The sequence below is a fragment of the Ictidomys tridecemlineatus genome, chromosome 4 (assembly GCF_052094955.1).
Source record: "Ictidomys tridecemlineatus isolate mIctTri1 chromosome 4, mIctTri1.hap1, whole genome shotgun sequence".
NCBI classification, from domain to species: Eukaryota; Metazoa; Chordata; class Mammalia; order Rodentia; family Sciuridae; genus Ictidomys; species Ictidomys tridecemlineatus.
Window position 1 is genome coordinate 188,879,590 of NC_135480.1, and position 144,179 is coordinate 189,023,768.

General features: G+C 35.2%; 3 protein-coding genes and 2 long non-coding RNA genes across 6 annotated transcripts; 4 read left to right on the forward strand and 1 right to left on the reverse strand.

The window, feature by feature from the left end:
- The first annotated feature begins 1,899 nt into the window (after positions 1 to 1,899).
- On the forward strand, positions 1,900 to 20,639 carry Dnajc25 (DnaJ heat shock protein family (Hsp40) member C25). The gene is made up of 4 exons (XM_005329711.5): positions 1,900 to 2,329; positions 15,499 to 15,651; positions 17,246 to 17,716; positions 19,714 to 20,639. Exons 1-4 carry the CDS (start codon positions 2,003 to 2,005, stop codon positions 19,834 to 19,836), a joined length of 1,074 nt encoding a protein of 357 aa, XP_005329768.1. The 5' UTR covers positions 1,900 to 2,002; the 3' UTR covers positions 19,837 to 20,639.
- Positions 2,336 to 11,673, forward strand: LOC144377329 (uncharacterized). The gene is made up of 2 exons (XR_013438224.1): positions 2,336 to 6,218; positions 11,603 to 11,673. It is a non-coding gene; the product is annotated as an uncharacterized LOC144377329 (long non-coding RNA).
- Positions 20,640 to 26,036: 5,397 nt separating the features above from the next.
- Gng10 (G protein subunit gamma 10) lies at positions 26,037 to 31,003 on the forward strand. Of its 2 annotated transcripts, XR_013438223.1 has the most exons (4): positions 26,037 to 26,197; positions 28,632 to 28,763; positions 29,427 to 29,583; positions 30,063 to 31,003. XR_013438223.1 is itself a non-coding variant. In XM_078047953.1 (3 exons), exons 1-2 carry the CDS (start codon positions 26,117 to 26,119, stop codon positions 28,755 to 28,757), a joined length of 207 nt encoding a protein of 68 aa, XP_077904079.1. In that variant the 5' UTR covers positions 26,041 to 26,116; the 3' UTR covers positions 28,758 to 28,763; positions 30,063 to 31,003. The 2 variants fall into 2 exon arrangements, 1 of the variants encoding a protein (XP_077904079.1); XM_078047953.1 differs by lacking the exon at positions 29,427 to 29,583 and having other exon boundaries at positions 26,041 to 26,197.
- Positions 31,004 to 35,619: 4,616 nt separating this feature from the next.
- Positions 35,620 to 90,038, reverse strand: Shoc1 (shortage in chiasmata 1). The gene is made up of 25 exons (XM_040286160.2): positions 89,951 to 90,038; positions 87,183 to 87,367; positions 79,137 to 79,302; positions 78,687 to 78,783; positions 76,781 to 76,934; positions 72,784 to 72,885; positions 71,624 to 71,732; positions 67,857 to 67,951; positions 66,347 to 66,589; positions 63,938 to 64,354; positions 61,417 to 61,536; positions 60,308 to 60,481; positions 55,555 to 55,659; positions 52,904 to 53,079; positions 51,339 to 51,411; positions 48,271 to 48,340; positions 46,295 to 46,473; positions 45,472 to 45,589; positions 44,315 to 44,426; positions 42,735 to 42,856; positions 40,050 to 40,143; positions 38,842 to 38,973; positions 38,491 to 38,640; positions 36,881 to 37,844; positions 35,620 to 35,769 (listed from the first exon to the last, which is right to left on the reverse strand). Exons 1-25 carry the CDS (start codon positions 90,013 to 90,015, stop codon positions 35,669 to 35,671), a joined length of 4,323 nt encoding a protein of 1,440 aa, XP_040142094.2. The 5' UTR covers positions 90,016 to 90,038; the 3' UTR covers positions 35,620 to 35,668.
- Positions 90,039 to 98,959: 8,921 nt separating this feature from the next.
- On the forward strand, positions 98,960 to 102,806 carry LOC120890060 (uncharacterized). Its single transcript, XR_005734323.2, has 3 exons — positions 98,960 to 99,950; positions 101,766 to 101,828; positions 102,655 to 102,806. It is a non-coding gene; the product is annotated as an uncharacterized LOC120890060 (long non-coding RNA).
- Positions 102,807 to 144,179: the final 41,373 nt, after the last annotated feature.

The window sequence follows — 144,179 nt, forward strand, 5'->3', positions numbered from 1 at the left end:
TCTGCTTGCCCCAAATTTGAATGCTGGAAGAGTGTGAGAATTGAAAAATGAGTTTCTTTACAGAAGTGACTGAAAGAACTGAATAGTGAAGGGCAGCAGATACGAGAAAAACTGGAGCTAGTACAGGCAAAATCCCCCCCCCCATTTTTAAAGTGAATTGATTTCAGGAGAGATAAGAGGTAATAATTATTTGTGAACAGTAGACATATATTGAGAAGGCAAAAGAGAAGTTATATTCATACAAGCTTGACCAAGAAATTGGTGAAGTTGGCCATAAAATTGGTGAAGTTCGGGCTGGGGATGTGGCTCAAGTGGTAGTGTGCTCGCCTGGCATGCGTGTGGCCCGGGTTCGATCTCAGCACCACATACCAACAAAGATGTTGTGTCCGCCGAGAACTAAAAAATAAATATTAAAAAAATTCTCTCTCTCTCCTCTCTCACTCTCTTTTTAAAAAAAAAAAAAAATTGGTGAAGTTCCAGCACCATCACCACCTACCTCACTCACACTAGCAGACTTGTGGACTGGCAGTCTACTTGCACTAAGATGAACAAATTTGTATATGGGACCAAAGGGAAGTTTAAGTGCAAAGCTGATTTTGAGATAGCTTTTAAAAAATATATGTTTTTAAATATATGTACATTGAAACACTTCTCCACTTTGAAGGGAAAGTTTTTAATTGTAAAACTTCTTCCAATTTATGTGAATTAATTGTGCCTGTACTTGCAAATTTGCAAATGTGACTATTAATAGAATTCTATTTTGGAATAAGTATTTGTGCTTGACCCATCTCAAATTAACATCAAATGAAATAATTAAGGTTAAGTTTATGTTTATGGAAATCTTGAGTCCACGTTGATACTAGAAAGTTTTATGTATTCCATATGAGTTTCTAACACGGTTTATCACAATTTACTAATGCCTGCACTGACCAATCCCAATTACTAGAATCCTAATATAGCTGTGATCAAGTTGCTAATCACAAGTTATTATTGCTATATAGTCCCATGCAATATTTGGGACATGTTTATACTAAATTAATTGCTGTTAATCTGAAATTAAAATTTAATGGTGCATTCTGTGTTTTTTCTTGTAACCCTTCCCCCAGGATACGTTTGGCAAGATCTAGAGACATTTTGATTGTCTTAACTGGGGTGGTGGTACTACTTACTGACATCTAGTGTCGAGAGACCAGGGATGATGCTGAACATCTTATACTAACTAGGACAGCCCTCCCAAGGCGAAGAATTATTTGATCCAAATATCAATAATGGGAAGAGAACTAGAAGGTAATGGGGTTCCTGGTAGGCAGCGCCCAGGATTTTCTAAGTTCATCTTTTATTTTGGAAAGGGGTTAGAGAAAAAAGGTGCCCGGAACTGGAGACCTGGCTTTAAAAGCAATGCACATTTCTTCTTCCTCCTCGTTCTCTTCCTCCTTCTCTTTCCTCCATGTACATTTCTTCTTCTCTCTTCTTCTTTTTTTTAAAAATTTTTTCCAATTTTTAAAAATTGGTGCACTATTTGGGGATTTGTTGTACATACTCGTACATGCACACATTATAATAATATAAGTTGGCTAGTATCACTCACGTATCTTCTTGACGCTAAGGCGATGCAAAGAACCCTAGCACCTACTGCAGCTTATGAATCACGACGTGGAAAAGGTTGCACGCGAGGGCTGCTGAGCATCGTGGACTGCAGAGCGCTCTGCACCCACTAGCTAAGTGCGCCTGGGACACAGAGACCTCATCCAGGTTCGGCCGAGATCAGGCCCTCAGCCCGCAAAGGCTAGGAAGGGCGTTGGGTAACAGGCCGGAAGCGGCCTGGCGGCAGAGGCGTCCTCTCCCCTAGCAACCGGTCGTGAAGGAAGTGGAGGCAGCAGTCGCAGCGTGTGCGCCTGCGCGGAGGCACCGCCTGCAGACACGTCAGGGCCGGGGCGTCGGAGCCGGGCGCGTCGCGGAGTACGGGAGCAGCTGGCGTGGCGGAGCCGCGAGCGAGGCCGGGATGGCAGCGCCGCAAGCTCGGCGCTGGGGAGCCGCGGCTGCCGGCCGGCGCCGGTTGGTGCTGCTGTCGCCCCTGCTGCTGGTGCCGCTTCTGGCGCGGCCCGCGGAGGCCCTGGTGGAGGGGCTCTACTGCGGCACGCGGGACTGCTACGCCGTGCTGGGCGTGAGCCGCTCGGCCAGCAAGGCGGAGATCGCGCGGGCCTACCGCCAGCTGGCCCGGCGCTATCACCCGGACCGCTACCGTCCAGAGCCCGGCGACGAGGGCCAGAGCCCGCGGAGCGCCGAGGAGGCTTTCCTGCTGGTGGCGACCGCCTACGAGACTCTCAAGGTGAGGCCTGTGAGGACCGGCCGCGGGGAGCCGGTGGTCTGGCCCTTCCGCCCTCGTGGCGGGGTCCTATGTGACCCCGGCATCGGGAGCGGCCGCCACCTCGACCTTTAGGAGGCTCACATTTGCCACGTGGCCCTGTGAAAGTCAGCTTGGCCCACTGACCAGGGTGGGAAATGGGAAACTCCTCCGGCCCTGGGGAGGATAACCGACCCCCTCCTCTTTATAAACAGTCCTTGTTATGGACAGCACTGCTGGGCATTTTATCATTTCATGAAAACATGCTGATAATATGCTGCTCAGAAACCATATTGACACCGATCATGCCAACTTGATATGACAAAGCGACACTGCTCATGCCAATTTGATATGACAGAAGGTTGGTTTCTAGGGATGGTATTAATCATGACACTTAGTTTAGGTTTAAGGAACTAAAAGAAAGACAATGAACAATTTGTCAGAGGCCAGATATTTGACTCTTGGCTCTGATACCCCTTCGTGACCTTGGATAGCTATTTCTTCATACCACAATAAAGGCCAGGCATAACTTCTCACAGAGTTATTTCGGGGATTTATTGACAAGCGCGAGAAATCCCCCAGGTAGGACCCCTAAATAGATGCTTAATGACTTGGGCTACAAGACTGAGAATTTCTAGCAAGAAATATTTTTCGTATGTGTTTTTATTTGACAAAGGTTTTCTTGTGTACTATGGGAATGAGGATGGGGGAGATTTACCCTGACACCATTTTTTTTTTCCTGTTACTGCAAAGATCAGACCATATGAGAAATCACCAAGAATAAATCACATTTGATGGAGCTATTACTGCATCAAGGGCCCATCATGCTAATTCAACAGCAATTATAGTTGTTTGGTATTATTTTAAGACTGTCTTCAGTGTCCCTCCTTTAGTCTGCTTTTTTTGGTGAGTGAGTACTGGGGATTGAACAAAGTCTCTCCTGTGCTAGCCAAACACTATGTCAATGAGCTACATCTTCACCCCTTTTTAAAAAATTTTATTTTGAGGCAGGGTCTGGCTCAATTGCCTAGTCTGTCCTCAAACTTGCTATCCTCCTTCCTTAGCCTCTCATGTAGCTGGTATTACTGGTGTGCTCAGCCATGCCTAGCTTACAGTCTGCTTTTAATGACTATTTTGACTGGATATACTATAATGTAACCATGGATCATTTCTCCAAATTAGGTTTATGGAGTTGAAAATACTGAGAGTTAGAAACTCTGTACAGTACAGTTTGGGTAATTAGGAATTAAAAAAAAAAAAGGGTGCTTGGTTGACTAAATTCTCGATGGCCTTGGTTTGTAACTTTTATTGGCAATTAACAGGAGTAGGTGAAGAGTTAGGAAAGTGCTTAGGTCAGAGGGCATAGGTGCCCATTATTTAGGGTAAAAAGTGATTGATGACAGACTTCAGAAAAGAAAGGAAGTCTTTCCACTGGGGTAACCCAACATGTTGAAGCGTCATCCTGTTTTTATAGAGGAAAGATGTTAGTGCAGACATACAGCCGCTGTTGAAGCTCCAAAACTCTGGTAGTGCATGGGGAGCTCTGGACAGATGGAGAATTTCCAAGAGAGGGCAACTGTTGTCTTCTGTGTTTTGAGGGGTTGGAGATGGGTAAGTTTGGCTTGAGAATGGTGAGCATCTTGGTAAGAACATTGAAAACAAGTGCCATGGTTAGGGAGGAGAAATTTGTACCAGGAGGTCCCCCAGGACTCTTAATATTCTTGCCATTTTCTTAAAAAGCCAGTTTCAGAGGACTGATCTGGTGAATCTATGTGGTTGCTTTTATAGGGGAAGAAACCTCTAAAGTGTTAACTAATAAAAATCTAGATAAAATAATTTGTCCACTCAATAACAAGAAATGTTTAGGCAGTTAAAACTAGTATTTCTGGAGGAAAACACTTCTGGACTCTGACAGGATGTTTGTAGTAGTTATAAACCCTTCCAACAAAAATGAAGTTGTACTGCTGGAGGAGAGAAGCCTGGAGATGTTTTGTAGCTCCCCAACTGTGGCACCACCCCCTCCACACACACACTTTCTTATTGCAAGAAGATAGAAATTAATTGTTGAAGAAAGGGAGTGTCTTGAGTAGTTTGGACCTTTGAAAGTCAGACCCAGCATAACTGTTAAAACTCCTGTTTAGAATTTGTAAAGATGAACATAGATTCAGCTTCCAAGTGGAGTCCCTCCCAAGATCTGTTTTCCTCATTGCAGATGAGGAGATAAGGAAAAGGACTTTGCTGTGTATGGGAGAAGCTATTGAAAACAAACAGGGTGGCCTGATTTAATTTCTGTCATAATGGAGAATTGTGAAAAAGTTGCCAGAGAATATCATTTCTGGGTCATGCAAAGATTTAATAAATTCGGGTCATCCAATTTGGAGGACCTCAGGTTTTAAGTTATCCCATTGATGCTCGGGTGATGCAATCACTATTTTGCTTGAAATGGTCTCCTCAAGCTGGCAAAAGGGTTTGTGAGGGATAGGAGTTCCTGATGACTTTTGCTAGGAGCAGGTTAGGGAGAATAGTGGGAGAAATTGAGCTCTACTGGCTCCAGAATAAAAATGGCATTTATAAGCCTGTCTCTGTTGATAATAAATGCTATCACTAAAATGGCAACTGTTTATATAAGGCGTTGGTGGATTTATGACTCTGAACTTGTTTTGGTCAAATAAAAGCTCTTTTGAGAAAGAGACTTTTTCTCCCAGTACTAGAGATTGAACCCAGGGATGTTGTACCACTGAGACATACCCCCCCCTTTTTTTTGAGACTGAGTCTTCTTAAATTGCTGGGGCTGGTTCAAAATTGAGGTCCTCCTGCTTCAGTACCTGAGTTGCTGGCATTATAGGCATGCACCACTGTGCCTGGCTCTAGAGATTTTTTTAGATGGTGGTTATTGAATAATAAATATACTAACATGATTTAAGAGTAGTTGCTAAGACAAGAAAATATGACACTCAAGTTATTACTATATCAGCAATCAAAGATTGGGCTCATGCAGGGAGAGGTTGGGGAAAATCTGAAAAAGAAAAATAAGTAATAATGGAAAGATGCTTTCGCCCAGTCATGCTTCATTCCCATTCCAAATAATTTACAATTCCAGATCTCAGCAAGATTTCAGACCATAATGATTTCATACACTGTTGTGTAAGTTAAGACAGTGCAATAGTACTTAGCATATTTGACTATCATGGTTCAGGGAATTCATGGACTTTGGAAGTTAAGTAAACTCTCACAATGTCAACATTGAATCTTACCAGGTGGAACACTCTAGTCCTGCTTACTGCTTTCTTATTCTTTTGCCACTATAGCACTTATCACACTGCACCATGAATATTGAGTAGCCCTTCTCCTCTCCGCTAAACCTGGCCTCCTTGTTTTCTATGTGTATATCCATAGAGTCTAGCACAGTGTCTGGCACATCAGATAATGAATATTATTCATTTAAACACATCTGGAAGCAGATTCAAATAGAATGGAAATTGAAACTGAATTTTGGGCATTTGATATTGTTATGTGCAATCTATTTTGCAGTTCCACCCACATTAATTGTAATGTTAAAGAGCGGCATAGATGTTATGAATGAAAAATTTCTTGTATGAGAGAAAAATTGCATTTCTTCTTTTAATGCTCTGGGTGGTTTTTCAGTGAGAAGTATAATCATTTTATAAAAAATCTTTTTTCCTTTTTTTTTTTTTTGGAGCGGGATTACTGGGGATTGAATTTAGGGGCACTTGACCACTAAGCCATATTCCTAGCCCTATTTTATGTTTTATTTAGAGACAGGGTTGCTTAGCACCTCACTAAATTGCTGTGGCTGACTTTGAACTAGTTATCCTCCTGCCTCAGCCTCCCCAGCCGCTGGGATTACAGACAGGTGAGTGCCCCCACTCCCGGCCTTAAAAATCATTTTTGAATGTAGTTAAAAATTGGATGAGGGGCTGGGGATGTGGCTCAAGCGGTAGCGCGCTCGCCTGACATGCGTGCGGCCCGGGTTCGATCCTCAGCACCACATACCAACAAAGATGTTGTGTCCGCCGAGAACTAAACAATAAAAACATTAAAAATTCTCTCTCTCTCTCTCTCTCTCTCTCTCCTCTCTCACTCTCTTAAAAAAAAAAAAAAAAAAAAAAATTGGATGAAATGGATGAAACATGAAAAATTGCATAAAAATTAGCAGATGCAGGAATAGTTAGAAAGGATACCTAGAAAAAACTGATAGGAAATGGGAAAGTAGTAGAATTAGATAGTAGTTTGCAAGATCACAAGAGGAGAACACAGAATAATTCTTGGGAGTATTGCTGGCATGAAGGTTATCTGTAAGTTGAAAGAATATGCAGAGGACCTTCTACTCCAGCCTTGAATTTGAAAGGAGGGAGATTTCACAAGGGCACTTCAGTTTCTTTTTATCAATCTAATGTGGCAGTGCTTTAACCCCTAAGAAGAATTTGGCAAAAAGGGGATTCTGAACTCCCTCCCCTGCTGTGTTATTGTTATACCTTAGTACATTCTTTTACTCAAACCTTTTCTCTAACCAGCACTGACATGGGTGCTGAGGAGGAGACCATAACAATGGAGAGAAAAAGTGCAGTTCCTGACTTTAAGCTTTTAACCCACTTTGTCCCATTGCTCCATATGTGAAATACCTAAAAAGACCTATATTGAGCAATAAATATACCACTTATGGTAACTTTGAAAACTATTAAAGTATTTGTTATGTTTGCAGAATTGAAAACTTGGGACTTAATGGGTTAACCCCCTTAATAGAGGCAGATATACTTATTGTTTGGTTATTATTTATTTAAATTATATAATAAAAGTATGTGCAGATTATATTGTGCCATGGAGAGGAAGCAATTATTTATTCTTAGGGGATTAGAGAAGAATGTACTCTTAGAGCTGGATGGATCTAGAAAAAAGTTACCAAGATTGAAGGTTACCAAGATTTAAGGGACTTGAGCATGTGAGAATTTTGGTATCCGTGGTGGTCTTAGGACCAGTCCCCCGCAAATAACAAGAATGGCTATATTCATGAAAATATTATAATATGTAAATTCTAGTATAGTTTTGACGCTGGCAAACAACTAGATTGAGAAAGTTTACAGATTATAGACTGCAGATAGTTTTTATTTTACATGTTTACTCTGATTGGGCATGACTATCTGGAACACTTGAGACCTTTCTGGGTTTAGCAGGAAGGAGTAATACATTTGATAGTGATTTCTCCCATGGCCCAGAATGCTGTGGTAGCATGTGTAACATTTACATTCAGCTGTGAAACCATAAGTGTTGTTTATTTTTTTAATGATTCCTTAATTTCAGCTGTTATGTCCTACTTATGGCTGAGGTTGATTATGTATCAGATGTGTTGAATTCTGGTGTTGACTACCTGATATCTGATGTCATCTGCAACTAATCAACCAATCAGATCAACTTGAAAACTACTGAGTTAATATGATTCTAGCCAGGAACTGAGTAGTTGGCATTTTAATTTAGCTTATAGATTTACCATGGATAAATGGAACATTTTGAGATATACACAAGTGCATAACTTTATAGACTTCTTTTCATGCTTCTGCTGTTTCTAGGTTGGAAGCCTGTGAACTGCGTGGGAGACAGTTTTAGGAGATTGGAGCGTAGTTTGAGATCAGATATGATTGACCCATAATTTCTTTTCAGGAATTTGAATTTTACATTTTGAGTAGTTACCAGAGGTTTTAAAGTGATGAAATGACACAATCTTAAGTTTGTTACAGAAAGAAAACTCAGAGCAATGTAGAGAATGGGCTGGGGAGAGCAAGAAGGTATTCTTAACTGAAATAAAATATTTCTGTATTCTTCCTTTGGAATCTCATCTTTCCTCTTTTATAACTTGAGAATCTCTTAGTTGATTAATTTCTTACTCCATTCACTTAATTTTGTTTCTTGTAAAGCTACACGTGCATTTTTTTCTTTCTTTACTATTCATTGTGTTTACTTCATCTCTCTTTTATTTAAGCTATCAGACTAACATGTGTACCAGCACACATACTGGAACTTTTCTTTTAACAAGTGGAAAATGGCACTCTGATTATCAGATCTGATGGCTGCTCTTCATTTCTTCTTCTTGCTGGAACTCTTTGTGGCATTAGTGTTGTTTACAATTAAGTTCAAGGTGTCCTGTCTTGACTTTCTTGATGTAATTTACTATTATTTTTATTTTGTGATGCTGCAGATTGAATCCAGGGCTTTGCCCATGCTAGGCAAACACTCTACCTGAGAATTACATTCTCAGCTCTCTTTTCAGTCTTTAAAGTCTTTTTTCTGCCTGATCCATAAACATTGCTTTTCCTTGGAGTTCTGTCCTCTGTGTATTTTCTATTTTCTAAGCTTTTCCTGACAAAACTCTACATCTTTGACTTCAGTCACTGCTCTTAAGCTGACCACTTTAAAACCTGCATGCTCTCCAGACTCATGTTTCCAGCTGCCTCTTATCTGTAGCACAGTTATCATATGTCTGAAATCAATCAATCATCAATCAATAAATGTAAACTTTTAAATTTATTTTTAGTTGTAGATGTGCACAATATCTTTGCTTTATTTTTATTTATTTTTATGTGGTGCTGACGATCGAACCCAGTGCCTTACACATGCCAGGCAGGCACTTTAGCATTGAGCTACAATGCCAGCCCCATGTTAAATGTAAACTTTAAAAGAGGTTATAATCATGACTCTCATACAAAAACAAAATGAATAAATAGCAGAGATTTTTTAACTCATTAATTAATGAGGAAACCAGTAAGGTATTAAAACTAGTTCAAAAGAAAAAGTGGCTGGGGATGTGGCTCAAGCCGTAGCGCGCTTGCCTGGCATGCGTGCGGCCTGGGTTCGATCCTCAGCACCACATACCAACAAAGGTGTTGTGTCCGCCGAGAACAAAAAATAAATATTAAAAAAAAAAAGTGTTCCACATTTGTAGTCATAGGGAATTTTGGAATACCTGTAAAACTGACTAATAACTACAAGGCAGTAATCAGCTGCATTCTACTGGACAGAGTTTGCCTTCCTGAGAACAGGAGTTATTTGCATTATTTCCAGTTTTCTATAAGTTACTTCCTAACAGAATTAAAGTAGGTTAATCATAGGCAGACAAAGATAATCTTTGGAGGCTCCAGAGATTGAAAGGGTATCTAGTCAGTTTTCACTCCCCCAATTCAAAATTTCCCCTCACATCTTCTCTACACTTGCTGTCCTCTTCCTCCATTGTTTATCTTAGCCAGTAACATGATCCATATGTTAATTGTAATTGGAAATTTCAGTATCATGCTCAACATCTCCTTTGAGTCTTTTGTGTGCCCCTTTAATCATCAAGTCTTATTTATTCTACTTTTTAACTATTAAAAACCATTTCTCCAACCAGAGATATGAAAAATTATGCTCTATATGTGTAATATGAATTGTAATACATTCTGTTGTCATATATAACAAATTAAAATTTAAAAATTTCTCTCTTATTCCACTTATTTTTAGAAAAAGAATTTTTTTTGAGGATTTGTGAAATATTTTTATTAAGTTTGACCTATTTTTACTTCTTTTTTTAAAATTTTTTTATTAGTTGCTCAAAACATTACAGTGATCTTTTACAATGATTCAATTGGGGTACGTAATCTTATTTTTCCACGTGTACAGATTGCAGGATCACATTGGTTACACATTGGTTACACATTGGTTACAGAGTTTATACATAGGCCCATACTAGTGTCTATTGTATTCTACTCCCCTCCCCTTCCCTCCCCTCTTTCTACCCAATATACTGTGACACATTTCTTTTAATTTTTTTTAATATTTATTTTTTAGTTTTCGGTGGATACAACATCTCTATTTTTATTTTTATATGGTGCTGAGGATCGAACTCAGTGCCCTGTGCATGCCAGGTGAGTGCGCTACCACTTGAGCCACATCCCCGGCCCTCCGTTATTCCACTTTTTTTTTTTTAACATTTAAAAAAATTTTTTTTTGTTTATTGTTGGTTGTTCAAAACATTACATAGTTCTTGATATATCAAATTTCACACTTTGATTCAAGTCACTTTTAATAATGATACTGGAATTGTCTTTCAAGAGTACATCCTTCTAGTCAATCCATTTGTTCTCATACTTTCAAACATTTCATTTTTGAATATCACAAATGACAACACCCTAACTCTGGCATACATATAAAATCCTCTATGGTAAGAACCATACTTACCTTTCTAGATAAGTGTACTAGTCTTTTCTGGATTTCCTTAGTGCTCAAGCTTCACTGAATACTTATGTTCCTTGATGCTCCAACACTTGCTGTTCCCTTTGCTTGTAACAAGTTTCATATCTTACTTGATTTAGGATCCAGCTCTCCTCTCATCTCTTCTGTCAGTCCCATTGCCTGTGGTCCCAGGCAGTTGGTTGGTCCTTTATTCCATAGCAAATCAAATTATTGCTTGCTAGATTCTTCTTCTAGATGGGTAGGTTCTTAAGGCCAAGACCTTGTCTTTGTGTTTTTGTTTTTGTTTGTTTTTAACACAAGGCTGATAACTTGTGTGATTATTTGCTGAATTGAAGTGACAAAGGTTTTCGAAAGTTCAGGTGACCAAGTAGATGGTAATATTATGGGAAACAGGGAAACAAATTTGATTTTTGAGCATGTTAAATTGTAGGTATTTATATTATGTTTAGAAAATATTCAGGACATAGTTGAAAGGAGGCAGGAAAATCAGATGCTCACTAGAATATTGGTAATGATCCAAATCATGGAAGTCATTGAGAATGAGAAGATAGTTGCGCTAGTGACTGTTGGCTAGGGAACAAGAAAGTAAATGAAACTGATAGTTAATTATCTTCCTCTTCAGTAGGATGTAATGGCTTAAAAAAAAATTCAACATAGATTATATTTCCTAAATATCGTGTGTGTGTTTGTGAAAGAGAGAGTGAGATTCTTTTAAAATTAATATATATTTTTAAGAGCTCGTAAAATGATTGTTTTTATATATATATATATTATTGATTCCTAGCATTTACCATCCCCACATGATTTCAACCCTCTGTATAATAGAAAATTTTGATGTAAAACTGGCTGCAATAATTATATTATTGCAACTTGTATTTATTGAGATCAAGCTACTCATTTCTTGGAAGGGCAGGAATATCTTGTTTTGCCTCTGGGGAAGGGATGATTGTTTTCATAAGAAAAGGAAGGATTCAGTGCTTTCTTTGCTTGTGGGTTTCCTCTTGTTCACTTTTGATCTAGATATTGGTGGTTATGTTCCAGTCCTCCTGCATATGCCCAAGAGGATTGGGAGTGGATGGACACCAGCAGAAGCACCATTTATTCCTGTAGAGATTAGAAACAAGGAGTTTATTACCCTGCTTATCAAGGCTCAGGACAGAGAGGAGGAAGATACAAGTATAAAGTTTTTGGTTTTGGAAAGAAGTTGGAATCTCCTGACTCTGGGACCTTAAGATCCACAAAATTGCTGAAAGAAAAAGTACTACCTTATTGAAAGGTAAGATATTAAACTATTTTAAGGTTTAAGCTATTTTAGGCACATTAGCAAATTTTTGTAATCAGTGAATCAAGCAGTCATTTCTGCCAAGCAAAAGTTTTTGTGACATAATTACCCATCCAGCCTTGCTGGTGAGATGGAGAGAGACCTGTGTGGCTGGAGAGATGTATATAGTGAAGGGGAACCTTTATAACATTTTACTCATTTTTGAAATGACAGTTACTGAATGCCAGGCACTGTGGTAGGTCTTAGATATACAGAGATTAATGAGTTACCCTATCTACTTCCTAGAAATTTTTATTCAAAGAACAGAAAAAACTGATGCTTACAATGTGATAAGTGCTATGATAAATAGATACTAAGTATAATGAGAGTGGTCCATGGGCTAGGGGGTAGCTTAGTGGTAGAGTGCTTGCCTAGCATGTGTAAGGCCCTGGGTTTGACTTCCAGCACTGCAAAAAGGAAAAAAAAAGAGGGGATGTGTGGAAGGGGGAGGCTCTACTCTGTCTGAGGCATGTCCTAAATTTTTGATTAACAGGAATCATGAAGTTGAAAGAAAGGATGGGCTTCAAGTTAGATTTATATGTTCCAAGACATAGGTCTGAGAAAGGAAGCTGTACTGGAAGAACATGCAAAATGCCAGAAATTGCTATCTGAATGTTTGCTGTGGGTAGAAGAAGGGGAGAATGATAAGAGATGTTTGCTAGGAGGTAAATTGGGGCCAATTGTGGAGGACTTCTTACATACAAAGGAAGTTTTAAACTATAACTGGTGGGAAGCATTGGAGATAAATAACAAAAAATGTGAGACTACCTTAGCTCTAAGATGGGTTGGAGAAAAAACTGTGGTGTTATAGTAAGACTGTACCTTAGCTCTCTAATTGGGTCCCCAAAAGAAAGATGTTCTTATTGTCTTTTTTTTTCTTTTCTTTCTTCTATTCCTGGTATTCTTGTGTTTTAAATTTTGTAGGTTACTAAAGAATAGAATTTTGACTTAGGCTATTGAGATCTACTAACTTTTACCAATTTGTGTCAACTTGGAATACCTTCTAAATTGAATGCATACCTCAGATTAAAGATCGTTTTCTTCATTTTGGAGAGAAAACTTTAAGTGAAAACTAAATAAGTTTGAATAAATGCTATGACAAAGAGGTGGCCAACTTTCTAGTTTCTTAATCATGACCAAAACAGGCTCATAAATTTATTTTCTTCCTACCTGAAGTAAAAAACTATTCTAAGAGAAGTCAGATTTGATCATGAAAACCTTTATAGCAGTTAGGTAGCTTGAGAACTGTGGGGCCCTGAATAGACCCCACAGACTCTGCTTGCAGTAGAAAGCTAGTCACAAGGTATAGATTTTGGAGTTGCTGGTCTGGAGCATTAGTTAACCTTCCTGTAGGAGGAGCTTGGGGCTTGGTAAAGTCACAAATCTGAAAACAGTGAGAAGACTGTGACCATGGGGGACAATCTGGGTGAAATGCTTGAAGAGGGATGGCATCTGCATACTATGGAATGTGACCTTCATGAAGAGAACAAAGAAGGGAGGACAGCCACAGGACACATGCCTTCCACTACTGGGTTTCAGTGACACTTGAAGTCCTTGCTGTGTGTATAATGGAGTAAGCCACCCAAGCTGGGCAAATGGCTTTGTGTAGACAGGGCTGCTGGAAACTCAGGAATTCTATCTCAAGTCTGGTGTTAAGTTTCAAAGTACATGTGATCTAGTTGAAGCAAGAAGAATCATGCTTGAAGTAAAACATTTCAAAAGGCATCTGCTGGAATTGAAAGGCTGAATTGAAAATCAAGAATTTCAAGCAGGGCATTTCTATAAAGTTAGTCTAAAAAAGCAAAAACTGAAGGGAGAATGGAAAAATTCTGAAAGGACACTTTAAAGTACTCAAAAATGAGACACAACAAGACGTGGGCTTTAGCTTTTAGGACTGTGTGACCTCTATGGATTGGCTCTTTGAATTTGGTGGCACACGCCTGTAATCCCAGGTATTCAGGAGGCTGAGGCAGGAGGATTGCAAGTTCAAAGCCAGTCTCAATAACTTAGTGAGACCTTAAGCAACTCAGCAAGACCCTGTCTCAAATAAAAAATACAAAGGGCCGGGAATGTGGCTCAGTGGTAAAGTGCCCCTGGGTTCCATCCCTTTTACTCAAACAAATTATTTTTTTCATAGCTGGTTGATACAAATTCAAATCTCAAGTGTAAAATGAAATTTAAAAATTTTAACTAGCATTCCTTTTTGTCTGGGTAGTATTTTAGGTGTATTTTAAAGTTGTCAACAGGAATTTACCTCCAGAGAATCTGTCTGCAGTGACAAGGCACTAGATTAATTGTTGAAATGCCTTCAGCTCAGAACATGCAGCTTTATTAATGATGAATAGTTTAATTAACAAGAAAATCTTCTAACTAAAAAAAGATTTTTGCTTTTGTAATGGTTTCTATTCTACTCATGTATAGAGCTTAAAGAACTCATTTTGGTCTTAATCCTTTGGCATTTTTCTTTTAAATGGGACAAGTTGAAAAACAGGTTTCTTGTGGGATACAAAGCAAATTGTAACCTACTTTAGTAGCTCCTTAACTTGGGTAGCTCAGTAAACACTGGCATTTATCTCTGTTAGAAATAGGTTAGAATTAGATATTTTAGGAAATGTTTTATTTGTGAATATTCAAGACAGCTTTTCAGAATGCCATAGTTAGTTCAGTGAGTTTGTTTGTGAACTGGGCTGTGACAATGTATTATAATAGTAAAGCACTACATATTTGTAACATGTTTATGTACCATGTATGTCATTTGATATTTAAAACAATCATGTAAAAATATTAGGGCAGGCAGTATTATCTCCTTTTATAAATGAAGAATGAGGCTCACAGATGCTTAATATTTTACCCAGGTTCACAAAGCTAAACTTTGACCCTTATACTACATTGATGTCTCAATGTTTTTTGTTTTTTTTTTAAAGAGAATTTTTTTTAATATTTATATTTTAGTCTTTCGGCAGACACAGTATCCCTGTTTGTATGTGGTGCTAAGGATCAAACTCTGATCAAACCCGGGCCTGAGGATCGAACCCGGGCCGCACGCATGCCAGGCGAGCGTGCCACCACTTGAGCCACATCCCCAGCCCTCTCAATGTTTTTTGAGATAAGCATAGTTTTGTAGACCCAGAATGGCTTCATCCATTTTTTGATCTTAATCCTTGCTGTCAACATAAGACTTTGTATATAAGGCTGGAATGTGAATATGAATATATGTAAGAGATAAACATTTTTTCTATCAATGGTAGTTGAATAGGTGTCAATATTCTCTTATATTATAGGAACATGGTGCTTATTAGCACCACAGCATTAGCTAAAAAGTCGTGGTTAATTGTTGTTAAAGTGTGTGTATGTTTTCCAGGAAGACTAATAATAAAAATTTGGAATATTTTTATATTACATTTATTTTATAACTAATATTAAAGTTCTGGAAACAAATTTATTTATGCATTGGGAATTTTTTTTATTTTGACAATTTTAACTTTTGTTTGGAATAATCTTTCATAATTATAAACTTCTAGGTTTGACTTAAATTATAAACTTAGACCATTTAATGAAATGTCCTATGCAATTGGAAATCTTGTCATTTTTGCAGGATGAAGAAACACGAAAAGATTATGACTATATGCTGGATCATCCAGAAGAATACTACAGCCATTACTACCATTACTACAGCAGACGCTTAACCCCCAAAGTGGACGTTAGGATAGTGATTTTGGTCAGTGTGTGTGCTATTTCAGTGTTTCAGGTGTGTATCTGTGGATGTCTTTCAATGTGGGTGTACATTGCCTACTCTTTTAAAAAAAGCTCAAGTACCTTTTTGTAATATTTGACTTCTAGTTGAGATTAAAATTTTTGAGATTAAGTTTTGAGTCTAGAAAACTACCATCCATTTGTTCTAGCAACCAACAGTGTTAGAATCTTTGTCAGTGGGAAATCTAAGTAACTGATGATAAATGTAGTTATGTAACTATAAAACCCCCACAGAATACAAATCTTTTCTCATGTATTTGCCACATAACAGCTACATTATATCATTTGCCTCTCTAGAACTATTCAGTGATTTCCCGTGAATTTGGGAGAAATAAGAGCTTCTAATTATGGCATAGAAAGTCCTGGCTCCCATACACCAATGCCAGTAGAACTCACCATTGTAATAGTTAGAAATGTCCTGCATCGATCGTTCCACATGCCCCCCTACAGGTGCTTCTGCTCAGGTTAAAAACCACTGATAGATTAAAATAGGTATAGTAACTTTATATGTTGCTTTAAAATATCACAAAAATTTAACTGAGCCTATAGCAAGTTTTCCCTGTTGTTATTGTTACACTAACCACACCTGCCATGTGCTCCTTTAATGGAAAAGAACAGTGAGAGGACTAGAATAGAGCATTTTACTAGTTTGAAAATGACTTCTTCAGATTAATTCCCAGAAATGATTCTCAACTGCAATTCATGTAGTAAGAGAATTCCCTGTTACTCTTTGGTCAAGGGAAGAGGGGGCAGGAATATCCAGGAAAAGTGCTAATTTTATTAAAATTGTGAAAGAAAAAACCCAAACAAAAATTAGAATTCCCTGTTGAAGATATATCTTAAATATATCATCTTCCCCCCTTCCTTTCGAGGGGGAAAACAAGGATAATTTTACTTTTTTGTTTTAGACATTGTAATACCCTACTGATTTTTCTTTGCTATTTCTAATAGATTATTTGTATACTCTTTCAGAATATTAATAGTATCACTGATGTATGCATTTAATAAAATGGAAACTTTGAAATGTATAGAGGTACTGAGGAACAAGCCTTTTTCTGACAATAAAACCCTTTGTGGTAGAATTTATTCATGAAATTAAATGTTTTTCTCTCCAAATACATGGAGTTAATATGTATTTGACTCTTTCAGTTCAGAATTGAATAAGCATCACTCTGATATATGTAGATGGTATAGGAAAGGGATAAAAATGAACCTAGTTGCCTGTGTCTGCTACATTCCAGGAATTTTAGAAACTAATTTTTTACCATCTAGTTTTGGCCATTTAACTTTTCCTCTAGTAGGTGGTTGCAGTTAAAGAGAAAGAAGGGGCAGGGAATGTAATTGAGGGGTAGACAGCTTGCCTAGCATGCACAAGGCCCTAGGTTTAAACTTCAGTACTGCAAAAATACAAGAGAGAAAGCACATGCATGTCCACTTATGATGTAAGATCTTTGAGATCCCTGATTTTAATCAGAATGGAATTTTTGGAATCAATATTTATTTTTGGAATCAATCATCTCTACTATTGCTTTAGTATAGATGAATTTTATTAATAAAAGTGACTTATTTTTCTTTGTTAAATATCTTAGTTTTTCAGCTGGTGGAATAGCTACAATAAGGCAATTAGCTACCTCGCCACAGTGCCCAAGTACCGTATCCAAGCAACTGAGATTGCAAAGCAGCAGGGACTTCTCAAGAAAGCCAAAGAAAAAGGCAGAAATAAAAAGTCCAAAGAGGAAATTCGTGACGAGGAGGAGAACATCATAAAGAACATTATAAAAAGTAAAATAGATATAAAGGGAGGGTACCAGAAACCCCAAATACGTGATCTTCTCCTGTTTCAAATTATCTTAGCTCCTTTTCACCTGTGCTCATATATAGCCTGGTATTGCCGGTGGATTTATAATTTTAACATCAAAGGCAAAGAATATGGGGAGGAAGAGAGACTGTATATCATACGTAAATCTATGAAGATGTCAAAGTCTCAGTTTGATAGTCTAGAAGATCATCAGAAAGAAACCTTTCTTAAACGGGAGCTCTGGATAAAGGAGAACTATGAGGTGAGTAGTGACACTACTGTGGGTTTAGTGTCGCCCCCTCACTAAGTCTGGGTTATGGATACGGTGGGATACAGAAGTGTATGAAATCCAAGAGTTGAATAATGAAAAGGTTATTTTATTAGTAAAAGTGTGACTGTAATTGGGCAGTGGGTTTTTAGCCTGTAATTTGCCTTTTTATAAGGTAAATTTCAAATTCGGCTAACTCCGAGAAAAGGTCAGATTTGTTGTGTTAATCTGTAGAGTAATGATGTGTGTGTTCGCAGGGGTGTTAAGCAACTTTCTGTTAATTGCACTAAAATTTGGTCCTTCCCAAGTTTTCTTTGACAGAGATTTAAAAAAAAAGCAAAACAGAGAATAAGAGATGGAAATTTTGTTGAAATACTCTTTGAAAATTATTGACCCCAGAACCTTCTGCATAGTAACTAATCTATGTATGGAAAATTTTATTTTACTTTATTTTTGGTTCCAGGAATTGAGCCCAGGGGCCCTTAACCTCTGAGCCACATCCCCAGCCCTTTTTTATATCTTATTTAGAGACAGGGTCTCGCTGAGTTTTTTAGGGCCTTGCTGAGTTGCTGAGGCTGGCTCTGAACCCGAAATCCTCCTGCCTCAGCCTTCTGAGCCACTGGGATTACAGATGTGCTTGTCTTATTTCACTTTTAAGTTGACTTACTATAATGTCATTAAACTTCATTCATTTTATTAAATGTTTTTTATTCTGTACTTCTCAGTTACAAAAGTTACTTTGAAGTCATCACCTTCTTCCCCATAGTACAAAGGGACAAGCAGTTCTTGTTACTATAATTGTCCTCAAATTTTAAGTTCTGAATACAGTTAATTCATTAATATGTTAAATGTCAAATAGAACACACTGAAACTATCAAGAAATTTGAGAGATATTAGGTTTTTAGGTTTTTAGGTTTTTTTTTTTTTTTAAGTTTCAAAACTATGTGAGATCCTAAGTAAATTTTATTGAAAGTAAAGTTTTGGTCTAAATTATATGTGACCGTTAACTTACTGGAAGTTTCCAGATAGACATCTGGAAACAAGTAAATATATTCAGCCTGTTTACAAATAAATGGAAGGTTAAGATACTATTTAGGGGGCTGGGGTTGTGGCTCAGTGGTAGAGTGCTTGTCTAGCATGTGTGAGGTGCTGGGTTCAATTCTCAGCACTGCATATAAATAAGTAAATAAAATAAAGGTCCATGAATAACTAATAAAAATATTTTTTTAAAAAAGATACTATTTAGCTCTCAAACTATTTGAAAAGTTTTCTCTTTTAGACATAATACTGCTTTTCTTAGATTGCTGTACAGAGCTGAATTATCTTGTTATTATGTCAGGTTATTTTAGTCATTGCTTCCTAAAATATGGAAATAGTATTTATTTCTAAAATTTGATGTAGCTATGAAACTGGATATGGCAACTTGTCTATTTAGTTTCAATTAGCATCCATTTGTTCTTAACCTATATGGCTTATCTAGTTTTTGGAGACTTCAATAATTTTTTTTTAAACCAGTGATTGTCTTTGAAGATAAAAGTAGGTATAAGTTTAGTTTTGAGCAGATATATATTTAAAGTCAATTTGTTCCTTAGTTAAGGTCAACAAATTTGAAAGTCATCAGTTAAATTTACAACATACCATGTTAAAAAATATTGATGCTTTAATATTGGAACATTAGTTGTAGAGAGTAAATGTTAAGCCATTTAAACTCAGCTCATGTATGATTTCAATATGGAAAAGAAATGCATTTCTAAGTTGTAGAATTCAGTGACAAAAGAAGAAGTAGTTGTTCTTGTACAGTTTGTTCTTTTTTATTTAACACTGATTGTTGTAATACTTAATTGCTTAGCATTTGTAGATGAATGGTCTTCAGAAATCAAATCTGAATCGTTTACCTAAGTTATATTTGAAAAGTATAAAAATGCAATAAAGCTAATGGCAAATGTTTCTCTTTGCATTGTAAAGTCAGTTAGTGTTATTTATACTTATAGGTTTACAAACAAGAACAAGAAGAAGAATTGAAGAAAAAATTGGCAAATGACCCAAGATGGAAGAGATACAGGAGATGGATGAAGAATGAAGGGCCTGGGCGGTTAACTTTTGTAGATGACTGAAGATTGATGGAATGCTACTGTGCCAAACCTTAATTGTGATATTATTTTCGTAACTATTTCAGAAATGTATCAATTGCTCCTCAACAGTGACTCAAATTCCTTCAGCATTTGATTAAACAGAATAATGTAGAAATTTCAACTTTTCCGTAAAACTTTATACATAAGACATGATTGTTCAATTTTTATAATCTATTTGTGGATTTTGTTAAAAGATTTGACATGGAAATTTATTAGTTGCCATTTAAAATTTTTATATGTTTAGTTAAAAGATTTGACATGAAAATTTATTAGATACCTGTGAAATATTTTTGTGTTAAGTGTTTATTCTTTAAGAGTGCTTCCTTATTCTTTGTCATAGTGCCACATTTTTCTGCTTTCATGGCCTCTATATTTTCACTGAACATAAAAAAATTAATTATATTGTAATATAATTATATCATTTAATTATATTACTGTGTCTTTATGGACACAAATGTCTTCAGCAGAATGACTCAATGGTCATATTGTCTTCATTATAGTCGTTATAGGATTGAGATATGTTCAGAATAATCTCTCTAGGAGAGTCTTCCAGAATGTCTTTATGATCTCCACTCCACCCCAGTCGTAATAGTACTCTTAATAAGATCGGAAACTCTCCAGGAGAGTGGGTCTGCCTCATGTCCTTGTAGGATGATCTTTATTATAGTCTCATTGTAGGACTACAGTTACTCAAACATTTCTTCAGAAGAGGATCTTGTACGAAGATCTTTTGTACCACAGCATTGTTTGCTCGCTCACTTTCTTTCTTTTCAATTAAAACAAAATGGCTGGACAAATAGCGCTAAAAAATCGTTCATAGTTTATGAAGCCCTTGAGCAGTGAGAAATCCATTGTACATGAGTGTTTACATGCATTTAAACTAGAAAGAAGATAAGCATGGCTGTATACTGTTTTCTCAACTACTGAAATATAAATGTTTTTATAATGTGAAAGCTAAAGTAAATGACACATAATTTTACTGAATCAAGCATGATACTATACCAGAGTATCAATACATATTTACAATAGTGAACCAATATTCCTGTTGAAGGATTTATGCCATTGCTTCATATTAATAAAACGGTTGCAATATATCATGTTTGTTCATATGACATTTAAAAGATTTATTCACTGGTTTTGTATTATATAATTTTTAAAATATTAGTGTAGCATAGGAGACTTAAAATTCTATAATTAGAACCTGCCTAATTCACAAAGGACTAAAGTAGATAGATTATCTGTGATCAAGAAATGTTATGAGTATTTAAGTAAAAAAGGCTAATTAGTTGAAGATGTCTTAAATTTTTTTTAATATTTATTTTATAGTTGAACACAATACCTTTATTTTGTTTATTTATTTTTATGTGGTGTTGAGGATTGAACCCAGGGCCTCGCGCGTGCCAGGCGAGCGCTCTACCGCTGAGCCACAACCCAGCCCGAAGATGTCTTAATTTTTAAAGGATTTGGGATATCTTCAGAAATTGTGTATGAAATGGATCATATGGTCTCAGATCACTGTCATACGGATTTCTAATTAGAGGTTCCTCTTTTAATAAGAGCAAGGTAGAATAGAGCAACTCTGACTTTGTAATCAAATACAAAGGTTGTCTATGGGGCCATTTTTCTGACCTCTGAATCTCCTTTTCTTTAGTATGAGGATCCTAACTATTTCACACAATTCTTGTGAGAATACTCTGGCATATATTGAGTGCTCAGTAAATGTGTGTTCCCTTGCCTTCATAGTGAGCAGGAAAGAGGAAGTCTCATTTGTTAAAATTCACGGTAAGGAGAGTGTTCTAGTACAAACTTGTTTCTTTTTTCTTTTAATAAGTATTAGAATTTCTTACCTTGAGCAGATTACAGAGCTAGAGTGAAAAAGTGAAGTCCTTAGCGTGGGAATTGGCTATTTTAAAAGCAGCTGCCTGCCCTTGTTGATTCTGGGGTGCAACATGAAGCAGCTGACAACAGAGGAGAGGAAGGAGAACTTTCAGAGATGATGACAGTGAATCGCCCTGCCATAGTCTAAGTTCTGTATTTAGTGAAGGGACACTTGAGAAAATGAGCAGCAGAACAGTTGCTCAAGAAGATGTGGTAGCTGTAAGTTCCACCACCTCCCAAAGACCAAAATGCCTGTGGACATCTGTAGATTCTTTCAGCTCCTGATTCATTCATTCAATCTAAGGCTCTAAAAGTACAATAGGTAAAGGAAGTGAATTTTTTAATTGTTTTGTTTTGAGGGAACAGGGCCTCAGTATGCCACCCAGGCTGGCCCTGGACTTGTGGGATGAAGCGACCCTCTTGCCTCAGCCTCCTGAGTAGCTGGCACTACAGATGTGTGCCACTGCTCCCAGCTGAATATAGTCCACTATTATTACTTTAGGAAGCTACTGAAGGTATACATTATTGCAATTTTAGGATAACATTGGCAGAAGGAAGTACCTTCCCACTGTATCATTTTTATGGAGAAGAATGATTCATAAACCTTTTCTGGAAAAATAAGTCACTATGAAAAGTGGAGAACCGCAGATCAGAGCAGAAACAAATGAAGCACTTGTCTTTACAAGGGCATTGACATTTCTAAAAAATACTGACATTCTTGGAAACTGGGGATTTTAAAGTTTTTAGCTTAATCAAGGGGGAAAAAAAAGTAACATTTAAAAAAATACTGGGGATCTGTGCATTTTAACTGCAGAGAGAAGGAACGTCCCCATGTCTCACCTCTGTTCAGAGTTCTGGAAGTCATTGTACATGTGGGAAGGGCCCCTCATCCTCCAGGTGGGTGGTGACTTCTCTTGAAAGTTAAGATGGAAATTCTTGTCCCCACTCCCATTTTCTGTGATAATAGATCGGTGACTTCACGTTCCTTGGAGGGTGTTACTTTCTTCCTCTCTAAAGTCAGAGATGTGCTGCACTATCTGACTGTTCCTCTCAGCTCAGAAGTTCCATGATGGAAAAGTCATGGATGGGAAGCAATTTTGGTAAAGTAAAAAACATCACACAGATGGCCAGTCCTCCTCAAGTATGAGTGGCACTTGGCCTACTGGTCCATGGATCAGTCTAGGGGCTGTGTGCCAAAACCAGGCAATTTCACATCCAAGCATTCCTCTTGAAGAGTAGCACAAAGGAACACTGAGATGGGCAAGGGCAGTAGGTGTGTGTGGGTATGAAGCAGAGAGATGGGCCACACCCCCAGATTTTTTGCTACCTCACGGCTGACACAAGTATACTGTGTGTCCCTCTCGGCAGATCCAAAACCTTCATGTGTAATTATTTTAAAATAATCTTATAATTCAGCTGTCATTACAGTGCAGACATCTCTCATTAACATCTTGACTACTGAACATTTTTAACAGCCTAGAGGACATGTTTAACCAAAGGGGCTTAGTTTCTCCTAAACCAAACTGCACATTATTGGCATCAGTTCTGGCCTACTCCACTTCAGAACCCTTGTCCCCCTTTCCTTTGCATTTCATAACCACCTGGATGGAGTATTTTGATGTGTCTCTCCACCTTCCTACCCTCGCAGCCCTAGCCAGGGCTGTTCTTCCCACCGAAAAGACAAAACTTGTCTTTTTGATTGTTTTTAAGTTTCCCATGACTCTCATTCTTAGCAGCTTTGTGAGGAGCCTTTCATTCCTCCAGTCTATATCTTTGTGCTGAGTTCTTTGCCAATGCCATGTTTTTAAAAATACATTCTGTTCTGTCCCATTCATTAGTCTAGTAATGCTTCCATCTCTACTGGAATGTTTTTTTGAGGCAAAGAAACTTGCCAAGAGAGAAGGCTTTCAAATGTGCAAATATGCTCCTGTTACTAGGTAGTATCACTCCTAATTTTATCACTCCAAAGATCATGGATAAAATTGGAAAACAAAACAAGAGCAACAATAGACCATGAATACATAGCTCACAAAATGTATAAAAGAAGTGTTCAGTCTTAATAGTGAAGATATTTAAAAAGTTCTGATGTATTTTTTTCACCTATTAGATTGGTTAAGAATTACAGTGTGGATTTATTCAATACGATGACACAGAAATAGGCAGTCTCATCATCTTCTAGTGGGAAAATTAGTTGTTATCACCTTCAAGAAGATAAAGTAGCAAAGTTTTAAGTATTTTCTTTGACCCATTAGTTCTTCCAGGAGTGCATCCTAAGGAAATATCTGAACAGAGATATATGTTTACGGTGATGGTGTTAAATAATAGGGCAGTAATAAACTATTATCCAGTTGTACAATGGACTATCATGCAGTCATTAAAAGTAGCTGTAGTTTTTTTCTTCTCTCTATCCTTTCCCCTCTTCTGACATCAACAACCTGATTTTCCTTTGGGAAACCCCTCTTCCCCCATCTTGGTCCATGTGTTTGAGTTCCTAAGAGAAACACCCTGTGATGAAAATTTCCACATTGAAAGTTTATTGGAGAGTGCCTTAAAACCAACACTTGGCAGAGGGTTCAGAAAGTGAGGATTGGGCAGAAGGAGGAGTTGGCCTGTGCTTCATGAAGACTTGAGATGATCCCTTTAGGTGCTCCAGAGCTGGGATGATCTATCAGTGTAACTTGAGGCCAATGGTTGTGCTAGATATCCTATAGCAGATGGCAAATTATGAGATTCTTGCCTGAGCCCCTGTGCACACCTGCAAAGGCTTCCACAGGATTCTCACCTAGGAGTGGATCTTGGAGTTGCAGGGAAATCACATCTTCTACTCTGTAGTGCCCTGGTTGGTTTCAAAAGAGCTTACTGATGACATATATTTATACACATATATATGTATGCATTACACATAAGTATATGTGTATACATATATATTTATAGTTATGTTTTTCTTTCCTATATAAAAATGCATATATATATGTGTGTGTATGTATATATGTGTATGTATATATAGATATCTTCCTTCCATCAACCAATGGAAGAGGGTTAACACTGGAAGGGTTGTGACCTTGGCCTAGGTGTTCTCTAGCCTACATGTTTTCTGCAGTTCACAGATCAGAATCATCTACTGCCACCACTTCCAGCCTCTGGAGGAATGAGTGCCTCAGTCCTGAAACAGGAACTTGGCCCACTCACTACATGTAAGGCTAACTCAGATAATTCATCCTGCTCTTGGCCCAGGCAGCAAATCTGACCATTCCAACAAATCCCTCCCTTCAAGTAGTAACTGGTTCAGGGTTTGAGCCCATCACTCACTACCAGCCAGTGAGATCCACTGTGAGGACTTTTGCTGAAACCAGTAGGAAGAGGTATATTTGCTACTGCGCTCCTTAGGCTTGGCTAATAAAAGCATGAAGCTTGCCTTCACAGCACTGAGAGACTATCTACCACTGAAGAAACTAAAGCCAAAGCTCAGAGAAAGCAAAGCCAAGAGATGGAGAAGTGTCTGAAGCTATTGTTTAGGTAATTAAATCCACCAGTTTAAAGTCCATGGACTTTTCAATTATGGAAGCCAAAATATTACATTTTGCATTACTCAATTTGTGGGTTCTGATAAATGTAATTAATGGTATACAAGAATAATGATATTCATAATACATTAGGTGAAAAAAAAAACTCCAAATTTACATATAGTAATGATCCCAGAATTAGAACGTGCACATTAAAGAAAATGCAGGAAAACAGAAACTGGTCATAAGTAAATGGCGAGGGAAGCTAATCTAACTTTATTCAATATGTTTCACGAAGACAGCGGGGGCTGAGATAGTTTTACCCTACTTCCTTGACCCTTAGACCCACTGTTAGGTTTTCCATGAGGCAGGAACAGGTTTATAGGTTAGCCTGTTACTATTTCATGAAATCCTGCAAACTGTCGTCCACTTCCCTCGGGAGAGTCTTCTCATGGCCCCTTATTTCTCCAATTCATTTCACACCTTGGCTGCAGACACGGGGAATCAGCTCATCAGGAATATTTGCCCCTTGAGGAGTGCACACCCCACTCGACTCTCGCTCCCTCTAGGAGCCCTAGCTTCGCTGCGGAGATGGGCGCTGCTCTGCGCGCCCTGCCACGGGCCTTCAGTTCCTGCCCAGGTACCAGGCACAGACGAGACGCAGGTGCCACGTAGGTTTTCATTGCAGGAGGGGTTCAGAGCACCCCCAGCCAGCCGGCACCGCTAAATGCTCCTTGCCTGCAGCTGCGGGACCCCGAGCTGTCGAAGCCGGGCGGCGGGGCGGGCGCAGCTGCTTCCCCGCCCCGGGGCGGCGCCTGACTGGGGCGGGCGGCTCAGCCCTGCCTGGCTCAGCCGCCCTCGGAGCCAGCGCCGCCGCCGCCATGTCTTCCGGGGCCAGCGTGAGCGCCCTGCAGCGCCTGGTGGAGCAGCTCAAGCTGGAGGCCAGCGTGGAGAGGATCAAGGTGCGGCCCGCCCAGAGGCGCGCTCCTCTCGGCGCCGGGAGACCCGGGCTCCAGTCTCCACCCGAGAGGCGTGAGAGGGGGCGGCCTCAGGCCGCGGCGGAAATGGCTGCTGACCCGGGCCCAGGCGCGAGCAGGGCGGGCGCTGGGGGCGGCGGCGGGCTCGGGAGACGCGGGGCTGCGGGCCGGGAGTGCGCGCAGGGCCCTGCGGGACCCAGCGACCTGGGGAAGAGGCCGGGTCCGTGGCGGCCCCGCGACACGGGCTTGGCCCCGCGGGCGTGGCACGGCTCTGGGGTTCCCCGTGGGCGCTTCCAGTCTGGAAGGCTAGCCCTGGTTCGCGCAGCGTGGATAGCGACTTGGCGGGGACCCACGATGCCCGCGGGCGACACGTTGGCGGCCTGGACTCGGCTGGGGAAGGAAGATGGAGTCTGGCGATGGGGAGGCGCCGAATGGATAGGACCTAGTGATGCTTGGATAGGATGAGAGCGAGAGGGAGGAGAAAGGGTCTCAGGTTTCTGATGCGGTGACGGGATGGATGGATGGAGCTGCCGGAGCTGAGGTGGAGAGGAGGGGGAAGGAGTTTGGAAGAAACGAGTTCCGTTTTGGATAAGCGGACTTTGCGGGGATATCCAAGAGGTGTTCAGCTGTGGACTGAAGCTCAGAGCGCAAGGCTGAAAGAGGTCATTAAAATGTGTAGGAGTGAGAAGAGCACTTTGCCTGAAGAGCAGTGACCAAGGCGTGCGACCAAGGTCCAAACAGACAATTGAGGAAGAAGCAAGAGAAAGCAACAAAGGGATTTTCAAACATGTGGCACTAGTTACTTGTGCAATGTTTCATTGGCTAAGAAGCGTTGTGTGTTTGGCAACCTTCTTCGTTAGACCTATGGATGTGTTTGAACCAGCACTATTTTGATAGACTCAGTTCCCTGCACCTGGACATGGGCTATTCCAGGGAATAGAGTGATTGTAGTGGGGATGATAATAAACATTAGTATATAAAATGATTTCAGATAATAACTCTACTTGAAAATAAATCTGAGCTTGGTCCAACCATATGGTTCCACTTATCTTGGCTGGACTCTCTCATGTATCTGCAATCAGATGGAGATTTGGCCGCTGTCTGCATGAACTTGGGTGGCCTTATTCACTTGTCCTGAGGTGGGCCGGTGGGGCCACCTGGTGGTTCTCTTCCCCAAGACTTCTTACAGGGCTAGCTAGGTTGGGCCCTGATTCAGGATGATGGTGGTCTCAGGGGCTTCAACTGTGGCAAAAGTGGTAGCTGCAAATATTCTTAAGGAGTTGATTTGGAACTTGCCAATTATTTCTGTTACATGCTGTTGGTCAAAGCAAGTCATAAGCCCAGCCCAGATTTAAGGGTAAATAGATTCTTCCTGATTGTGGAAGGAGCTGTAAATTATTGTGAGCATGTTTGCTGTTTGCTACAAATGTATTACTAATTGTTTGCACTACTCTGAAGTGCTTTACTTAACCATCACATCAACCTAAGGGAAGTGGGTTACTCTTGCTAAATATATTTCACAAATGAGAAAATTGGTACTGAGAAATTAAGTAACTTTTACCCAAGATCACATGTGTAGTGATACAGCTGAATTTGAGCCCAGACATCTGGTTCTAGAGATTGAATTCTTAACCAATAACGTATATTTCCCCTAAAAGTCTGGTGGACAATTGAGGAGGAAGCAAGAGAAAGCAAGAAAGGGATTTCAAACATGTGGCATTAGTACTTGTGCAATGTTTTGTTGGTTAAGAACGTCTGTTGTGTGTTTGGCAACCTTCTTCATTAGACCTATGGATATGTTTGAACCAGCACTATTTTGATAGCCTCAGTAGAGACTCACTTTTCTGGAGTAGACTGGGTAAGAGTCCAGCTTTGCAAAGATTAAAATAATTTGCTCTCATAGCAAACTTGAATATATCATATATATGCTTTACATAATGAAAATTCATACAAGGAACACTAGAGAGCTATTTCTTTGCCAATTCAGTCTCTGTTAAGAATAGAATTAGGGGCTGGAGTTGTGGCTCAGTGGTAGAGTGCTCGCCTAGCATGCACGAGGCACTGGGTTCGATCCTCAGCACCACATAAATGTAAAATAAAGATATTGTGTCCACCTAAAACAAAAATAAATATTTTTTTAAAAAAGAATAGAATTAGATTTCTAAATGAACCTTCAGCTACAGCTTCTTCTTACCTTTGCTGGATAAGCAACTAAGTAAAAAATATCCTAAATTAAAGTTTATAGAAATTACGACCTTTCCTCTTTGGAATTGGGTTATTGGAATCAGCGAAAAAGACACTTGGAGATTGCAAAAAGCTTGACCTTTATCAGCTTTGGTGATCATATTCAGGATATCAGATGACATTGGACCGCATCTGGCTGTGAGCAGTGCATCATGTTGCTGTGCCTTGTTTTCAGGTCTCTCAGGCTGCGGCAGAGCTTCAGCAGTACTGCATGCAGAATGCCTGTAAGGATGCCCTGCTGGTTGGAGTTCCAGCTGGAAGCAACCCCTTCCGAGAGCCCAGATCCTGCATTTTACTCTGAAGACTTGTAAGTAATGATACACCATGCCATCTTGGGGCTACGACATCATCACAAGGCTTCCCAAAGGATTTGGGCAACTGGGGTTTGAATATCTACTATTCTTGGGGGAATTAACATAAAAGACCAGGAGAATGTTCAACTTTCCACGAAGAGTGACTCTGGTTTGTAGACTCTATCTAATTAAGACAAACTCAATTCTCTCTTTGGCACTAACTCATGAGATGCCAGTATCCTTATATAATTAAGTTCTTTAAATGAGTTGACTAGTAGTGATTTCTTGACCTTAATCCCCACCCTCTGTCCTTACATCATCCCCAGAGTTGTGATTGCTACTTTATAGACTTACAATTCTTGGAACTAAGGACTCCTCAGATGGAGAGACTTGTTCCTACCATGAGCTATGATCTCTTTCCTGAAAACTCTCATATCTTTGTGTTTTAATGGAAGGAAGAAATATAGTTACTGGGGTAAAGTGTGAATAGGGTTAAGAGAGCTTTAAAAATTGAGAGTGAAATGAAAACATCTCTCTGGTAGCATAATAGAAATTTCATGAGTTTGAATTCTTTGTATTGAGGTCTTATTCACATTTTCATTATTATTATTTTCTTTTAAATATGTTTTAGATGTTAATGGATTTTTTACTTTATTTATTTATATGTTGGTGCTAAGGATCGAACCCAGGGCCTCACACATGCCAGGCAAGCACTCTACCACTGAACCTCGACTCCAGCTCCTTCATTATTATTTTTTAAGAGGAAAAGGACCTAGATTTAGTCTTTTTGGGCTAACATATTTCAAATGATATGTTCTACATGATGTTTATACTGTAAGTAATGATCTTAAGTTCTTTTTTGTAAATTTGTAAAAGGAATTGTTCACATGTAAAAGAAGGAAGTAGGGGCTGGGGTGGTAGAGCACTTGCCTAGCATATGTGAGGCACTAGGTTTGATCCTCAGCAACACATATAAATAAAATAAATAAATAAAGTTATTGTGTCCATCTATAACTGAAAAAATATACATATATATAAAAGAAGGAAGTAATTCTATTATCAGGTATCCTTATACCTCTTAATGGAAAATATACATATTCAGGATATTAAAATAGTTGTCTTGTGTTAGCATAGTAGTTTTCTTTTGACAAAGTACTTGTATAGCTATTATTCATCCAGTGATGTGGTTAGGATGTTGATTGTGTTTACCTGTTACTTTCTACTTTGTGAATACTAAATTGCCCTATGAAGTGATGAATAGTTATAAATAAACCTTACTAAAGTGAAAACCAATCAAACTCTTTTTCTAATAGGGAAGAAGTTTGTTGAGAAATGCCTTCGAGCACAAAGTAATGAATGACTGACTCCAAGTCTCAAGAAAACACTTTTCTTTAGCCAAATGACTGAGACATTTCAGACCTTTCCAGTGTCCTGATCTTACAGCCAAAATTCTACAGAAATTAATGATTTTCTACTCAAATAAGGAAACTGAGTGAAGAAATAGAATTGTTTTAAGTAATAATGGCTTGGTTCTTCTGAAGAAGTGCTTTGTATTAAGATAAAAACCTTACCACCAAATATACCAAAATACACCTCTTTAATAAGTGAGTTACTGGTGTTGCTATACCTAGGATATCATGTATGTTTTATTAACTGGATGTTTACATTTTAGGAAGGAAAACACTTTTGTTTATTAAAAAAAAATGGATTATTTGTAATTTGTTGTTCCTAAGATTTTTATACTATAATAAAATTTGTTCTATCATAAATTTACAATTACTAAATGAAGACAAGAAAGTATAAAATTGTGGAGGAAGAATAGACTTTACTAATCGAATGATGCCTTGATTTTTTTCTAAATAAGATTGTTTTATTTAACACAAGAGGTGTTGTTTAGAAAGATTCATGTTATGATATATATTAGGTTGTCCCATTTTATGTATGAAGCAGATTTGATCTCTTTTTAAGTTCCTTTACTTTATAGTTGTGGTTGTACTTTTAAAAAGATACTACATTATTTCATGCCTTTTAAAAAATATTTAAAGTAGGACCTACATACAGAACATTGCAAATGATTGAAAACAAAGTTATGTGAAAATATTATGACCTAAAAGAATTCTTCATGTCACAAGGGTTTGATGATGTGCCTTTGATTTAATTTGGGATACTTTTAGAAGGATACTTAGTGTTTGTAATAATCTTTGAAGATCTTGGAAATAAATTCTGTTTAATTCATCATTTTCTATGACAGCAACTTTTGTGTCTGATATTTTTCTTTTATTCGTGGATTTCTATTTGCTTGTGAGAATAGTGCTTTAAGTGGGAGGTAAAAATTTTGTAAGTCCTTGTAGAATTTAATAAACATTCTAAAAAGTGTATATGTATATATAAAATTTTTTTTTTTTTACCAGCATTACTCTTTTTTAAAATTTCTTATTTGTTTTAATTAGTTATACATGACTATAGAATGCACTTATATACTTTGATATATCACACATAGATGGGGTATTCTTATTTTTCTGAGTATACATATTGTAGAATCATATTGGTCATACAGTCACATATATGCATAAAGTAATAATGTCTGCTTCATTCTACTATCATTCTTTTTTTTTTTTTTTTTAGAGAGAGTGTGAAAGAGAATTTTAATATTTATATTTTAGTTTTCTCTGCGGACACAACATCTTTGTTTTTGTATGAGGTGTTGAGGATCGAACCCGGGCAACACGCATGCCAGGCAGGCCCGCTACCGCTTGAGCCACATCCCCAGCCCTCATTCTACTATCATTCTTATCCCCACATCCCCTGCCTTCCCCTCCTTTCACTTCCCTCTACCTAATCTAAGGTAATGCTATTCTTTTTTTTTTTTTTGCAATACAATACTTAATATACATATATACCACAATTTTTATATCTCTGTATATAAAGTATGTTGACACCCAATTCGTGTCTTCATACATGTACTTTGGATAATGATGTCTATCATATTCCACCATCCTTGCTAATCCCCTGCCCCCTCCTTTTCCCTCCCACCCCTCTGCCTTATCTAGAATTCATCTATTCCTCTCATGCTCCCCCTCCCTACCCCACTATGAATCAGCCTCCTTAGAGAAAATATTAGGTATTTGTTTTTTTGGGGATTGGCTGACTTCATTTAGCATTATCTTCTCCAATGCCATCCATTTTCCTGCAAATGCCATGGTTTTGTTCTTTTCTAAATATATTCTATAATTACAGATTTTTAAAAATTTTTTTTTCATTTGTTCTAATTAGTTATACATGACAGAATGCAGTTTGACATCTCATATATAAAAGGAGTATAACTTCTCATTCTTCTGGTTGTACATGATATAGAGTTAGAAAAATAATTACTAACAACATTTGCTCTTTGAAATAGCTATGTATAAACCAATAATAAATAAGTGGAAATATCTTTGAGAATAGGTAGTGTTACAGTAGTGAAAGTAGAAGCCATTAGATGGGATCTCCCTTAACTTTTAGCCACTAAACTTTCAGATCTGAGTGACCTGAATCCCTTCCATTGCATCATAATTTAGATATCCCTTGGTTCTCTCTCCCCTAGTTTTTCTCTAGATCTTTAAAATTTAATACTATTAATTTCCCTTTCTCTCCTTCATCTTTAACTATTTCATCCTTCCTATCATCATTTAAACATGTTCTACTCTCTTTAGAGAATAGAATAATCTCCATCAAAATAAAATTCTCTCTTTGATTCTGCTTTCCCCTTCAGCAAAAACTTGATGCCATATACATCTCACTTATGGATATAGATGAAAATGTCCTAAATATAAATTAATCAAATTAGTAATTTATCAAAAAATATAGCACCTGACAAGGGTAGTTATATAGGGAAATCTATCAATGTAATTAATTTCATGAATAGTATAAAGAAGGGAATTCATGCTAGAAAGTTTTTTGATAAAATTCAGTATTTGTTCTGAGTAAAACTAAGTTGATTAGAGAAATAGGAGTAAAAAGAAATTACTTAAAGATGATAAAGATAGTTTATCAAAATCAACAACAAATATATTGCATATATTGCATGGGGAAATGTAGCATTCAGCCCAATAGCAACAAGACAAGAAGGTCTTTAATCACCACTATTTATTATCATTGCTTTGGAAATCTTACTATGGTAAGATGAAAACATGGAATGGTGTAAACATTTCAGGAAACTCAAGAAAATGAAAGAAATACTTAAATTTTTAATAGAATTTAGTACATTGGCTGAGTACAAAATACATACAAAAGTAAGTTTTTAACTGGCAATAGGTAGTTAAAAATGAAAATGGAAACTAAATCCCATTTTTACTTCACGATAAGACTATAAAAATACTTGTAATAAATGTAGCAACAGTACAAGAGTTGGGGGAAAAATAGTGTCCAGAATGGTATGTACCTATAGTCCTAGCTCCTGAGGAGTCTGGCAGGAGATTGCCTGAGCCCAGGAGTTCAAGGCCAGCCTGGGCAACTTAAAACAAAACAAAAAACCAAACCAAAAAATGTAATACAGAAAAAAGAAAAACTGATAGGAAAAAAAAATTAGAAGCAATCAGAAGAGAATGTCCATATTCCCTCACCACATCTGCCTGTTTCCCTCTCTCTCTCCTCCTCCATTAACTTCCAAATCCCACTGCTAGATTTTTTTCCATCAGCATACAAACATGGTGAGGTACCTGGATCTTAAGAATACACTCTTGACTTCTTTCTCTAACTAAATACCTAGGCAGCAAAAATTCCAGAAAGAGTTGTATAAACTCCTCACCTCTTTTTTCCTATCTTTATTTTCTTGAATCCCCTTTTCTTGAATTCTAATCAGGCTTTTGCTCCACCCTTCCTTCATACATTGCTTGCTCTTACTAAAATCATCAATGATCTTAATTAATCTTTGGTAAATCCAGTGGTTAATTCTCTTTCCTCCTCTCATTTGATCTGTCAGTAGCAATTGACACAATCCATGGTTCCATCTGGAAACATCTTCATTTGGCTTCCATGACATCACAATCTCCTGAATTTTCCTCCTCCTTCACTGGTTGCTCCTTCTCAATCTTCCTTCATTTTCCCTCCATTTTTCTCAAATATTATCACAGGTCTTTGTCCTTGAACTTTTTCTATTTTTAAAAATTTAAAAGTAGAATTTGCTGCCTTGGTAATGTGATTCAGTTTTGTAGTTTTCAATACTACCTATACCTGATATCTCTCAAATTTGTACTTCCCACATTTACATATCCTATTGAACTTGAGACTTTTATAATTCAAATGCCTTCCACTTGGAAGTCTAGTAAGTATTTCAAATTTAATTTGCCCCCAAATCAGCTCCTGATCTTCTCTCTAAATTATACTCTCATAGTGTCCCCAATATCTGTAAATGACAGTATCATTCTAGCTTCTCAGGCCAAAAACCTTGGTGTTATTCCTGAGTCCTCTCTCTTATGTCATATATCTAAACCAGCAGCTGTACCTGCAGAATATACCCACCTGTATACAGAATGACAGACTTTGTATTTATTCTCATCCTAACGCCCACTGTTAAAAGTTTGATGTATCTCTTCATATATTTTTTGGTGCCCAAACTGAAGTCAACATAAAAGGCCATTTGTGAAAGAATGCTTAAATATATTGTGGCATGATATATAAAGCAGTTGCTAAGAAGGATATACATATAGTCAGAGCTGCCTGAATATGAAATATACATTCCAAAAATTCAGCAAGTTATACGAAATCACAAAAACCACAGGGCTTATGGGAAAATGGAGCACTCACAAATTTCATCAGTGACAAAAAAGATAGGAATCCAGTCAAAATAATAGCTCAGTTTTATGTGTTAATGGTTAAGGAAAACATAATTGTAATAAATATGACTCTTTGTCTTGGGAAAAAACTGATGTTGGTTTGTGGACCTGTGGGCCCCACTCTCCTCCTGGCTAGCATGCCTAACTCCTATGCCTACAACCCTTTCTGCTCAAGGAAAAGAACGAAATGTGTGTGTGTGTGTGTGTGTGTGTGTGTGTGTGTGTGTGTGTGTGTGTGTGTAGAGAAACAGGAAGAGAAAAACAGTAAAGAACTGAGAGGAAAGGAGAGAGAGGTGAAGAAAGGGAGGGTTTGGGGCTGCCCAGCCAAGTTATAAATCTGTGTTATTGTGAGGTGGTAGAAAGAGGGTTATCTAGTCAAAGTTGAAGCACCAGATGTGGCACTGAACTACTTTTGGTGTGGCTCAATGACCTTATAGAGTGTGTGATGTGAGTATTTTTGTATTCCTACCTAGCTCAGCTGGGTACAATATTTGAGTTCCCTAGTGTTTTTTGGTGAACAAAATCATGCATCAGAAAATTTGATATTTGTGTATACTCAAATTGTTCCCTAATGTATCTATCATTTTGGAACAAATTTGAATTTCTAAAGGTATCTTTAAAAAAAATGGAGTTGTGCAACATTCTGCCTGATGATCTGCCCCACCTCCAGCCCTGAGGAATGCAGCTGGTTGTCTATGGACTAAGACCTCTGGGCCCCTAGATAAACTTTTCTTCCTCTAAAATTGTTCTTGTCAGGTGATTTAGTCACACCAGCAAAAAGCTTACTAAAACGGGAACTTCTCTTCTTGATCCAAAGGGTAAGACTGTGATAGGGACTTATTAAAAGGCTCATGATGGTTAAGTGAATCTGGAAGACATTTTGACTCTATGGTAATTGTTATGCTAATTGATACATCAGAATATTTTACTTACAAAGATGCAAACTATAAGAAAGAATATATGTTATGAAAATTTAATACACAAACACTGAGAACATCTAAAAATAAGTAAATTTTCTTTAATGTATAAGCAAATCTAACTAGTTTTGTTACAGAATTGTCTGAATTGTCACAGAATATGGGATATAACACTGTTCTTTCCCTCTTTCAAAAAAACTTCAGCCGGGTTTGCCCATCGATTCTTCCAGGGACTTTTTCATACATTAGACGTCGTTTTTTGAGTGGTGATGGTTGTGAGCACATTAAACCTGTTAAAAGAGGAAAATGAAAACCATTTTATTGCATGTAATAGTAAAGTGTAGCTATTTTTTTCCAGCAGCACAAGTGGATCCTGTCTGTCATCTATCTACACTGTTAACAATTTCCAAATGGGGATAAATAATAACAATTAAAAATTACATTTTAGGAGCTGGGGTTGTAGCTCAGTGGCAGAACACTTGGTCTATTTCATGTGAAGCACTAGGTTGGATCCTCAGCACCACATAAAAATAAATAAATAAAATAAAGGTATTATGTCCATCTATAAATTTTTTTAAATTACATTTTAATATACATACACCTACCTAATGGCCCAGTATCAAAAATTAGTATGCATATTCCTTGTGCAGATAGAACTCCCTGAATTTCAATGTCTTCTTCTCTGAAATTATACTATCTATGATCTCTAAGGTCTCTTGCTGGTTCCTAATTTATTTATTTATTTGTTTATTTGCAGTGCTGGGGATTGAACTCAGGGTCTTGTGCAATGCTAGGCAAGCACTCTACTATTAAGCCACATCCCCAGCCCTGGTTCTAATATTTTTAAGTAAAATCTAATCCAAAATGATTTTGGAAGGAGCTCAGGAAAGGTACTCTAATTCCTGAAGGTTTCCAGTATGTTCCCATGAATTAGAAAACTACTTATAAGTTTACCCTGATGGACTCTGAACCTTAAATAAAGATGCACCCTGGTCTCGGTGTACCTTGAGAGAATCTATCTGTATTATAATTAATGTGTAGTTCATTTAAAACAAGAATTTGACATACCTTCTTTGTATTTCTTTTCTTTTTTTTAAAAAAATGTATTTTTTAAGTTGTAGTTGGACACAATACCTTTATTTTATTTTTTAATTTTTTTATGTGGTGCCGAGGATTGAACCCAGGGTCTCAGACGCACATGCTAGGTGAGTGTTCTGCTGAGCCACAATCCCAGCTATGTATTTATTTTCTATGATCCAAAAGTTTTAATTTTTCTCTGACTCAAAAGTTACTAGAGAATTTCAATGTAGTAATTAAAATAAGAAAATTATTAAAATTTGGATATGGTTTTATTTTTTTAATTAAATAAGAGTGGTTTTATCAACTATTGGATAGTGTTACCTGCTAAAGTATCCTTGACTTCCACATAAGATGAAGATTCAAGTTGCCTTTTCTGTCCTAAAGATTTTCCAGCTCTTTGGTAGAAATAAAGGCTATTAAATTCTTTATTCACATTAGAATCAGAAGCACCGAGTAAATCAAAACTGGAAACAGGTGTCGATTCTCTCCATAAAGTCTTTTTAGTCACAACATTTGAACTTTCACATGTGAAGCCTTCTAATTCATCTGATAAACATTTTTGCTGATTAGTGAATAAATTATCTTTGTGAGTATACCATTTGTCATGGGTAGTCTGCTCTGCTCCATATTTTAAGTTGAATGAGTGATTCTGTTTTTCGTATACATTTCTCTGTAAGTTCCAACGAGGAGACAATTGAGAGCCCTCCAGTGAAAGGACTGGAGCACATACTTCTTTATATGTGGTTCCTTTGACTTCACGTGCTCTGTTTTTCTGATAATTTATAAAATTAGGGGCAACTCGTCTCTGAGTATCAATTGGTGATATTGTAGTTTCACAATTTATTTGTGTTAGGCCCAAAGAAAAGACATCTGACTTGGAATCTTTCTGGTTTGGAAAGGAGTAAAGAGCTGTTTTCTTTGATTTTATATTATCTGGACAAGGATTATTCTGCACTATGTTGGGGCTACAACTGGAGCCTTTCCAATAGTTAGTCTGATTGTAAGAAGTCACAGATGGCAAAGTATCTGGCATTTCTCTTAGTTCCATAAGAGAAGAGTTATAATTTGAGGTGGTATTTGTGTCTTCTTGCACTCTCTCTCTTAAGTCTGCGTATGGGTAATATTCATTATATTCTTGAATTACAGAGTCTAAAGAGACCAAAGATGAACTCTGAGGAATAAAGTTACTAGTCTGATTACTCTCTTCCAGAGGTGATGAAATTTGAGGTGATTTTGTTGTGGAGGAAGAACTAATCTTGAATAAGGAAGTAATGCTACAAAAATGCTAAAAAATTTTAAAAAATAATCAATACAACGTAATATAAACATCAGCCTAGTAAACATAAATAACAATTCTAATCTCTATGTAGAGAAGGAAAAATATAATTATTATATTCATAGATACTTCGTTGATCCTTGCTATCAGGAACATACATTAATTAGGCTTCATAAAAGAAAACAAAATTTGCATTCATTTTCTAATCATTTAAAATTTTTTAATAGACTATTTTCTAGAGAAGTTTTAGGTTCACAGCAACAATAGAATTTTTAGTTACACAAGTTATACATGAATACTATTTTCTTGGTAAGACTTTTAAAATATTACCAATAAGGCTCAAGTTCTGTTTACTGCTATAATGAAGGATGTCATGATTTTTGGAAGAGGTAATATAAATATATAACTAATTGAATATTTGTGGACCTAATGCTATTTCAAAATGAAATAATGTGATAAATTATTGAAGTATTATAAAAGTCTTATGATGTGATTGATAGCTAATGAAAATCTATATGAAAGTTAAATAAATTATTTCTTTACTATGTGAAGTTCAAAACAAAGTCAGATACCTTAATTTTAAAACTCCTGTGATTAGATACTTATGTGGAAAGGAAATAAACTCATATAAGAATATGCATCTCAAATAACTAACCTTTAACACTTTTTCTGGAACTTCGGGTAGGAGGTCCTGAAGTTGACATGCAGTTGCTAATAATAACCAATGCAGTGAAGGCCCTTTATTTAACATAAGCTGAGCCACCAATGGGTTAATACATGGAAAATCAAGTAAGTACATTTCTTCCTAAGAAAGAATTTAAGGCACGATTAGCCAGCAATCTTTTGAAAGTGACCCATTTTATTCTACTCATTTCAGCAGATTAAAATTTTGTCATTGAATGTACTACTGAATTTGAGACACCTGGGAAAAAAAGTATCAAGAAGGAAATTCAGGTAACATGTATTTATATTTTGCTTTGCAAATGTTTAAGCCATAAAAATAAACCTTAGATGGTGAAACTTCAAGCCAGGATTTATCCAACCATTCACAAGGATCTTTCTTTGAGGTCATCAAATTGTGATCAGCAATTTGTCGAATTGTTAATGCAGTCTCTTCTACTCCTGGGGCAATTATAAGCTAGAAATATATTTTTAATGTATTAGATTATAGGAAATACTAGGAATCAAAATGCACCATCCACAATAACTTGTAATTAAAAGAATTTTTCAAACAGTAGATTCTTAATTTTAATACCATTTTAGATATACTCTATTAATATATCTGTGCAGTCCAGGTCATTTAATTTGTGAGGGGGGCCAATTTTCTTTCCTTCCTTAAATATCATTTCCTGGTATTTTCTAATTTTTGGAATAAAATTGCTTTTCACTTCCATTTGGCATTTATTAATAAAGTCTTTAAAAACATGTTTAGTGTTATGTTTCATCTTTATTGCAAAAATAAATTTGAATATCACTAGAAATATTAAATATTTTGCTTTTTTTAAAGTAAACCTAATAATTCTCAACTAAAAACAAGAATTTTAAACATAAAGGAGGAGGAAAGGAAAAGGGAAAATACAAGGGAATGATATTGACCAAATTACATTGTTATTTCATGTGCATGTGCAAATTTGTAATAACAAATTCCACCATTATATATAATTATAATGCACCAATAAAATATGGAAAAAGAATATATATATATAAGAAAGAATTTTTAAAATATAGTGCTGTATTTGTTAAAAACCAAAGTTAAAAATAAAGATACTTATAAATGGGGGCTGGGGTTGTAGCTCAGTGATGGAGCGTTTGTCTTGCAATTGTGAGGCTCTGGGTTCCATCCTCAGCACCACATATAAATAAATAAAGGTATTGTGTCCATCAATGTATTCTCCTATTCATACGTTATAAAGATATCCATTACACAACATATGGACATTTTTGATCAAGCAATATTGTTCTTCATATCATGCCAAGTTTTAAGAGAAATTTAAATAGCAATTAAGAAATGAAATATGATTTGATTTTAAGTTCACTAAACTAACTGTTTTTAAAACAGAAGTTTAGGTGATAAACCTATTAATTGGAAGCTGTTTTTTTTTTTTTACTTTTAAGCAGCTTTTAATTTGCCTTTTTATAGTCACTTGAGTTCAAGTTGAGTTCAAGTTTTGTTTATGAAAAATTTTTATGAACAAAAATATAGGAATATAATACCTTTACATCCAGTTCTTCAGATTTAAGCCCAGAGGAAACCAAAGCTGCATAAATCAGTGCTAGGTGATGAAGTGTCTTTTCTGTAAGATGGTACCTAAAAATAATTATATTACTATACTTCTACTCATTTGACATCTGATTGTGTTTTTCAAATATTCTTTTCTTTCCACATTACATAGTTTTAATAGAATAACCTGGCTAGGCCATTACTACCAGACTTGTGGGGATGCTGAGGATGTGTGTTGGGAGGAGAAGTCTGGGGTGAAGGAAGAAATTTAACTCATCCATTTATTGGCTCAAGGATTTTAAAAATGGGCAAATGACTTGAATGGGCACTTCTCAAATGAAGAACTACAAATGGTCAACAAATATATGAAAAAATGCCCCAAAAGTTTAGCCCTTAGGGAAATGCAAGTCAAAACCACATTGAGATTCTATCTCCCCCCATACCCCCAATTAGAATGGCTATTATTAAAAAAATTTTTTTTAAATTTAAAAAATAATAACAAAGCAAGGATGTGAAAAAAAAAAGGATACACTGTAAATTAGTACAGTCACTATGGAGAACAATATGGAGTTCCTCAAAAAACTAAAAGTAGAACTACCATATGATCCAGCTATACCACTCTTGGGTATATTTCTGAAGGAAATGAAGTCCACATACAAAAGAGATACCTGCATCCTATGTTTATCATAATTTTATACACAGTAGCTAAGTTATGGAACCAGGAGCCTCTCAAGAGATGAATGAATAAAGAAAATATGATTCTATTCAGTCATAAAGAATTGAAATTCTCTCATCTGCAGGAAAATGGATGGAACTGGAGGACATCATGTTGAGCAAAAATAAGTCAGACATAGAAAGACAAGTATTGCATGTTTTTTTCTCTACTACAGAAACTAAAAAAAAAGAAAAAGAACAAAAACAAAGCAGAAGAGGAACTAGGGACTAAGAAGGGAGTTGGGGGAGGGGTCTATAAAAGAGGAAGACAAAAGGTAAAAGTGAGTGTGGCAGTGATCAATGCACAATATAAGCATGTCTGGAAACATCATAGAAAGACTGGCTCACTGTACCTAAACTTTGTACAAACAGTTTGGTTTCTCTTTCCTTTTTAGAATTTGGAACTTTGACATGTCAAAACCCTGGGCACTGTGTCTCTAATAAGCTTTCCTGCTAGACAAAAGGTTATGGTTGTCATAGTTTTTTATTGAGGAAATCAAGCACATATGAGCAAATTAGAAGATTTCTCTAGATTGTGCCCTCTGAACTTCTCTTGCTTATTTTGCATTATGAGGCTTTGTAAGCTTGTACTACAATAAATTATAACATCATATAATCATACTCATAGCAAACCAGCAAACCTTGGATGTTCTCAAGTATACCCCTGACTCTTCCTCAAACAGGAACTGATAGCATGAACTACTAAAATAATCCAAACCATTTCTACTGTATTTTTATTTTTCCTCATTTGGTCAATTGATTAAGACATTTCCTAAATGTTCCAATCATCTAAAAATATAGAACTGAGATATCTAGAAGCTTGAGAAATAATTACATTTTATAATAATACATCATTGTGAATAAATTATAACTCTTTATATTGTGAATATAAAGCTATCTCAGAAGATCACATAATTGCAGGATTTATTAGTGACATGTGGGAAGGAGAGGATAATTTATACAGTATATCTAGCATGTATCATCTCCAAAATTCAAATTTGTTTTCCTCTGATTCTCCATCTTGAGAATTCCTGACTTAAAGCAAACTAGATGTATTAGATATGGAAATGACAAATCCTAAAAGTAGTGAAACCTGGGAAAAGGTGAGTGAAAAGGAAAGCCATACACTGAGATCATTGATCCTTTCCCAATAGATTTTTTTCTAGTGATAAAACAAACCCTGGGAAGAGGTGTCCATCAAACCTGGAAAGGCAGTCTCTGGGAAGAGGCCAAAGCATTAATCCTTCTGTAAACAAATCCTTTCCAGATACCAACCACTAACCCCAGGTCTTCCATCAGATCCAGTAAGATAAATCCCGGAAACTGACCACTGACTCTAGAATCCCTCCCATTTCACACTAAAACTGATCCCTTCACTGATTGATAGAACAAACTCCAAATTTCTGGGTGCCCAAAGAAAATTGATATGCTCACTAGACCACCTCTCAGAATAACCTATGCAAGCCCAGGCCCTTTCTTTGTTAAGGGCCTCATTTTCCAACAGGAAAGTGGGTCCCACCACGGTGTCATTTCAGTTCCTGCATCCTATGCTGCTGTGTGAAACTTCGTTCCTGAATAAAGTGCTGAGCTGATTTGTTTAGTTTGTGTTCCTCCTGGTCTTTTTTTGCACTAACAAGGTGAGCAAGATTTGCATAGCTATCTCTATTAAAAGAAAATGACTGCCTGTAATCCCAATAGCTCAAGAGGCTAAGGCAGGAGGATTATGAGTTCAAAGCTAGCCTCAGCAATTCAGTGAGGGCCTAAAAAACTCTCTGAGACCCTGTCTCTAAATTAAATACAAAAAAGGGCTGGGTAAAAAAAGGCGGGGGTGTGTGGGGGTGGGGAGACCGCTGGGGATGTGCCTCAGAGGTTAAGTGTCCTTGAGTTCAATTCTCAGATTAAAAAAAAAAAAGACTGAGTAATAAGAAATATAAACATGATTTTTGGATGAAATGTTTACCTACTCTGAATTTAATATTTCTTTGGTATATAATATGATCCAACAATAGCTGTACTGGAACGATAATGCCATCAATCTCATAATGATATTGTCTGATGCCTTTTCATAATTCAATTCTTCTAGGTCCTATCAGAAAATAAAGATTCATTAGGTTGAATAGTTGTTACAAAATTAGTGTTGTCATATTTCAAGAACATATGATATAGTTGGGCATGGTAGCGCACACATGTAATCCCCGCAGCTCCAGAGGCTGAGGCAGGAGGATCGCCAGTTCAAAGCTAGCCTCAGCAAAAGCAAGGCACTAAGCAACTAGGTGAAAACCTGTCTCTACATAAAATACAAAATAGGGCTGAGAATGTGGCTCAGAGGCACTCGGAGTGCCCCTGAGTTCAATCCCTGGTAGAACATATGATATATAAATATAACTCAAGAAGAGGCACAGCTATGGGCTCCCATTTCATGGAAAAATTAAAATCACACTGAAAGTAGTAGGGGTAGTTGTATTTGACATAAAATAACTAATGAGAGTTTCAGCAAGAAAGGTTCATGAATCTACCAAAGTCATAGTTATGAAGAAAGAAGCATATAGAGGGCCGTTGTATTAGAAATATCTTTTGTGGATTGAGATCTGGGCACTCTAAAGACAATGGACAATATGTTTAAAAACCTATGAGATAACTGCACTGCATACTTACTCAAGGGAAATGAGAAGGCAGCAGTTAATAGACTTCCTAGGAATTCTTACCTAAGGGTCTGGAATTCCCTTTTCCTTTAACATGAGTAATTTTTGAGAGGGTGAGTAATTCAGAAATTGTCCTTCAGACAATATTCAACTGTGAATTCAAACAGTTTTGCCAGATGGAAAAGTAATTGTTTAAGAATTTAAATATACATGACACAATATCTTTTAAAAATCTAACAGAATTGTTTTTCTATCATATAATTCTTATATTGTAAACTTTCCTCATCAAGACTGTACCTTAATATATTTGCCAATAATTTATACTGTCCATCAAACCTGACTTCTGTTCCACACCCCTACCCTATTAAATCAATTTCTTTCCAATTGGTATTCCAGTCAAGCACACATAAAGTGAGAGTCTGCCAATGATTTATACATCTTAAGTTCCAAACTATATGTATGTTTGAAGAAAATTTCTCTTTAAAAACCAACTTGCTTAGAGGCAATCCCTCTTTGCCTTAGAGGAAATGCCATGTTACCAATAATCAATTAATATACTACCCTCTTGTAAGAATCACAGTGGCTAGGATTTCTTTTTTAAAGCTTCCTATACTATAATTATCTTAAATGTATTTTAAAACAGGCCAATATATGATATTAAAGATTTTATATTTACTTTTTTTCTTAAATTTATATTAAAAATTATAAAGTATTGAAGACGTTTGGTAATAGTAAATTTCTATAGTAATAATTTAGCACTTGTGGCCCATTTGCAAAATGTAGAAGAAATCACTAATAGATTAAGAGTTTTTTCCTATAAAATATATTAACAAACTGCACAGTTATATGTATCTTAGTGTATTTTTTTTACATAGCTTATGTCATTTACTGCATAGTTTTACCTGTAAAATTATGGCAGTCTGTTCATCAATTGTCACCACTACATAACTTTCTTTGGTTCCAAAGAGTTTCAATGACTCACTGCAGGGTCTCTCCATGAGTGTGATATTGTAGCTACAAAATACAGTATTCTTTGGTGAACAAATGAAATGGCTAAGAAAAATTCTTCAAGAGAAGTTTTATTGTCCTCTTGCATATTACATTATTTAAATTACTGTGCTTTTTATTTCACACATCAATTTATTTTACTTGATAAATTTCAGGAAGGAAATTATGATTTATTTAGCATATAAAACAAATTAGTTGAGATACATTCTGCCTTAGATATTTATGACACACAATACCATCATAAATGTCTTGAACAAGTTATTCTAGCTCTTTAGGTAATAATTCATGAAATGAAATTATTATGTTGTGAGACTAAAACATTTTCCATTTATCAGAATGTTCTTTTATTTTTCCTTTAAACTGGCCTACATTTTTAGGGTAGGTGGCTGCTATTATTGAACCCAGGGCCTCATAAATGTAAAGCATGGCTCTATTTCTGAGTTATACCCCCGGCTATTACCTACACTTTAACTACCTTTTATAAGTTTATGGTGTTCTATGAATGCCCCTCAGCCTAAGATACCAAAACAAAAGCATGGAACATTGATCTACAATTTAAATAACTCAATTATCTTTCCTTGATATGCAGCCCAAGGTCCAACATTCCTGTGACAACTTCTGTGCTATGATAGAATTGAAGATCTAAAAAAAATTTATTTAGAACCTCAGAGCCTGTTTCCTAGGTAGTACTTAAATTCCCCAGACAAGAATATTTTCTTAATGTTGTCAATGACCCAAAGATCTGAACATCCCATTCACAGAATAATAGCATGTTTATATTTGCTGGTAATAAAAGAAATAAGAGTAAAATGTAAATTTAAGTAACAATTAAATTTTACTTTTTGTCAACAAAATTGGTAAATATTACCAAAAAAGACAATATTCAGTAATTAGAGGGTATAGTCTTAGAGCAGATATATAAACAAACTCTGAAAAACTATTCTTATATGATATAATTCCAGGTTTAGATCAGATATAGAGCTACATATAGAGCATAATAACTGGCCTATCAATATAAACACATACATGTTTGCTTAAGTTATGAACTTACTTAGATTCTAGCAGCTGAAGTAGTTCTGGAGTATTAAGAATTCCTTCAGATGCAAAAAACACATATGGAATCTGAATTTCAAGAAGAAAACCACCAAATCTATCTGGCAAGATGCTTCCTAAATAAGAGAAAATGCATATGTATTTCTTTTTTTGCCTTCTCATACCCCAGCTCTTTCTATTTTTTCTGAATATTAAAATAATGAATTTTATGTATAAGGAGTACTATAAAAATAATATTCATCATAAACTATAAGAAATCTGAATAAAGATCTGAAGAAGAAAATAAAAGACAATGTTATCCTTCTACCTAGGAATAAGAGTTAGTAGAGCTAGTTTACTAAAACTATTATATACTAAAAATAATTTAGTATATATTTCTAGATGTTTCTCTATGTATTTATTTGCCTATACTTATACATGTATACTCGCTTAAAAAAAACAAGGAAAAATTGGCTGATTGTCTATCTGAAATGCCAAAACCTTCATTATTCATGTAAGTATATGTTGGACATTTACTATATAAGTATATGGTGGTTTATATCAAATTTTTAGGTTATGTACAATAACCATAGGAAAAACATTTTACAAAGCAATAGATATACCCTAAAGATAAATGAGCAAAGGACTTAAATGGGAAATTAATAAAAGAATGTCTAGATAAGATCAACTCACATATAAAAAGAGAAGTAATCAAAGACATTTAAATTTACATAACTATAAAATATTTTCAGCCAGCTTATTTTCTTTCCATAGGTTATAAACAGAAAACAGAAAGTTTCCATTCTAATGGAGCAAAAAAGGATATTGATTTATATCCTTACTCTTTAAAACTGTGTCTGGAAGAATCACTTTAAAGGCCATATAAGGAATATTCAATATTTTGCAGTGTTTAGACCAACAAGAGTGTTCTACATAATTGTATTCCATCACAACTGAGAAATTGCTCCAGGGAAAATCTGCTCCAATATTTTTATTATGTACAATCACACAGGAACTTGCACTGAAGACAAAAGAAAGCCAAGAAAATGAGATTATACTGTATCATTATTTAAGAGGAATGCTAAAAATGATTATTTTCTGGCTATCTTCTAATCTATATCTACTCAAGATAGGCATTTTCTATTCATTTCTTCTTTAGTTATTTTAGTTTCTTATTTTTCTTTTGATGATCATACTTCTTATGCCAGAATACATAAAACTATAGACTATTTCCCACCTAAAACATGATCCTGATTTTATTCCTTGGTACTATCAACATGAAAATCAATCTCAGAAATCAATATGAGAAATTGATCTCATTTTCAATCAAAAGTAAGTTTTTAAAACATATTTTTAGTTGTAAATGAACATAATGCCTTTATTTATTTATTTTTATGTGGTGCCGAGGATCGAACCCAGTGCCTCACACATACTAGGCAAGTGCTCTACCACTGAGCTACAACCCCAGCCCCAAAAGTAAGGTTTTCATCTTTGAAAATCTACATAATATTTTTAACAACTCTGAAATGGGGCATTTTTTTCTCAATTAGCTTCATAAATGTTTTAACAACAAAAATATAGACACTTAAATATCACGTTTAGCTTTTGCATCTTCAAAGTTCATATATCATAGCATCTACTTAATTAAAATTGTCTACTACTGCTTTCTGTCTAGAGCAACCTAGTAGTTAAAAAAATTATGTCCAGTTTTTATGAGTTTCTATTTGATTTGTATCTCTTTTAATTATTTGGTTCCAAATATTAGAAATAAAGAATTTCTATGTTAAATAAGGCAAAATAAAGACATTTTAAAAGTCAGATTAATTATTAGCAGGCCTTCACTTAAGAATTTGAGAAAGAAGAACCCAAAAGAAAGAAAGGAGATGTCAAAAAAAAACCAACACTGAACAAAGAAATTGGTAAAAAGAAGGGTAAGTTTAAATAGGTAACCTCTGGCTCCTCAAAAGACTAAGCATGGAACCACCACATGACCCAGCTATAGCACTTCTTGGCATTTATCCTGAAGAAGTAAAGTCTCTATACTACAGTGATACATGCATACCCATGTTTATAGTAGCACAATTCACAACAGCCTAACTATGGTACCAACCTAGGTATCCATCAACAGATGAATGGATAAAGAAAATGTGGTATATATGCACAATGGAGTTTTATTCAGCCATAAATAAAAACAAAATTTTGGCATTTTCAATTGGTTAAGGGTTGTATGTTTTCTCTCATATGTGGAATTTAGAGAGGAAAAAGGAAAACAAAGGTGGGGTGGGTTTCATAAGAATCAAACAGAGATTAGTGCAGGAAAGGGACCACAGAGTGGGAGGCAGCGAAGGAACAGGTAAGTACTAGGGAGTGATATTGGCCAAACTGTATTGTTTATTGTGTGCACATACTAATACATAACAACAAATCTTATCAATATATACAACTATAATGCACCAATAAAAATGTGGAAAAAATAAACAGTTAATTCTGTACTAAGAACAATAATAATGGTATCTGGGGCTGCTAAAATATTTTGAACGCTAATTACATATAACATATAATACTATGATCTGAGTTTTTCAGGAAAAGGGCAGAGACATTGACCGATTTCAGATTTCATTATACTTCTTAAGTTAAATTCTAGGTGATTTTTTTTCTCTTACTGCTGGAGGTTGAACCCAAGGCCTTCTGCATGCTAGGCAAGTGAGCTACTACTGAGATACATCCCCAGCCCAAATTCTAGGAGAAATTTTGCTTTTCCCATGGAGATAAATTATTTCTATGTTTTCTCCCCATAGGCAAAGAAATAGATTTTTACCCATTTAAAACATCTTTAGATTCCAGAAAATCTCTTCTTTTATTTGAATGAGAGATAGTCAATATTAAACCTGTTGAGGAAAAAAAGAGTTTTTTTCAACAGAGTTTTTTTTTTTTTAACCAGAGTTTTGCTCATAAACATTTTTTAGGGTGTCAGATATTTCGCCATCATAAAAATAAACATTTATAAATAAGGAAATTGCTTAAAATATACTTTACTGCATTATTTTTGAAGTCTAACATAAGAAAGTTCAAACCTTAAGTAATTATTTCGTGTGTGTGTGTGTGTGTGTGTGTGTGTGTGTGTGTTTATGGAGTGAGTGAGTGCATGGAAAGTCTAGATTTCTTATATGAAATAATAAAGTTGATCATAATTTAAAAGTAACCAAATTAAAACTCATTAATTATACAGTTAATCTTATTAGCTAAAAATCATAAATTTTTCTCCAGCCAAGAATTTAAAAAGAAATTTTAAAATATGTATTTTTTAGTCATAGATGAATATAATACTTTTATTTTGTTTCTTTATTTTTATGTGATGCTGAAGATCAAACCCAGTGACTCACATGTGCTAGGCAAACACTCTACCACTGAGCCATACCTCAAGCCCCTAGATTTTTTTTTTCCTCTAGCCAAGAATTTAAGTATGACTAAATAGCAAGGGACTATATTTCAATGTGATATAAATGCTCCCCCACTTTCTACTAGCTGCATAAGAAGCAGAAGACTTATTGGAGACTACCTGTTTGTTAGATTCACCCCTGCTTCTTAATTATAATTTAACTAGTTTATTTTACTAGGGTTAAAAATATGTAAAGATAAAAATATTCTGTAACCTTACATTCAATTTATTTTTGGTAGACAACTAATTTCAGAATAGCTAAATCTAGTTCAAATTAATTTTACTCCCTTTGAGTGTACTTTTGTTAAACTTAAGGTTCACAAAGGTGTCATGTAATGACAGAGTAATGGCTAATAATTATATGTAAATTTACTTGACAATAATTTTGGTAGTGGTAGGAATGAGTATTCTCTTTTACAATTCATAAGGTGATTAATATTATTTAAAACCTAATCTGCTTAAATAATTTATATTAGCTATTATCCTTAGATTACTCAGTAACTGTATTATTAGATTTTGCAAACACGTGGAAAATGAAATCACATTTTTTTCCCTAAAACTAGATAGGGAAAAAAAAAAAGAGCCCAGGACCTGGGCTGGGGTAGTGGCTCAGCATGGAGCACTCTCCTAGCATGCATGAGGCCTGGGGTTCAATCCTCAGCACCACATAAAAATAAATTTAAAAATAAATAAATAAATAAATAAAGCTTAGGTCCTAGAAACCAACTAAAACTAAAAATAAATAAATAAATAAATAAAGCTTAGGTCCTAGAAACCTGGATGTGTGTTAGTTTGAAGACAGTAAAATCATTTTTTCAGTTTATAGATTCAAGATTTTTGTGTCAATAGACATTGTTGAAATGAAGATAGCAAAAATGGTGTGGTGTAATTCCCAACTACCAAATGAAGGTGTTCATCACGAAGCCTAGATAAAAAAAGATATACAGTAATAATCTGTCAACATCTTAAGTGACTCCAAAGGAGAGAAGCTGATCCATAGTAGTTTTAAGTATATTTCTCAGTGGAGCAGGAAGTTGTACTCAGCTTCTTCACAAAAAACATTCCTTTATTTACCCAAACCCCTGGTTTTATAAGGCTAACGCTGATCAAAAATTTTTCTGATTTTTTAAAGTGTTTCCAATTACCCTGATTCTAGACAAGGGTTAACTCTTGCTCTAACATGTTGTTATTAAAAAGAATCTTATGGATTTGGTGAATATGAACCCATATTCCCAGCATTGAAGATGAATATAATTTTTGTTGTGGAGTAATGAATCTATAAGGCCTAGGTTTTGAATGAATTATTCACATTAAAGACATTTAAAACACCCAGGATAATGGCAGTATTAGAAGTGTAGAGAATTCTATGAGCCGGGTACATGATCAGGTGGTTAGTAGATGATGATAATTAGCAGTGGTAGAGAATGATATAGCAGTGTGGCTCAGCCTCAGACAATGGAGGAAATGATAATAGAAATCAAGAAACAACCTTCTCATTCTCATGAAGTATAGATTTAAAAAATCACTTCAATCAGAAGGACATAAGGGAAACAGTAACATGTGGGAAAGATTGGGTTTCAGTTAAGAGAGATAAAGAAGAGTTTGCATGTAAGCAATGGGTTTCACTAAGCAAAGTAAGAAGGGTTGACAGAATTGTTAGTGAAAGGTAAAGAGTTGAAGAATGACACTGAAACAAGAGAAAACTAGGTTAAAATCCTAATCTCTCACTATTACTTGTGAGATTTGGCATGCTATATCACCTTTATGAGCCTGTTTTTTTTTAATTTATAAAACTGAGTTAATAAAACCTACTCATATACCAAAGGGAATTTCACTTTTATATATGTGTAGAAGAAAGGAAGTTCAATAGAATAGAGGAGGGAGGAGGGGAGGAAAAGTGAGTGATGGAAATGGGTCTCAAATTCAAATTCCTTGAATGTACAATTTTGTCAATATGAACGCAATTACCATGTATAAATGATGCTCTAATTGAAAAAAAAACTATTCAGAGAGCTCTTGTAAGCAGTCAGTATTATTTAGCAACTAGTAGGTAATGAGTAAAAGGTATCAATTATTAATAATAAATGATATAAGCATACCGTAGTATTTTTGTATTGCAGACTTATAGTCTTGATTAATTTAAAAACTGGATAGGCTCCCACTGAGTTGTGTACTTTTAAGGGATTAATTTTATAATGTGTTAGTTATATTTTATTTTTTAAATATTTATTTATTTATTTTAGTTTTAGGTGGACACAATATCTTTATTTTATTTTTATGTGGTGCTAAGGATAGAATCCAGTGCCTCATTCATGCTAGGCAAGCACTCTACCACTGAGCCACAACCCCAACCCAGTTATATTTTAATTTAAAAAGCTGGTTTGATCAACAATCTTTGTATGTTAAAGCATTTGTTATTAAACAGAGCATAATTTAAAAGTTCTTACCTTCTATTTTGTTAAGCATTTTAATAAGTGAATGTTTTTCACCATCTGAATCCATTCTTAGTATAATCAGCACCTAGTCAAAAATAAGAAGTTCACTGTGTGTCTGAATTATTTTACTACAGTGACAAAATAACAAACATAACTGGTTTCATGAAACTAATGACGATGAGACTACAAAGCAAATATTTGTGTTGTAGAAGATGTCAATGCTTAAATGCAAAGGAATAAATTCTAATAAATTTATTATAAAATAATAAATTCTACATCAAACATCAATAAGGAAAATATTTTAGGGTAGGTAGTAGTATTATTATTTAGGTACTGGGGATTGAACCATTGAGCCACATCCCCAGCCCTATTTTGCATTTTATTTAGAGACAGGGTCTCACAGAGTTGCTTGGCTCCTCGCCATTGCTGAGGCTGGCTCTGAACTCTCAATTCTCCTGTCTCAGCCTCCCAAGCCGCTGGGATTACAGTCATGCACCACTGGCCCCTGCTATTATTAGCATTCCTCAAGTATTCCCACATATATGACTATCTATTCATAGGTTGTCTTTGCCTATTTTATTAGTGTTAAAATTCAATCCAGACAGGTTAGACTTTATTGGAGAAAATCAACAATTGGTTGGTTTATTTTCCTATTTACCATTATAGTTTCTTTTTTGGAGGGAGAACAGCAAATTAGTTCAATCTTAAATTTCTAACTTTTGATTTAGTTTAATAACTTAAGAAAGTTATTCAAGAGGGACTGGGGTTATGGCTCAGCGGTAGAGCGCTTGCCTTGCATATGCAAGGCCCTGGGTTCTATCCTCAGCACCACATAAAAATAAATAAAAGTTATTGTGTACAGCTACAAAAAATAAATATTTTTTTAAAAAAGAAAGTTATTCAAGAAACAATAAAGTTGAGGATGAAGATAAAGGGGGAAGGTTGAGGATATAGCTCAGTAATAGAGTTCCTGTCTAGTAATGCATGAGGTCCTGGGTTCAAGCTCTAGCACATTAAAAAAAATGTAAATATATACATACACACAAAGAGGAGGAAGAAGATGAAACCCATATAAATTTGGGTAAGATTTAGTGTAAAGCATTTGAAATGTCTTTCTTCTTGGTAAAATTTAAAAGATCATCTTGTCTTAAGTCTTAATGTGGCCTTCACATGCTTAATGTAGGGTAAGCAAATAATTTTCAATATAAGAAAATGCACTAAGTGTTTTATTTGTGTACAACTATATCAAATGAGATTATGGCTCAATGTCTTAAAAATAAAGTATTTAGTTCTAATACACACACATACATATTCATGGACTTTTGGCAACTGGAAAAACAATCCATAGAAAGGTGCTTATAATTAATATTAAAGTATTTTAAAATTCAAGACATATAAATAATGATTCAAATCATCCTTTCTCTGGGGGCTGATTTTGTTCTGTACTATAAGAATAAAACTATCAAAGGGCCAAATAGTATAATCTATTTCATAATTTCAGATTTAATGCAAAAAATTGTTACATCCAATTCTTATTTAAACTTATTCCTTTTATTTGCTTCATTTCAGTACTTAACCTTAATTTGCTGATTTTGCATCCAACTTTGTATCTGGCATTGCAGTTCTTGTATTTTATAATTTGCTTCAGGCTTTTCCCCCCTAATAATCTGTATAATCTTCAGCTGTCTCCAAATGTCATCCAAATAGGAACCTAAAATGCTTTTGTAGGCATCTTTTGCATTTGACAAGTATCCTGTTAAAGCAAAATTTGAAAAAATTGCATAATTCTGTTTTTCTTGGAGAAACTTCCTAGTTAAAAAAAATACTAGGAGGAAATGAGTGTGCCACTAAAAATTTCATTTAATTTTATTCTGATTTTGACTAAACAAAGATATTGATGAATAAAACATTTTAAAATTTAATTTTAAACTTATACATAAAAACAAGAAAATTGCACATATTTATGGGTTACCAATGTGATATTTCTAAATATCATGTAAAATATTGTAAAATTCATCGCATCACCTTGCTATGTTGGAAGAGGTAGAAAACTGAAAGTTGGGAGAAAATATAGAATTTTGGGAGTGAACAGGGAAGGCAACCAGATCCCCATTCATTTTTCTTCCCATGCACTGCTATGGCTTGGATGAGTGTCCTTAAAGGTCCATATGTAAAGGCTTGGTCCCCAGGGTGGTGCTGTTGGAGGTGCTTTAGAGTCTTTGGGAAGTTGGTCTAGTGAGAGGTCTTTGGGTCATTGGGAGCATATCTTTGGAGGGTAGTTCCAAGATGGTTGTTATAAAAAACCTGAGTTTGGACCTGCCTACTTCTCTTTCCAGTCCCATATGTGACTATTTCACTCCTGCATGCATGCTTGTGGTGATGTGCTTCCCTCATAAGAATTAAGGTGATGTAGGCACCATGCCTCAATCTCTGAAACTGAAGTAAATAACCCTTTTATTTTTACAAAATGAATTGCCTTAGATATTTCATTGTAGTAACATGAAACTGATTAATACAGCCCAATAGAGAGAGAGAGAGAAAAAAAAGAGAGACAACCCACACTCAATCTTTGCTTTAGAGGAGTGAGAAAATCTTCCATTAAAAATGTCCAATGCAGCTAGAATATTCATTATGGCTTTGTACCTAGAACTTAAATTAATTTTCCAACAAGAATCTTGCTTTATAGTATTCCTTAAGGTAGCCAAATAGTAATGTCAAAGCATGATTTAGTAAATATATTTCTTTGAGGAGCAAAAATAATACAGCTCCAAATACAGAGAGCGCTCAATGGTCTCATTTAATCCCAGGGTAAATTGTAGTGCACTTAAAGATGAATATCCTCCAAGCAATCTTTCATAAATATTATTTCTCTAATCCAAGATTTTGGTAAGTACTGAGCATTCTGTATTTGGCCAGATTATATGCCTGGTTAAGCATTATAACTAAGTTATATATATTTTAGAAAGATCAACATGGTGGTTTTTCCTTCTTCAATTAAACTACTTTAGCATTGATATTGAATTAAGGTTGTTTTATCTCCATTTCTAGACAAGTAAGGATTGGGGACGATAGCCCTAGTTTAAAGTATCTGGAACAAGTTTAAGGGTGGGGTGTCATATGCCCTTCTGTTTTGTCATATTTCTTAATTATATTTCTCAGTTTCCATAAAAGAATGTCAGTTCTACAGTTAGACTATTAATGCACAATATTAAAGCAAAATATCTGAGTTCCTAGTGCTACAGAGAAGTACAGTTGTGATTTATCTCAGCTCAATACTTACCAAAAGTTTGGAATAGAGAAATAATATTTTTATCTGGGTCACAGGTATGAGAAAATGTCTGGGTCTTAAATCAGAAAAATATTAATTTTACTATATATTTTAAATGGGTTCTAGAAGGTTTAAGTTATAAAACATAATCCCATAGGCAAACCATTACTACATGAGCCTAAATAATCCTGCAATAAGGAGCCTAAAGCAGTAATACAATAAAACATTTTAATGATTTATTAAATATATTTTCAATAGTTTGAAATATATTCAATAGTTTGATTTTTATTATCTAAGAAATTCATATCCTAATTTACACACACAAGTACACAAGAAATTACCAAAAATCTTATTGTTGATAGTTTAATTATATTTTATCTATCAAAGATCAAAGCCACAAACATGCAATGTATGTGGCAAAATATCAAGCTTCACATTAAAAAGTAATACATGATAATGATTATGCAATCAAATCTGTATAAGGCCATTCGAACTTTGTAATTCAGACCAAGATTAGAAGATCCTAAACTTATTTTTCTAGTTGACAATACTTGTTAAAAACAATTTCTTTTAATGAACATAATTAGAATTTATATATATAAATAAAATTAACATAAATAACATAATTAGTGTGTGTGTGTATATATATATATATGTATATATATATATATAATATGAATGAAACTGGGGGTGTGGCTCAGGGGTAGAGTGCTTGCTTTGCATCCAAGAGGCCGTAGGTTTGATCCCCAGCACTGTGTCCCCAATGTATACATTTAATTATAATTATGTCACAATATAAATATGCTTATTGTAATAGAGGTGAAAGAATACTGCATAATTTCTTAAGAGGTCTATCTTTTTGAGAAAATTAAGTTATATCAGATGAAATATATATATACTTTTGGTTTAAATGAAATATTTTAATAGGAGAAAATGGTAAATAAATTTTTTTCTACCAACCCAATGCTGTGTCCAAGCTGCATGTTAAAAGGACATCTCTAATTGTTACCAGAAGGTGTAAGAGAGCAGCATGCTTGTATGTCATTTCTCTTTCATCATTTGTACCTAAATAAGCAAAAACACATTTAAAAACATGAACAATATGATAAAATTTCAGAATACGATCTATAATAATAGCTAAAATTTATCATGGTGCGCTTACTATATGTCAGGCTCTATATAAACTGGATATTTTATAAAAATTCTATAGGAAAATTTCTTATGACTTTCACTTTATGGATGAGGAACTAATCTTAATGAGGTTAAGTAACTGTCCGAAGACATTTAGTGAATAAGTGGTGGAGCTGGCATTTAAACTCATAGCTAACTTTAGAGCTCATGCTTTTTTTTTTACTTCCAAAGTATATTCAATTATTTCTACTTTTGTTAGAAAAAAGGGTAAATGATTTACAGTTATAAAACAAGAAAATTAAATTCATAATTTGCTGATTGGTTAACTTTAACTAGAGCAGCTCTACTTTTCTGTTTTATGTTGGGATTTCATAAAATATTAATTTGAACAAAGAGTTCGCCTAAAAAGTTTACAAATTGTTTATTCTAATCAATAAAGATAGAAGCAAATATGTAGTAGTCTTTGGAAATCAAGAGGCAACAGGAGCACCATTTATAGGTCATGTATCCAGTCCCTGGAGGCACCTGTGGGAACAATCAGTCATGACCTAGAACAAGTAAGAAGAGGTCAAAAAAACATAAATAGGGAACTGGAAATGTAAACATGCTTGGAAAATGAAACAGACTAGAAAACCACAAGTAGGGAGTGGTCTGTCTTCTAATCTAGGTTTATCTATTACCTGTAGATTTAGCTTTACCTCAATTCTCAGGCCATTGATAGCATTTTAAGTGCAGCAATTATGTTACTTCCTCAGGATTTCAGCACTATCGTTCCAATTGGAAACCCAAACTCATGTTTATTCTCCATTATACTCCATAAATTTTATAATAATCACCATTCTGCTTGATGATGTTCAAAGCTTTTAGAAGCTCAATTTATATTCAACAGATTTAAAACCTGAGAATAGAACTCAAAAGTATATTCAGAAGTCATGGTTTTTAAAAAATTTTGTGTAAGTCTTGTTGTCTTCCATAGAGATCAGCTTGCTGACAATTACTGTATTCTTTTCTATTTAGTATAATCATGCCACACTGCCAGCTCTCCAAAGTGTGAATCCAATTCTTTGATTTTCACTGCTATGCTCTTCCTGTGGCTCACAGTTTTTTCATGTAGTAAGGTATGGGTTAACACTATCAGATGATGTGTTCTATCTGAATTATACTACTGTGAACTCAAGGTATTGGTGACTAAACTGTTGGTCCCCCAAAGAATGGGTTGTGTACACATGAAAAAAACCCACATGGTTTTTTTATAGTCTTTTATGCTAATTATTTTCTATTTTAAAAAAGAGGTGGTCTTTTAAAAAATATGTAGGACATCCAAAATTAATGAATTTAGCAAATTGACTTTGAAAAAAAAATCAAGTAATTTCAAGTAAGATGTGATAGGCACAATACACCTTGTTTCTTCTATTCAAAATAACTATACACACAAGATGGAATAAGACTGTGGACTCCAAAAAGTATGTGGTAGCAGGGGGACCAGGGAAGGAGGTCATATTTCAAAATGCCATCAGACAAGTGTCGATATTCCTACTTTTTCTTTTTATTTTCTTTTTTCTTTTTTTTTGGTATTTTCTGGCCTGGACTACAGGCAGTCCAAAACTCTGAAGTGCATACCACCATAGGGATAAAAAGACCTCTAGGAGAAGTCTTCAATCCATGATCAGAGAAGTGAAGATGGGGATTCCTAAGGATAAGAGAAAATACAATAAAGTCCTTATTGCTTTTCTTTTTCTTTAAAAAAAAAAGTTTTACAGGGACTGAGGTTGTAGCTCAGTGGTAGAGCACTTGCCTAGCATGTGTGAGGCACTGGGTTCAATTCTCAGCACCACATATAAATAAATTAAAAAAAAATAAAGGTCCATTGATAACTATATATATATAACTAAATAAATATTTTCTATTCTCTCCTGACCCAGGGCCTCACAATGTTTGGGTCAGCAGTGGCAATGGTATAATTAATAGCTGTTAGGTAGGTGCCCCAAACACTTTTTGAACATAACAGAAGACAGTTATAGTAACTTTCAGTGTCCTTCTCTGATAATTCCAATATCCTTGTCAGTTCTGGATTTGTTTTGATTGATTGATCTTATTATGAGTTGTATTCCTGCCTCTTTGTATGCACAGTAATCTGAATGGATACCAGACATTGTAATTTTACCTTGTTGAGTACTAGATATTTATGTATTCATATAAATAAATCTTTTTAAGCTTTATTATGCAATTAAGTTCCTTGGAAATAGTTTGATCCTTTGGGTCTTGTTTTTGTGATTTGGTAAGTAGGAGCAGGGCAGTGCTAAGTCTAGGATAATTATTCCCCACTACTGAGACAAGACTGTTCTGAGTACTCTACTTACTCCCCGTGAATTACTAGTTTTTATAGTCCAGCTGATGAGAACAAACATTATTCCTTGCTCTATGTGAATGCAGCATACTATTCCCTCTAATCCTCCTAGATGGTTTGTTTTCTTAACCTCAGGTTATTTCCTCAGATATATTCTACTGTTTACTTGAGGGAGTTTCTTAGCAGGTCTACAGCTCTCTGTGTGAAGCTCTCTGCTCTTTAATATTCTATTCTTGAACTCTAGCTGCCTTGGTATCCCTGGGATCTCAGCTGTTTCTTCAACTCAGACTCTCCACCAGGCTCTATCTCAGGTACCCCTTCCCATGTCATTGCCCAATAACATGTTAAAGAGAATAAGCTAGTATAGTGGAAGTGCTCACCTCGTTTTTTTCCCCTTCTTTCAGGAATCAGTGTCCTTTATTGCTTGATATTCAGCAACTTAAAAACTGGTTTCATGTAATTTGTCTTTGTTTTCTGTTGTTATTTCTAGGAGGAGGATAAAATCTAATTCCTCTTACTCCATCTTGGCCAGAAGAAAAAGTCCAGGATTGAATTTAATCTATTTTTTAACCTTTTTGGAGAAGACTCATTGGTTTAGGTGGTAACAATAATAGTTTAACTTAGTTTTGGCAATAGAAAACTAAGTTATACAACTATATCAATCTAACCTATCAAATAATACATGTCAATCAGGAGCTTCACTGAGTAGTGCCAGATGGTATTTCTTACCATTTTCTCCTTACTTAGCAGATCTTCCAGTCTTGGTTTCGGGGTGGAAACTATAAACTGAACTACAATTAAACCTTCATCCATATCTACTTTTTTCATCCTCTAAAATAAATTTTTTACTAATTTGATATAATAATATTCATTGTGGTATATTCACATATGTACGTAGGAAAGTTATGTTAGATTCATTCCAGTTTTCCTTTTACCATCCTTTCCTTCCCTTCCTTTCATTCTCCTTTGTCTACTCCACTGAACTTCTATTTTTTTTAAATCCTCCCTTATTGTGAGTTAGTTTCTACAATAGAGAAAACATTTGACCTTTGGTTTTGGGGGACTGGCTTACTTCACTTAGCATGATAGTTTCCAGATCCATCAATTGGCAAACAAATGTTATAAAGTCATTCTTCTTTGTTGCTGAGTAATTCTCTACTGTGTATATATACCACATTTTAAAAAAATCCACTCATCTACTGAGGGACACCTAGGTTGGCTCCATAGATTAGCTATTGTGCTGCTCTAAACATTGATGTGGTTGCATCACTGTAGTATGCTGATTTAAAATCCTTTATATATATGTCAAGGAGTAAGATACCTGGATCAAATGGTGGTTCCATTCCTAGTTTTTTGAGGAATCTCCATACTGCTTTTCAGAGTGGCTGCACCAATTTGCAGTCCCACCAACAATGTATGAGTGTATCCTTTTCCCCACATCCTTGCCAACATTTGTTTTGTTTTTTGTTTTTTTTCCTTAGCCAATCCCTTTTATTCTTATAGGAAAAGTCAGGAAAACTTTTTCACATAGGTCTTTTAAGTTGTTTGTATTTTAGTAGAAGAGTTAGGTGTAGCTATGACTTAGAATACAATTGTAGTAGAACAGAAAAGGCTAAATATAATGATAGTCTTACTGTATTGTTACTTGTGTTTTTGTAATTGCTATTCTGACTGGAGTGACATGAAATCTTAGTGTAGTTTTAATTTGAATTTCTCTAATTTCTAGTGATGTTGAACATTTTTTTCATATATTTGTTGACCATTTGTATTTGTTCTTCTGTTCAGTTCCTTTGTCCATTTATTGATTGAGTTATTTGTTTTTTTCGTGTTAAAGTTTTTTGAGTTCTTTATATATCCTCGAGATTAATGCTCTATCTGAAGTGCAGTAGCAAAGATTTTCTCCCATTTTGTAGGCTCTCTCTTCATGCTCTTGTTTGTTTCCTTTGCAGTGAAGAAACTTTAATTTTATAACATCCCATTTATTGATTTTTAAATTTTACCTCCTGTTCTTTAGGAGTCTTGTTAAGGAAGTCAGTTCCTGAGCCAATTTATTGGAGTGGTGGGACTACATTTTCTTCTAACAGGTACAGGATCTCTGGCCTAATTCCTAGGTCTTTGATCCACTTTGAGTTGAGTTTTGTGAAGGGTGGGGGATAAGGGTTAAGTGTCATTCTACTACATATGGATTTCCAGTTTTCTCCCGTTCTAAATCATGCAAATTTGATTTGTACTAACCTTGGTGAATGGCATCACTTAGTATTTTTTCTTGTTCCTTTAAAAAGAACCTTGTTTGGTCAAAAATAACAGTGGCAAATTTCCAATTAGCTGAGAGGGCACAGAGGCATACAAGTTTTTTTAAGATAGGAGCAGCGGCTGCTTCTAGGAAATAGTATGCCTGGCATTGGCTATCTGCAAAAATAAAAGCATTAAAAGCAATATTTTTATAAGAATGATATGCTCTTTTTGATAAAACAACTAAACATGTTACTTCATAGAAACCTGAACTTATATCCAAATTATGAGTTAAAAATCATGAGACAGTATAGAGATTTATTTTAAGATATTTATTCTGTAGAATAGTAAATACACACAAAAAATCCTCATAGAATTATATAATTTTATGGCTATAGTACTTATTAGAAAGGATTTATTTAGTAACTAGTTTAACATAGCAAGTATAAGGAGCCTTATAAAGAGACCCACATAATATTTTCCTTTTCCCTCTTCCATTATAAGATTACAAACTCAAGCCAGGTTTGTAGCAATGACAAGTTATTTCTAGTTTTCACTAGAATACCACTAAAGATGGGCATAATCTTCTGGAGGCCATAAATAAAAAGAAAGAAAGGTATTTGGGAACTAGTGTCATGTTTCCTTGCTGATTTTAATAACGAGCTTGGTATTCTTAAAACAGGTTATGCTTTTGGAGTCCAATAACATTGTACTTTACAGCAAAACAAATTTAATCAACACAGGAATCAACAGTAACTAATTTACATAACTTTGATAATGACTAAGAAAACAGAGAGCAACCATTTGCAGTTCATTTTCCAGACTGGGCAGTAGAGCCTGACAGTTGGAATTTTTTTTACTTTGATGGATGTAGGAAGGCAGTAGCAGTTTTAATGAAAGAAGAATTAACAATTATTGGACTGGAGTAGGGTAATGAGGAGGGGCAGAGGCAGTAAACAGGGCATGCCAGGACTGGTAATAACTTGAAATGAGAAGTGGAATGAAGAAATTTCTGAAATAAGTAAAGAAAATTACATGGAAAACAAAATTTGTCCTAGACATACAGGGAACAGCTCTCAAATAATTTTGAAAGTATTTTAAAGGTAGCATACCTGATGCTTGAACTTCAAGTACATCATCCACTTCCCTTTTCTCATTTATTTTCTCTGGAGTTTTATTAATGGAAACAACAGGACTTTGTTCTTGAAGAGTTGAAGAATATTCTTCTTTATCTTGAAATTCTAACAAAAAATTAATTTTAATTGTTCAGGAAAAACTTCATGCTTTAATTAAGCTTTAACACTTTTTTCTAAAATATGATCATAGTTGCTAAACTTCTTCACTGCAATACCATCAGTATTAAATTGAACAAACTCTTCATATCAATAGAGCTATGACAACACTATGCTGGAGAGAAAGATAAATGATAAAATTGTGAAGAATGTCATCATCAAATTAGTATTTCAACATCAGTTCTAACATGAGCTTTGGTTTCCTCATATGTAAAATATGGACAAAGATACCTATTTTAAGTATTGTTATAAAGATTAAACACCAAGTACCTGTGAGTGTCTCAAGATCAGCAATCACATCATGTTTCTCTCTAATATATAATTTGGTGCCTGGCACAGAGAGTTCAATAAATGTTAGTTTTATTTCCTCTTTCCTAGGTATTATATATATCTGAGTCCTCATATATATATATGTATGTGTTCATATATATATGTATATATATAGATGAGTGTGTGTGTGTGTGTGTGTGTAGTTACATTAACTAGAAAGTAATGTCATCCATCTATAATATAATTATAAGATAATTTTAGAAATATATTGCCAGCTTGAGAAATTTTAGTATACAAGATTTAAATACATGGTTAAAAATATAATAATGGAGTATATCCTTAACTAGATTGTTATTAATTTCAAGTAATACTTTCAATTATCTATAATTTAAAAAGATATAGTCAAGTAATATTAATTGTTGTAACATTTCTTGTCCTTGAAGCAACTACAAAATAAAACAAGAAGTAAAATATTATTTATTACTATAAAAGCTAAAAAGTTGGAGAATAGTGCTTAATTTGAGAGTCAAATGGGCTTGCAAACTAAACAATAGAATGAAGTAGAGTTACCCACCCAGTCCTAGAGTATACTGGATTGGGAAAGAATTGTTCATAGGGAAAAGAGTCATGATGTAAGAGAAGCTGAGGAAAACACCTTATCCTATTGGCAAGTTCATTCCCACAAGCTTACATCCAATTTATTTTTTTTCAAATTTATCATTTAGATTATTCCTTCTACCTACTCTGGGAAAAAATGTATAAAAAAGCAAAGCAGGTGGAACATAATACTAATTGAGAAAACATCAGAGTACAAAAGTATTTCCAACTAATTTTCCTTTAATTGTTTAGGAAATTAATGGCTAACATTTTTTAAGAAAATATTTTTTATCTTTTTCTCTTTTCTTGCTGATTTTTGTCATTTATGTTGCTAATATATCCTATTACAAGCTATTAAATATGGCAACCAGACAGGGATGTCAGTGTTAATTTTGGAGTGGACTCCTTTTTTAACTAATATAAGTAGACTCTGAAAACATTAACAATTATGAAAATAAATCTTTTAAATGATTCCCATTTTTAATCATATATATAACATGATTCTTTATATTTTGCTCATTCTTCTATGTAGATGGTATGCTTGAATTATAGTGAAAACATTGGTAAGAATAATCTCAGTTACATGTAGAATTGTCACCGAGCAGGGTAAGTTATAACTTGGTCAAGAACTATTACATAAAAGACAACTTTAAGGTGAATATATATAAACATAAAAGATTACAAAATCCTGAAATATTTAAATTCTATTCTGTATTTTTATGAGATTTTTCTCTATAAAAGATGTTCTGACTGACAAAGTAATATAACTCTAAGCACATCTTTTGGAAAAAGTATATGTAACCACCATGACATTAAGAACCCAAAATCCTGTGTCTATTAATAGTATATAGGACAGACAGTAAGACCTAACTATTCTAAGTCACATAAGTATTTATTTTATCAAGACAATATATGTCAGAATTATTCTAGAAAGCCTATTTTTTTAAATAGCCAAAGTGAAAAGATTTGACACATTTCACTACCTTTGATATGGCTAGAAGCAGGAAACAAGACAATTACAACTGAATCAGAAATTCTTTGGTAACATTATAAAACATAATAAGCAATTAAGTGGGAAAAGTTCTTAAATATACATTAAAATGTAAGTTAAAATATTGAGATAGGGCTGTCAGATAACAGAAAAAAATAATGACAGAATGATCAATAAAAGTTGGAAATATTATGAACTTGTATGGCCCAGTTGTAGAAAACAAGTTTTATAGATAGTGACTTTTGTTATCAATTCAAATGCAACTTTTAATTTTTTTGAAATATATATGTACATCTATATTTAAATCTGTATTTATATATCCATATCTATCTCTACATATGAGTATCATCAATCAATGCAATTTTCTTTGTGAAAAATATAATTTTATCTAAAAGAATGTTATTTCTTTGCCTTTATAAAAAAATTATGTACTTTTGCTTTATACCTATCATATCTAGGCCAGAATATTACTAAATTACCCACCATCTTTTTTATCATGGTCTATGACTTCAGGCTTTGAGGTGCAAGTCTTGTATTTATTTCGCAGCACAATAAAGTTGCTCAAAAGGTCCAAATCATTCTCCTGTTTTTTACCAGGCTCAAAAGATGCTATCTTAATTCTTGAAGAGGAAGATGATTCATTGGATGGCACCATGCAGTCACGTTCAACATGATCTTTATTATCTTTCTTTTGTATTGTTCTATCAATTAGCTCCTGATCATTCTTTAGTTTTTCTTCCTTTTTTGGTCTTTCAACAGAGACATATTCATCAGACCAACACAGATCTGGTACTTCTTTTGTCAGGGATGGGCTCTTTTGTGGAAGCAACATATTATCATTTATAGATTTCTCATTAGTAAGTACAGTTGGTGAGGAACAGTTTTTATGGTCTAGCCATGCTGAAAACAGAACATAAAAAACCCAAATAACTTTCATGCCAAATGAGTATTCTGTTAGGGTATTAGATACCATTTAGTTTTAGTTTCTTTAAACACAATTTGATCTTTGGGAGTATTTGTTTACTTTTTAAAAATCAATTTTTGGTCTAAGTAAAATTTTTAAAAGTTAGAAATTTAATATCTCTTTTTTCTTTCTATAGGAGCTAGGTTGCCAGGCAGAGAAAGATTTCCAGAAAAGCCCTACTGCTAATAGGCTTATAATGAGTAACACCTTTGGAGATAACAATTGCCAAAAACTTAGTTACCAGGCAAGCCACAGACTAAGAAAATACTTGCGATATATATATATATAACTGACAAAGGACTGTATCCCAAAATGAACAAATAACTCCTATAATTCAATATTGAAAAAGCAGCGCAATTTAAAAATTGGCAAAAGATTTTAACAATTCTTCATATAAGATATGTATATTCTGCAGCATGGATGAATCTTAAAAACATACTATGTGAAAGAGGATTATCATAAAGGCCACAATTAAATTATTTTTTATTTATATGAAATGTCCAGAAGAAGCAAATCTACAATGACAGAGAATAGATAGTGGTTATACTAGGAAGAATTGGGAGTGAATGTTAATAGATATGGGATTTCTTTGGGGGGCAATAAAAGTGTTCTAAAACTGTGATGATTGTACATCTCTGTGAAGATAAATTTTATATTCTTTTTCTCCAAAATGTGGCCTATGATTTTAAAATTATAGATATTGATATAAGAAACATTTAATTTTCCTCTTTGTTCTAGATACTCTGACAACTTGACTATGGGAATACAGAAATAGTTACTGCTTCTTACACTTCAGAATAATATTATCATCATAATTCTATCAGATATCAAAGTTAATATGTTCTATTTTAACCTCAAATTAGTTATATATCAAAATACTTTAAGTTTCATAGGTTTGATACACTGTTTAGATATTTGCAGGCCCCTGACCTAATCTCTATAAATTCTTATTCCACCATGAGTAACCATCTAGGCCTGAGATGGACTGGTGTACATTTGAGTGGTAAAATCTGTGTATCTGTTTTTCTTCCTACCACATTCAAAGCATTCTATGGCTTCTATCTTTGAAACACAACTTACAGATAATAATTCTCATCCAAATTCCTTATTTCCTTAAACCAGGACACATAATAACTTCCAAAATTCACTTTTACATATATTTATTTTTTTTATTATAAACTTCCCCAAATTATTTAACATTAAAGTTTTCTAGTTACTCTGTGTACAAACTAATCTTAAAATAATATATATATATATATATATTTCAAAGAGGTATAATGCATGTTAAATATAATGGCATTTATAGCAACTAAACTAGCAAAAGAGAACACAAAATACATTTGCCTTCTTCAGTTATAAAAGTAAAAAATACTAAATTAGAAAATGCTAAGGAAGATTTTTTTTTTCTCAGTATGGGCATTGAACCCAGGACCTTATATATACCAAACTAGTGCACTACCACTAAGTTATAGCCCCAGACACATGAGGTTTTTTGTTGTTGTTGAAAAGAGATTACTAGATATTATTGAAAACCAAAGTTTAGTTATCAGGTCAAAAATACTTAATGCAAAATGCTGATATAAATATAAACTATACTAACAATCATTTATAAAAGGAAATAACATCAATTGAAAATGACTAGAAATTTAAAAACAGAGATTAGAATTTTAGGACAGAATAGGATTTCAAGATCATCCCCCCCCCCCCTCTCTCTCTCCCTCCCTCCCTCCCTCCCTCCCTCCGTCCCTCCCTCTTTATAAAGTGAAGTACAGGGAAGTCAGAATTAATAAATTCTGCCACAGCTAGAGCCAATAATGAATACTTGAATTTGGTTTTATTTTCTTAATCACTGAGAAGAAACACAGATATATAATCTTTCTCATTATGAAAATGTTCACATAAGTTATGTTTTATTATAATGTACTTACATTCCAATTGAAGCACTTTTTTAGGCAAAAATATCTCCATTTTAGTATCATTAGAAGGTTGATCATCATGACACACATATGTATTTAGATGTTCCAAAGTTTCTCCTATTGCTAGATTTAGACTTGCTGGTTTCCACCATTCTGCCTTTACAGGATTAATCGCAAGGCTTTCTTCTTTGATGGAAAATATCTTTTTAAAATCTGTAATTGAATATTGACTGTTTGGTTCTTGAATTCTTAGTGCTTGAAAGAAAACAGTTTAGGAGGGGGGAAAATAAAGAAAAACATAATAAATAGAACCACACTGAGATTTCTTGATGAAATATACTTTCATTAGAACAAAGTGAAACCTGAAATTATCTGGTATTTTGTCCTCAAGATGTTACTATTTGTAAAAGTCTACGTTATAATAACAATAGAATTCACATAAAGGACTTATTTCAATTTTTGGGTATGTCAGGAAGTTAAAATTATTCTATATTTAGTAAAAGAAGGAACCATATTTTGACCATTTTCAATTACTAAATTAATTTATTTGATAATATTTTGAAGAATGTAAGATTTTTTAAGTCAGAAATTCTACTTCATTGTAATGAGCCTAAATAAGGAACATTTTTCAGATTTTATGATATATATCATCTTAGATGTTGTGGTACAGAGGTTACTACTTCATTACTTTTTAGCCTAAATAGAAGAAATCATACATGGAGGAAACCAAGTATCACAACTACTTAATATCACTGTCTGCTATCTCAGACTCTGTCAAAGGTACATCCATTCAAAATTAGGATAATGAATTCTGAAATACTAAATTTGGAATGGTGTTTTTTATAATGATATTATTAGTTTTGTAATAATAATAATAATAATAATAATAATAATAATAATAATAATAATAATACAAGTAGTAATATTAAAAATAGTAATTACTAGTTACTAAACAAATCTGACATTGTGCTAAGTGCTTTATATGCATAATTCTTACATAGTTTCTAAAATAATCCTATGAGATAAGTAATATTTTATGACCTTTTTTGAGATGTTATTGATAAGTATCAAACTGCATTTAGTAGAGTAAAAAGTTTGATAACTTTTGAATATGTATGCACTCATGAATTCATTATCATAATCAAGATAATGAACATATCTCTAACCCTCCCAAGTTTCCTCATACCTCTTTATAATACCACCCTGTAATCCACTCCACTCCTTCACCCTGCCCCATGTTCTGCTTCTTGCTGCTACAGATTAAACTGCATTTTCCAGAATTTCATATAATGTATTTTTTCTTTTTCTTTTTTTTTCATGTATAGGAATTACCCAGAAAATCAGCAAGATCAAGATCTTTTCCTTTAGCATAATAAAGTTTTTAGCACAAATCTAGGTATTTTAGTTTTGTGCCAAGTTATGTAATAAGCAATGCTCAAAGAAAAATGATATCTACATTTCCATTCATTGTACATTTTCATCTATATTTTCTACTTGTCATTGGATAGCAATTACTCTTTACCTGTATGCAAAAATGAGTTCAAAGAGCTTTTACAGCTTTCTAATTGCCACACCATACAGTATTTATTAGCTGATTCTGAAGTAATAAGAAAACTACTGAAAAAGAAATAAAGTTTAATACATTAATAACATTGATTCTTTTTTGACAAAAAGTTTTTTTAAAAAATATTTATTTATTTTTTAGTTTTCAGTGGACACAACATCTTCATACATCTTTCATTTGATTTTTATGTGGTGCTGAGGATCGAACCCAGCGCCCCGCGCATGCCAGGCAAGCATGCTACCGCTTGAGCCACATCCCTAGCCCAAAATTTTGTTTTTAATAAAAGTATTTTTCTTTTTTTTTATTGGTTGTTCAAAACATTACAATGATCTTGACATATATCATACATTTGATTCAAATGGGGTATGAATTCTTATTTTTTCCCATGTGTACAGATTGCAGGATTACATTGGTTATACAACCACGTTTATACATACTGCCATACTAGTGTCATATTCTGCTGCTTTTCCTATCCCCTTCCTATCCCCCCTCTCCTCCTCTCCCATCATCTCTCTCTACCCCATCTATTGTAACTCATTTCTCTCTCTCTCTTTTTTTCCCCTTCCCCCTCACATCCTCTTATATGTAATTTTGTATAACAATGAGGGTCTCCTTCCATCTTCCGTGCAATTATAAAAGTATTTTTCTAAGAAGTTTTTACACTCAAAAGCAAATGAAAAGTTAAATCTTATAAATGTGTAAACGGAAGTAGCGTTCCATGGACAACATTTCAAATACTTACTTAATTCCTTCTCTGGGCAGGTCTAATCATTTGTAAACTCCTTCGTTATTTCTGCTTGCCTGTAAATCTTTACCTTCTTCAATGTAATCTGGAGCTAGAAGGGACTGACTTAGGAGAGTTCAGCTCTCCCCTCTATAAACTGACAACACCAATCCTCTAAGCCATCAAAAATAAAAATATAATCTAAGCAAACTTTCTATGTTTATCATGCAAATAGCAGCTTTTACAAAAATTTTTACAAAATGGCTCTACCTAAGACCATTCTATATAGAAATTCTAGACCACTTAGTCTGAGGATCAGAACTATGAAAAAGTCCTGACTGACTGTTTTAGCTTCTCTATTAATTCACAAATCCTTTATGCCCCAAATCTTCCATTCCCTGTGACTGAGAATTGATTGTAGTCTGTTGTCTGTTTATGTGGATTATATGTGAGCATGTGAGTTAAATCCCAATCTAGGGCTGGGGTTGTGGCTCAGTGGTAGAGTGCTTGCCTAGCATGTGTGAGGCACTGGGTTCAATTTTCACCACCACATATGAATAAATAAAATAAAGGTCCATTGACAACTAGAAAGATATTTTAAAAATCCCAATCTAGGCTAATAGAAAGCTAGGTTTCATGTTTGCACTATTCAGTTTACCCACATAATCCAAAAATCTGGTCATGTGGTAGAAAATTTGAGAATCTGGATAATTCTTGAATCTTACTAAGGTTTCTTTAACAATTAGATCCTTCAGATAATAGATAAGTGTTTTTAGCCAAAAAGAAGGAGAAATATTTAGCCAACCTCACAAAATATAGACAAATATTGTTGTTCTTAATGAGATTTCTGAAGACATCTTTCCCATCGAATTCCACATCTGCAAATAAGCATCTTTCAACTTAGCCAAGAGACTAAAAATATTTAAACAAGTTATAGTATTTCCATAATTGTCCTATGCTATTTTTAGGGCTCGTATATGATAGGACAGTCCTAATTCATGGTTGAGTTCTGTGTAGCACAAATTTACCCTACAAATGCAAATAATTCTTAAACAGAAGATGAAGAAACACTTGTATACCTCAGTGCTGGCTCCTCCATTTTATGGCTTGACATCTTCCTGAGACTACTATAGAAACTTAAGCAGCCTAAATAGTGATAAGTTCAGAGTCTCAACTCCAGTAACTAAGAACTCAAAACTCAGAATACAGTTCCCAGTTTCTAATCCTGGAGTATTCATTAGAGACGTGTAGACTTTCCTGTAATTGTCCTGAAAGTATGTAATTTTAGGATACATTAAGTTGTAGGTTTACAGTATGGAAGAAGGGGACTGTACCCTGCCTAGTTGTGTTAACTGGAGTAACAAGCAGAGGAAAAGGAGAGCTTTTTTTTTAATATTTATTTTTTAGTTATAGTTGGGCACAATATCTTTATTTTATATTTATGTGGTGCTGAGGATTGAACCCAGGGCCTCACGCATGCTAGGCAAGGGCTCTACCTCTGAGCCACAACCCCAGCCTGCAATGGGGGAACTTTATTCCAAAATATCAGATTAATCTATCTTATAAAACATTAAATTACATATATGCCAAATGTTATAAGGTAGCAACCAAAGCTATCTCAGACTTTGTCAAAGGTACAATATGCTGGGCTAGTAAGCTATACAATTTTGGCTCAAATTAGAATACAACAATCCAGCCCTGAAATGTTAGTTCTAAGACTACAGACCATTTTGTGCAGTAACAATGGGGGTATCAAACAGATTTATGGTTCTACATGTCCAGTTTTTCCAACACTGAGATCACACTAATGGAGGTGAATGAGGTCAGTAGATGTCCTCTGTTATAAATGAAATATGCCCCCTTGGGACTGTAAGGGCAGTAAATCGATAGATCTACTGATCAAAATCCATGCTATTCTATCACTATTCTGTGATCCTAAGCTATTTCTGGTCAGAGATATATGACAAATCTCTTAGACCTCATAACAACCCTGTGAAGTAGACATTATTATTACCCACTATAACAGATAAAGAAACTGAGGTACAGAGCAATTAAGGTCAGAGTTACTAAGTGATAGATTTAGGAAACCTGTCTCTACTTAAGAGCTTTAAACTATTTATTAGCTGAAGTGTGCTCCCACCTCGATCCATTCATTGTTGAAATCCTAATCCTTAGTACCACCTCAGAATGTGACCATATTGAAGACAAGGTCTTTCAAGAGGTAAATAGGTTAAATATTCATTAGAGTATACCCTAATTCTATAGGACTGGTATTCTTATATGAAAAGGACAAAGACAAGGATAAGGAAAGACCCTATGAATACAAAAGGAGCTATTGGCCCTCTATAAGCAGAGGATAGAGGCCTTAGAAAGAAACTAACCTCGCTGACACTTTGGTAGTGAATTTCCAGCCTCTAGAACTGTGAGGAAATAAATTTCTGTTGTCTTGTACCACATAGTTTGTGGTATTTGTTATGGAAGCCATAGCAAACAAATACTCTACAACTGCCTTTTTATGGCAGTGAGTGCCAGTAGAGGAACTATCTAAAGCAATGTCCTAAGTTCTGATCTTAAAATTTTCAAAGTACTTATTTTTAGTAGTAATATATTTATATTGAAAACTCTAAATGTAGAAAAGTCTGTATTGAGAGAAAACTCCCACTTATAATTCCAGGTTACCCAGTTCCCTTTTGGGTAAATCAATGTTAACTTCTTTCATGTTTTTTTTTCTAAAGATATTCTATTTATAAAATAAAATGTGTATATATATATGTGTGTATGTGTGTGTATCTGTATATATATATATATGTATATATATATACACACATATATATATGTATATGTATATTCATATATTCCCTTCAGTTGCTCACAATAGGCACTATATTATCTCTTACATGTTTTCATGAAAGTCTTGAAAATTGCCTTTATATAGAGAGATCATTTTAAAAACTGGTTGTTCTGAATCATAGCTTGAGTTCTAGATATAATCTTTGCTTACATTTTACAAACAGAAGAAAATGGAAATGTCTCAAGTCCTGTACACAATGAATTTACTGAAGAATGTTGACTTGTTAGGTGTATACGAGTTAGTGGTATTTCTAATTCTCCTGGAATATATGAAAATTAAAAAGTTAATAAAATAAAGTAAAATTCAGAACATTTTATAATCAATTATTATGTTTGAATCATTCTATTACAACAAAAATATTTCAATAAAGACAAATTTGGGTTACTTGAGACACAGGCTTAAATTTATCTATATATATAGACACACACACATATTATCTGATATCTCAACTACAATAGTGGTGATCTTTTAGAAATCCACTAACAGCTAAACTTTACTGAGTTTATTTTTATAAGTTCTAAGAGTTTTATATATAATAATGGTTTTAATTATGTAGCTTATTTTGTTAGTACTTAGGAGGTAGTACTATCTCACCTTACTGATTATTGATGATGCTAAACAAATAGTATTATGAAAACAAAATCTTCATCTTAATGAGTCTGGACTCTAGATGGCCTCGAACAGAGTTATACATTTATAGAGTGGGGTTTGAAAAATGTATCTTCATTTATTGATAGTATTGAACAGTTTTATCGTGTTCATAAATAAAGCAGCAAACTTCCAAATAGATGATTAATGTGATCCAATTATGAATTTAAGTAGCAGTATCATCAATATGTTTGACATCACATTAGAACAAAATATGATCCTGAGGTTCCAAATTAGGTAAGATAATAATATAATAATGATGAAATAATATAATAATGAGCAGAGGATGATGAGATTGTTGTGAGGGGATTAAAAAGCTAGTTTTTAAGAGTATAAAAGAGATCAGCAAGATTGCTAATACTGAGAAAAATATAAAATTTTATTTATTGTTATATTTTAAGATTTCTTTTTCTAATATTAATGCTATTTTCTCCATTTTTTTGTAACTCTCCTCTCTATATAATTCACTCTTGATGTTGATAAGAGTCTGGTAGTAATAAATATAAAGGGATAGAGAATAAGAAAAACATGACAAAGTAGGATTATAATAACCAAATTTTAAAACTGAAACTGACTCAGAATAGATGATATATGTGAATGCATTGTACTTTTGTATTATATATAGGTATCCCTTGATAAGATCAATTATTGAAATTTTCTACCTGGTTTATTGCACTCTGGTTCACTCTGGCTTTGAATGCCTGAAATCTCTGTGGAGCTACGTTTTATATCATCAATATCAATTCTATGTTTGGTAGTAAGATCTGAAAGGAAAAGGAAGAAAATGTACATCAACAAAAGTACTATTAAATTAGTTTTTTTGTAACATTGTTCAGTGGCCTTTTCCTTTTTAAAGTATCCTGCTTCACTGAAGGTCAATTTTCCTTTTAGAAAGAAGTAGAGATTTAGACTTCAGAAGAAAATGCTGACTTAATGGTGAAAGTTACTTACCTATATATGCCATTCTCTATCAGTCAAAATTATGTACACATACCCCTCTACTGTCAATTAAAAGTAACAAAGAAATATAAAATTGGGAAAATCTACATAATCCTTGGAAGATAAGATAGGGTGTCAAGTCCATAAGTTATAAAATTTAAAGAATAAGATAACTTTGAAAGATCTAATCTTCATCAATATACAATGACTTTCTATGCTCCACTTAGCTGGAATTTTACTTGTGGTCTGGGAATTCAACACAGGGGACTCATGTATGCTAGGCAGTGCTCTATCATCAGTTGCACCCCCAGCCCCTGTCTATATTAATACTGTTTTTTTTCCTAGAGGTATGATACATTGTGCCAATCCTTTTGTTTTTCACCTTTGTCTTTCTTTCAAGGCACAACTCTTGCAAATAGCATACGTGGTAATTTTTTTTTAAAGAGAGAGAGAGAGAGAGAGAGAGAGAGAGAGAGAGAGAGAATTTTTAATATTTTATTTTTTAGTTATCGGTGGACACAACATCTTTGTTCGTATGTGGTGCTGAAGGATCGAACCCGGGCCGCACGCATGCCAGGCGAGCCACATCCCCAGCCCGTGATTCATCTTATAATGACTTATACTTTGAATGTTTCCCCTTAAACATGTTTATTAAATTAATAATGTGTCTTATGGTAGCAGTTGATAATGTGTCTTAGAATTGCGGGAATACGGCAATTAGGCTTACTTTTAAAATTTAATCTAAGAATTGATCTCTCATTTAATGGAGATGCTTAATCCATTTATTGTTATTCAAACAAAGGTGGTACTTTTGCAATCTTATTTTATGCTTCTAATTTCTTTGGCTGCTTTGTTTTATTTTCCAAAGAATTAATTCTAGTACTAAGAGACTTTTTTTCTATGTATTTAGAAACTATACATCTTATTTTAAATGCATGTATTATCATTAATTTTAAAAATATAATATATCTTGACTTTTTCCTATTAATTGAAAAAAAAGCAGAATCTCAATTCCCTTATTAACATTAGGAACTCAGCATATTTTTCTACTAAAAGTTTCTCCCAGGCTGGGGTTGTGGCTCAGAGGTAGAGTGCCCCCTAGCATGCTTGAGACACTGTATTCGATCCTCGGCACCATATAAAAATAAAATAAAGATATTGTGTCCATCTATATTTAAAAAATAAATATTTTTTTAAAATTTATTTTTCAGTTCTCGGCGGACACAACATCTTTGTTTGTATGTGGTGCTGAGGATAGAACCCGGGCTGCACGCATGACAGGCGAGCATGCTACCGCCTGAGCCACATCCCCAGCCCTAAAAAATAAATATTAAAAAAACTTTCTCCCTTTCTCCAGGATCTCAGAGGTTATAATTAATTTCTTTCAAAATTGTATTTCTAGCTTCTGTTTCAGTATAGCATGAAACATACCAGTAGTTTTTCCTTCCAAATTCTACTAGAATCATAATAAACATACACAAAAGTGAAGTATAGGAGAAAGGAAGGGAAAATTCATTTGTGGACCAGAGTTAATAGAACTGTAGGAGAGAAAAAGTAGATGAAAAAGAATCTGTAGGCTGGGCATAATAGTGCACTCTTGTAATCCCTGTGGCTTGGGAGGCTTAGACAGGAGGATAAAGAGTTCAAAGCTAGCCTCAGCAATGGCAAGGTGGTAAGCAACTCACTCTGAGACCCTGTCTCTAAATAAAATACAAAACAGGGCTGGGGATATAGCTCAGTTGTTGAGTGCCCCTGAGTTCAATCTCTGGTACCCATCCCCCCAAAAAAGAATTAATATGTAAAAGAGAATGAAGAGTTTTGCTTCTGACAATTGTTCCTTTTCTTTTGTAAATAACATCTGTAATTCCAAATAAAATGTATAAAATGACTACCAGAAGGTTCTACAGTCTAAAGTAGGCAGAAACTGAAGGGAATTGCAGCTGAATGAATTTCCCATTTCTTCAGGTTTTCACTTGAAGGGAGGATGTAGTTGGTGTTGCATGGGGCAACTAGAACTTGAATAATAACTTGTAATCTTATTGTCTTAAAGAATTATGGATAGTTCTTCCTGAACTAGAGTTCACAGTTACCACAGCAGCTGAAAAGTGACAGGGAAAAATTCAGAAAAGGAGAAAGCCAACAGAGGAAAAGCCCAAAACATGTATAAACTCTGCCTAAATTTCTGAAATATACACTTATGGGGCAGACTCCAAGCACAGTAATTAAGGCTAAATGTATTTAGTAGAGATTTCAGCTTTTTCCCACCATAAGGGAGATTAAGTTTAATGCTTGAGTTCAACCAAGTTAACAGCCTACTAAAAAAAAAATCAACTTGATTCAAGGAACATAGTAAAATACAGTTTCTGTAGTAACAAAATGAAGAAAACAGGAAAATGTGACTCATACTCAACAAAAATATGTCAATGGACACTAACCCATGAGATGACTCAGATTTAAAAATTAATATACAAAAATTTTAAAACAGTAATAACATAGCATAGTAATAACCACCATATTCTGATTAATACTGCATTCAAGTCAAGTGAAGTGTGGGAGTTTAACAGTGTAATCACAGTAAACTCACTTGTTCTTTCTATCAGCATTTATAGAGTTGAGATTTGCATCCTGCTAAAAAGTTCATGGTCCACCTTGTGGCTTTGAACTCTGATATACTTTCAAGGTCTAGTATAGATTTGATCCACTTGCTCAGTTGGCTTTTTAATCCCTTGCTTTGACTTGTAGGCTTATCAGTAATTCCCTTGATTTAGTATTATGTGTAAGAATTCCTTCAAGTCTATGATCTGTGAGTGGTAAGTATCGCTCTTCTCAATGGATGTTAAAGATCCCCCTTTCATCCTTCCATAATGCTATTTATCTTTGTCCATTTCAAATGGAATTTATGAGAGAGTAGTTACATATATGACTCAAATTGTCCTTAAAAATAACTCAATAATATTTACTAAGACTAACTGTGGAGAAATCATCTAAATTCTAGGTTATGCTTCTCCTAGTCATCTGATTCCATGAATACTTATTGTGAGTGCCTTAACTATGAGCTGCTTCTGTAGCTCACTAAAAATAGCATAGAAGCAATAGATAGTGCTTTCACTGTGTGTAAGTAGACAAATCTTTATAAACCCATATAGGTTTTTAGCTTTATTTGTATAATTATTTTGAAATAATTAGATTAATTTCAGAGAAATTTCAGGCATAGAAAGTACACAGAGAATAATGGGCTGGAGATGTACTCAGTGGCAAGCACTTGCATGCTCAAGACCCTAAGTTCAATCTCCAGCACTGACCCTCCCCCACCAAAAAAAAAAAAAAAAAAGAAAAGAAAGAAAAAGATTGACAGTGAGAAAAGAGTCTTATTAATAATAATTTTGAGATTTCAACATGTAACTTGTACAACATTTTTTTTTTGTACCAGGGATTGAACTCAGGGGCACTCAACCACTGAGCCATATCCCCAGCCCTATTTTATATTTTATTTAGAGACAGGGTTTCATTGAGTTGCTTAGCACCTTGCTTTTACTGAATCTGGCTTTTAACTAAGATCCTCCTGCCTCAGTCTTCCAAGCCACTGGGATTACAGGAGTGTACCACCACACCTGGCCTTGTACAACATTTTTTACAAAATCTGGAGGTTCAGAACATATTTTAATAAGGAACCAAGGTAATACTATTTTATAAGAAATATGTTTTAAAATTAATTCTTACCTCTTTTGAATTTTTTTTCATTTTCATCTATATAATTTTTTATTTCTGGTACTATGGCTAGTGACTCCTTCAGTTCTGAGGGTGGTTGAATATCAATTTCTTGTTTGAAGCTTGAAGATATTAAGGATTCAAACTCAGAAGGAAAAGTTGGTGGCTGAAATAATATACAGTTAAAAGAAGCTTTTAGGAGGTTTCCCAAGTAAATATTTTTTAATTTATAAATGTGTAGTTTACTTAAATGGCATACTGAATTTTAAACTAAAGTCATACTTGATTTTTAAATATACATACTTTGAAAAAATAGAAGTATAGCAGCCAAAAGTATATTATATTACAAGAATATTCAAATATTATTCTATGAGTAATATCTTTTATAATCACTCATTACATTAGTGATGTAAATTATTCCTAGATGCAGAAGCATATTCTTTATGCAAAATTAGCAAATTTAGCAAAATTTCAAAATTCTAAATTAAAAACAAGCATTGCAGCAAGTAAAAAGTGGTAAAAGGGGAGAAGTGAAAAGATTTGATGGAGTGGAATGAATCTTTACTGCACTCCATAGAAAATGTTCTCTTTCATTCCTATTGAACTGGCTTCTTCAACAAGTGAAACTGACTATGTGCACAACTCTCAAATGAAAGAGGAGATGGGGCACTGAAGGGAAGGAGCCAATAGACAATGATTATTTTTACCATCATGTTACATTTTTAACTGTAAGGAAGCCATTTAAATATCATTATACATACAAACATTATATGTATGTCCTTTGAATATATTAAGAAAACCCCAAAATATAAAATATTTTCAGTTGTTCTAAAAAGATTTTTAAAGTAACTTAGTGACTGTATCTAATCTATATGGATCTAACATTTTGGCTTGTCAAATTGTAAAAAGTTATTTATAGTCTCAACTAGGATTCTTTACATACTATATTATAAAAACAATTCAGTGAGCTATTGGAATTGTATGCTTAAAAAGAAGACTATCTTTGAGAAGTTTTACCTTTAATATGCAAAGATGCTATATATATATATATATATATATATATATATATAGTTGATGGATCTTTATTTACTTTATTTTTATATGTGGTGCTGAGAATTGAACCCAGTGCCTCACATATGCTAGGCAAGTGCTCTACCACTGAGTCACAACTTCAGCCCCCCAAAAATGCTATTTTCCTTATTATATATTGGTAGTACTTCAGATTCAGTCTTGGATAATCTGTAGTCCTACTCCCTTAATGAGATCACCTCCCATATAGCTTGGGTACTATCTGCTTTGTGCATAACTTATAAATCAATATTTATAGCCCCAGCCTCCAATTTTTAAATTAGACATTACTTCTCAATTTTCTCTATCAGGTATATTAATTAGAATTATCGAAAGACATTTTAAAATTCTCTATACCTGGGATAAATAGCAGATCAATTTTTTTTTTAAAGAGAGAGTGAGAGGAGAGGAGAGAGAGAGAGAGAGAGAGAATTCCCAACATTTTTTTTTTATTTTTTAGTTCTCAGCAGACACAACATCTTTGTTGGTATGTGGTGCTGGGGATCGAACCCGGGCCGCACGCATGTCAGGCGAGTGCGATACCGCTTGAGCCACATCCCCAGCCCAATAGCAGATCAATTAAATCAGAATATATCTGGGTAGGACACAGGCTTTAACTATTTTTAAAAATTAACTCCTCAAGTAATTCCACGGTACAGCCAAGACTGAGAAACAGTATTTAAAAGTAAATTTGACTCCTTAATTTATACACATTCAAATCATTATCAAATCTTTTAGATATGATAAATGCAAATAGTCAATGTTTATTACTAAAAATGTATAAGTGTGCTTTCTTACTTTTATAAAAATATTATTGATAGCCAAGTGTTACAACCTCATTTAAACCTACTTCATCATCTAGTTTCTCCTGACAAAAGTTTTCTTTATCCATATAAAAATCTTCTTTCACACAAACGTCCAAATCTTCTTGAAAGGAGAAATATTTCCTTAAAATAAGAACAATAAAACATTAATCAGGGACTGGGGTTGTAGCTCAGAGGTAGAGCACTCATCCAGCATATGCGGGGCCCTGGGTTCAATCCTCAGCACCACATAAAAATAAATAAAGGTACTGCATCTAACTACAACTAAACAACAACAACAACAAAACACATTAGTCAGTGTTTACTAAAAACAAATTATATAAGAAATGTAGTTAACCAAAGTATACAATGACTACAATTAAAGTTGAAATAAAGCAAGGGTAAAATATCATTGATATCATCTCATCTTGTGACTGTACAAAGGAATATAGGAGAATATTTTCTCCTATAAAAATATTTATAGCACTGACAAATACCTGAAAAGATTAGCTTCTTTGAAAATCTGCTCTTTGAAATCTAAAAGGGGATCCTTTATCAAAAAGAGTTTTAGTCTACTCAAGAGAGTCTTTAAAGTTGGTAGTTGACTTTTAAGCGTCGCCAAATCATTTATAAAAATTAATTCTTCATCATCAATAAATAAATCTGAAAAGAAATAAGAAATTTAAAGGAATAATAAAAATAATAAAAAGTTGTGAAAGTTATACAAAGGGATCTGAAAGCTACTGTAATCAAGCATTAGATATAATTGGGCTTTTCAAACACATTTAAAATTCTTTAGTTCTTCAATGGATTACAAATATAAAACATGTAGCATAGTACTAGAACATTAGGTAAAACTCAATACATTTTAATATTATTTAGTAAACCAAGGAGTAGCCAAATGTTCCAAAAGAGCTATACTATAATACTGGATAAAAAGATCTTGTGCTTCCAAATAGCCAGCAAAAATTTAAAGAAATAAAAGTATTTAACTTTGGCTGACTCTGAACTTCTCATCTCTGTATGATTTTAACTTGTAAGGTCTTTAATTCATCCCCCAGAGACTTTGACATGTGGGGAAGAAAGATAGTCTACAAAGCCTACAAATGAAACCAATTCTGATTATACCATTTTAAAATTACTCGTGCCTGGTTACTATAAAGTTAATTACAATGAAAATTATACATAAAAGTATCTACTTAAGAATGTGATATGTCTTATATATTAACAAACACTACTGTTAATGGTTAATTGCTGGAATAAATCTTTCCTCTCTATCTGCACCCTGTTGAGTTTTGGTTACTTTAGAATCTTGGCTAACTGAGAGCTCTAACAGTTTCTGAGCCTTGGGAGTTTTGGAGCCAATTTCTGAACATAAAACTTTCCAATAAGCTCCTGCATGGAAAGATAAAAAGGAAAACATATGAACAGATGAGAAACTACTTGGAAAGCCAAACTCCCCAATGTTAAAAACATCTGGAAGGAGAGCAGGGGTCTCCTGTTCAGTGCAGTGGCCTTTCAGTTGAGTGATGGCAGAATGTCATGAGAGAGGAATAATAGTATGGAGTTTTCAGGCAGTGAAATCTCTCTTGGCCAACTATACAAGTGGTACCATATATGCCTAATAAATAACACAAATATGTGGTGTAAGTCAAGCCATCAGGGAACATCTCTAGTACTAAATGGCTTTGTGAAAAGAGAAATAATAATAATAATAATAATAATAATAATAATAATAATAATAATCATCATCATCATCATCTTCATCATCATCATCATCATCATCATACTAGGGAGTGAATCCAGGGTCACCTAATCACTGAGTCACATCCCCAGCCCTTTTCTGTAGAGACAGGCTCTTGCTGAGTTACTTAGGGCCCTGCTAAGTTGATGAAGCTGGCTTTGAACTATTGATTCTCTTGTCTTAGTCTCCTGAGCCACTGGAATTATAGGCGTGTCAGGCAAGAACTTGTGATATAAAATAGCCTCCTAAGAGATTGTTTATCTGAACCTAAGCTCCTGATAATCTCATGAACAAAAATTTTCATGACACACAAAAGAGAGCTAGTAAATCAATTCCAGGCCCAAGGATGCTATATTTGAGAAAGTTAAAATGGTTTATCAATATAGTCCATGTTGAAAATATGAATTCGGTCATATTAATAGTAAAACCAGAATTTATTTATATCACCATCTCCACTTTTCTCTCCCAAACACAGACCCTCCAAATGTCTTCCCAACCTGGAGATACATTCTGATATTTCTAGGAGTAAGTACATAGGGACATCTCATGTCAGTTTATGAGGCCTTGTTTTCCAACCAGCCTTTTTTTGATGCAACCACTTGATGGCAGCATCTCACCACAGACAATGTTCTCTATAATTCTACAAAGGCTGTTTTACCAAGGGTGCTGCTTTTAAACTCTCATAGCTATGTAGCATTCCCCAGAGTTCGTACTTTATAACAACTACGATGTGTGTTTCACAGATAGAGACTGTTTCCATCTATCATAGGGGAGTGTTAAATTGTCACCAGGAAACAAAATTTTGTCTAGTTAATTGTGAAAAGAAGCAGAAAAAAGAGGTCTATTTATAGGAAAGAGGAAGGGTTTGTTCTTTGCAGAAGATACTTCTGTTTACCTAAAACACTCCAGATAATTAAGTAAAAAAAAAAAAGTTAACTTAGGTGTCTGATCAAAATTATTAAATGACTGGTTTGCTAACAAATAAAAAAAACTTTACTGAGAATTAAAAAAAAATCTTGAAGAAAAGACAAGACAAACCATATTTCTGAATAATAATAATTATAATAAATCTGGTAAATTTTAAAGGATCTCAACACCATTTCAATTTCCCACAAGGTTTGTTTTGGAACTTGGAGAAATGATTACAAAGGAAATTTAGAGGAATAAAGATTTATGAGTAGGGAAAAATAACAAAAAGAAGAGACCATTAATACATGCTATAATTGTATATTAAATAGTTAAAACCATATAATACTGACACGATACTAGGCAAAACAATAGAACACAACAGAAAGTCCAGAAACAAAGTCTAATGAGGGCAGGAATTTGGTATATGATGCAAGTGGCATTTCTCATCAGTGGAAAATTATATTAAGATAGCTGCCAGACATTTAGGAAAAAAATTCCTTACTTCTAAACATATAACAAAATCCAGAATAAAACTATAAAAAATCTTAAAGAAAATACAAGTAAATAGTTATCTAATTGTGGAAGAATTTTCTAAGTACAAAAGATGAAAGAAACTATAATGGAAAACATTAACAGAACTGGTTAGGTTCAAAGTAAATATATTTGGAGTTACTGATACCTTATATATTAAGATAATATACATGAACAAGAAAGAAACAAAAGTGAGAATCACTTTACAAAAGAAAATTATTTGCATGGCAAATAAACACCAACGATTTTAAAAATGAATAAAATATACTTTTTTTACTTATCACAAGGTTTAAATCAGTAATAATATACTCAATGAAAAAGTTGGCATTAATAGGGTATTCTTATGCTATGCTAGTGGAAATGAGGGAATAAACCCAGCTATCGTAAGGTTGAAGAAACAGAGAACCCAATACAAGACATGAGTGAACAGAATGCCCAAGGATGATGGTGATAATGACTGCTTCTAGAACTAAAGTCCCCATAGATAAAACTATTACTAAACTTTATGTTTGAATGTAATAAGAAACTATTTAGACAACTATACGAGGGTTTCAGGATCAGATCTAAATTCATAGAAAACTAAGAAAACAAGTATTAATTTCATAGAGTACAAGAAATCATTGACCACCACAATACTATTTTTTACACTGTTATTTTCCCATTTTTATTGGTGTATTATAATTATTCATAATGATGAGATTCATTGTTACATATTTGTACCTATACATGATATAACAACAGAATTTGGCCAATATCATTCTTCAGTACTTCCTCTTTCTCTCTATACTTCCTCCCTCTGGTTCTTTTCCTCTACTCTACTGGTGGTCTCCCTTTGATTTTCATGAGATTCCTCCATCCCTCCCCCCTTTCTTTTCCTTTTTCCTCTCTAGCTTCCACATACAAGAAAAACACATGATTCTTGACTTTCTAAGTTTGGCTTATTTTGCTTAATACAATGTTTTCAAGTTCTACCCATTTTCCTGCAAATGACATACTTTCTTTCTTCTTTATGACTGAATAAAACTTCACCATGTATAAATACCACTTTTTCTTTATCCATTCATCTATTGATGGCCACATAGGCTGGTTCCATAATTTGGCTATTATGAATTGTGTTACTATAAACATGGATATGTATGAACTACTCTACTATGATGATATTAATTCTTCAGGTAAATGCCAAGGGGTAGCATATATACATTGTACTTTATACAATCAAAATTCTATAAATACTAACTATTAACTAACTAAAGTTATAACTACAGTGGAAGAGTGAACAATAGGTAGCATGGGGGTATGTGGTGGTAAAGGAGTAGAAAAGTAGAGACAGTTCCATCTTTGTGTGGTAAAAGTTCAAAATATAAGGTTCCCCCCAAATCAAGAAATAGCAGTATAAATATTTTATATATAGACATATAAATAGTGTAAATGGCAAAGGTATAGAGTTTCTTTTGAAATTGTATCAAAGAGTTGCAAGCAGTTGCCTCAGGAAAGTGAAAAAATGAGAATGGTTGATGAAGCCAGGGAATTGATGCTTTTTATGACAAGCATCAATCAACTATTGACTCTCTAAACTATATGCATGCACAACTTTATTTATAAGTATAAAAATAAAAGATATATTTGCATTTGTTTGTGTATTTCTAGGATGTCCTGAAGGATATCCAGAAAAATAATTATATGTATTGGAAAATTAACAAATATCAACAAACCAGTAAAAAGTAAAAGAAAAGCAGCCATTGTTTTTGTCTTAAAAGTGTTTTGAAATAGGGCTGGGGTTGTGCTCAGTGGTAGAGTGCTTGCTTATCATGTGTGAGGCACTGGGTTCGATTCTCAGCACTTCATAAAAAATCAATAAAGATAATTTGTCCATCTACAATTAAAAAATTTTTAAAATTTTTGAAATAATCTTATAACTAAGGATTTTCTATCTTTATTATAAGATCCAGATAATATATAGTATTAATTGAAATTCAAAGTATAATAAGTTCCTTTTGACTTAGATAGTAAGACCAACTTATCTATAACACGTTGGAAAGAATCAATATGAATACAAAGAAAATAAATAAAATTGAAAATCTAAATTTATAAAATGATGTTGAATGACACAGGACCTCTTAGGAAATATAGGATATGAATAATATATAATTATTTGGGAAATTAAAGCATTTTTGATTCAGTAAATAGTTGATTCTAACCAATAGTGACTTCTAATTTGTAACCTTAATAATAATCCTATGTTTATGTAACGTACTATTTTTCACAAACCATGTATATATGTATTCCTTTATACATATATACACATTATTTTTATTATATTATCCTCACAAAGTTTTATAATTAGAAGAATAAATTAAGAGAAAGGAATTATAGATGAATATTAAAAACCATAACATTTTCCCCCAAATCTCAAAGGACACTTTGTTTTTTATTAGTGAATTTTAATTATACAGAACAGCAGGTTTCACTGTGACATCTTCATACATGTACATAACATACTTTGATTACGTCTACCCCCTTACCCTTCCTTAATGTGCACCCCCACCTCCTTATCCTTTCTCTTCTCTAATAATCTCCCTTCTATTTTCATATCTTTCATTCTTCCTAGATTTCATAAGTCATGTGATACTTGTATATCTGAATCTGGCTTATTTTGCTTAACATGATGATTTCCAGTTGCATCCATTTTCTTGCAAATAACATGATTTCATTATATTTATGGCAGAATAATGCTCCATTGTGTATATACACCACATCTGTTGACAGGCTCCTAGGCTGATTCTATAACTTGGCTATTGTGAATTGTGTCACAATAAACATGAGTAAGTAGGTATCTCTATATTATGTGGATTTTAATTAGAGTATTCACCAAGCTTGGATGTCTAAGCTGCATCCTCAACAGCTTTTATTTGTTGATTTATTCTTTTTTTTTTAAGAGAGAGAGAGGGAGAGAGACAGAATTTTAATATTTATTTTTCAGTTTTCGGCGGACACAACATCTTTGTTTGTATGTGGTGCTGAGGATCGAACCCTGGCCGCAAGCATGCCAGGCGAGCGCACTACCGCTTGAGCCACATCCCCAGCCCTTGATTTATTCTTGATGATAGTCGAGCTGAGATCTCACTGTAGTTCTTTCTTTTCTTTTCTTTTTTGGAGATAGGGTCTCACTAAATTAACAAAGCTGACTTTGAACTTGTGATTCTCCTGCCTCAACCTCCTGACTTGCTAGGATTACAGATAAGCACCAATGTACCTGGCTCAATGAAGTTTTGATTTGCATTTCTCCAAGGTCAAAGATGTTGAAATTTTTTTCATATAATTATTAGCTATTCATACTTATTTTAAAATGTCTGTACAGTTCATTTATCCATTAATTGATCTGGTTATTTGTGGTTTTAGTGTTTTTTAGTTCCTTTTATATTCTGGATACTAATCCTTTGCTAGAAGGTAGCTGACAAAAATTTTTCTCATTATGTAGTCTGCCTCTTCACTCTGTTAATTGTATACTTTGCTTTGCTCAAGCATTTTAATCTGATGTAGTCCCATTTGCTAATTCTTGTTATTTCCTGAGCTATTAAAGTCCTATTCAGAAGTTTCAAAGTTTCAGGTGTTACATTTAGGTTCTTGATTTATTCTGAATTGACTTTTATACATAGTAAGAGATAAGGATCTAGTTTCTGTCTTTTACTTGTGGATATTCAGTTTTCCTAGCAACATTTGTTAAAGAGGCTGTATTTTTGACTCCTTTGTCAAGAATCAGATGACTGGAGTGGCATGGGTTTGTCTCTGAATTCTCTATTCTATTCCATTGGTCTTTGTGTTCATTTTTATGCCAGTACCATTATATTTTGTTACCTATGGCTATGTAGTATATTTTGAAATTGGGTATTGTGATATTTCCAATGTTGCTCCTTTTACTCAGGATTGTTTTAGCTATTCAGGTTCTTCTTTTGTGTCTCCATATGAATTTTAGGATTTTTTTCTTGTTCTCTGAAGAATATCATTGGTATTTTGATGGAGACGATATTGAATCTATAGATTGTATTTGATAACATTACCATTTCAACAATATTTGTTTTGCTGATCCATGAACATGCAGGTCTTTTTGTCTTCTTGTGTCTTCTTCAATTTCTTCAATGTTCTATAATTTTCACTGTAAAAAATTGTTCACCTCCCTGGTTAGGTTTATTCTAGGCATTTTAAAAAGCCATTGTAGGCCTGGGGTTGTGGCTCAGTGTACTATTGGGTAGTGGTTGTGGTAGAGCACTTGCCTAGCATGTGTGAGGCACTGGGTTCAATTCTCAACACCACATACAAATAAGTAAAATAAAGGTCCATCAGCAACTAAAACAATATTTTTTAAAAAGCCATTGTGAATGGAATTGTTTTCTTGATTTCTTTCTCAATGGGTTCAACATTAATGTACAGGAAATCTGTTGATTTTGCTTGTTAATTTTATATCCCACTACTTTGAAGTATTCTGGTGGAGTCTTTAGGGTCCACAAACAGGGATAATTTGACTTTTCTTCCTTGTTTGCATCCTTTTTATTTCTTTGTCTCACCTACTTGCTCCAATTAAATACTACAGTGAATAGAAGTGGCAAGAGTGGACATGCTGATTTTAGAGGAAATGCTTTCATTTTTTCCTATATATTTGCTTGGAAATATTTTCATATTCAGTATGATACTGACTATGAGTTTTCCAAATATAGACTTTATTATGTAGCGATAACATCCTTCTCTGTCTAGTTTTTTAGGCTTTTTTCATGAAGGGGTGTGGAATTTTGTCAAAAATTGTACCACTTCTTAACTGGATTTGGACTAGAATTTCAAATCTTCTGACTTCAAATTCTGACTCTTTCTACTACATTATACACTCAACTTTATCTTAATATTCAAGACTTTGAGCTTTAGTTTCACATAAATTAGAGAAGATAGAAAATCTTTAGCATGTTTTGAAAAATAACATACAAACATAACTTCATAATAGGGATTGAATGTTACACTAGATTGCTATGTCATAAGATCTGTACACAGATGCCAATATCATTGTAGCAAATGCTGTGAGCATCTATGATAAAATCTCTGTAAGTTATTTTGAGGCTCAGCAAACTTACACTCCAAAAAAATAAAACAAAACAACAATAGAAAACAACAAAATTCCAATTTACAGAAAGGGGATTAATATGAAAGAGGAAATATTTTTCTAATATGGCAAAGTTTAAACAATAAGTATGCACATAGTTATCTTTAATAAAAATAAAAATTTTAAAATTCAATTAAATAGAAATGCACTAAAGTGAAAATATGCATGTTAGTAAGTCATATTTTATAACAATTGAAATGACAAATGCTGTACCTTGGTTCTGTGCCTGAAGTGCTGGACATTTTTCTGAACACTTAACAGGTGTAAAGACTTCATTGTAATCCTTATGAGTGTAGAAGCTTTCTTCTTCTACTTCAGTTTGGGAGTTTGGATTTGAACTTGGAACAATTTCTTCAAATTCACCATTTACTTGGTATACCATTCCTGTAACTGTCTTTCTATAATATTATAAAATTATTATTTTTGTCTATGTCCTATTTAAAAAGTTTTATTAATAAATAGTATATGTTCATTGTGGAAAAAAATATCAAATTCCAACATATACAAAGAAAAATCATCCATAGCCCTACCACTCAAGATGAATACAAAAATTATGAAAAAATTTTTATTTTAAAAAATATTTTAAGACAAAATGGATTCATGTGTATAAGTTTTCTGTAATCTGTTCTTTTTAGTTTAACAATAAAGCATGAGCATATTTACATTCATTTCATTTTTGAATGAAAAGGATCTCACTGAATCAGTGCTATAGTTTAGATCTTACATGTTCCCCAAAGGAAAGGCTTGGTCCCCAGAATACTATTGGGTAGTAGTGGTGGATTCAAGAGGTGGGGTCTAGTGGGAAGTCTATAGGTCATGGGAGTTATGCCTTTGAAGGGGACAGTGGGATCTCAGCACCTTCCTCTTCCGTTTTTTTAATTCTGGTCCATGAGGTAAGCAGTTTATTTCTGCCATGTGCTCCCTCCATGATGTGCTACCTCATCACAAGCCCAATGATCCCTAGGAACCAATCAAGGGATCGTGGACTGGAACCTCCCGAGCCAATAAATCTTTTCTAAGTTTATTACTTTATATATTTTGTTAAAATGTCAGAAAGCTGACTTACATAATCAGAAAATCAAAATTTATTCAACCAGTTCCCTATTATTAGAAATTGAAGTTTCTTTTAATTGTTTTCTATTATGAGCAACATTGTAAGGTACATCTTTGTGTACTTATCTAATAATTTTCCAATATACATTTCCTAAAAGTGGGACTGTTGAGGTTAAAGACATACAGATTTTTAAAGTTTTGTCATGCATTGCCAAACTGCCCTTGTGCTGAACATTCAATACCTGCTCATCAATGTCATTATCTAAACTTTTATATTCTGTTCTGCAACCTGGGAAGCTGATCTCTATGGACAAACCAAGATTTTGTACCCTCTAGCTTCTAGTTGGGTTCAAGAAGCACTGGCAGGAGAACAACGGTGAGAGAAACAGGTTGGAATATTATTCCTCCCAGTCCTTCTCTGCTGGGCTGTAATTTGGAAGTGACTGTACTCTTCCACCAAAGGTTACATCTCTTACTGGATAGCCCATCTCCTGTAGGTGTAGTTCTTACTATGTTGGTAACTATTCATTTCCTATATTATTTCTTACTTAGGTGGAATAAAAACTTCTGATGTTCCCAGTTCAGGGGAATGGTTTTTGGTTCCCTTAACCTTGCCAATATCTCTTTCCCAAATGATACAGGTGTATGTGCCATTGTCTATACCATTAAGATATTGGCGTTATAAGAGATCTTCCAGCAGATAAACACATCATGAATAGTTTTGCCATACATGCTAATATACCTTTTTTTTTCTGACATCCTAAATATTTTAGCCCATATAATTCTCTTGTACTGACTGAAAGAACCAAATCAATATAACTTCCTAATGTAAAAATAAATAATAAAAATAATGAATATGCTGTATCTTAAAATTATAGATAGGAAAAAAAATCTCTTGAATTTCTCCTTTACTCTTGAAGAAAACATAGTTACAGGAAGAAATATTTCCATTTGGTCATATTCATATGATGGATTAAGAACATATGATTCATATGTGGATCTTTATAGACTTTTGACTTTAGTACTTTAGTACTTACATAGCTGGTGGTTTGTTTTTTTTTTACACAAAATAAATGTTGCTGACAGAGTTGTCATTTGTAATAATACTTGGTACTATGATTTTGAGAACACATGGCCAATTCTTTTCCCCAGTACAAAGATCTATGAAGACAATTCCGTGTTTCTTGGCCTTCACCTTATTTCCTGTCATAGGGTTTCAGTTATTCGTTTTTTTCCACTGGTGCCTCTCCTTTTCCTAACCTGAAAATACTGCTGCTTTTGAGATTTCCAACCTAGATCAGCTTTTTTTTTTTTTTTTTTTTTTGCTATCATTCTTTTTTGTGTAATTCTATCAACTGTCACTCACTAATTCTTTTAAGAAAATATTTATTGAGTGCCTATAACACGCTAATACCATTCTAGGTGCTGGGAAAAGACAGGTAAACAAAGCAATGTTCTTGCCCTCCCGAAGATGATCTGCTAAAGGAAAGATAGATAAATAAACAAATAATTATGGTAAAAAACTGTTATTAATGGAATAAAACAAGATAAATGAACATCAAATAACAGCCAGTGGGTTGGTAAGACATATATTTTAAAGAATATAGTTAGTGAAGGGCCCGCTGAGGAGCTGGCATAATGGTAGAGAGAGAGCCATACAAAGGCCTAAAGAAGGAAACAAGATTGGCATATTCTAAGAAAAACAGAAAGGTTAGGATGATAAATGTTAAATGGGGGAAATAAATAATTTCCAGTTAGCCTCTGTGTGGTTCAAATTAGGGCTCTTTCTTTTCTTTTCTCTCTCTTTTTAATATAAAAGAAGAAAATATGTGGGGAGGTGAAAATTTTTTTTCTTTTCAAGTGTCTGGAGAACTTAATGCTTATCATTTCCTAGATGTAAAAGGAAATTTGAGGTTAATAACACATACTTCTCAAGGAAATCTTCCACAAAGAAACCTGCTTTCCATTGATCCAAGATTGAGCTGTCTGTCATTCCCCAAACTGAAACTGCTGAGACTAGGAAAGAGAATAGTAAACATTAGCTTCTAAAACTTTCTTTTATATTTAATATAAGGAAACCAAAATTTTTACATGGTAAATCTTTCATTTATTTACAAATAAAGCATTATCTTTATTTTTCACAAATGTATTTTTTCCCAAAGTGATATCTAATTCCAAACATTTAGGTAATCATTCTCATTGTTACAACCTGCCTCAACCAAAATTCAACCACAGAATATCATCAACATCATCCTGTTTCACAGCTTTTCTTTAACAGCTCATGCTATAATTAATAAGGCCTTCACTAACCATTCCATCTCACTCTCATGTACTCCCCTTGAAAGTCCTTAATATTGTCAGAAACAATCTGGTACTTAATCATACGCAGTTGCACATTTAAAATTTTATGTATTTAAGCTTGTCACCCAAATTGCCTCCTTGGTTCCTAAAGGAGATGGACCATGTCATATGCTAGTGTCAGAATATACAAATGAAATATTCTACCACCAGTAAAATCAGAGTCCATCAGTATTATTTCTGACTAGTTTTGATACCTGAAACAAATCACTTTACATATAAGTCTATACCTTATTGAAAAAATATGAAAGTTCAATGAGTAAATGTACAGGTTCTGAAATCACTCTGCCTAGATTGTAATCCTTATGCTACTACTAAGAGAATGAGGCAGGAAAGGAGAATTCCCATAAGCAGATAGGACACAGGCCTTGAAGGAAAAGAGGGAATGAGATTTTGCCTTCCTAGAAGAAGAGACATCAGGACTAGGGGAGATCCTGTCATTGCTCCTGACAACTTCAACCACAACACCTCCTTCTTAGCTAGAACATTCTGTCACTGCTGCTGACAGTTTCAACCACAATGCCTCCTCCTTAGCTGATCCTACTCCTATCCCTAACAATGGCTGACCACAAAGTAGATCCCTTCCTCTCCCCAACAGATGTGTTAAACCACAATTTCTGACTTGTCCTCTTAATTATGTAAATAAGGGATTGAAATTATACATGTTGATTGGCTTGTTAACATCCCTCACCCCACCAATACGCCTTTCAAAACTCCTACACATTAGACACCTGTTGGCATCTCTCTCTTGGACACCTCCTTCTTTGGGAGCTCTGCTTTCTTTCTGTTATTCTAATAAATCCTGTTATCTTGATCTCACCCTTGTATCCATAGATTTCATTCTTTGAATTCACAAAACCAAGAACCCACCCATCTAACCTCCACATTATACTACTTATGTACCTCAGTTTCCTTAGTAGTTGCTGTTTCATGGTGTTGTTGTAACTTACATTGTAAGTTCCAAGGTCACTGCTTTACAAAGACTCTGGTTTCCCCTGCTCCTCCTTTCCTTGTATTAATGGGGGAAAATACCTTCTCAACTTTCTGGGTATGTACTATAGAACAACTGAAAAGTAATGGGGGAAAAATCACCCAGCTATGCTGAATGATCTCGTTTCAAGTTATGATCATAAATTTTAAGTGGCCATCCAACATTGACAGATGATAATAGTATATTGCCTAATACAATGACTTTCTTGCTCTTTAAAACAGTCATTTCACATATTTTCTCCTCAAATTTTCAATGCTCATCCCCCTGATCCTGATCCCTATCTATGACTCTGCATTCACATACAAAATTGATATAAACAAAGAGGAACTACCTCATCTTTAACCACCAATTCTAACAATTTCCTGGCATAGGCACCCACAAACTCTATATTGCTAATATATACAATGGAATAATCATTCTGGTACCTACTGGGTACCAGCTTCCATGATTCTGCTCCTTATCCTATCCCCCTTTACTCCCAAGTTTCCTTTTTCTTTCCTGCATCATCATATTCTCTTTTTACTAGGATTATTTCCATTGGCAAATAAGCATTTTAGAGTTTCTCCTTATTATACATATTTTTAAAAATCACACATCCAAAACAAAACAAAAACAAAGAATTCTTCTCTTTACCTCATTCTCCCTTCAGCTAGTACTTCATTTAAAAATTTTCCTTCATATAAAGTCCTCAAAAGAGTTGTCCAAACTTGCTACCTTATTTCCCCACTCCTCATTCTCTTCTCAGTATACTTCAATCACATTCCAACCATATTCCAATCAAATTTGTAACCATATTCCAGGGAAGCCACTTATAGCAAGGTTATCAATGACTTCCTTCTTTAAGTACTTTTTTTCTTTAGAATTTTACAATACCATACTCATGGTTTTTCTATCTCAATTCTTAGCTGGTTTCTCCTTCTACATGGATTTTTTTTACATTTATTTTATTTTATGTGCTGCTGAGGATCGAACCCAGGGCCTCGCATGTGCTAGGTGAGCGCTCTACCATTGAGCCACAACCCCAGCCCCGTACATAGATTTTTAAAAATATATTTATTTTTTAGTTGTAAGTGGACACAATATCTTTATTTCAGTTTTATGTGGTGCTGAGGATTGAACCCAGGGCTTCACGTGTGCTAGGAAAGCACTCTACCACTGAGCCACAATCCCAGCACCCCCCTCCCATCCCCGACTACATAGATTTTTAATTACTGATGTTACCTGGAATGTTCCAGGGTCTGCCCTAAGCTCTCTGGTCTATCTATACTCATGCTGTTGGTGTTTCCTCCCATTTTCATTAGTTTATGTGCAATATACACTCTTTGATAACTCTAATTTGAAACTCCAGGTTATGAAGCAGGTTCACTATGCACTGGTTACCAACTTTTCTGAGTGCAGTGAGACATATAAAAAGAAATATGAAATAAATTTATTACTTACAGATAGGCAGTATGGGACAAAAGAAGCCTAGGATTCATTGTGAGCTGGTTTCCCAAGACTCAGGAAAGTTACCCAGGGTGGATGGAATCTTGTTTTCATGGGCCCCACTTGTGTAGCAACTGATGGATCCCAGAAAACACCCCACACTGGGTTAAAGCATTAAAGAAATCCTGTTTCTGAACACAGACTGAGTTGTTTCAGCCAATTTCCCTCTATTTCAGGATGTTATATTCCCAAAACATTTTATAATTATTCTTTTTTTTTTTGATACTGAGGGTTGAACCCAGAGCTACATCCCCAGTCTTTTTATTATTTTATGTTGAGACCAGGTCTTACTACATTGCTTAGGGGCCTCACTAATTTGCTAAGGTTGGCCTCAAACTTGTGATTCTTGTGTCTCAGCTTCCTGAGTTGCTGAGATTATAGGCATACACCACTGAGCTCAGCTATTTTATAGTTATTCTTAAGATCTACCAGTGAGAAAGGGGACAAACTGGATTCCAAGGAAGTTACCTATTTCTTAGCCTCTGACTTGATAGATACAATATTTCATGCAAATACATTTTAGAGTAATTCTATATTCAGTGTATAATTATAATTTATAGTCATTCTTGGGACAGAAAAATCTTATAATAAAACAAATGTTTATAATCTTAGAATATTTGAAGACTTCATCATCTATTTATCTTTTTGTTTTATTATAGTTAGTATAAACTTTCTAATTCTATACTTAGTCACCCAAATTCTGTAATAAAAAAATCAACTTATAAACTACTGGGAATTTTGATGTAAGTGAAATGAGTTTTGGGTTGCTTTATAATTAATACACAATAGAGGAATTCACTGTAATATATCTGTACATGCATGTAACAATTTGGCCAATTTCATTCCCCAAGATCTCCCACAATGACTTTTTACTGAATAAAGCACAGCATGTTCTTGGTGTGTGTGTGTGTGTGGGTGTGTGTTAGGGACTGAATCTAGGGTTTTTCACATGCTTCATGCTAGGTCAACACTCTACCACTGAGCTATATCCCCCAGCCCTTTTTATTTTATTTTATTATTTTTTTTAAAGAGAGAGTGAGAGAGGAGAGAGAGAGATAGAGAGAGAATTTTTTTAATATTTATTTTTTAGTTCTCGGGGGACACAACATCTTTGTTGGTATGCGGTGCTGAGGATCGAACCCGGGCCGCACGCATGCCAGGCGAGCGCGCCACCGCTTGAGCCACACCCCCAGCCCCCTTTTTATTTTATTTTGAGACAGCATCTCCCTAGGTCACCCAGGCTGGCCTAGAATTGTGATTCTTGAATAACACATGCCTGGTCACAGCATTTTCTTAATAATCTACTGCACTAAACTGAATAATTTTTAAAACATACCTCTTGTCCATGGCCGCCTATATTTATCATCAGTAAGTCGTGCATAATTTTCACCTTGAGAGAAACATGAAGGGATTCGAAGCAATAAAGCATCTCTGGAGAACTTCTTTCTAACTACACTCTGTATAAGAAGGTAAGATTATAAAATCTTTTAACACACACTATCAATATTCATAATAGTAAAATCTCTATTGTTTTAAACATAATACATGCTTGTTGTAAAATATATAAAAAAGAACCACATTAACTGAGAAAGTTAAGGTCCCTAGTAATGTCATTTATAGTTTGTGTATTGTTATAGTTTTTTCCTTAGGTTAGGCTAAAATATGTGTGTGTGGGGTGTGTGTGTGTGTGTGTGTGTGTGTGTGTGTGTGTATGTGTGACAAAAAATGGGATCATGTAATTTATATATCACTAACCAGTATAATGCGGCTGTCCTTTTTTTCACTCGTTATAACCAGCAAATATGTTTCTAATTTAAAAATTAAAATTGTTCTTTGAAAAGGATATTCAAACAATTGAATAAACTGGTAAATCAATCAGATTTCTGATTTAGATTTACCTTTACTTTTCAACATTAATTCCCATTACTCTACTTGTTTTCCCTAATAGACCAGTTCCTTCTCTACCTATCCTTGCCATTCAGTAGTTACTCCCCCATCAACACAACAGTCTACAGTGTGCTTCCAAGAGTACCCTACTATCGCTATCAAAATCCTACTCATCTTTCAAGGACCATCTTAAATATCTCCTTTATGAAGCCTTCCCTTAGTAACTCTAACTTGTGGGAAGCCATCCATGAAATGCATGAGGACCTATTCTTGGCATCGAAGTCAGGAGGGCATAGGTCTGGCACTGGGAACTTCCCATGGTTCTCCCTCGGAGACAGACCGCCCAATGTACATGACCTTTCCCTCCACTCTGTTAGAAAGGTCCCTCGCAGTAGTATCAGAGAGGGGCATAACCTGTTAGGAACTGAGTAGCCAACTGCCCCCACCTTTATCCTATTTTGGGTGGAGAACTATGGAAAGTCTTTGATGTTCTCCGATATAAATAAAACAGATGCAGGCTTTTTTGTGTGTTAGAAGCTGGACCCATCTGGTCAGCTTGCCCATCCTGCCCTCACTTTTGAAACTACTTTCTGGGGGCTGGGATTGTGAGCGGTACTAACTTCACACAGAATTCATTTTTCTACATATTTGGACAAATGATACTTTCTTACATTATTTCCAAAAGATTTTTATGTGTGCCAAAGGTGTTATGTTAAATGGGAAGTTATCGTTATGTAAGAATAAATAGTATAGAGAAGATATAACTTAATTTCTATAAAATGAAGACCAAAGATTCATAGTAAGTAGGAAAAATGCTTAACACTTAATCGAAAAAAGAAATTATGAAAGGTAACTTTAACAAAATTTTGTTTATACCTAGCCTATAATTGCTTTCTATCATAATATTCTCACAATATTATGATGTGCATGATGTTAACCATTGCTTTACCTTTGATCATAAAGAAGATATTTTTAGAAAATATTTGAGCAGGTGGGCACAGTGGCACAGGCTTGTAATCTCAATGATTTAGGAGACTGAAGCAGAAGGATTACAAGTTCAAAGCCAGCCTCAGTAATTTATCAAGGCCCTAAGCAATTTAGTGAGACCTTGTCTCTAAGTAAAATAAAATAAAAAGGGCTATGGATGTGGCTCAGTAGTTAAGCTTCCCAGGGTTAAATCCCCAGGTCCAAAAGAAAAAAATTGAGGGGGCAAGGCATCTCTGATTCCTTGGATAGTTCAAATCATTCTCTTCTTTTTGTCTGTGTACTGATCTAGTTTGCAAGATCTTCATTTGATAATAGTCTTATTTGTTATTTAACTGGTTCTTAAATATTGTCTTAATAAACTTTTCAAGGTCTTGCATCTTTTACAACCTCTGCCATTGATTAGTATCATATTTGCATTATATCATAGGAGTGTAGTATACCAGCAAGAAACTAAGATTCCACGGGCAAGGATAAAAGTTTGAGGATGTTTGAGTACACACTACTTTTGCAAGTGAATTATATTCATAAAGTTGTTAAGATATCTGACTCCCTATCATGTATATCTCATAACACTACATATTTGCTTCCCTCAGTTAAGAAGAAATAATAAAGCCTGAAGATGGCTATATGTCTTATTTCATGTAAAATATAGCACAATTTTAGTTTAACTAGAGTAATTTTATTTCTGCCCTACTAGATGGGCTCAATGAAATGAAAATTTAACTTGTCAATTAAGATCATTAGAACAATGAACTGTTATATGACAACTTCTCCAATACATTTCTTAATAATGTGCCTGAGGCTGAGGGCAGTGGAGCATGCTGTAATCTCAGCGGCTAAGAAGGCTGAGGCAAGAAAGAGGATTGAGAGTTCAAGGCCAGCTTCAGCAACTTAGCAAAGCCCCAAATAACTTAGCGAGACCCTGTCTCTAAAAAGGGCTAGAGATGTGGTTAAGTGCCCCTGAGTTCAATCCCTGGTACCAAAAAAAAAAAAAAAAACAAAAAAAACCCAAAAAAACCTCCCAAAACAAACAAACAAACAAACAACAACAACAAAAATAAAATAAATAAAACCAAAACAACAATAAAAAAACAATGTGCCTGGGACTGAATCTCACCTTCAACATTTGTACAAACTATTTAATTTCTCTGGAAAGCATTTTCCTAACCTGTAAAATTGTAAAACCTGTTGGAGTAATTATAATGATCAAAGAATATAATTCACAGAAGAGCAAAGTATCTGGCCCATCATAAGTGGTTAATACATGCTGTTATTATTATCTTATAATAAAGATAACTAGGATTGATTTTTCAACTGTAGAGTGTTAACAGACCCTTCCAACTTGCCAAGTTTTGTGTTTTCTTCCAGTAATTTCAAATTCATTTTAATTGTTTAATTATTTTAATGTAGCAATTTCCTTCCAAGATGGAATTTTAAGCACAAATTAAAAGTGGAAAGTAATTTTAAATGAAAGTAAAAATAATTAGAGTGAGGAATAATGTAAGGATTACTGTACCCATCATATACCAAATGCAGATAATATTTTTAGAACATAATTCCTAGTAAATAGATAGTAAGCCAGTAACATTACCTCATATAAATAGTCTATTGCACAATATTTCAAAGCTGGAAACATATCTTGTTTCTATAAAGCAATACAAACTTAACATCTGTAAATACAAAATAAAATGTTGGTAAGTAGCAAAGCCAAGAGGAGAAAATCTCTCTTAATCACAAGACTTTGTTTCACTCATTTAAAGAAATGGTTCTGATGATAAAAGTTAATTATAAAATAACATTTATTATTAATTTAAATCTAATATGAAAATATTGTGTATATCCATAAACTTATTTATACATTTTTCTATATTGCTTAACCATATAGCTGTTTATGGGTTGAAATACAGTTAATGTGATCATTTTGTTGCAGAAGAGACTGGCGTTTCAAAGACTGGCAGAGCAGTTTTCTCAAGATAACCATGTTTTTCAAGAGGTCTTGAAATTGCATAACCAACAGCAAAACTCTGCGCTGAAGGACTAAAGTAGTATTTGGGAATTATTTCCATGCTCTTACTTAGAAAATGAAAAGCCTAAAGCTAGCATTCCTTAATAGACAGCTTATTTGTAATAAAGCAACTATAATACAGCAAGGCAACTAGGTCAATAGGTCATTAGTAGTATATCAGCAAGTACATCTAATGAAGCAATAAGTAAATTTTAGAATGCAGAGTTAGTCTAGGCTGGTTCTCATTTATGTGAGAACTCACGGAATTACACTTACAACTTAATCTATGAAAGAGGCCATTTTTTCAAATAGTTCTTAGTATTTGGTTAATTTAAAATGTCTGGGGGAAGTCAAATGTAAGTAAAAAGTTTCTACATGGTAGTTTGTCAGAAGATTTTATTTAATGAAATAGTCATTTTAATTCAAATGGTCTTGCTTTACTTTCACTATTATTTTTAAATGTGTTTGGTACTATCTATTTCCTTACCTGTGGAAAATGTACTGAACCAAAAGATCTGAAGGCACCATTCATATTAAAGGAGTCTACACCTGTTTTCAGTTATTACCAAGTGAATATTTTAAATTATGCAATTGTTAGATTTATAAAACTAAGAATAAACTAAAATAATCTAGAACACAATTATTTGATTAGTGACTCAAAATAATTTTTTAATATTACAAAGCTTTCCAATTAAACTGAGCCCAGTAAGTTATCTAGGTTACTTATTATTACTATGTTACATATTAGCTTTAATACTGTTAGATTCTGTGGTATGAGCTAGTGTGGGACAATAAGTGTTACCATTACTTAACCAATGCCAATATGACATCTTATTACTGATTACCTCTGAGAATATTTCCCATCATACCATTTCTATGCCTTTTTTCTATATAGTGTATCACTGATCAGCAAAATATATATTGATTCTAGAATTTCCAGTTCTTGATATTACACTGTCTCAAAAATTTATCTGATTGTTCCTTTCTAGAAGTCATTTCAAAAAATAAAAATAAGTATTAGTTTACTCTTTCAGTTCATGTTAGCCTTTGCATCTGATTTGTGAAGCCAATGATCTCTATCAACTTCATACTCAACACTCTCATCAACTGCCTTAAAAAAGTTTTGTATTGAAGTCATTCACATTCATGCTAAATATGTAGTTCTTAAGGTATCACATCTTACATACATTCTTAGAATTTCATTTGTTAAGTGTGTTTCATTGAATTATAGATATTTGAGCCTATCTTATAGTAGTGGGTGAATGGGAAGAACATAAATTGTTCTTATTTTCTAAAACCAAAGAAGTAAACAAGTAAAATCATGGTTAGAGAGAAGGTACATTTAAATGATCAACTTCTGAATTGCAGCAATCCCTCCCACCGTTTTTTAAATTTTTTTATTTTTTTATTTTTTGGCTTATCTATTCCTAAAGATTTGCTTTCTCTTGCGCTACCTCCTGACTGGTTTCTACTGGGCCCAAATGGAAACGCATACAACAATTAGGTTGGGTTCTTAGGCTCAAGGCCGGGGGAGGTAAGTTTTCCCAATATTAATTACAATCACATAGAGGCGAGTGAATCTTCAAGCTGGCTTTTCTCCTACTCCCACGGTTCTAAGGCATCTCCAACTTTCTCCCCTTCCTCCCTCACATAAAAACCACATTTTAACAATGTAAGATCACGGAGGCGAGGTTCATTTCCTTACTCATGTTGTTTAACCCAAGCAACCTCTAGCCGGTGGGTTGAAACTCCACTGGCCTTTTGTGGCAGTGCCCTTTGTACCCCGCACCCCACTTTCTTTGCCTAATTAGTTTAAGTGGACGCTGGTTCTGGTCTCTTGTCCCCACAAGGCCACATCAGCCAGGCCTCACGAATTTGTTTTCCAGAAATTTCTGAGCTGCCCTCTTTTAGCTCGGGCCTGATCTCTTCTTACTCTGGGCTAGGGAGTATCTTCCCCTCCCAGCCCCGTTCCCTAAGCCAGTCACTCAGGGCTTTTACCTGAAGTAAAAGCTCTTCCTATGCTTTTCTCCCCTGGGGAAAGTTCCCGCCCACTCAGAACGTGACTTCAGGCGCTGAACTCAGCGCTTCCATTGGCCAAGCCAGGCCCCGCCCCTGATGCAGCCCACCCCTCGACTTCCGGCGGAGGCCCACAGGCTAGGGGGCTCACAGGATATTGGAACCCTGCGTGTACGGTCCGGTTGTCACCAACGTCCTCGTGAGTGAGAAAACCTTGACGGCACGAGGCCGAGTGTGATGCTGGAAAAGTCAGGGGACCCTAGTGTGAAGGGACGAGAAGACCCAAGAGTCCCGGCTTGTTATTAATAGTCCTGGCCAAATGCAACAGGGCCAGAGGGAGGGCAAGGGCAGAAGCTTTCCAAGGGCATTATTGAGAGGATTTAGCAATAAAATGGATTCAGGGAAAAGGAGAGCAAAAGGGAGGAGGCCAGCTTGCTTAAGGTATCTAGCTAGGTGATTGTGCCTTAATGGCGGAAGAACATTTAAGGAAGGACAGAAAGACAGTAAGTTTGAATTGGGACAGGTGGATTTTACACCTTGATTGACAGGCAGCCACCCCTCCACCCTCACCGTACATTCTCATTTGAAGTCACTAGACCTAGCTGAGGAAGAACTGCCCTTTTCTCTGTAATTTTTAATTCCTGACTTCTTTTCCATGACATGGCTTGGCACTGAGTTCTTTCCCAGGAAGTAGCATGTATTTATTTTACTAGCAAATAGTTGCCTTTCTAGTTGATCACTGAAATACTGTAAAACATTACTATTTACAGTTATCACGTTATTCACAGAGATCACATTATTTTCTTAAGTCGCCTACTTCATTCTATTTTGTACAGGTTTGTGCAATTTGCGTCAATCATATTGATTTGGCAGTAATCAGTTTTACAGATGTTCACCTGCCATTGACACACATTAATTATTTTGTATTCATAAATATACAGGTACATATATATTTTATTTTAATTATAAGCAATTTTGTAAAAGTTATAAAAGTAACATACTCACTGTAACCAATAAAACCATCCAAAGACTTATACAGAAAAAGTAATCTCTATTTCCACCCTGACTCCCAGGTAACCAATATTAATAATTTGACTTGTATTTTTTCATGCTTTCTTATATGTTCATATATTTTCACATTTTCTCCCGTGTATAAATAGGCATACACAGAGTTGGCTAGTGATATTCAAATGAGTAACTTACTTTCCTCACTAAACAACTATCTGATTATATATATATATATTATATATATATATATTATATATATATATATATAACACAATACTTCACACATAGTAAGTGCCATAATTTATCTAAATATTCCACTATAAATAATTAACAGATTATCTCCAGATTTTTACCTTGACAGACATCATATACAATTCTTGGATATTTGTTTTCGAATAATCTTTATGGCATAGATTTGTTTTTGGTTTGCTGGCTCAAGTTATAAGAGCATCTCAAATTTAATAGATATTGCCAATTTACTTTCCAGAAATGTATAGCAGTTTACATAAATAATGATGAGCAGGATCATTTTCTTGAATATACAACAGTACTGAATATATTGCTTCTCAGAAATTTTTGCTGATCCAATATATTGATTAAACTATTTCATTCTAACATCTATTCCTCTGATTATTGCTTAAATATGTTTTAGATGTTTATGAGTTCTTTAGATTTCTTCTTCCATGAATTGCCTATTTACATACGTGCATTTGAATATGGAGAATATATATGTATTTATGTATATTTATGTCTATAAGATCAGGCAGTTTTTCTATTGGGTGAGTTGTCTTTTTGAAAATTTTGTACATAGGCATATCCATTAATGTCATATTTGACTGTATAAGTAACAGAACATTTGAAAATAATGTGAAATTTATTTTTTTTCAAGTAAATAAAGTCGAGAGGTAAGAAGTTCAGGACTGATATGGTAGCTTGGCCCCACAGAATTCTCAGGGACTTATCTTCCTTCCAAATCATTAGTCTGACATTTCTTCTGTTATTATAGTCTTAGGTGAATGTTTCAAGCATCAAGATAGAGGAAAAGATGAAAAAGAGGAGAGACTAAAAGGTACCATGTCTCTCTGTGTATCTGCAATTTAAATTATGAAATATAATGTTCATATAGAAAAGTGCATAAAGTCAATGTGTAGTTCTAAAAATTATTTTAAAGAAATCCTTATGGAACCTCCATTACAGTAAAAAAGCAGAACACTGCAAAATTGCAGAAGCCCTGTGATTCCCTTTCTAATCACAACTCTCCCTAGAGGAAATCTCCCTCTAGACCTAGAGATTACTATAATCCTGACTTTATAGTAATCATTGCCTTGCTTTTATGTAAAGAGTTCCACCCAAGTATTCGTTTCTAAATGACACAGTTTGCCTAGTTTGCCTGTTTTTGAATTTTTGTGTTTGTGTTCTTGCTTGTTGTATTCAGTGGATGTGTGTGTGTGTGTATATATATACACACACACACAGACATATATATGTATGTATATGTATATATCATGTGTGTATATGTATGTACATACATATATATCTCAACATCCTCTCAATAGAAGAAGCAAGATATATATGCACACACATATATACATATATATACACAAAAAAACACACATATGTATATATTTCAATTTCATTGCTGAATGTATTCTATTATATAAATATACTTCAATATATTTATCCATTCTACTGTTGATGGATGCTATAGTTTGAATCTGAAGTATCCCCAAAGGCCCACATGTTAAAGTATTGGTTCCCCCAACCTATGGCATATCTTGGGAGATGGGGGAATGTTCAACAGGTAGGGCCTAATGTGAGAAAGTTAGGTCATTGGGGGTCTGCCCTTGAAGGAATTATTGGGATTGTAACCCCTTCCTTTTCTCTTTTGTTCCCAGCTATAATGTGAAGAACTTTGCTCTACCACATGCTCCCCGCAATGATGTTTTAGATGTTTATGAACCTCACTATATGTCCCAAAGCAACTGGGCTAACCAATGGATTGAAACCTCCAAAACTGTGGGCCAAAATAAACCTTTCCTCTTTATAAGTTTATTGTCTTGGGTATTTGTTTTCAAATAATCTGTATGGCATAGATTTGTTTTTGGTTTGATGGCTCAAGTCATAAGAAAACTGACTGACACTATGGATCTTGAGATTATTACAATTTGGGGCTATTACACCCATATATATCTCTCTAGAACATAAATTTAGGAAAATTTTTGGATTATTGAATATGCAAATATTTGCATTTGTTCAATAAATGCCAAACTGCTTTCCAAAGTGATTATACCAATTTATACTCCCACCACCAATGTTTAAGAGTTCCTATTGCTATTTCTCCTCACCAACCCTTAGTAATTTAATACTTTTAAATTTTGAGAATCTAGTAGGTGTCCAGTTATCTCTTAGGGAAAGTTTGAATTAGCTCCCATACAATACTTCTGCATACATCTCATTGGAAAATCCCTGGTGACATGGCCATGCATGGCTGCAATAAAGGCTAGAAGATGTAGTGTTTATTCTGAACAATTACGTGCATGGTTACAACTTGAAGATTCTACTAATATAAGAAAAAAAAGAACAGATGTTGCAAAATATATTGCAATCTCTCACATTAAAGATAATACTTTTTAAAAAATTCATTTTTTCTGTTTGTATTTTTTATTTTAATGGTGCTAAGGATTGAACTCAGGACCTTGATCATGCTAGGCAAGCACTCTACCATTAAGCAACATCTCCAACTCAAGGATAATACTTTGTTAAAAGCTAAATTTTATTTAACATTTACCATGTGCCAAAAGCTATTCTAAACACTTTGCAACAACTTATAAACTAGATCAGTTTACAGATATTACAAGCCCAGTTTATGATGAGAAAACTGGGACATTGAGAACTCTTGCCCAAGATTTTGTAGAAAGTATGATACAGAATTGCAAACACAGGCAGTTTGACTTAGAGCTCAAACTCTGAACCAGGCCATACACTCTTTGAAAGGAATATTGCTTTTGAAGGAATATTGCTTTTGATCTGCCATATACTTTGCAAATATTTTTCTCCCTATTTGTCTTTGTTGTAAGTTTCTAAAGGTAGTTTTCTTTGTATATCTAAAGGGAATTTTACCATATCCAAATCATCCTTTTTCTGCATCATTATTTATAAAATTTTACATATGAAGAGAATCTTAGAATAGTTCATTTTCCCTGTAAGTTTTAATGCACGTTATTTATACCATTGTTACTTTGAATCTAAATAGAAATTAAACAAGTTTAGATTACTTGAGTATAAACAAAGCTGGGGAAACATAATTAAAGGGAGGGAGTCCCTCTACTGTCCAGACCTATTCCTTGCATTTGTGGAAATCTCTTAAAATGATACTAGGCTTCATTGTTATATTCACATGCTGTGCTATTGAGGCCACAAAGATAATGTTTAATGTTACTGAGAACATACTTTGTGACAGATACAATACTAGGCACAGAGGATGCAAAAAAATAAGAAAAAATAAGTCTTCACTTTTAAGAGGCACATACCTTCTTATCTGAAGTTGCTTTCCTTTTTCATCCCTTTAGACAATTCTAAACATTATTGCTACAATGATATTTTTAAAACAAGTAATTGGAAATATAATTTCTTGGCTCAGATTCTTTTAGCTCTTTACCACCTAAAGCATAAAATTAGAAATGCTTAGCATGGAATATCCCTAGAGCATGAAACCCTGTACCATTGGCCTTTCTTTGAATATTTCTGATTTTCCCGTTCCCAAGTCTTTTTTTTTTTTTTTTTTTTTTAGTTGTAGTTGGACACAATACCTTTATTTATTTATCTTTATGTGGTGTTGAGGATCAAACCCAGGGCCTCCCACATGCTAGGCAAGCCCTCTTCCGCTGAGCCACAACCCCAGCCCCCATTCCGAAGGCTTTGTTCCTGCTGTTTTATACCCCATCATATGTTGAAACTTTATTGTATAAAATTCAATTTAAATGTTTTCTCCTATTGATACTTTTGATAAGAATTAATTGTTCTTGGTTGTCATTCCACTGTTTTTCTCAATATCCACTGTGGCCAGTTTTCTTTCTTTGCACAATAATTGTTTTATTCTCATCTGCCTTACCTACCTACCAAACTGTAATCTTCTTGAGGTCATGGGCTTTGGACCACGTCTTAATTATCTTTATGTACTTTAGTAACTAGCACAATGCCTTATTATTGTAAGAGTAAGCTTCAGAGTAAGCACTGAAGTGAATATTTATTTTAATTATCTTCTTAAAATCTGGCACTAGGTCATTTTGAAGTACTACTTTTTTTTTTTAAAGAGAGAGAGAATTTTTTAAAATTTATTTTTTAGTTTTCGGCAGACACAACATCTTTGTTTGTATGTGGTGCTGAGGATTGAACCCGGGCCGCATGCATGCCAGGCGAGTGCGCTACGGCTTGAGCCACATCCCCAGCCCCTGAATTTTTCTATTGTATGTTTTCATTGTTTTTTTTGCAGGGACATCAATGCTTATAAAATACTACACAAACATGCACATGTGCATGCCAAAGTGATCATGGCATAAGTGTAGTAGGTAATCAACTTGAGAATTACAGGTTAGCTCAAGCCAGATCATGCAGAAAATCTAGATATATGGAATGAAAACAGTATTGCACAAATGTGTTGCATAAGTAATTTGTTGTCTTGTAGGTACTAATTTGTAGGTGTAGCTTCATATACTATCTTCTGATCATTGTGAAGGGATTGTTTTGTTTTGCATCAGTGTGCTGAGAACAAACATTTCAGCACAACATATTCAATCTAATTAAACTTGGTAATTGCCCCTGGCAAAGAGCTGTGGTAGCATCAGCATGTAAAGAAATTTTGCAAGTGTAGAAGAAAACTCTTAACATTTCCTATTCATGTAATTTACCTTTTTTTTAATGCAAGAAACTAAATGTCATTATATCCTATTTTTATAGCATTTGCCTCTGCAAACACTCATTTTCTTTTACATATTCAGCTCCCCAACATTTTTCTGATTAGAAGCCATCTCACACAGTATTGGGTCTTTTACACACATAGAGAAATTCACACAAACTAAGATGCTGACTAGGATAAAAACTTTACCCATGTTTGCACTTAACTGTGTAACTCAGAAGAGCCCATTGGTTGGAATAAGTAATGATAATTGGATCACCATTTTCTTTGGAAAATGAAAAGGCTAACTGTACATTTTAGCATTTCCCTGAATAGCACTTACCCTAAAACCTCTCATATTTTATAGTCCAGTGAAGTTAAGTAATTTGCTCAAAATTACCTAGGCAGATCTAGAACTCAGGTCTTTTGACTAAAACCCAGTATAGTCATTCATAAACTGATTTTTTTAATGGTGGTATGGGGATTGAATCCAGGGATGCTCTACCACTGAACTAAATCCATAGCCCTTTATTTTAAATTTTGAGACAGAGTCGCTTTAAGTTGCCCAGGCTGGCCTTAAGCTTGTGATCCTCCTGCTTCGGCCTCCTGAGTTACTGGGATTACAGGCATGTTCCACTGTGACCAGCCTATTCATCAGTTAAAAAAAATTTTTTTTTAGTTGTATATGGACACAATACCTTTATTTTATTTATTTTTATGTGGTGCTGAAGATTCAATCCAGTGTCTCATGCGTGCTAGGGAAGTGCTCCACCACTGAGCCTCAACCACAGCCCCTTATTCATCAGTTTTTAAAAGCACAATATCACGTGCCAAGGTCTCGGCTTGGCACCAGAATCACGAGCCCAATTTTATTAACTGAATTCCCTGATTTTCTCTGATCCTTTCACATTTTTTTTTTCCTGGCAGACTTTTCTCACTTTCAAATGTATGTATGCTTTTATGCTCTTCCTCCACTCTTACCTCCTTTAAAATAGTAAAATTGCTATGCAACAGTAACATTTTTATAGCACTTTGCACTCTTTCATATATGTTTAGAACCTGGCAAAAAGTATTTGTTTGCTTGCTTGGTTCTAATCTTCATAACAATTCTCTAAGATATTATTATACTTTACTAACAGATAAGGAAACTGAGGCTCAAAGAAGTTAAGTGACCTGCCCAGGGACACAACTGTTCCAAGATGACCCAAGCTCTAACCTGAAAGTTCTATCTTCAGTTGAGATTCTTTCTGTTATATTACCTATGGTTTCAGAGCTTTGTCCCTCTCCCCCCCCACACATATCCTAGCTCTTTATCTTGATCTTAGTAGTTATTGAATAAGTATTGAACTGGTGACTAAATGTATGTTAAGAATATATTCTTTCAGGTTGAGATCATGAGAAATTTATTGGTCACCAAAAATAAAAGTACTCTAGGATATGACTCATCCTTACACATAATAGTTATTGTTCATTTAGAGAGAAGGAAAACAAACCCTCCCATTATGATAAAATATCTTAAACAACATTATATTGAAGTCTATATTATTCATTTAAGAACACACCTTTAACAAACAATTTAAATCAGTAGGTAGTAAGAAAGTTGAAAGACTACTTTTTATTTTTCATTTCTCATTTTTAGGTAGTAAAATTAATCATTGTTGGGACTGGGGTTGTGGCTCAGCGATAGAGTGCATGCCTAGTGTGTATGAGGTGCTGGATTCGATCCTCAGCACCACTTATGAATAATAAAAAATAAAGGTATTGTGTCCACCTACAACTAAAAAAATGTTTTTTTAAAAAAATTAGCATGTTGACATCCAATTCAAGTCTTCATATATGTACTTTGGATAATGATGTACATCACATTCCACCATTCTTACATACTTTACATACAAACAGATATATGAAAAATTGTGTTATATATATGTAATAAGAATTGTAATGCAAAGAAACCCCCAAAGTACATGTATAAAGGCATGAGTTGGTGTGAACATACTCTATATACAAAAATATGAAAAATTGAACTCTATAGTGTAATAAGAATTGTGATACATTCCACTGTCATGTATAAAAAAAATAAAATCAATAAAACTAAAAAAAAATATTAGTCATTGTCTTCCTTATTGTTTCTGCTTTTAGGGCCATGTTCAGGAAAAACATGTCCATCCCAAAGACTATATAAATATTCAAATATATTTTCTTCTGTTTCAATCATGTTATCTTTTACATCTAGAACGATGAGGATAGTGTGTGTGTGTGTGTGGGCACGCACGTGCACACACGCATACACAAAGTATGGAATATATTTATAATTTAATTTTTTATATTAGTTTAGTGAATTATCCTAACACTATTAATTTCTCCTCCTGATTTTAAATTACATCTTTGTTATATACTCCCATATGCTAAATTCACAAATATACGTACATGTATATTTCCAGATTTTTTTTTAAAGAGAGAGAGAGAGAGAGAGAGAGACTTTTTAAAAAATATTTATTTTTTTAGTTCTCGGCGGACACAACATCTTTCTTTGTATGTGGTGCTGAGGATCAAACCCGGACCGCACGCATGCCAGGCAAGCGTGCTACTGCTTGAGCCATATCCCCAGCCCTATTTCCAGATTTTTAATTTGCTCTGTTGATGGTTTATTCCTGAGCTAATACTACTATATATTATTAAAACTTTAATTTCTGGTACAGCAATCTCATTCACTTCTTTTAAAAAAATTTCTGGCTACTACTAAGATTTATTCTTAAAAATATACTTAAATATTTTGTCAGCATCCCACATTTGTTTTGCTGGTATTCTGATTGAGATGGAATAAAAGTTATAGATTTATTTGGAGAATTGACATATTTTAATATAGAGTTTTCAAAATCAAAAGACCTGATATGATGCCTATATATTCAGGTCTTTTCTCATTTCTCCCAGGAGTTTTTCAGTTTTCTGTGTATGTATGTTTGTGTTTGTGTGTAAGTATGCACACTTTAGCAGAGTGTTATAGAACGTATATACTAAAGTCAAACTACCTGGGTTCTAAACCCAGCCTTGCCATATACTTGCTCTGTGATCTTGTTCTTTCACCTTTGAGTGCTTCAATTTTTCCCTCCTGTAATATGAGAGATGAAAATAGTAGTGCCTCCTAGAGTTACTGTTAAGGCTAAATGAGTTAATTTATGTCAAGTTTATAAAACAGACTGTAGCACATAGTAAGTGCCATACATATACTACCTGTTGTTATATGTGTGTATGTCATATGTATGATCCACATTTCACAAGAATTTATTATTTCTAAATGGCTTATTTGCTGTTTTAACAAATGAAATTTTTCCTATTATTGTTTGTTGTTATAATGACTCTTATTATGAAGTATAATCTCAGTAAAACTAAACTGATATTTTAGCCTCCAGAGGGCTCCCCATTCCCATGAAATACTGTCATTTCCACTTTTTTTTTTCTAAGAATTTTATCATTTAGAAACTATCTCCCAAATTAACAAGTGAATTATAACTCCAACAGAGAATATGTGGAATGTAGCCTTTGAATCACATCTTTTTTTTTTTTAAAGAGAGAGTGAGAGAGGAGAGGGAGAGAATTTTTAATATTTATTTTTTAGTTCTCGGCGGACACAACATCTTTGTTGGTATGTGGTGCTGTGGATCAAACCTGGGCCGCACGCATGCCAGGCGAGCATGCTACCGCTTGAGCCACATCCGCAGCACATGAATCACATCTTTAAAAGCCCCCTGAAGAAGAAAAAGGAGGAGGAGGAGGAGGAGGAGGAGGAGGAGGCGACCTTTATTATTTAGAGCCAAATGATGAAAAAGAAAATGAGTATCTGATGCTGTTGAAAGGTCAAACATGATAAGTAAAATCAAAAGCTGGTCCAACAACCAGTTCTCTTGCAAAACTGATGAAAAACAAGTGAAAACTGCAAAAAAAAAAAAGAAAAAGAAAAAAAAGAAAGAAATTTAAATCAACAGAAGAATGTAGCATCTAAGGAGAAAATTTTAAGTTTATAAGAATATTCAAAATTTAAAAAATAATATTCAAAGTTTAAAATTTTGATGAAATATGATATCTAAAATATTAATATTGATAGGAACTGCTAAAAAACTTGAAGAAGAAATGGGAAATGCTATTGAAGTTCTACCTCTGAAAAAAGTACCAGGTCTAGATGCTTTGAAACATTGATTTTTATGAAAAATTTTAAGGATAATTTTATTCGCAGAACATTAAAAAAGGTGGAAAACTTTATAACACATTTTATAACGCAGTCCTAAGCATGAAAACAAATTAGAAATACAAGAAGAAAACAACCTTAAACCAATTTTAGTAATGAAAATAAATGGAAAGATTCAAAAACATTAGCAAATTAAATACAATAACAGTTTAAAAATTTAATGCATCATGAACAAATAGATTTTATTCCAGAAGTACAAAGATAATCCAGTGTTTTAAGAGTTGCTTGTGATTTGTAGCTAAGTGATATCTAAACATTTTATATCATTTTTTCTCCTAATATTAGCTTACATTGCTTCTTTAATCATCTCTGTCTAGAACACATTTTACTTTTCTCATGCATCCAACAAACTCCTTAAATGATTCAAAAAACATGTAACCTCTGAGTAATCAAGTGTCAGCTCTAGGTCTTATCTGACCCCTCTCCAGTTGGGGCTGAGAATTTTTTTTGCTACTTTTCTCGGTGCCCATAGTACCTTTTGCTTACCTTTATTACAACACTTATCATATTGTTTTGTAACTGCTAGTTAACTTGTTTGGTTCTCCCACCAGACTTTGAGCTCTTTGAGATAAGATTCAATTTATTTGTTTTCTCGATGCCTTGCACACACAATAGTGTGCTTTAATAAATGGTTGGATGACCAACTCTATTAATATGGCCTTTGTTCTTAACAGTAACTGTGCTTTTACTCTAAGCTGTCTTTAATCTTTCAAAGTAGCTTTTAAACAAATAATTCACCTTTTATAGATTAAATGTGAATAATTATATAGAGTCTGGGAGGATTAAAGAGAGATTATATGGCACTTATGAAATATTCTTAATAGATCAGGTCAAAATATATCTTCATCATGACAATGAAAACATAGGTGGAATTATGAACTTTATTTAACTGACAAACAATAACGTAAGAGATGGCTGAACTTAATTATTAATGCATACATCTGTGTTCTATTTTGGACCAGTGATATTTGGATGAACAATAAAATAAAGACTTGTGTAATAGTAAATTATTATATAATATTTACACATCTTGTTTTCTTTGAGCAACATTGATAATTATACTATTAAAATCAACATTGCCATCTATATTATCTTCTATTAATCTAAGTCAAGAGTTGGCAATCTATGTCCCATGGGCCAAATCTAGGTATATTTTTTTGTTTGTTTTTTATAATGTTTTTATAATGAAATTTTCCTAAAACACAATCATGCCCATTTATTTATATATTGTCTATGGCTACTTTTAAAAATAGGGCTGCCTCTCCTTAAGCCCCCAGTCAAGGGATACAGTATTATCATGAGGAGAAGGCAACTAACATTTTTCAGCCTTCCCTCCCCACCTGCCAAGTTTTGAGTTGTACAGGCTAAATTTCTGGCAAATGTGCCAAGATATTAGTGGTTCCTATCCTCCACCAAGCTCCTATTCATCATGTAGAGGCTCTACCACAAGCACGGCAGGCAAAGATTTCAGTTGGGATCCTGATTACTCTTCCCCCACCTTGCTCATAGGGTAGGAATTCCATTTGCAGAGATTCAAGGCTGCCACTTCCACCCAGGACTCAGATCCATAAAAGCAGGGTTGTCATCTCCAGGACATGATTCTTATCTGTATATCTAGCTCAGGGGTTCAGAGATTTTGCCTAGGAAAACAAAGAGCACAGCTATTAAGCTCTCTTCAAATGAACTGTCTTCTTTGAAACTGATTGTAAGAAGTATAAGCCTAAAAATGCTCCCAAAAATAATGGATATTTTTATGGTAAGCAATTAAGGGAAGACTGGTAGCTCCATTAGAGCAAAAAGCCAAACAATAGGCCCTTTTGTTAACCAATGCAAGCCAGGAAAAGAGACTGCTAAAGGCTGAGGCAGGAGGACTGTAAGTTCAATGCCAACCTCAGCATCTTAGTGAGGCCCTAAGCAACTAGGAAGATCTTATCTTAAAATAAAAAATTAAAAAGTACCTTAAATATCAAGTACTTCGAGAGAATTTTATAGTTGTAAATGCCAATTTTAAAAAAATCTCAAACCAATAACCTTCCACTTCAAGACACAGGGTAATGAAGAATGACTAAACCCAAATCAGGCAGTAGAAGAAATAAAACTGAAATTGATGAAACAGAAAAGGAAAACAATGGAGAAAACAAATGAAGCACAAAGTTGGTTGTTTAGTGGGGAGTGACATTAGCCACTTAGTGACCTGAGATGAGCTCTTTTAGAGACTCAGCAGGAGTCTCATCTTCTGCAATCCTACTTGTAGATACAAAAGCAGACCCTTGTTCATAGTAGAAGCTCTTCTGGCCAAGGTTCTGGAGGCAGTCCTGTCCATGCAGGGACCAGATAGGATTCATGCTTGTTTGAGTCCTAGTAATAGGCCTTCCAGCCATAGGCACCACTGTAGATCCAACAGTAACCACATGACCTAGCTCCTACCCTATTTGACTGTGATCCCAGAGGCAATTCTGTCTGCCTGAAGATCCAAATGTCTTTACCTGCCTAAACCAGTTTGTAAAGATAGGAAGAGATGTTACTCCTTTTAATGCATAGGTACAAACACCTGGGTACACAGATTATTAAGAATCAGGCAGAATGCCTAACATGGATTAAGGATAGAATTTTAAAGGCTTCCAGAAAAAAAAATGAGAGGTAACATTTAGAGGGAAACCAATCTGTATCTCAGCTGATCTCTCAACCCGGATTCTCAAGGCTAGGAGTTCTTGGATAACTCTCCTCACAATCTGATTTTGAATTTCATATCACAAGCTAAGAAAACATAGCATTTTACATGATGGAACAGCACATGATCTCAAAAATTCTACTCTATTTAGTTTTTCAAGTTAATTTTGGAATGCATGTCAGAACCTACTTAGAGTAGTATCAACAATATTTCTCCTGTCACCTAGGTGTGAGGAAGTTTTGGTATAAATGAAAATTTTGACTTAATAAAATGTAATATTTGATAGTTAAAAAATAGTACATTGATATGAAGCCAGAATTGGGGGGGATTAGATTATTAATAAGGTAATTATGTAACTGGCACTTTTGAGAATAAAGGAAGCAAATTAATAATCACACCAGAGCAGCAGGAATAAACTGAGGCTGACCCAGACCAATCAGGGGACAGTTACTCTAGTTAAAAACCAGAAATTTTGTGTGAACATGTTAGGTAGTAGCTAGCAATGAGCAGTAAAATGCAGGCAAGGTCATAAATGTTCTTTAAATTACTTTAGGGTCTTATTTAAGCAACCTCCAAAGTAGATAAGAAAGCAAAGGGTGGTACTTAATTTGTAGAAAATCAACAGAAGCAAGGGAGCTAATTGGAAATCACATCAAGAGAAAAGAATTAATGGGACTAACTCTTGACTCCACTGAGGTTGATGTAAAGCTAAGAATCATAGCTATTAGTGTCTCCAATTGTCTGGAAAGGAAGATTCCTTTAGCAGCGCGGGTGCACTATGGGAACTTCTGACCAGTTATCAACCTCAGTACTCACATTAACATGAGATTGACTTATAGATGAATCCCTGCCCCCATGGCCACCGTGACAGTTCCAGAAAGGACCAAATAAGGTCAAAAACTTCACCACCAGATGTGAAGGAGGATTTGAACACCTAATTGGCAGAGTAGAGAAGGCGGTCTCCAATTCTTCTTGTAAACATCAAACAGTATTGTTCCCAAAATAGAATTTGGGAACAGTATTGTCTCTGTTGATGTTCTCTGCACAGAGACAGCCCACTCTCTGCTTAAACCTTACTTTTACTTTATTTTTACCTATAAAATAAAATAAAATGAAATTCTCCTACATGGCTTTTGGTATCTGAATTTAAATTTCGTTTTGGTGGAATACAAGAACCAAGATTTGGAGGTTCAGCTCCCTACTTTCCTGTAACAAACATAGTAAAAGATTTCCCAAGTGATAGGAGAAGGGATACTGGAGAGTTTCTTTATCTGCAACTAGTTTCTCACTTTTCTTCCTCATTCCCCTAGAGTTTACTAATCTCCTCCAATATCTTTAGCCACTTATTCCTCATTTTTATCCACTAGAATGTGGGATGAATTCAACATAAAAATAAATACTAAATTAGTTTCATACATATTTGAACTTTAGTTGCTATCTATACTTGGCAGGAAAATGAGTGTATTTTTGGTGGAACTCCAGAGCAGTTAACAGTATAGCTTCTGGAAGTACAGCATTTATGTAAAAGATATTATCTGCATTCCCTATTTTCTTTTAGAGAAGGAACTTTATGCCCCCTTTCTAGAATTTAAAATCAGAAGTGTTAGGAGATTACTTAAAAGTTGAATGAGGTTTTATGCAGGATAGCTTCTCAATCAATAAACCTCTTTATCCTATGTGACACTCACATGGCTTCTCCTGTCTCCCTGAAGCAAATGTAGAACAAGTCTACTTATTCATAAATTTGTGGATCCATGCTGAATTCTTGAGATGCACACACCATGCACATCACAAGACAAAATCATGTCTCCACAAGGTTAAGGAAAGAGATCTTTAATTGGTCCAGTGCCCTTTGGGGGCTTCAAGAAAATACCCTCAACAGAAAGGTGAGAGGGAGGACAAATGATGGGAGGAAGATATATTTTCAAATAACTTTTGAAAACTGACTTTTAAAGTGGAAAATAGCATGTTTTTACCCACAATTTAGAAAAATACCTGTCCTCAAGTTCCTATATAAAAGGGATCTGGGAATGAAGTCATATTCAAGTAATGTCTCCACATTTATTCCAGTTCCATGGGAATCACTGTCAGAAGAAAGAGAGAGCACTCTCGAGAGACATTGTAATATAATAATAATGATCTAAAGCCAACATTTACTAATATTTACTAAGGATCAAGGACTGTTATGAGTACTTTTCTATATTATTTCAAGAAAATTTGGGCTTGGAGTCATGCAGACCTGAGTCTGAGTTCTGGTTCTTTGACTTTACAGCTATGTAGTCATGAGGAAAAAGGTTCTTAAACTTCTCTAATATTGTTTCTTCAAATGTAAAATACTCTTAGGGTTGTCACAGAAATAGATTAGGTCAGTTATGCACAAGCACCAGTAGGGTATTGGCACATAATGATCCCTTTCCTCTTATGCTGGACATTCAATGAGCTTTGGTTTTTGGGGGGTTTTTTTAATCCTTTTTTTTTTTAGATGAGAAATTACCTCACTTTATTTATTTATTTTTATGTGGTGCTGAGGATCAAACCCAGTGCCTCACATGTGAGGGCAAGCGCTCTACCACTGAGCTACAACCCCTCTATGAGCTTTAGATGACACAAGTTGATGTTTGGTGAAGATTGTTTGAAGGTAATTGAGTAGGTAGGCATTCAAACATTATATAGCATGGGACTTTGCCACCGGTGCTCGTCAACCTTAAGAATACATGCACCTCTTTTTGTTGGGGAAAAAGTAATCCCCTTTGTATGACCTGCTTTCTACAAAATTGAGAAGTGTGGGAACAAGGAGCTTGATAGGATTCATCAAAGCCAAAGGTTACATAATAAGAATGGCAAAGACTATTTATTATGTAGTATCCATTAAGAGTTAATTTGCCTTTCATTTCAGAGTCCTAAGATTTAAGATTTTATTTTCTTGGAAGGACCTTCATGGAGAGGTATCTGAAGTCTGAACTTAGTCGCATATTTATTTCTTGTGAACTGGTGCTCCTTAGAGTGTGTCTTACATAGTTTACCTTTTATCAAAAACTTCAAACTTTGCAACATTTGCAGCTCTGATTATTACCAAAGGAGTGTGGATTTTTTGTTCTCCTTCAAGTCTATTCTAGAAGACTTACTAATTAGAGTAAAACCAGGAAATTGCTTTGAGTTTGAGGCTGATCCTTGTAGTTAAACTAATTTTTAAAATTTTTTTAGGTGTAGATGGAAATTACCCTCACTTTATTTATTTATTTTTATGTGGTGCTAAGGATCAAACCCAGTGCCTCACACATGCTAAACAAGCAAAAGAAGGAATATGAACATAGGACGGTATAGGACCTAGCCAAAGCTACAGCTAAAGGGCAAGGTTAAAGACTAGAATCAATGGATTCAAATCTCAAATCACAATGCCTTGTCCAATAAACTTTTGTCAACCTTCAGTAATTTTACGGTTCTTTATTGTGGTTGTGCTTGTGGGATTCGAAAGTGGGCTTTATTATTGTTGCTCCTTGGTAGAACGTAATTAACAAAAACAAAGCAAATTATACTTTAAAATTACACACACACACACACACACACACACATTATTGAGTAAAGTTTTTTGCAAACAGTTAGCTACTGAGAAAATAAATGGAAAATTACAATGAAAGCAACAATTAAAGAACTTCTCAAAATGGAGTGAGGAGGCCATTGTGGACACAGGACTTCCGAATGATTCCTGCTTCTGCCTAGGAATGTGAACTTTGGTTACCTCTACTCTTTGACCACGGGCATCAGTAACAACCAAAACAATGAACAATTACATTGTACCCAGAGGTTCAAGAGGTTATCACTTTGTTTACCTGCATTTCTATTTGGTTTATATATTCTTTCCTCTTCTTTTCTTTCTCTCTCCTTCTTTCCTTCCTTCCTTCCTCTCTCTCTCCCCTCCCTCCACTCCTCTTCTCTTTCTCTCTCTTCCCTTCCCCCCTCTTTCTTTACCAGGGGTTTAACCCAGGGGTGATCTACCATTGAGCTGCAGCCCCAGCTATTTTTTTTTTTTAGACAGGATCTCACTAAGTTGCCTAGTTGGCCTTGAACTTGCAATACTTCTGCTCCAACCTCCTAAGTTGCTGGGATTGCAGGCCTTCATCACCATACCTGGATATATATTCTTTTTAATCTTCTCCTATACAATAGTCTATTTTAGCTCCCTCTTTTCCTATCTGCCTCAAAACACTGATTGATAGATATGTCTCTTCTGAACCCATGACTCCTGTACTACAGTTGCTAACACCCCACCTACAATCATTTATTCAGTTTCTGAGTTTGGATTGGTCAACATTATAGTGTGTCCCTTTATGGGATTCAAAGTGATCTGTGTCTCGACTACTATGGACACAAGTAAAGGTGTCTAAAAGTAAAGGAAGCTCTTTTGTACTCCATAGTCTTCCCCACAGTTCTGTCATCAGGATAAGTCCTCTTGATTTCCAAACTTCCTTTTCCTGTGGCCAAAGTTCTGAAACTTTATGTGAGCATCCTTTTGTTGTTGGCGGCCTAGAATGGACATCCCCCATTTAGATGAGTACTCAATTTTGAATAAAAGAAGCTTTCTTTGTGAAATGATGGGGAGTTCTTTTTCTATGAATGCAAATGGTAGATGACTACCTACCACTGGAACTCCAGCTTCTTTTGTGGGTAAAACCTCTGGGCTCCTCCTTTTGCAAATTTATGTCATGATGAGCTAAAATTATTCACAATATTTGAAATTATGTTGATATATTTTGATATTTCTTTTGATATTTTATTTCAGGATTGGTTTATTTGCATACTCAATTAGAAGAAAGTTTATAAAACTGAAAGGCTTAAATGAAAAGCATATCTTAATTGATATTTTGAGGTCACTAACTATAATAATAATTTTTTTAAAGAGAGAGAGAGAGAGAGAGAGAGAGAGAGAGAATTTTAATATTTATTGTTTAGTTTTTGGCGGACACAACATCTTTGTATGTGGTGCTGAGGATCGAACCCAGGCCCCACGCATGCCAGGTGAGCGCGCTACCCCTTGAGCCACATCCCCAGCCCCTATAATAATAATTCTACTATTGCTTTGAGAAACAAATTCACAGTTGTCTTATAGAATTTCTAAATTGTAAAAATTCTCTGAGGTTTCTGAGAGTTCTTTTTCTCCATTGCCTTCTACTTTATCTTGTTCCTTAATTACTACCCCTAACTTGTTTTCCTCTTTGCTATCCTTCTGAGTTTCGTTTTTAAAATAGTACTAGAATTGAGTCCCCTCAAAAACCCAATTATGACTCCTTGAATATTTTAATGGCCCCTTTTGCCACAGTCTGCCTGGGCACAAATAACCGAGCTGCCACAAAGCCTTGTAGGTTCAAACAGCAGCTACTTTATTTCAACTCTTACCAGCACTGCATGTGTGCTTTTCTGCCAACGCCACCCATGCAGCCTTCTCCCAGGACACACCACACACCAACCGGAAATCCCTCCTCCGGAAATCCCTCCTCTGGCACTTCCTCAACCAATGGGAACTCTCCGGGAATCCCCGTGAGAACTCCAAAGTAGCGGGCGCCCGAGGCAGCAAGAGCTGCCCCATTGCCCGACAGTAAAGGTCAAATATACAATCAAATATACAATCAATCCAGCATCACAGCAAGTATATATAGCTTAACTCAAATCATCATCTCAATGGTTCGCTGGTGTCACCTTTCAACCATTCCCTCTGGCAAATGCCAGGCCGTGGCTCTCAACATCTCCCCCCTTCTGTTTAATTAAACAACAAGCAATATGGCTTAGGGACTGTGCTTGTTAGGTTGTCCAATACCACATGTGGTTCTTACCTGTCATAGGATGAGCTGACTTTAAGGTGTCAGCCTCCTGTGTTAGGTTGGTACCACTGCAATTGGATCTTACCCATCACTGACTACTGGTCCAGCATACAGCCATACTTGTGGATAGGCCTTGGCACCAGTGGGTGGGGGGGAGGTTCTTTGCCTCACCTGTTGGTGCCGGCAGAAGGGAGGAGGATGCAAAATGCCACGACACCAAGCCAAATGACGGCTCTTTTTGGAAAAATTGTACCACCGGTGACACCATCAGCAAAGATACTCCAGCACTACCACAATTCGCTGTACCAACAGATAGTTCACAAAGCATACAAGTGATACATAGTCCAGGCAAGTTCTGCAAGCAGTTCAAAGCAGAAGAATCTATTAATATGTTCATTTCCTCCCAGAGTAAATCAACTCCCTGATTGAGCATCACTTGTTGAGTTACATTATTCATTGATGCATCAGTTTATACAGTTTATTGTGATAGCTATTGAAGAAGCTGTAGTTTGGTTTTATCTTTGTCTTCACCGGCACTGATATGAAGATAGGAATTCTGGCAATGATGGCTAAAAAAAAATTATGTAAGATTCCAACAGGTACTAAGAAAACAATTTTCTGAACAATTTACATTATCCTGAACAGAATTATTGAATATAATGAAAAGGAAAGGTGAAAGTAAACAAACAGATCTGTTAACTTCCTTATTTGTTCACATATTAAAACAATCTTCAACAGCTGTTTACCCAATTTAAATTAAACCATTTAAATCACGTGAATAAGAAAAATATTTGGATCCATTTTTTCATGAGCGCTCCTCATATATGATATATGGACATATGCAAAAACAGACATGCAACACAAAACACAAGTGTGCCCACATAACATACAACACATAAGACAACACAAAACACAAGTGTGCACACATAACATACAACACATAAGACAATAGTAAAGGCCTTGTAGCTTTACACAGGTGAAATCTCCATTGCAATGTTTAAAAACTCCACAGTCAAAAAATAGATCTGATCAGAAAAACATTAACCTAGGTCTGTATGAGCTCAAAAAATAAAATAGAACTTTATGATGTGGGAAAGGGCAATAATAAAATAGATATTGAAAAAAGACATCCTGGTTACCACCTGGGTTTGACTCTTTTTTGGATATCCCATCCTTTTTCCTGTAACTTGCATAATGGGTCTGAAGGTATTCCCACAAGCAAGCCTCAAGGTTTTTTACATTTGAAATAGGCCTTAATGGTGTTCATTATTCATTAGCCTCCAGGTGTGGGAGAATCACTGTCGAAGATGTAAGAATAGCCAAGCTGGAGCTCTGGATATCAGCTGTTATGGATTTGAGTCAAATCATCTTCTTTTTGGTCTGTGGAAATCGTTTTGGTTAGTCTCTCTGGAATCCAAATCGGCTGCTGTTCTCCCTGTGGAAACACACAAACAGAACCCCGACTCCAGACAATCACTGGGTCAGGACCTTTCCATTGTCCTGTTAGAATATCCTTCCAAGGAAAGCAGAGGAAAATCTGACATGAGACCAGACAAGGCAATGTAACCATAGAAACACATATTGGAGTGGTAAGGCAACAAGCCAAGGAATGCTGGCAGTCACCAGATGGTGGAGAAGGCAGGGAATGAGTTCTCCCCTTGAGTCTCTGGAACAAGCACAATGGTACTAAAAGGTTGATTTTGGTTCAGCAATAGATTGCAGACTTCTGAATTCCAGGAAAGTGAGAGAATAAATTTTTATTGTTTTACACCAAAAAAAAAAAAAGAATATCCTTCCAAAGTACCTTAGGCTTATGTACATTTTTTGGATACATATGTCTTTCTGCAGCACTAAGCCCTGATGAATCCAAATTTTAAAAGTTTAGAGTAAAAGGGGTTATTTTAAGTTTATCTTTGGGGGATATATACCCCTTTCCAATTCCCTTTTTATGCTTTAATAAGTACATTTTAATAGTTTGATGGGCTCTTTCAACTATGCCTTATCCCTGTGGATTGTATGGGATTCCTGTTATATGAGTAATGCCAAATGATGAGCAAAATTGTTTAAAAGAGGTAGAAGTATAACCAGGACCATTATCTGTTTTTAACTGTTTTGGAACGCCCACAGTGGCAAAATTTTGTAAGCAATGAGCTATAATATCTTTAGTTTTTTCTCTGGCATGAAGGGAGCCCATCAAAAATCTGGAAGAAGTATCAACTTTAACATGCAAATATTTTAATTTTCTAAATTCTGGCAAGTGTGTGACATCCATCTGCCAAATATGATTAGGTATCAGTCCTCTAGGATTGACTCCAATATTAACTTGTGGTAAAAAGGTCACACAATTTTGACATTGTTTTATTATTTGTCTAGCTTGTTCCTTAGTTATTTTAAAACGCTTTTGTAAAGTATTAGCATTGACATGAAACCTTTTATGAAAATTTATAGCTTCTTCTATTGTAGAGAAAATATGTATGTCATGTGTAGTTTTATCTGCTAAATCATTTCCCAAACTAAGGACTCCAGGCAATCCTGTATGTGCCCTGATATGTCCTATAAAGAATGGATCTTTTCTGTCCCAGATTAGACTTTGTATAGTAGAAAACAAAGAGAAAACAGTAGAGGAAGGGGAAATCCTACCAGCATCTTCAAGGGATACTATAGCATTAACTATATACTGACTATCAGAAAAGAAATTAAATACAGAGTCTTTAAACATCACAAAAGCTTGTAATACTGCATTAAGCTCTATCTTTTGAGCTGATTGTTTGGGTACTAAAAATGTAAAAGTTTGATCAGGGGTAACTACTGCTGCTGTACTATTATTTGGCCCATCAGCGAATATATTTGGAGCATTCATGATAGGTGTTTTTCTTGTCATTTTTGAAAAATATACAGGATGCAAAGACCAAAAAGGCAACAAAGGATTAGATGGTAAGTGATTATCAAATGAAACATTAGATTTACACATGATTATTGCCCAAGTATTTAACTCATTAGCTAATTCATCAATTAGATCCATAGTATATGGAGTAATAATTTTATTGGGAGAAATTCCAAACACTCCCTTTGCTGCTTTTATTCCTTTGAGTATCAATTGTCCTACAGCCTCAGGATACCTAGTAAGAATAGTGTTAGGAGAATAAGATAAATGTATCCACAATAATGGACCTTCTTGCCAAAATACTCCTGTAGGATATTTTTGTTGGTAGTACAATAAATAATAAAGGCAAACTTATATCAATTCTATCCAAATGCATATTTTCCATATATGTTTCAATAATTTTTAATGCCTTTCTTCCTTCAGGTGTTAACATGCGGGGTGAATTTGGATCTGATGGACCTTTTAGGATATCAAATATAGGTCCCAACTCTCCTGTTGGTATGCCTAGATAAGGCCTTATCCAATTTATGTCTCCTAATAACTTTTGAAAGTCGATAAGTGATTTGAGTTGATCTACTTGTATTTGAATTTTTGGTGGATGGACCATGGTTGAGGATAATAGAACTCCTAAATAATTAATTGGAAAATTTAATTGTACTTTATCTATTGCTATCTCTAGATTATAATTTTTTAATAAATTTGTAAATGTGGCATAACATTCTAGCAATGTGTTTTTATCTTTATATGCTAATAATACATCATCCATATAGTGAAATATTTTTAGTTCAGTGTCAGAGACCAGCTCCAACAGGGGGTCTCAGGAGACGAACAGATGGTGAGGAGTCGGCGAAAGAGGGGGTGGAGAAACAGCACAGACACCAAAGTGAAGGTGTTGATCCCAATCTTTACTTGTGAAGTTGATCATATATACTTTTCATTTTGGCAGGTTTACAGTACTTTGTGGTTACAAAACAGGAATCACTATTCAAACAAAACAAAATATTATGTAGCTACAGTTAGAATAGAAGAATGTATCTTGGCTTATGCATAAGCAAGCATTTGTATTTTCAGTTCGCGTTTTGCTTTGAGCAGTTTCTGCTTAGTTAACTTTTAATAATAGTTACAAATATCCCAAACTATTGGCCTATACCTTGACTATTCTTTCTTGACTTACTGACTGGAACCGGTGCCATGGTTACGGCAAGTAGTTGATTTGTTATTACTCTTAATCAAACAAAAGTAAGAGCACAAACCATTGTGCACAGGAACAAGAACAAGTTGCCCAGTACTAAGCACTAATCTATCTTCTTAACATTAATTTTTCTTCTCTAGATTTTAATTTAATTTCTCAAAAACTTCCTTGACAGGAATACAGGGAGGTTTTCATTAGACATTAACAATTTACACTCCACAGCTGACTCATTGCATTTAGAGCAAACAGATCTATGCTTTAGAAGTAGTTGCATTAATTGGGAAAGTCATGATTTTTCCTTCATACTTAATGGTCATATGAGAAATAGAAACTATACTTATTAAAGGAATACAAAAACAAATCAGCCCATTCCCAGAAACATACTGCGCTCCTCCAGAGGATGGATGCCTTGCGCCATCCACCTCAGTAGGGCCTTGCCATTGCCTGAGTCAGGGGAGGGGAGCAGCAGTTCAGGATTTTGATTTCTAAGTGGCTGGATTGCTTTGTAAACATAAATTTGACGCATAGTTGGGCTGTTAGCCATCCCTTGAGGGAGTACTTTCCATTCATATCTCTGATCAGGACCTTCATGATTCAGTGCAGGGAAAGTAAATGCAAAACGTGGACTATCCTCGGGATGAATTGAAATTGAAAAAAAAAACTTTAATATCTATAGCTAAAACATACAAGGTTTTTGGCAAAGCAGACAACTGGGGAACCCCCGATTGAGCAGGTCCTATAATAACTATCTCATTATTAATGGCTCTTAAATCTTGCAATAATCTCCATTTACCAGATTTCTTTTTGATGACAAAAATGGGAGTATTATGGGGAGATACAGAAGGTTGTATATGTCCCTCCACTAATTGTTGTTTGACCAGGTCATGGGATACTTGTATTTTTTCTTTAGTCAGGGGCCACTGAGGAACCCATACTGGTCTTTCTGATTTCCAAGTAATTTTTATTGTCTCAGTGACCCCTTCTGAAAACCCAATCCATATCTATTTATTCCTTGATCTATTTGAATTGGTGCTGCTATACCTTGTTCTTGTTCTCCTAATCTTTTTTCTTTCCTAAAACCTTGTCTAGCCCTAATAGTGGGCGCATTTGGATTGATGTTATTTGTTAATGTCAAACCTAATTGATCTAGGACATCTCATCCCCCTAAATTTACGGGAAGATGATCCAATACATATGGCTGTGTAGTTCCTTCACATCCTTCAGGATCCTTCCAATATAATACCACTTCACTTCTATGGGGATTAGTATTAGTCACCACTCCTAGGCCTCGAAGTGTTTGAGTGGCTTGTTGTAATGGCCAATGTTTTGGCCATTCTTGAAGAGATATGATGCTAAGGTCTGCACCTGTATCAAGTGGCCCATTAAATTCATGTCCTTGAATATTTAGTTTTAGCATTGGGCAAGAATCTAAATTTAAAGACAGCATAGCCCAATCTACACCTGTGGAGCCTAATCCCCTGGAACCTCTTTCTACAGTACGGCTGGAAAATTTATCATGCAGGCTGGGTATTATTAACAACTGTGCTATTCTATCTCCTGGTGAAATTACTGATATACCTCTTGGAGAACTAGCTATAATTTTTATTTCACCTTCATAATTGAGATCAATTACCCCAGGACTTATCATAGATCCTTTTAGTGTAGAGGAACTACGTCCCAATAATAAGCCTACTGTTCCTTGGGGAAGAGGTCCTTTTACTCCTGTGGGAATGATTTGAACTCCCATCTCTGGAGTTAGTACTTCTCTGGCGGAGGTGCAGATGTCCAACCCTGTGTTCCCTCTGGTTTGTCTGATGAGGGATCTAATGGATAATGTGTCCTGGGCACTACCCTGATGGTGTTGCTGGGTTATTCCATTGCCCCGTATATTTGTGGTTGTGGGCCCCAGAGCATTGGGCCCCCCTGTCCGTTTTTTGGCAATGGAGCCTGATGCTTTTCTCCACGATATCGTGGGTAAACACCTGGTCCTTGTCCGTTTTTTGATAACGGAGTACCCTCTATGGTGGTTTGAGGATGGCATTTATTAGCCCAGTGTCCCCCTTTACAGCATTGTGGAGAAATACCTGTATTCTACTCCTTTGATACCTAGCTTTGTTAAGCCCTCCTCCTATGGGGAAACTCCTTTTAAAATGTCCTGTTTGTTCACAATTGTAGCATGTTTTCGGCCTGGCATCTAAAGCCTGTTGTACTGCAGCTGCCAGGACTTGCCCTTGTTCATTAATGTCTCCACATAATTTGATATATGTGTTTTAATCTCAATGTTTCCATGGTCTAATGGCCTCCTTACACCATCTGTTTGCTTGTTCAAAGGCTAGCTGTTTAATTAATGGCATTGCTTGCTCTGTATCCCCCAAAACTCTGGTAGCTGTTTGAATAAGCCTACCTACAAATTCAGCGTAAGGTTCATTCGCTCCTTGTATTACCTTAGATAATTGACCTTGTAAATCTTCATGTCCTTGTAAAGTCGTCCATGCCCTAACTGCATCTGCAGCAATTTGTGAATATATTGCAGGATCATATGCAATTTGTTGTTGCTGATCCTCATAAGGTCCTTTTCCTAACAACATATCTAGATTTCTCTGAGGATAACCAGCTGCTGCATTTCGCCTAGCTGTCTCCATGCAAAATTCCTCATTGGCAACCTTCCATAACAGGTATTGTCCTCCATTTAGCACAGCTTTACACATATTAGCCCAATCTGCTGGCGTCATGTTCAAGTTGGTAATGGATTCAACCAAGCTTACAGTGAAGGGTGCTTGAGGACCATAGGTTGTTACAGCCTCTTTTAGCTGCTTCACGATTTTGAAATCTAAAACATGGTGATTTCGCTGCCCTCCTGCCGCCTCAAATACAGGGCATGCTAATCTTTGAGGTCCTGTTTCAGGATCCCATCTATCAACTACTCGAGGGTTGAGGGCCACTCAGCATATGTTGTCTCTATAGGCGGAGCTGTTGGTTGGACACTTATGTCCTCTGGTGATAGAAAGGTGTTAGTAGCAGCCTCCTGTTGTAACTTTTCCCCTGAAGGTTTTTTCCGCTCTAAACTTTCTTTCCCTTTCTGACTATCTCGAGAGGCCTCTTCTTTTTCCTGATCTAATATATCTTCTACCATAATATGAACTGAAAGGTTTGGACTAGGCAAACAAAATCATATGATCATCCACAATGGCAATGTGCCAACTGGCAGAGTTCCTGGGTTTTTCTTCTTCCTGTCCCTTAAATCTTCACCATGGTGGTCCCATTGTGATATATTCAACAATTCCTCCTTAAAAAGCCATGGGCTACATTTTTGTATTGTATCAATGTATGCCCTGACTCTTTTTGGTTTTACTGGGGTGCCTCCTTTCTCTAACAATGTACTTAACATTCTTTCGGTTTGTTTTTTGCTAATTTCTGACCCCATATTTCTGCTACAAGGATAACGCAATTCAAACAGATAACTCAAAACAAAATTGAAGCAAAACGAAACAAAAACAGAACAAAAAATCATTGTATCAATTTTCCTATTTTTTTGAAATGTATATTCGTGGTCTATTTCTATTCCTTCCTTAGGGCCGAACAACTTCAAACCTTGAGCCAACCATTTTTCCCAGTTTGCCTAAGAAGTTTCTAGGGATAGGCAGCTTGAAACAAAAAACAAAACAAATCAAAACAAGAACACATTGTTTCTTGAAATGGTCACCCATTCTCTCGCCTTCCCTCAGGGGGGAGTAATTTCACTTACCTCTGAGCTGCAGGCGTTTCCCATACGGGCCACCAAATGCCGCAGTCTGGCTGGGCACAAATAACCCAGCCGCCACAAAGCCTTGTAGGTTCAAACAACAGCTACTTTATTTCAACTCTTACCGGCATTGCACGCACGCTTTTCCGCCAACGCCACCCATGCGGCCTTCCCCGGGGACACACCACACACCAACCGGAAATCCCTCCTCCGGAAATCCCTCCTCCGGAAATCCCTCCTCTGGCACTTCCCAACCAATGGGAACTTTCCTGCGAGAACTCCAAAGTAGCAATGCTGAGGCAGCAAGAGCCGCCCCATTGCCCGACAGTAAAGGTCAAATATACAATACAATCAATCCAGCATCACAGCAATTATATATAGCTTAACTCAAATCATCATCTCAATGGTTCGCTGGCATCACCTTTCAAACATTCCCTCTGGCAAATGCCAGGCGTCATGCTGACCGACCATGGCTCTCAACACCCTTTAAAACTCTAATGGGGATAATTCTCAAACTGCTTCTTGAACCTCTTGGACAAAGGTTAAATTATATGCTATTGCTAAAAATTTTTCCAAATGTTAAGAATTTATTAAATTTGCCTGACAATCTGATCTTTACCTAAATCCTTTGTCCTATCTTTCTAGATTTACATCAGTTAATCCACCTACTTGTTGAGGATGTCATGGCCAGGGAATGAATGTACAATGCCTTTTAAAAATGCTCCTATTGGAGATTTTTCTAAAATAGGTACAAGAGGTCAGGCGGAGGCTCAAACACTAACCCAAGATTTTCATAAATAAATTCCTACTCTGTTTCCCAAATGCTTTGACTGATTCATTATCCAATAGTGCATTCAGTTGCCAGATTAACCCATTTATAATTATTATGCCTGGTTTGAGACAACCTTCTTTCAAAATTCTGGAATGAAACACCTGGAAGATAAAACTAATAGTCTGTTCAATTCAAGTTTCTCAGCTGGTCTTCAGGATTATTTAAGCACTTTAGTTAAGACTTAGCACTAGAACAGAGACCCTGTGCCTGATAGAAGAAAAAGTAGGCCCAAATCTTCACCATGTTGGCTTAAGACTTTCTTCCAAACAAGACTCATAAAGTGCAAGAAGTAAAATCAAGAATCAATAAATGAGATGGATTCAAACTAAAAAGCTTCTTTTCAGCAAAGGAAACAATGAGATAAGGAGAGAGCCTATAGAATGGTAGAAAACATTTACCATACTCACCTCAGATAGACCACTATCTCCAAGATATATAAAGAACTCAAAAAACTTAACACCAAAGAACAAAACAACAACAACAACAACAAAAATCAATAAATGGACTAAGGAACTGAACAGACACTTCTTAGAAGAAAAATCTTTAACATCTCTAACAATTAGAGAAGTACAAATCAAAACTACTCTTAATTTCCCCCCACTCCAGTCAGTATGGCAATTATCAAGAATACAAGCAATAATAAGTGTTGGCAAGGATGTGGGGGAAACAGTACATTGCTGAAGGGGCTACAAACTGGTGCAACCACTGGTATAGAGAGTCCTCAGAAAATTGGGAATGGAACAATCATTTGATCCAGCTATCCCATTCTTTGGTTTATACACAAAAGACTTAAAATTAGCAAACTACAGTTATGCAGCCACATTAATGTTTATAACAGCTCAATTCACGATAGCTAAACTATAGAACCAACCTAGGTACCCTTCAACAGATAAATGGATTTTTAAAATATGTTATATATACACAATGGAATATTACTCAGCCATAAAGAAGAATGAAATTATGGCATTTGCAGGTAAATGGATGGAGTTGGAGAATATCATGCTAATCAAAATAAGCCAAACCCAAAAATTTAAATAATGAATGTCTTCTCTGATAAGCAGATGCTTGATCCATAATGGAGAAAGGGGTAGGGAAGAATGGAGGAATTTTGGATTAGGCAGGGGGGAGAGAAGAGAGGGGAGAGGATGTGGGGGTGGGAAGGATGGTGGAATGAGATGGACATTATTACCTCATATACATGTATGATTATACCACCGATGTGACTCTGTACCATGTACAACCAGAGGAATGAGAAGTTGTGCTCCATTTGTATACAATGTGTCAAAATGTCATTTATAACTAATTAGAACAAATTTTTTAAAAAGAAAAAAAAACTTTTCCTGATGTGAACTCAAAAAGGCTTCATGAGTTAGCTACTCTAGTTGAACAATTGTCCCAAACTACTGTTCAAATATTTAAAGAAAAAATCACAGGGAACAAAATGACCTAAAAGTATGGATTCTCAAATTCAGATTGCTCAACTCTTGAGGCTTCAGATGAAACAATCATCTCCTAAACCAAACTCTCCAAATGGTGTTTGCTATCCTAACAACAACAACAACAACAACAACAAAAAAAAAACCACCAAAAAACTCGGCATTTAAAGAGGGACTGTAAAAAGTTACAGTGTATATCCAATGCCAACAGAAGAGCTTTAATAAACAGCTTTGCCTTATGTGTTTCAATTTTGACCTTCAGTGAGGTTTCTCCAAGTAATGACTGGATTTTCCCAACACAAAACCATTTTGGGGGAACAGAGGTTTAACAATTGGGAATAGATTGCCAGAGCCCCAATTGACATAAGAGCAACCTTATCTGTCCTTAACCCTACCAGAACAAAAAGGACTAAAAGAAAACTTAAGGTGATTTTATCCTCCAATTAAAAGCTGGATTTATGTAATTTATATCTGGCTATGGACACGTGAGTTTTAAGGCTCCCTTCTGTTGGTAGTATTGTAATTATACTAAAATGAATTAACCAGGTAGCACTTGCCATCTGAGTCCTGTGCCTCTCCATTAACTTTTAAAACCTTTGATTATTCTATTAATTGGGAACAACATTCCCTTACATTTACTGGGTAGCCTCTAATAGAATTGAATGACTCTGAGTCCTGGCTCACCCAAGGTTGGGTAAGATGTTTCATTTGGGTTTTCTCTAGGAACAGGGATATGTTTGATCTCCTCTAGATATGGCCCTACCTCTAGTTTTCCATTTTAAAAGGATAGATGGGTTAGATCAGTGATTCAATGGTATGATAATTTACTTTATGTGTCCACCCCTTATTTATGGTCAAAAATGTAATAACCAATGTAGAAGCATCAGCTAAATTTATCCAACAAGACTTAACTGACAGCTGGCAAGCATTAAGTTTGGTAATACTGAAATGTCCTTAGTGGAAAAAGTAGTCTTACAAAACTACATGGCACTTAATATCACCACCTCCCAAGTGGCATTTGTGCTATTACTCTTATGGAATATTGTGTACCTAATGAATCATCAAATATCATCCACCTAGCAAATCATATGAAGAAATACATTAATTCTTTAAGTGATCCTAATCTGGGTTTAGGAGACTAATTAAACAGGTGGTTTTTGGTTAAAATTCTTACTAATGATGGTATTATGAATACTTGCTAATCTTTTTTAACTTTTTAAAATATCTTTGTTTTATTTATTTATTTTTGTATGTAGTGCTGAGGATCAAACCTAGTTTCTATATTTTCTACAAGATCCTGGCACGTTGTGTAACTCACTGTTTAACTGGTTAAGTAATGATTACACAATGACTTGAGGCAATTGATCATTCTTACAGGGCACCCTCCAATGGAAAAAAATTAAGATATTGCCTAAGCTTTGTTCTTTAACCATCTCTTTCTTGCTTGTGTGTAGGCTTTAAGTTTTCTACCTATAGTCACAGGTAGAAATTATGCACAATGCCTCTTTTTGTCTTCTGTGGGACACTACTTCCTGGTAATGAATCTTCCCAGATCCAAAGAACCAGATCTATAAAAATCAACACACATCCCAGAGATTGATCATCAATATTTCTTTTCAAAAAGATTGTGATAAAAGGGGGAAAATGTGAAAATAAAATGATAACTAAGCAAAAACATCATATCATTCATCTCAGCTACTTTGGAGGCTGAGTCAGGAGGAGCACAAATTTGAGACCAGCCTTGGCAACCTAGTGATATTCTGTCTCCAAACAAAATTCAAAAAAAAAAAAAAAGTCAAGGATAGTTAAGTGGTAGAGAACTGGCCTACCATGCATGAGGCCTGGGTGCAATCCCCAGTACTGAGAGAGAGAGAGAGAGAGAGAGAGAGAGAGAGAGTGCTATGATGAAAATAGCATTGAAAGAGCATATAAAAAATGCACTTAGGAGTCAGGCATGGTGGTGCCTGCCTGTTATCTCAGCTATCCAGGAGGAAAGAGGACTTATGCACAATTCCAGCTGCTGCCAAGAAATGTGAACCTTGGTCACCTCCATCTTTAGATTGTAGACGCCTGAAATGACTGGAACAACTGAACAATTACATTATGCCCAGAAGTTCAAGGGGCATATCAAGAAGTTAACAGACTATTGCTTTCTAGACATTTCTAATTTGTTTATGCATTCATTTATCAGTTATGTAGCCCCTATTCCTTCTCAACACTCAATAGCCCATATATTCTCCTACTTTTCTTACCTTTCTCAGAATATTGTTTCAGAAATATCTGAACCCATCTCCTGTGAATTGCAATTCCTGAGACCTTAAATAAATCTGGTTTGGATTGATAGACATTACTAATAAGTACTATTAGATAATCAAAGGATGAGCACATCATACTACATGATCTTGTTGAGTCCCCAGAGGAACAAGTGAGGTGAGTTGCTATACAGGGATCCTAGGAACACTTTAAGATGCAAAGTGGTTTACATCCATACTTTGCATGTGGCCCTATTCCCACTCTTTCCATTTAGCCTGTTCACAGAGATCACATCAAAACTAGCTACCGGTACCTGCTTTCATTATTGGTATTTGCCTAGGTTCTTAGCATTTGCTAACAATCCCCTCACACATTACATAAGAATCCTGTTATTTTTGAGTTCTCAGTTGTCTGAACTCTGATATCCTCAGATTTATACTGTGGTTTTGAGAAACTAACTCAGTCCCTCCTCTGACTGACTTTTCTCATACTCTCAGTAATACTAAGTAACAGACTTTCTACCCATGATCTCTGTTATGGCTAAGCTACTGCTATATAATGTTTTGAGATATGAAGACTGTTTTCCTTTTGACTGTTGTGCTTTCTTGAACAAGTTAACCATCTTCAGATAAACTGAGTGACAACAAAGTTACTGCCTAGGTAGCCAAAAACAAAAGTAAAATTCTTGGTTTTGAATTCTAAAGAAGCTTCTTGAAATTCATAGGAAAGACAATTGGCTTAAAAGCAGAGACTTTTAAATTGCAATAATTGAGCTGTTTGAAAGAAGAAATATTGCCCCGTGTGGTGGCACATGCCTGTAATCCCAGGGGTTGGGAAACTGAGGCAGGAGGATCCCAAGTTCAAAGCCAAGTCTCAGCAACTAAGCAAGGCCCTAAGCAACTTAGAAAGACACTGTCTCAAAATAAAAAATAAAAAGGACTGGGGATTTATCTTAGTGATTAAGCACCCTGTATTATATCCCCAACTTGTCTTCCCCAAGACAAGTTATACAATGCACCCACACTCACCCCTCCCACAAAAAAAGAAAGAAGAACTATTTTTAAGTTCATAAGTTTGACTTTGAAAACCAAGAGCCAAAATCCAGATATAAAGTTCAGATCATAAGTATCAAACTCTGGAAGAATATATGATGGTATAAGAAGCAGTTTACTAAATAAAAAGAATAAAATGTTTACCACTTGGCAGGAAAGGACATGAAGGAATGGTCTCATGGTATAATTTCTATCTTTGTACACTTCAAGCTAAGTCCTAAAGGGACATGGAAAAAAATGCATTGTTGAGAGCCACAGCCAAAGGGGCCCCAGCAAACTTCCAGCTGCCAGCTGATGATTGGCTCACAGCAGCCCCAGCAACATCTAGCTGATTGGCTCCTCCACGGAGCTGCTCATTGGGGGACTTCTTTGGCTCTGCCCATGAAACCCAGCCAATCGGCCTCAAGAGCAGGAGGATTGTGGGAGGAGGAGAGGCTTGTGTGGGTGAGAGGCTTGTGGAAGCCGGTGGTGGCAGTTGGGCTCTGAGGGTTTTTCCTGAGGAGCTGTTTTGCTTGGCGTTTGTAGTTCTAAAAATAAAGTTAGTTTCTTTTGACAGGTGGCTCCTGAATTGTGCCCAGCCAGACTGCGGCAATGCATCATCTCTTCTGCTGAGGTTTAGAGGTCTATCAAAGCAGGAGAACCTCATCAAGCTATCTCAGAGTGTGGCCTGATCGGATGTCACACTTTGTGGTGAGGCCTTGTATCTAGCAGGGTCAAAGGGCAGTCTCTCAGTGTCTGGCACACCCTTGCATGATGTTCCCATGCTATAGTATGGTTATTTCTTTAAAAAATAACAATGAAACTATTATATGATTCATTAATTTCACTTCTAGGTATTGTTGGGACTCAGAAAACCATACCCCTAAGTGAAGCTCTCAGAAGCAAAGTTTCTCTCTGACCAGTCTCCTCATCCTCTTTCTCCTCTTTCAAAGCAAGGTATATAGACTTGCATTTCTCTTCACCAAGACAAGTCATACAAACTTCTCTGAAACAAGCCATAAGGCTAAAAAAATTATGTTAATCTTCACTACCTTTCTGTATTGGAGCTGACTATAAAGAAATTCTCTGACCTACCTTGTCTAACAGTAGATCATTAGACCCATACCTCAATGGAAGGAATGCCACACAGAGAGGCAGAGAATAATCTGAACAGACAGGCCTTGTTTGGTTTCTCCACTTAATTTATTAGCATTTGATCATACTCTTTTTGTCCAATCACCTTTCCATCTGATTGTGACTGCTTCATTGGATAAAAATTCATGGTTTGCTGGGTCTTTGGGTCTTCATTCTAAAGTTTCCCAGGTCATGCAAAACTATGATCAGATGAATCTGTTATGCTTTTCTCTTATTGGCCTGTTTTCTATAAAAGGGGTGTCAGATTTTACCTTTTGTAATGGGCAGGAATAGAAGCACTCTTTTTTCTGCCCCTACAGCTTATATCCTAAAGAATTGACAATAAAGATATTTGTACACCCATATTCATACCTGAATTACTCATAATAGCTAAAAGCGGGAAACAATCCCAAATGTCCATCGACAGATGAATGGATAAACAAAAAGTAGTATATTCATATAATGGCATATCATTTCAGCTATAAAAAGAGTGAAATTCTGGGGCTGGGGTTGTGGCTCAGCGGTAGAGTACTCACCTAGCACATGTGAGGCCCTGGGTTCGATCCTAAGCACCACATAAAAATAAATAAATAAAGGTATTGTGCCCAACTACAATTAAAAATATTTTTAAAAAACGAGTAAAATTCTGATTCATGGTACCCCATGAATGAACCTATAAAACATTAGGCTAAGTGAAATAAGCCAGATACAAAGAACAGATTCTATTTGAGTCTACTCAGATGAGATATTTAGAATAGTCAAATAAATTCATAGGGTCAGAAAGTAGAACAGCGGTTTCTGGGGGCTGCAGGAAAGGAATGGGGAGTTATTGTTTTATACTGGGCTTTAGTTTGGGATGATGAAAAAAACTATGGAAGTGGATAGTGGTGATGTTTGCACAATAATATGAATATGAGCAATAGTGCCACAGAATTGTATACTTAACAAGATTAAAATGGTAAAGCTATCTTGTGTATATTTTACCACAATTTTTAAAAGTCAAATTAAAAATTCCTATGACTCCAAAAAGGGTGAAATGACTAAAAATGAGGCCAGTGGACCTGGAGTGGTTAGTACAGAGTGGTCATAGACTGGCTTGAGACATCCTAGTGACTGGTAAGCCAAGGTGATGTTATGCCAGATTCATGGGACCCCAATAGACTCCAGGAGCCGAATCCGATGCAATCACACAAGAGTCTTTATTGCAAGCTCGAGCCTGGACTCACAACCGTTCCCGATGTGCAGCAGTCCCAGGGAGTGAGTCCCGGTCCTTTGTTCAGTGAGATGTTATAGGTTTTGGGGGGATACTCTATGTGTCACAACATCACACAGCAAATCATTCCATACCGCAGGAAAATCAAACAACAACTCTTAACATTGATTAGCACATTCAATGGTGGGAATAAGTAGGGTAGAGGTGATTGGTTAGTGCAAGAAGGGGATTTGTTTTAACTGATTGGTTTAGGCCACGAGGAGTGTACATGCTAAACTACATGGTTTCCCAACATGTTATCAACCACCATAAACTACTTGGGGGTCATCTGGCATTCCAGGTATTTTCCTTGTTTCATGCTGATTGGAGGTTGCTAGGGGGGTTGCTATGGGTCCTCACCTAGCCCGACTGAGTCAGGGACACCTGGCGCCTCTGACCTCTCCTGTTATTTACAGACAAACAACTCAGTAGGGTGGGTATGTGCTTAGGAGTGCTCTGTGGGTTTTTCCAAGGACAAGGGTCACGCTCCCTTCCTTAGGAAAGGCCTTGAGTTAGAAGCTGCTGTTTTTATTTATTTTTAAAAATGGAGTCACATTAGTTTCTCAGTGACACAGCATGGTTATAGTGGGGACAGGCAACCAATACAGGGAAAATGAATTACTTTTCTCAACAGATGCCAACTAGGTGGTTTACCGATGACAGTGAGCCTTATTTCTTTTTACCAAAGTCAGGATGATAGGTCACCAGGGTCTTGCATCATTCAGGACTTAGATTCCTCCTAAAAATGGATAGGAAAAGGTAAAAGAAAAAATTCTAACTTGACTATCCAAAAAAGTTTAAACTAAGATAACTAAGGTTATTTTGGATTACAGAGTTAAGTTTTCCATTATAAGTGAAATAAGAATTCCTGAGCTAAAGTGAGTTATAAGGAAATTATTTTAATTTTGCACACGGAATGTGTGTGGCTGTGAAACATTTTCCCATTACATTGCTATATGCTAATATCCTAAAACTAATGAAGCCAGATTTAAAATTAGGTAGTCAGTGAAGTTAGGTAAATCGGGTCTGATATCGAGTGAAATCTAAAATGGAGCCCATGCTCATGGAATGTTAATGAAGTCCCGAAAAGGCCCTAGGCCAAAGTCCACCTCAAAGAAATGTTAATGGAGCCCAAGAAACAGCCCCCAACAGATTTGGAGATAGCCCATCCCAGAGAAGTGATAAGCCCATCCCAAAAGTCCTTCCTGCCCTTTTGGCCCACCTGTGTCCTAACCCTTCCCACCTACATTCCATCACCAAAACTATAAAAAGGGGAAACAACCGCACTTCCATGGATTCCACCTCTTGGGTCCCCTTCTTCCTCTGGGAGAAGTCTTTTCTGCTGTCCTTTAATAAACTTCTAATCTCTACTCTGACCTTGCCTCGGCGTGCTTCTTTGGTGTTATTCTTCAACATCGGGGAAGCAAGGACTCGTCACCGATCAACAGCGGTAGCACTAAGGTGCTCTTCAAATATACAGCAATCATAGGCTCTTTTGTGAGCGAGAGGGAGTTTTGCTTGGTTCAAGATTACTGTATCTTTTTTTTAATGCTTACATCTTTTGAAATACCTTTATTTTATTTATTTTTATGTGGTGCTGAGGATCGAACCTAGAGCCTCACACATGCTAAGCAAGTGCTCTACCACTGAGCCACAACCCCAACTCCAGGATTACTGTATCTTTGAATTCACCATCTGAGATGGCCACATAGTCTCATTGATAGCCAACCTCAGAAGGTGGATGTTTGTTAAGTTGGATCTTTGGGGTACCAACTACAATTGAAACAAAGAACAAATATGACTTCTCATGTCTTATGTTCCTTTTGAGAAGATCTTTATACTATTTCAATTATTGGCAGACCCTCCAACCATCCTCTTCCAGTAGTTAATCATAATGATTTAGAAGGGTCTCCAGAACTAGTAGCTAGTAATAATTGCTTACTCTTAGTTAGCACTGTGTTGCATACCTCACATGATGATCTTGAATAGTCCTCACAACAAATCTCTGAAGGAACTACTCCTATTAGTTGGATTTGGCAGAAAAAGAAACTAAAGGTTAGTGAAAGTAAATAATCTGTTCAAGGTCACTCAGCTTGTAAGTGGCACAGCTAGGAGGAACTTAGAAACCAAACTTCAGAGTTCAAGTTCTAATGATGACAGTACATTACTTCTTATTTGAGGACATCTTCCTAAACTACTCTAAAATCTGGTTTTACGCATATCACTGACATGAATATTCCTGAATGCAGAACTGGCTTCCCAACTAGATCTTTCTTTGAGGACTCACAGATTGATTACTGGTCCACGTATACAAACAGCTTCTGCTTGATACCCACTAGGGCATTCTTTTTTTAAATATATTTTATTAGTTGTTGATGGACCTTTATTTATTTATATGTGGTGCTGAGAATTGAACCCAGTGCCTCACACATCCTAGGCAAGCTCTCTACCACTGAGCCACAACCCCAGCCCCTAGGACATTCTTAAAATTGTGAAACACGACTTTCTTAAAATTATGAAAAACCTTCAGTAGATATTGGGATTCACTAGCTTTAAAGACAGTGAGTTCCCCAATTCTATTCAGACCACCTCATGAAAGAGAATACTATGCAATGACATGCTACATCTTCAAAATATAAAAACCTCCCACCAAATGTTTCCCAACTCCATACCATTGGAAGCTTTACTTCTATCCCTATTGTATGGGGGGGGGGGTTATCTTGTTCCTCCAGGAATCTAACAACTGTGACTTCCACAATTACTTCATGTGGGAGTGAGAGTTAATGGTTTTAAAAACTTCATTCTAAAGTTTCCTGAGTCTTGTACAACTATGATCAGATGAATCTGTTATGATTTTTTCTTATTGGCCTGTTTTTTGCTAAAGGGGTGTCAGATTCTACCTTTTGTAATGGGCGGGAAGAGAATCACTCTTTTTTTGCCCCTACAGCTTATACTCTAAAGAATTAACACTAAAAATATTTGTACACCCATGTTCATGACAGAATTACTCACAATAGCTAAAAGCTGGATGATCTAAAGTCAACTACGATAAACATAGAAACATACCTCATTTGGTAAAAGATGGCCTGCTTTTGTCTCTCCTATGGGCACTAGACTGACAGGAAGATAATGCCTAATTTCACAAACAATGGAAATAAAAGGGAAATAAAAATGCAAATACTTCTCTATTCCTCATTCGTTCTGCCCTAAAGATGTTTCAGCAATCTAGTCCCTAGGTAGAGCAAACTGATACTGACTGGTTCAGGAAACATGCAAATGCTGTACATCTGAGTTTGCCATCCCATCCTGGCAGCATATGCAGAATTCAAAGAGAAACTATTCTAACTAGGAACAGCCTATATATCCAGGCCAAAGAAACCGTAACCAGGTGTTTTGCCTTTGTCTGAAAACAAACCCAGCCAACCTCTGAAGACCACCCCAAACACTGGCTGCTTCCCATAGAGAGGCATGTGTTAAGATTTATATGTCACCTTCTACTGTACACACATTAATGACATTTGAAGCAGAAGTAAAGATAGACCCCCAAAGCCTGAAGGAACTGTTCATCTATTTGTGTTCCTGAATAATCCTGTGACATCTTTCACAATGTATCTCTCCACATAAAATCTAGGTAGTTGGAAAATTTTAGGAAAAGGCAAATACAAATGAATTAGAGAGAAAGGCTCTTATAAATTCCAGGAAAAGTACTAAGAAATACAGAAGAAAGTCACAACCCAAATCAAAGCAAACAGAACTTCCGATGAAAATGTTTCAGTGCATTTATACCACAAAAATGCACTACAGTACCTGTACCTAGGGATCATAAAAATAAAATATGGAGAAAGAAAATCAAAAGATATAACCAGGCTCACATATTAGATAAAAATGAATAGAAACTCAAAACAAAAAACAGTGAAAAGAACCAAAGGTGGGGCAGCTGGAAGTTTGGTTTTGTAGGGTGCAGAGATTGAATATTATTTAAGGCATAGGCTCCAGTTGGAGCCAGGCACAGGCACACAGCTCAAAGGCCTGGACAGTGGTGGGGAACCTCAACAACTGTGAAGTAAGAATGAAAATGAGGTGCTCCTAACTGCTGTCTGGGAAACATAACTTCTAGTGAGCTGCAGGCTTTAGGAGGCAAGGTCAAAATCATGGCATTGTAACCAGGAGATGAGCCAAGACACCAATGGTTGTAACCAGATCCGCCCTATCCTTAATATCACCTCTGATCCACTACTGTGAGACATAGTTCTGAATTATAGACCCAGAGTGATAAGGAAGTTAATTTAAAAACTCAAAGACAAGGAAGAGTGAGGAGACAGGAGAGGGGTAAAGAAAAAAACAGAGACATATAATAAATTCTCAGTTAAATCTGTAAAACAAAATTCCACAACACACACTTAACTGCTGATGAAGATAGCCAAAAAAAAATATAAACAATTAGAAGAGGAATTCAATCCAGGTAAATTCTTAATGGAAAGGTCTGACAAAGCCTTAATCATAAAAATATTGAAGATTTTTTAAAAATATAAGTTAGAATGTAATTTCCCCTATTAAAAGATCACAAGATTATGAAACAAAATAGGTAGAAATGAAATTAAAGCCAGTGGTTATCTAAAAGAAACAATTTTAAAATCTGGAAATTAAAAAATACAATAATCATTTTAGAAAGGAATAAACTGGTAAATATATAACATGGATGAACCTCAGAAACATTAGGCTAAATGAAAAGAACCAGATGGAGAGACCATACATTGTTTGATTTCATTTATATGAAATGTCCCCAAAAGGCAAATCTATAGAGATACAAATTAAATTGATGATTGCCTGGGGTTGGGGGATGGAACAAGAATTGACTACAACTGAGCACAAGGAGATCTATTAGGGATAATGGAAATGTTTCAAAACTGGATGGTAGAGAAGGAACTACAACTCTATATATTTACTAAAAATATTCAAATTTACACTTATAACTAGGTAAATTTTATAGTATATAAATGTTATGTAAATTAAACTACAATGAAGTTGTTAAAGATTATATCATCATTGGAATAAAAAAATAGTATATTTAAAGATAATTCTAAATGGGACACAATTGAAAATAAGGAACTGAAGCTGTTATAGGAGGAATTCACAGCATGCTGTGCAGAGGCAAAGCGGTGTTTGGTTAAACATGAGAAAGCATTAAAAGATAAGGAGAACAACAGAGTTTTGAGGCTCTAATAATTGTCTGATAAAAGCCTTAGAAGAAGAGAGTGGATGTTGGTTAGAAAAGCAATATTTGAATTGAAGATTGCCAAGAATTTTTAAAGCCTGAAGAAGCTTGTTTTACTTCAGAAATATTCATCAGGTGCTCTATGCAAAGCACTAAGAATTTGATAGTGAACAAAATAAAACTTCTGCCTTTACTCAGATAGATGTGTATTTTTAGTGCCAAGCAGAATAAATAAAAATACCAAGCTATACCATAATAAAATTGCAGGATATTAGGGATAAAAATATGATCTTAAAATCTCCCAAAGACAAATGGATAATTACCTGTAAAGAAATGACAGATCAGTAGCAGACTGAATAGCAATGAGAGTGGAAGTCAGAAAACAGTAATGATGGTGCTGATGATGATAAATGATCACCTGCAAAGAACTTTTCACCCAGATAGATTATGATTCATTGGAAAAAAAATATGTTTGGGATATGCAAAAAAGAAATAAAAACAAAAATAAACAAAGAATTATCATCCATAGAACTTCATTAAAAGAAGTATTTAAAATACTTTAGGAAGAAAAAAAAAACAGAAGACTTGGATATAACAAAAAAATGAAGCCAGGTGTGGTGGAGCACACCTGTAATCCCAGTGGCTCCAGAGGCTGAGGCAGGAGGATCACAAGTTCAAAGCCAGCCTCAGCAAAAACAAGGCACTAAGCAACTCAGTGAGACCCTGTCTCTAAATAAAATACAAAATAGGGCTGGGGATGTGGCTTAGTGGTCGAGTGCCCCTGAGTTCAATCCCTGGTACCATCCACACACAAAAATGAACATAAAATATCACTCTGTACTCCTTTAATATGTACAATTATTATATATCATTTAAAATAAAAATATCTGCTAAAACTGAATAAAATATATCAATAAGTTTAACGATTTCCTGTTTAAAAAAAACCCTAATTTCTGTGTATTTTTAAATAAAGTTAAAACTACAACTCTAAAAAATAATAAGAAGAGGGTTGCTGGTTTCAATGGGTCATTAAAGCAACCTAAGAACTGTGTTTGGGTAAGAAGTATAATAGAAATGTTGAATTACTATAGACTTCCTTAGAAAAATTTATAATTCAAGATGTATAGAAAAGTTTTAAGAATAGAAATATCCATAATAATTATTTAATTAATTAATAGAGGGGAGGCAATCATCAGAAATCCATTCAAATATCAAATAGGAAAAAAACAAGAAAAATAATAGTAAATAGCAGACACAAATTAAGATGGTAGAATTAAGTTAAAAATGTCAATCAAAATGTATAAATGAATCAAATTCACCATATAAAGACAAAAAGTATGCAATTATCTCTTTAAAAAAATCTAGCTTGAGGGGCTGGGGTTGTAGCTCTGAGGTAGAATTCTTGCCTAGCATGTGTCAGGCACTGGGTTTGATCCTCAGCAGCATATAAAAATGAAATAAAGATATTGTGTCCACTTATAACTAAAAAATAAATATAAAAAAATAGCTTGATTAATTGGGGAAACACATCTAAAACAAAATTACCCAGAAAGGCTGGAAATAAGTAGATGGAAATAGGTTATTTAAATATTAACCCTATAAAAACTATAACCCTATAAATACTAACATAAGACAAATAAGATTTAAGTCAAGCCAAAATGTGACATGATTTTAACTGAAGGTACTGCAGAAAAAGAGATATCATTTGACCAAGACAATTCCTTGTATATAGGTACATTGGAGGAGAAATATAATCCTATTATGCTACCTGGCCCAGCACTGGATAGTATTTACACAATCAAAACAACTGTCAGTTGGTTTGCAACTTTTAGCATCATCTCAGGAGGCAAAAAGAAAACCAAGGAAGCCTTGTTTGTAGTTGCAGGCAGAATGCATATGTTAACAATTTGACAAAGTAAAAATAAAAGTGTGAAGACAGATGGTGGAAGGGGGAAGAAACAATACAGGAATTAATATAGAAATTGACATAAATGTAAAATGGAATCAAGAGATAAAGCCTAAAATTGATGAATCAAGAAAAGGAGGTGTAAGAATGTACACAAAACATAATCAAGTTATGTTAGTAAAAGTTCTAAACTCTTAGAATAGGCTGCCTCTGGAGAGCAGAACTGGAGTTGAAGTAGAGGAGTGGTGACTTCTTCATAAGCAGAACTATTTGATGAGCATATCAGTAAGTTATTTCAATAAAGTAAAAATTAAAAAGAATTTAAATATAGAGCAGCTGTACCACAGAATAATTCTTTCTCTTTGGGCCTGGGCTGCTCTTCATTTTCCTATCCAGAAGAAATCATGCAGCCTGAATGAATTGTTGGGGATGAAATGGAGCCATTGGGTATATATGACTCGAGAAAAGTTACATCTCTATGGGATTTCTGTGTGTGTGTGGGGAGGGAGTCCCTGTTTTTTAGTTTTAATACTGGCACTTTGGCTCTACCATTATCAATAACAACCACAAATTCTCAGATCAACCAACACAGAGGCCATTGGTATTGGGATCCTTCCTATCATGAATGACACACTTGAATTTTTGCTTCCCTGCTAGGGGGCAGCAGTCAACAATCATTAGGATTTATTCTTTTATTTTGGGGGACAGGGTGAGTGCTGGGGATTGAATTCAGGGGCACTCGACTACTGAGCCACATCCCCATCTCTATTTTGTAGTTTATTTAGAGACAGGGTCTCACTGAGTTACTAAGTGCCTCATTTTTGCTGAGGCTGGCTTTGAACTTGTGATCCTCTTGCCTGCCTTAGCCTCTGGAGCTGCTGGGATTACAGGCGTGCGCCACCAAGCCCAGCTAGGATTTATTCTTGATTAATAAATCAGAAGCCTGGCCAGAAATTGTGGGTGACCTGGTGAAGATTTTATTTTCCCCAAAATATTTTTTTATTTATTTGTTTTAATTAGTTACACATGACAGTACAATGATCTTGACATATCATACATTTGATATGATAGAAGATTTTTTTAATATATAGTTTTTAGTCATAGATGGACAAAATACTTTTTTTTTTAATGTGGTGCTGAGGATTAAACCCAGCGCCTTGCACGTGCTATACAAGCACTCTATAGCTGAGAGTCACAACCCCAGCCCCTACATATTATTCTTTTTTTGAATATTTAGTTTTTAGTTTTAGGTGGACACAATATCTTTATTTTATATTTATGTGGTGCTGAGGATCGAATGTAGTACCTCACGCAGGACAGTTGAGCACTCTACCACTTAGTCACAACCCCATCCCTATCTTATTCATTTTTTAAGACTCTCTCTGTAAGGTTTTTAGGATGAGCAGAGCCTAGGTCCAAAGACCTTGATGACAATTTTATAGTTGAAGGAGCCCAATAAATATTTGTGGACGTTGGTGTTGTTGTTGATGATAATGGTTATGATAGTGTCAATGATCAGATGAGCAAGAGTCTGTTTTGTCACTCCAGAAGTCAGTGCACTGGAGCTTTGTGAAGAGTCAACACCCTTATTTTTCCAGAATGGCATGTCAACAATGTCATTGCCAACTTCTTTGAAGGCTGGGCACTAGGCTTAACACTAGCTACAGAGCCTCTTCCTGCACTCTCATCGTATCATTCCATCTCCCAAAGTGAGTTTTCCCAATATCTCATCAGATTTGAGAGTCCTAACTTAAATTCTCTCCACTCAGTAATGGGTGCTGTGGTTGAGAGTGACCCATGTATTTGGGAGGAACCTACATTTCAGGGAGCTATTAATACTCACTAGTCAAGCAAAGCATCAGGTGCAGAAAGCATGCTATTAAATCATGTGTTCTTATCTCTTCAATGACAAACACATCCACTGAAACATTGTCTGGTAATTGCAGACCTGCACTCAGGGGTTGTGGGGAGATACATATGGAAATCACTGCCACCTAGACATATGCCATTTGACCTATTAATCATGCGTCAGCTGTCTGAATACAGCCTGGCCTAAGGCTGATTGTAGAATTCCATTATAATTTATCACAAAGACATGGTATTTGTCGCAGAGAATCCTCCATCTCTTCTCCTCCCTCCTCCTCCTTCTTCCTCCCTTCTTCTTTTAAACTGTGTGTGCCAGACAGTAATCCAGTAAGATGTCAAAAATCTTATGCCAATTTTAAATTTAGGAACATATGAAAGACCCCAATACCAGGAGATGAGGTGAGTTTTTGTCAGACTCCACTAGAAGAACAAAACAGTAAATGTCAATTAAAACTGAGTAATTCCCATCAAGGTTGCATCTAATTGCATAACTCCCTCTCCTACATCTGATTTGGGTGATAGGATTTTGTGGGTAATCATAAGTTTGGAGATGGAAATGTTTCCCTGCTTCATCTGCACTCTTTGAGGGAAGAATAGTAAGGGCCACTGCCCAAGATGCTTGTACAAATTGGGCCATGCAAAGGAGAGTCAGGGAAGAAATCTAGCACATACTGTGTTCACAGAATCATGAGGTTAGGGCCCCAGAGGACAGGGCACCTTTTTCTCATTTCTCATTATTGTATGTTCTAAGAAGTAGATTCATGTTCTCTGATAGTAATTCTCTGGTGGGAAAGTCAGGATTACAAACCACAATGTAGATACATGGCACAGAGGAGCAGGCTTTTCAAGGCAAGATAGAAAGTACAAATCCGTGTCCAGCCCCCTGCTTTGAAACAGATGGTGCCAGGGTTTTTATGAATATACCTCATAAGATCCTGAAACATTTCTACCTCGTGATTCCATCTTCATAATGGGTCTTCTGTTTTCTTCTCAGTCACTCCTCGTTAATTAGTCCAATTGATTTTTTATCTCCCAAATAAAATATAGAAATAT

Excerpts from the sequence above, each read along its gene's own strand:
- Dnajc25 (XM_005329711.5), top strand. The coding sequence starts at position 2,003 with ATGGCAGCGCCGCAAGCTCGGCGCTGGGGAGCCGCGGCTGCCGGCCGG. Across the intron at positions 2,330-15,498 it reads CCGCCTACGAGACTCTCAAG|GATGAAGAAACACGAAAAGA; the intron begins GTGAGGCCTGTG and ends TCATTTTTGCAG. Across the intron at positions 17,717-19,713 it reads GGATAAAGGAGAACTATGAG|GTTTACAAACAAGAACAAGA; the intron begins GTGAGTAGTGAC and ends TTATACTTATAG.
- Gng10 (XM_078047953.1), top strand. The coding sequence starts at position 26,117 with ATGTCTTCCGGGGCCAGCGTGAGCGCCCTGCAGCGCCTGGTGGAGCAG. Across the intron at positions 26,198-28,631 it reads CCAGCGTGGAGAGGATCAAG|GTCTCTCAGGCTGCGGCAGA; the intron begins GTGCGGCCCGCC and ends CCTTGTTTTCAG.
- Shoc1 (XM_040286160.2), bottom strand. The coding sequence starts at position 90,015 with ATGACAGACAGCTCAATCTTGGATCAATGGAAAGCAGGTTTCTTTGTG. Across the intron at positions 87,368-89,950 it reads GTGGAAGATTTCCTTGAGAA|AAAGACAGTTACAGGAATGG; the intron begins GTATGTGTTATT and ends ATAATATTATAG. Across the intron at positions 44,427-45,471 it reads CTTCAGCTGCTAGAATCTAA|CTACAATATCACACTCATGG; the intron begins GTAAGTTCATAA and ends TGTATTTTGTAG.